At 54.0% G+C, this 108566-nt stretch overlaps 2 protein-coding genes across 4 annotated transcripts; both read left to right on the top strand.

Annotated features, from left to right (window-relative positions):
* The first annotated feature begins 25230 nt into the window (after window positions 1-25230).
* On the top strand, window positions 25231-30270 carry LOC129558177 (uncharacterized). The gene is made up of 5 exons (XM_055429041.2): window positions 25231-25243; window positions 27042-27404; window positions 28352-28450; window positions 28748-28838; window positions 28980-30270. Exons 1-5 carry the CDS (start codon window positions 25231-25233, stop codon window positions 29029-29031), a joined length of 618 nt encoding a protein of 205 aa, XP_055285016.1. The 3' UTR covers window positions 29032-30270.
* Window positions 30271-55596: 25326 nt separating this feature from the next.
* ADGRL1 (adhesion G protein-coupled receptor L1) lies at window positions 55597-105091 on the top strand. 3 transcript variants are annotated; one of them, XM_055429977.2, is made up of 23 exons: window positions 55597-55735; window positions 73291-73453; window positions 77816-78029; window positions 83099-83208; window positions 90464-91264; window positions 92321-92635; window positions 93366-93469; window positions 93747-93932; window positions 94252-94290; window positions 94395-94578; window positions 94745-94867; window positions 95375-95589; window positions 95884-96054; window positions 96483-96692; window positions 96812-97032; window positions 97269-97335; window positions 97825-97916; window positions 98579-98747; window positions 100006-100134; window positions 100274-100370; window positions 100452-100580; window positions 100738-100755; window positions 101217-105091. In XM_055429977.2, exons 2-23 carry the CDS (start codon window positions 73384-73386, stop codon window positions 101957-101959), a joined length of 4407 nt encoding a protein of 1468 aa, XP_055285952.2. In that variant the 5' UTR covers window positions 55597-55735; window positions 73291-73383; the 3' UTR covers window positions 101960-105091. The 3 variants fall into 3 exon arrangements, with proteins under 3 accessions (XP_055285952.2, XP_088695221.1, XP_088695220.1); XM_088839095.1 differs by lacking the exons at window positions 55597-55735; window positions 73291-73453; window positions 77816-78029; window positions 83099-83208 and adding exons at window positions 87740-88038; window positions 89177-89262 and having other exon boundaries at window positions 89466-91264; XM_088839094.1 differs by lacking the exons at window positions 55597-55735; window positions 73291-73453; window positions 77816-78029; window positions 83099-83208 and adding an exon at window positions 87740-89262 and having other exon boundaries at window positions 89466-91264.
* The last annotated feature ends 3475 nt before the right edge of the window (window positions 105092-108566 follow it).

Below are 108566 nucleotides of genomic sequence, written 5' to 3'. Positions count from 1 at the left end.
GTATATTGCCACCTTGCTTATTTAACTTATATGCAGAGTACATCATGAGGAACGCTGGGCTGGAAGAAGCACAAGCTGGAATCAAGATTGCCGGGAGAAATATCAATAACCTCAGATATGCAGATGACACCACCCTTATGGCAGAAAGTGAAGAGGAACTCAAAGGCCTCTTGATGAAAGTGAAAGAGGAGAGTGAAAAGGTTGGCTTGAAGCTCAACATTCAGAAAACAAAGATCATGGCATCTGGTCCCATCACTTCATGGGAAATAGATGGAAAAACAGTGGAAACAGTGTCAGACTTTGTTTTTTTGGGCTCCAAAATCAGTGCAGATGCTGATTGCAGCCATGAAATTAAAAGACGCTTACTCCTTGGAAGGAAAGTTATGACCAACCTTGATAGTATATTAAAAAGCAGAGACATTACTTTGCCAACCAAGGTCCGTCTAGTCAAGGCAATGGTTTTTCCCGTGGTCATGTATGGATGTGAGAGTTGGACTGTGAAGAAAGCTGATCGCCGAAGAATCGATGCTTTTGAACTGTGGTGTTGGAGAAGACTCTTGAGAGTCCCTTATACTGCAAGGAGATCCAACCAGTCCATTCTAAAGGAGATCAATCCTGGGTGTTCATTGGAGGGACTGATGCTAAAGCTGAAACTCCAATACTTTGGCCACCTCATGCGACGAGTTGACTCACTGGAAAAGACTCTGATGCTGGGAAAGGTTGGGGGCGGGAGGAGAAGGGGACGACGGAGAATGAGATGGCTGGATGGCATCACCGACTCTCTGGACATGAGTTTGAGTGCACTCCGGGAGTTGGTGATGGACAGGGAGGCCTGGCATGCTGTGATTCATGGGGTCGCGGAGAGTCGGACACGACTGAGCGACTGAACTGAACTGAACTGAACTGAATAAAACCTGCAGGGGTATAAGCAGGCAGGGGTACTGCCTGCAGCTTTAACTGGCTGAACTCACTGAAGAGGTGGCATTTGAGCACCTGAAGCAGGCTAAGAAGAGTCAGTCACATGATTATGTGGGGGAAGAGCATTCCAGGTAGAGGGAACAGCCAGTGCAAAGCACTGAGCATTGTTACCTGAAATGAGTACCTCTAAATGTGAGTTGGGCTTCATTGGTGGCTCAGTGAAATCCATCTGCCAATGCAGGAGACCCTGGGTCGGAACGATCCCCTGGAGAAGAAAATGGCAACCCACTCCAGTATTCTTATCTGGAAAATTCCTTGGACAGAAGAGCCTGGCGGGCTACCATCTATGGGGTCTCAAAAGAGCTGGACCCGACTTAGCAACTAAACAAACAACAAATGTGGGTTATTTAATCATAGTGGAGGTTCCATTAGGACTTTAAAACTTTTTTCCCAGTTTTTAAAATTAATTAATTTATTTATTTATTTTTGGCTGCTCTGGGTTTTCACTGCTGTGCACAGTCTTTCTCTAGTCGCGGCGAGCAGGGGGTTACTCTCCAGTCGCAGGGCGCGGGCTTCTCATTGCAGTGGCTTCTCTTGCTGTGGAGCACGGGCTCTAGGTGCCTGGACTTCAGTTGTTGTGGCACAGACTTAGCTGCCCCGAGGCATGTGGAATCTTCCCGGACCAGGGATCGAACCCATGCCTCCTGCACTGGCAGGCAGATTCCCAACCACGGGACCACCAGGGAAGTTAAAAAAATTTTCAATTCTGACTTGGATGAGGCACCAGCAGGGAGATGGCAGATGCATGACCACCATCAAATCTCCTGGAAAGTCAAAAGCCTTGCGTTTCTATCACCGATGGATGACCCACGTCTATGCCAGGACCAGAACAAAAGTCACAGCAGCAAATCATAGGTAAGACTTACTGTCTTATCTGCCTTTGTGTTTACTCACTTAACCTTCACAGTGAACTCCAGTGACGTCAAAAATGTTATCTCCGTTTTTGAAGTGCAGAAACGGACTTGAAACTGAGAGATGAACTGTCTCGCCCAAGCTGACAAGAGCTCTGGATTCGAACCCAGGACTCCTGTCTGCAGATCCAGATGGGTAAGGTCTGTGCGTTTCTCCTAAGGCCGGACCTTGATGGGGTCCCCAGGGCTCCAGTCTTGCTTTGGGGCTGGCGTGCTGTGATTCATGGGGTCGCGGAGAGTCGGACACGACTGAGCGACTGAACTGAACTGAACTGAACTGGGTCCTGGGACTCACAGATGGGCCAAGCTCGGCGGAGGGTCCCCAGCATGAGGGAGTTAGCGTGGGCAGGTGATTGATGGTTTAATATCTCACGCTGCGACCCGAACCCCTCCGAGAGACAATGACAAGATAATTCAGTTACGGAAAAGAGAACGAAAATTCCAGAGAGAGAGAGAGAGAGAGAGGCGTGCACACCAGGGGCGAGCTGGGAACTGGTTTGGCCTGGCTCGCAAGAGAGGGAGGAGGCAGGTCCCTGATCCTTTTGGGGAATGGAGTCTTCCAGCACACCACCCCCACAACTCCCCCTCAACCCCGTCCCTCTCCCACCTTCATCTGACTTCCGGTCTTGAAACGAAGAGAGCAGATGTGATGAGAAGCCTCGAGGCAGGATCAAGGGCTCAGAGGAGAAGGCAGAATATGGCCTCCACTTGAAAAGGCTAAATCAAGGCTGGGGGGACAAGGAAGGGAGTCGGGTGCTGATGGAGCTGGGAGAGGGAGGGAGCTGGGGGTTCCAGACACTCAGGTCAGAAGCTTCCAGTCACCGTTGACTTAGCTCCTTGCTGCAGGGGATCTTCCTGACCCAGGGATGGAACCCAGGTCTCCTGCATTGCAGGCAGATTCTTTACCATCTGAGCCACCAGGGAAGCCCCTCTCTCTCTGTCCATCCACAGCCAAATCTTGGACTTCACATCTCCCCACCTCCTTGGCCTCGACCTGGTCCAGTCCAGCTTTGCTCCCCTGGACAGTGCAGCCTCCCTGCCCTGGTCCCAGGCTCCTGCCCTCGCTCTGAAGTCTACTTCTCCCACAGCCCCCAGGGGGCGCCGGTGAACACCTGAGCCGGGTTGCATCCGTCTCCTGCTTAGAACCTACCTGTTTCCCACCTGGTTTGAGTTTCCTGTTGCAGCCATTCTAATTCCCATAAATGTAGCAGCTTAAACAACACACACATGTATCATCTCACGTTCTGAAGGTTAGAAGTTTGGTTCAGGTCTCAGTGGTTTAAGATCCAGGCCTGGGTGACTGCAAGGCTCTAGGGAAGGATCCCGTTAACTGCCGTTTCAGGTATTGGCAGAATTCAGTTCCTTAGGGTTGTAGGATAGAGGTCTCTGTTTTCTTGCTGGTTGTCAGCTGAAGTGGTAGCCTGTTACTCACTGGCTGATGGCCCCTCCATCCATCTTCAAAAACAGCAAAGGGGAGTCTTTTTCATATGGCATCTCTGTGATCCCCCCTTCTGCCTCCTTTTTCTTAAAAATTAATTTTTACTGGAGTATAGTTGCTTTACAATGTTGTGTTAGTTTCTGTTGTACAGCACAGTGAATCAGCCGTGTGTGTACATACATCCCCTCTTTTTGGATTTCCTTCCCATTGAGGTCACCATACAGCATTGAGTTCCCTGTGCTATACGGTAGGTTCTCATTAGTCACCTATTTGATACATAGCAGTGTATGTATGTCAGTCCCAGTCTCCCAGTTCACCCACTCTCCCCTTCCCCACCCCCTCGGTAACCATAAGTTTGCCTCTACATCTGTGTCTCTATTTCTGCCATGCAAGTAAGTTCATCTCTACCATTATTCTGCTGCTGCTGCTGCTGCTAAGTCGCTTCAGTCGTGTCCGACTCTGTGCGACCCCATGGACGGCAGCCCACCAGGCTCCCCCGTCCCTGGGATTCTCCAGGCAAGAACACTGGAGTGGATTGCCATTTTCTTCTCCAATGTGTGAAAGTGAAAAGTGAAAGTGAAGTCGCTCAGTCATTTCCAACCTGCAGCCCACCAGGTTCCTCCATCCATGGGATCTTCCAGGCAAGAGTACTGGAGTGGGGTGCCATTTTTCTAGACCCCACATATAAGTGATATTATTCGATATTTGTTTTTCTTTTTCTGACTTACTTCACACTGTAAGTCAGTGTGATTGTTTAACAACACACATTACAATCACAAATCACATTACAATGTGATTGTAATGACAACAATCTCTAGGTCTATCATGTCTCTGCAAATGGCACTATTCCATTCCTTTTTATGGCTGAGTAATATTTCATTGTATATACATACCTCATCTTCTTTTTCCATTCCTCTGTTGATGGATATCTAGGTTGCTTCCATGTCCTGGCTCTTGTAAATAGTGCTGCAATGAACATCAGGGTGCATGCCTCCTTTTGAATTATGGTTTTCTCTGGATATATGCCTAGAAGTGTTATTTCTGGGTTGTATGGTAGCTCTGACACTTGGGAGTTTCGGAGGGTTTTATCTTTTTAACAGAAACAGAATGAGGACTAAATTTATATTTATTATTCTAAATCACTGTGTCACACTGGGTATGATCAATCTCTTAAACGTTTGACAATCTGATGGATGAACAACAGTACTTCAATTTCTAATTCTTTATTTTTATTTTTTAACAATTTATTTTATTCCCTGGTGGCTCAGACAGTAAAGCGTCTGCCTACAGTGCGAGAGACCCGTGTTCAATCTCTGGGTCAGGAAGATCTCCTGGAGAAGGAAATGGCAACCCACTTCAGTATTCTTGCCTGGGAAATCTCTTGGATGGAGGAGCCTGGTAGGCGACAGTCCATGGGGTCGCAAAGAGTCGTACACGACTGAGCGACTTCACTTTTTATGGTAGCTCTATTTTTAGTTTTCAAGGAAGCTCCATACTCTTCTCCAGGCTTCCCATGTGTCACTAGTGGTAAAGAACATGCTTGCCACTGTAAGAGACATAAGAGATGCGAGTTGGATCCCTGGGTCAGAGAGATCCTCTGAAGGAGGGCACGGCAACCCACTCCAGTATTCTTGCTTGGAGAATCCCCATGGACAGAGGAGCCTGGTGGGCTATAGTTCATGGGGTCGCAAAGAGTCAGACACAGCTGAAGCGACTTAGCATAATACTGTTCTCCAGAGGGGTTTTGCCAATTTACATTTCCACCAACACTGTAAGAGGGTTCTCTTTTCTCCACATCCCATCTGGCATTTACCGTTTGTAGCATTTTTGATGGTGGCCATCTGACCAGTGTGAGGTGATACCTCATTGTAGTTTTCTTTTTAATTTATTTATTTTAATTTGAGGCTAATTACTTTACATTGTTGTATTGGTTTTGCCATACATTGACATGAATCTGCCCCAGCTTCTCATTGTAGTTTTGATGTGCATTTATCTACTAATTAGTGATGTTGCGCATCTTTTCACATGTTTGTTGGCCATCTGTCTGCTTCCTTCTGCCATACTTAAGGACTTGGGTGGATAGATTGGGCCTGCCCTATGATGAGGATAACTTTGTCTAAAGATCCTTAATTACAAAATTCCTTTTCCCAGACAAGGTAACACATTCACAGGGTCCAGCGATTAGGACATCTTTTGAGGGCCATTATTCTGTCTACCAAGCTCCTCACTCAGAGTGAAACCCCAGATCCTCACCAAGACCATGAGACCCTGCACACTCTGTCCCCATTGCCTCCCTGCCCTCATTTCCCTCCACCTCCTCCCCTCTCCCTCCCTCCCATCACAGAGGCCCTCTGCTGTTCAAACTCATCAGGCACAGTCCTGCCTCAAGGCCTTTGCACAGGCTGTTCCCTCTGCCTGGATCAGCCTCTCCCAGATATCTGCCTGCCTTCTCCCTCACCTCCTCCAAGTGTCCCCTCACCTATCCCCTCCCCAGGGCAGTCTTCCCTGTTACACACAACTCCCCTACCACTGATCTACAACCATTACCAACCCCATCACAGCTTTGTTTCTTCTGTATCGCACTCACCACCTTGAGATACGGCCAAAGATGTTTACTCGTTGTTTGTCTCATCTCTTGTCTGTCTCTTCCACCTATCAGAGAATGTCAGCTCACCAGGGGAAGTGCTGGTCCATGGCCCAGGGGTTGGGGAACACTGCTTTAACATATGAATGGTGGAGGAAGCACTGCTGCTGCTGCTGCTGCTAAGTCACTTCAGTAGTGTCCGACTCTGTGTGACCCCATAGACGGCCTCCTACCAGGCTCCCCCGTCCCTGGGATTCTTCAGGCAAGAACACTGGAGTGGGTTGCCATTTCCTTCTCCAATGTGTGAAAGTGAACAGTGAAAGTGAAGTCATTCAGTCGTGTCCGACTCTTAGCGACCTCATGGACTGCAGCCTACCAGGCTCCTCCGTCCATGGGATTTTCCAGGCAAGAGTACTGGAGTGGGGTGCTTCAGTCCATAACACAGGATTACAGAGCTACTGAGTGCTGGAGCTGAGATTCAAGCCCAAGCTCCTACCTACTGATCCTTATAGAGGGTGGAGAAGCAGAAAGCTTGTAGAGGGAAGAGAGAACAGATCAGAAAGCCAAGAAAATGCCCTGATCTCTACCCAAGAAGCCAGGAGTTGGGTAAACCTGAGCCCACTTGGGGCCAAGAGCACCCTAAGGTTTTGCAGTGTGAGTTGTTGCTTTAAACCCTAAATTGGACCTGGTCATTCTTTTGCGGAAAACCCTCCATTGGCTTCTCATCACTCTTAGAAAAAATTATGGGCTCCTCCCCATGGCCAATAAGCCCCTGTCACCTCCCTGCTCTCATCTCTTGCCACTATCCTCCCTGACTTCACTCCAGCCCCTTTGATGTTTCTCAAACACACCCAGTGAGTAGGAGCCTCAGGGCCTTTGCACATGCTTTTGCTGGCATTTGCAGGGCTTGCTCTCTCTTCACTCAGGTTTCAGCTTGAGGCATAGACTGTTTCCTAATACTCCTTTTTCCTTGTTTTTTTGGTAAGCAATTATTTTTCATTATGATAAAATACCCATAGGAAAAATTTAGTACATGAAGTATATTCACAATGTTGTATATGACCGTCACTATTGTCTAGTTCCAGAACTTTTTCATCACTCTCAATGGAAACTCCATGCTCATTATTCAGTCACTCCCCAACCCCCCTCCTCTTTCTTGTCTTTTTTTAAAAAAATTTATTTATTTATTTGGCTGCACTACATCTTGATTGTGAGATCTTTAGCTGCAGCATGCAAACTCTTTAGCTGCAGCATGTGAGGTCTAGTTCCCTGACCAGGGATCAAACCCAACCCCCCTGCACTGGAAGCGTGGTTTCTTAGCCACTGGACCACCAGGAAAGTCCCTGTACTGGATTTTCGTTGCTGCACTCAGGCTTTCTCTGGTTGCCCTGAGTAGGGGCCACTCTTCGTTGCAGTGCACAGATTTCTCTCTGAGGTGGCTTCTCTTGTTGCAAAGCATGGGCTCTAGGCACTTGGGCTTCAGTAGTTGTGGTGCTCGGGCATGTGGAATCTTCCCAGACCAGGGACTGAGCCTGTGTCCCCTGCACTGGCAGGTGGGTTCTTAGCCACTGAACCATCAGGGAAGACCCTGTCTTTGTATTAATAGAACAATCCCATTTTTTAAGCTAGGTGCACAGCCATCTAAGAAAAAGACTACATTTCCCAGCCTTCTGTGAAGCTACGGCCATGTGACTTCATTCTGACCAATGGCACGTGAGCAAATGGCAATGAGTGCACCTTCTGAGCAATGCCCTTGAAGGAGGGGTGGAGCCTCCTCCTGACCTTTCCCTGTCCCATTGGCTGGAGGGTGGATGTGATGAGGAATCATCTTGTCCCACTTTAGAGGTAGTAGAACAGAAAACAGAAAGAGCCTGGGTGGCTCCCATAATGTTACCAACTATTCCAGCCCTGGACCATTTATACCTAGCTTAATAAGTGAATGCTCAATAGACCTATCTCTTATTTGAGCCACTGGAATGTTGGGTTTCTGTTCTAGCAGTCAAAATATTTTTTGTTTGTTTTTAAAAATATATTTATTTTATTTATTTGACTGCACCCAGTCTTAGTTTTGACACGTGGAATCTTCAATCTTTGTTGCAGCATGCGGGATCTTTTAACTGTGGCGTGTGGAATCTAGTTCCCTGACCAGGGATCAAACCCAGGCCCCCTGCGTTGGGAGTAGGGGGTGGTCTTAGCCACCAGACCATCAAGGAAGTACCCAAAATGATATTGTAACTAATACAGAATTTGGTAATAGAATCTAAGCTAAGTGAAATTTCCTTGGCAAGTGGGCAACTGGTGATGACTGAAATATGACAGGTGGGGAGATGCATGGCCTCTGTTATGCAGGGACAAAACATTTAGGAAGCCTACTGCTGTAGACAGAATGTATAGCCCCTCCAATTGAGAGGTTGAAACCAAATCCCCAGTGTGATGGTATTAGGAGGTAGGGGCTTTGGGGAGGTGATTAAGTCATGAGGGTGGAGCCCTCATGAATGGGATTAGTGCCCTTATGAAGAAAACCCCAAGAGCTCCTGGCCTCTTCCACCAAGTGAGGACATATGGAGAAAACAGCCATCTGTGACGCAGGCCCTCTGCTGTTGCTGCTGCTGCTGCTAAGTCGCTTCAGTCGTGTCCGACTCTGTGCGACCCCATAGACGGCAGCCCGCCGGGCTCCCCCGTCCCTGGGATTCTCCAGGCAAGAACACTGGAGTGGGTTGCCATTTCCTTCTCCAATGCATGAAAATGAAAAGTGAAAGTGAAGTCACTCAGTCGTGTCCGACCCTTAGCGACCCCATGGACTGCAGCCCACCAGGCTCCTCTGTCCATGCAATTTTCTAGGCAAGAGTACTGGAGTGGCTTGCCATTGCCTTCTCTGGGCCCTCACCAGACACCAAATCTGCTGGGACCTTGATCTTGGACTTCCAACTGGGATAAGTAAATGTCTGTTGTTTATAAGCCACCCAGTCTGTAGGATTCTGTTATAGCTGCCCAACAGACTAAGACATCTGCCATCTGTGCTATCCTTCAAGACAGCCTGTAGCTTTAGTGGTTGTCTTTCCGATACAAACCATGCACCAGTTATGACTATTATGTGAGTCAGAAATAAACTTGTGTGTCCTTGAAGCCATGATAATGTTGCCCTCAGTCTTCCCTGGTTGCTCAGCAGTAAAGAATTCACCTGCCAATGCAGCAGACATTGGTTTGATCTCTGGATTGAGAAGATCTTCTGGAGAAGGAAATGGCAACCCACTCTAGCATTCTTGCCTGGGAAACCCTGTGGACAGAGGAGACTGCCAGGCTACATACAGTCCATGGGATCGCAAAGAGTCAGATAGGACTTAGCGACTAAACAGCAACAACATTGCCCCTGCTCTCCGTGTCCATTCAGCTCCTGAGTTCAGATGGCAAAAGTCCGGATGATCAGTTCAGATAATGATGGAGATTGCATTTTCCAAACAGCAGACTTTTGGGCAGGGGTGGGTACCTGTGTTTGGGGGCCTTGTTGTTACAGCAACCTAACATTTGCCTTAACTAATACTCATTCACAAAATGGACTACTTCCTTTATTGAATATTACAAGGATTCAGTGAGGGAATACACGTACAGCATCCAGCGTGTGCCAGGCACACAGTAGGTGCTCAGTAAATGGTCATTGGTTTTCCCCCACCATCATCGCCTCTGGTTTAGGGAAAGAGATGTTCCTTCTCAAACCTCTGGGGAAGATGCTTCGGTATCTCTTGTTTCAAGACAAGAAAACTGGTCCCCAGACTGGCTTCCTCTCCAGCCACAGCTCCCATCTGGCAGACCCCCTCCCCACAGCTCATTCACTCTCCTCTCTCTTCTTCTGATAATGCTGTTCCCTCCCTGAACTCCTTCTTACCTGATTATTTCCTTTCACCCTGCCCTTATTCCTTCCTTGAATTCCCCTCCACCAATGCTGGAAGCTCACGGCCAGCAGCCAGCTGCACAGATCAGGGCCAGTTTCTCACAAAACTTTTTATGAACCTCCCCTGACTACTAAGTGGTTAAAAATACCCACTCCGCCCAGGCAATTTTGCTAAGCTGGTGTCAGGGGGAGACAGGGAGACGCGGGAGAGCTCACAAATGAAGCAAATTGCTGAAAATCGGATTTTTACTGTCTTATCTAGGAGCCACATGAGAGGAGAGGAGATTGCGATTTCTGCCGGAGCTTTCTCACATCCCCGTGTCTGAGGCAGAGAGGAGGGGAGAGGCGAGTGAGAGAAGAGAGAACAGAAGAGTAGACAAAGGCTAGGGATTTCCTGGCAGCCCAGGGGTTAATACTCCTCACTCCCACTGTAGGGGGTGTGGGCTTGATCCCTAGGCAGAGAACTAAGATCCCACATGTTGTGTGGAGCAGTGGAGAAATAAAGAAAAATTTAGAGGCTCAAGAGGGAGAGAGCGAGGTTTGGATGCCACAACCCCAGCCCGGGGCACCTGCTCGGGCTGTATCTCTCTCAATGGCTCAGCAGGTAGAGAATCTGCTTGCAATGCAGGAGACACAGGAGGTTGAATCCCTGGGTCAGGAAGATCCCCTGGAGAAGGAAATGGTAACCCACTTCCTTCTTACCTGGAAAATTCTTAAGTATTTTCAGTAAAAAAAAAATCAGTATTTTTTCACTAAAAAATTTTCAGTAAAAAAATTCAATATTCTTGCCTGGAAAATTCCATGGATAGAGGAGCCTGGCGGGCTACAGTCTGTGGGGTCACAGGAGTCGGACACGAGCACGCACACAGATCTCTCTCAAAGCCCCTTTGGTCACAGCATCCAGTTTTTTAAAACTTTATTATTATTATTATTTTGGCTGCCTGGCATGAGGGATCTCAGTTCCACGACCAGGGATCAAACCTGTCCCCCTGCATTGGAAGTACAAAGTATTAACCACTGGACCACCAGGGAAATCCAGCATCCAGTTTTAACTGCTCAAGTTGGTGTAACAGGTAGGAACCACTCACCCTCTTTACTGATGAGAAATCTGAGGCTCAGAGAAGGAAGCTGTTGCTCAGTCATAGAGATGACTTGCTCGATGACTAAATGAGAGTCTAGAACAGGGGTGGGGAAATTTTTTCTGTAAAGGATCAGAGAGTAAATATTTTCAGCTTTGGAGGCTACACAATCTCTATAGCAAGGACTCAACTCTGCCCGGCTGGAGGTGCAGTTAAGAGATGGACTAAGAGCCTTCAGCAGACATGGTGAAACTTGAGAAATTTATTCTCAGAGTGAGAAAGTCATTTTTAGTATCTTGTGGTTATGAACTGATGTGTGTTTTCAGATCCTTTTTGTTGCTGAGGAGAAGGCAATGGCACCCCACTCCGGTATTCTGGCCTGGAAAATCCCATGGATGGAGGATCCTGGTGGGCTGCAGTCCATGAGGTCACTAAGAGTCAGACACAACTGAGCAACTTCACTTTCACTTTCATTTACTGGAGAAGGAAATGGCAACCCACTCCAGTGTTCTTGCCTGGAGAATCCCAGGGATGGGGGAGCCCGGCGGGCTGCCGTCTATGGGGTCACACAGAGTCGGACATGACTGAAGCGACTTAGCAGCAGCAGCAGCAGACAACAAGTAAAGGAATGGGCATCTCTGTGTGTCAATAAAGCTTTATTTACAAAGCCAAGTGGGGAGCTTCCCTGGCAGTCCAGTGGTTAGGACACCATGCTTCCACTGTGAGGAACACAGGTTCAGTCCCTTGTCAGGGAGCTAAAATCCCACGTGTCACTGGACGTGGCCAAAATAATAAAACCAAGTGGCCCACTGGATTTGACCTGGGGCCTTAACTTACAAACCTCTGGTCAAGTGCTGTACTGTCCAAGATGGTAGCCACTAGCCACCTGTGGCTATTTATACTTAAATTCATCTGAAGTAAACAAAATTAAACATTCAATCCCTCAGTCATGCTAATCATGATCCAAGTGCTCAATGGCTGGACTTCCCTCGTGGCTCATTGGTAAAGAATCTGCCTGCCAATCAGGGCACACGGGTTCAATCCTTAGTCTGGGAAGATTCCGCCTATCTTGGGGCAAACAAGCCCCAAGTACAAGTGCCACAAGTACTAAGCCCGCACCCTAGAGCCTGCACAGCAAGAGAACCCTCCACTCACTGCAACTACACAAAGTCTGCATACCGCAACGAAGACCCAGTGTGGTCAAATAAATACATAAATCTTTTAAAAACAGAACTCAAAGGCTGCATGTGGCCATGCATGGGGGGTACTCTTAGCCCACAAGTGACCATTTCTATCATCACAGAAAGTTGTACTGCACAGTTTCTATTGCACAGAAAGTTCTATTGCTGCTCCAGAGCTTCTGTTTCTAGATCATGGTCTTCTCTGGTGGCTCAGTGGTAAAGAATCTGCCTGCCAATGCAGGAGATGCAGGAGGTGCGGTTTCGATACCTGGGTCAGGAAGATCCCCTAGAGGAGGAAATGGCAACCCACTCCAATATGCCTGCCTGGGAAATCCCATGGACAGAGGAGCCTGGCGGGCTACAGTCCATGGGATCTCAAAAGAGTCAGAGACGACTGAGCACACACACAATGGGCTGTTTACTTTGCTTCGTCACCTCCCCACACATCTCTATTCTATAAAATAGACATGACTGAGAGTGCCTGCACATGTTTTCTATTAATAGTAGTTGAAGAAATGATATTTGGGTCTGTGGAAAGGCCTTTATACTTTCATTTATTCAAACAACAAACATTTTGCCCACTGCTCTCTGAGTGCCAGACCCTGCTGTTGGTGCTGGGGGCAGAGGAGATGGAGACAGGCCCATTCTGGGTTCATTCACTGCTTTTTTGTCTCTCTGAATCGCCTTCCTCCCACATATCTGTGTGGCATCCTCCGATCCGTCGTTCAGGTTTCCTCTCTTGCCACCTCCTCCAGGAAGGCTTTCCTGACCACCAAAGCTCAAAAGAGAGCCTTTTTCACGCTGTTTACTCTGCCTGATTTCTCTTCACAGCTCTCCCTGATGCTGTGTTATATATCCACTTATCTGTTTATTTGTTTTCAGCTTCTTCACCAGAACTGAAAATCCGTTAAAGCAGGAGTTTAGTTCTGCTTTCTTCTTGACAGGAATGGTGGTTGTGAGACCAGGTTTTGGAACTGACTGCCTGAGTTTGCGTACTTCCCTCCCTTCTTGTAGGCTGGATGATGTTCAGCCAGATGCTTGGGCTCTGTCCATTTCCTCACCTGTAAAATGGAGATAATAATAAATGTTGAATGGTGGCCCCCAAAGATACACTCATGTGCTAATGACTGGACTCTATCTTTGCAGAGAATTCCATGGTGGTCCAGTAGTTAGGACTCAGTGCTTCCACTACAGGAGGCATGGGATCAATCCCTGAGGGGAACTAAGACCCAACATGCCTCATGGCACAGCCAAAAATAAGAAAAGAAAAGGGATCTCTACAGATGTATTAAGTTAAGGATTTGAGATGAGGTGTATTAAGTTAATACAGATGTATTAAGTTAAGGATTTGAGGATTTGAGATGATCTTGGATCATCTGGGTAGGTTCTAAATCTAATGACAAATATTCTTATAAAAGAAGAGAAAGGGAGATAGGTAAGGACATGATCCAACCCAGAAGTGACACATGTTGGTTCTGCTCAAAATTCATTGGCCAGAACTCATCACGTGGACCCAATTAATTACAAGGGGGCCAGGAAATGTGATTCTGCCTGGAATGGGGAGAACCGGAAATATTTGGAGAACAGCAGTCATGACTTAAACACATGGCATGGAAGGGTGGTCTGAAGAGAGATGAAGAACCCCCATCCCAACATTTGTGCCTGGGTGGATAAGAACCCTGTAAAGGAGATTATAAAGGTGGGGATGAGGTGGACTCTAAGACTTTTCTGTGTGTTGTTCTGATGGCTGCTACAGGCAGAGGAAAGGTGACCCGGAAAAGAGTCAGGAACTGAGTGATGAGAGCATGTAAATGGCCAGGCTGGAGATCTTCCCTCCTGATAGTCCATCCTCCCCAAGATCCCACTGCATTGGATAGGCTCAGGCTAGGAAGACAGAATCCACTCTAGGTATTACAACAGGAAGGGATTTAATGCTGGAAATCAGCCTGCAAAGCAACTGGAAGGGTTAGAGGAAGGCCTGCCAGCATCCAAGAAGGCAGCACCTACAGGAACCACGGACAATCGTTGCTGTTCAGTTGCTAAATCATTTCTGACTCTTTGCAGCTACATGGACTGCAGCACGCCAGGCTCCTCTGTCCTCCACTATCTCCCAGAGTTTGCTCAAATTCATGTCCATTGAGTTGGTGATGCTAAACATCTCATCTCTAAACATCTCATTCTCTGTTGCCCCCCTCTCCTCCTGTCTTCGATCTTTCCCAGCATCAGGGTCTTTTCTGATTAGTTGTCTCTTCACATCAGGTGGTCAAAATATTGGAGCCTCAGCTTCAGCAACAGCCATTCCAATGAATATTCAGGGTTGGTTTCCTTGAGGGTTGACTGGTTTGATCTCCTAGCAGTCCAAGCGACTCTCAAGAGTCTTCTCCAGCACCACAATTCAAAATCATCCATTCTTCAGCACTCAACCTTCTTTACAGTCCAACTCTCACATCCGTGCATGACTACTGGAAAAACTGTAGCTCTGACTATACGGATCTTTGTCGACAAAGTGCTATCTCTGCTTTTTCATATGCTGTCTAGGTTTGTCATAACTTTTCTTCCAAAGAGCAAGCGTCTTTTAATTTCATGGCTGCAGTCGCCGTCAGTAGTGTTTTTGGAGCCCAAGAAAATAAATTCTGTCACTGTTTCCAGTTTTCCCCCTTCTATTTGCCATGAAGTGATGGCACCGGATGCCATGATCTTAGTTTTTTGAATGTTGAGTTTCAAGCCAGCTGTTTCAACTCCCAGCCTCAACATTAAAGCAGGTGTTTGCAGGATGATGCCAGAAGAAACCTCACAACTGTCATTTGCAAGCGCTGAGTTGCTGCTTGCCATGGCCCAGAGCAGGGATGGCTTCTGTTTCTCTCCTGTCTCACCAATCTTGCATGAACACCTCTTCATTGTAGACTGCATTCTCCCTGCCAACAGTGGAGTTTTAAATGTGTAGTTCCCAGAGGTGCAGAGTCGCTAGCAGACCCCCCAGCCCACCCCAAAAAGGTGAAACATGGAGACAGTGACGGGAAGGATTCAGAGCAAGAACTTGGAAGTGATCCTGAGCCATGGTGGGGGTCGGACCCCACTCCAGATGTCCCAGACAGCCTCCTTATCCCATGAGGTTTTTCCTTCCCAGGTGTCTCTTAAATTGGGGTCTTCCCTACAAAAGCAACAAATACTGGGCAACAAGGTAGAGCCCTGGTGATGAAGGAGATGTTTAAAAGTAAAGAATGGAGCCATATTCATTGGTCAAAAGAAATGAGTTATCAGAGGACATGCAGGAAACTTAAATGTATTGCTGAGTGAAAGAAGCCAGTCTAAAAAGGCTGCAGACTCTGATTCCAGCTATATGACATTCTGGAAAAGGCAGAACTATAGAGGCAGTCCAAAGAAACTTGTTGCCAGGAGTTCTGGTGGAGTTGGGAGGAATGAGTAGGTGGAGCACAGGAGGGTTTCCAGGGCAGTGAAACTATTCTGTATGAAACTTTCATGGTGGATCTGTGAAATCTTGCAAGAGTGAACCCTAATGTCGACTGTGGACTTTAGTTAGTCATCAGTATTGGTTCATCAATTGCAACAAATGTACCACAGCAATGCAAGATGTTAATAATAGGAGAAATTGGCAGGAGAGATATGCAAACTGTCTACACTATTCATCCAGTTGTCCTATAAACGTAAAACTGCTCTACAAAATAAAATCTCCTGATTACAAAAAAAAAGTAGAGTGACTTCTTGGGGCTGAAACATGTCCCACTGTGCAGGTGTTCTCTGATGATCAGAAGGAGCTGACTGCTTGAGCTGCCATGAGTGTACTAGGCAGTGATCTTCCAACCCACTAGCAGTCATGAACTACTCACCTTGAGCAGAACTGAGGACTAGCCTGGCCTGCTTCTCTTATCCACCTCAGAGGTTTGTCTCCAGGATCTGGGCTCCCTTGGCAAGAACTATCTTGGCCTCTCCTATATTAGTAAGCAAACTGGACCTTAGTTTCACTATCTATAAGTGGAGATATAATATGTAGTTGTCAGGACAGCCTAGGTTATGCTACATAACAAGCGCAGATTGCTGAGCTATAAGGAGCTGTGTTTACAGGTTCCAGATACATTGTTTGTCAGTAGTCAAGAAAATGTGATTTTCAAAAAAGGATCAGTTATATACAGCAGGTCCAGGTTTGTAGCAGATAAGGGGGACAAGGCAGATATTTCCGAGTTTCCACTGTAGAAACAGAAGACCCAGAGAGGCAGACACTTTCATAAACATGGTTGCTTGCCCCCTGCCTGGAGCCAACCAAAGAGACTGAACAGTTTCAAACTCAGCCTCTCCCAGCATCCACCCTCCCAGTCCCAGAGCAAGCCCCATTCTGTTTTTCTCTCTGCCCCACATTCCTTCAGAGCTGGACGTTAATAAACTCATCACTGATGAGCAGGGAACACATCTGCTGAGGTTTTAATTACAGCAGAAAATTGGCCCAATTGGTATTTAATGTAGAGTAAGTATTGAGTTAACTGGTCAGGGCAGGAGTTGCTGAGGTTTGCATGGAGGTATCGTGAGCCCTGCCTGGCTAGGTATCCCTGGGAATCTCTGAGGGCAGGTGGGGGCATGGTTCTGGTTCTCTGGGGGCTTCAAGAGGACCTCGCAGGCCCTGGAAGAGGAAGGGAAGCAGGCTGGGTGAAAAAAAGACATTTTTAAAACCTCAGCTCAGAGCTCTGCTCTCTGGCCTTGGAAATTTTCTCCCCTGTTATATTTGATCACCAGCTCGTACAGGCAGCAGTAGAGGAAGGGTTGGGGCTCCCACAATGAAGGTTTAGGAGGTGGGGAATGAAGTGGAGGTCTGCTAGGACTGGAAGGATTGGGCCCCCAGAAGGTCAAGTTTACGCCAAATGAATTAAACTTTCTGAGTGAGGACTGGGGAGGAGAAAGCTCCCTGTCCTTTTATCCAGCCTCCTGTGTCTCCCCCAGAGGATGTAATAGAGGCAAACCTTCCAGGAGAGCCAGTGCTCTGAGAAAAAGAAATGAAAATCCCCAAACAATCAGAGGAAACAGGATAGGAGGAAACAACCCCGCCCAGAATCCACTGTGGTTCATGAACTTTCCATACATTCCGGTCCCCGGGATGACTGCATCTCACCCAGAGAGACAGTTTAGAAATCAGAGCAGAGTCCCTGGAGTCAGGTTGCCAAGACGCTATCTCTGACAGCGTCACTTACCAGCTGTGTGACTGAGAGCAAGTGACTTAAACTTTGCCTCAGTTTTCTTACCTGTAAAATGGGGGTGTAATTTCAAACCATTAGGCAAGACTAGGCCCGGCTGCAGAAACCAAAACACCCAATGTCTCAGTGGCTGAAAATCACAAAGTTTATTTCTCACTCATGTTTCATGTATGTTTTGGGTCACTGAGGGGAGACGTTGCACATCATAGTCATTAGTGGAGCATTCACATTCTGGAACATTCTGGAACATTTCTGGCTGTCGCACCAGAAGAAAATAAGAGCTTTGGAAGTTCCTGCACAGACAATTAGATGCTCTAGCATGGGAATAATGTGTGTCAGTTCCACTCGCAGCTCATTGGTTAGAACTAGTCACATGACCGCACCCACAAGATGGGCAGCAGCACTGGTTGTTGTGAGTCCATAATGAGTGTGAAGTGCTGAGGAGCAGGCCTGGCCCGTAGTGAGCACCCTGCGCGTGTTCCCATTTTTGTGTTTCAGCAGGAAAAGTGATTCCATTCAGATGCCTGTTGTCCTTCTGACACTGGTTGAGCAGGGTCAAGATGGACTAGTGGCCGGAAGCCTGGAAGGGACACTCCAGGTGTGCGCCAGGTGTGTCCCAGGGATGTCCAGTCACTGAGGTCCAGGTCAGGGCATACTTGTGCCTGATCCTGAGCCTGAACAAGACCAGAGAGTACCATCATGTATTCTGGGATGGGAAATGTGAGCTGGATCCTGTCCTGGGCCAACAGGCACCCCCAACCCTACAGACGCACCCCACCCCCACACTATCCATGCTACCTGGGCGAGGGCAAGTGCTCCTGTCGGCTCCAACCTGCAGCCCTGAACCTCCCGGAGGCAGGCGTCTGCCTCCCTCATTGTCCTTCATGTATCTGCCGACTGACATCCTTTTCTCTTGATTCACCTGGAACCGAGTCCTTTCACTCACTCAGTTCTCAGCCCAAATAGAGGAAGTGACAGATCACAGGTGAGGAAACAGGCTGTCAGAGGCAAAGTCACCCCCTCAGCGTCTGGCAGCAGAAAGGGATGGAGGCAGAATTCAAATCCAGGCTGCTCTGTCTACGCAGCTTGTCAAAATGTCACCAGGGACTTCCCTAGTGGTCCAGTGGTTAAGAATCCACCTGCCAATGTAGGGGACACGAGTACGATCGCTGGTTCGGGAAGATCCCACGTGCCGAGGAGCAACTAAGCCCTTGAGCCCCAATTACTGGAGCCCACGTGCCCTAGAACCCAAGCTCTGTAAGAGAAGCCACAGCCACGAGAAAGCTGAGCGCTACAGCTAGAGAGTAACCCCCACTCACCATAACTAGAGAAACTGTGTAACAAAGACCCAGCACAGCCAAAGAATAAAATTAATTCATTAATATTCTAAAAATGTCACCAGCCTGCCTTTCTGAGGCTGCCCTGTGTCCCCCACTAGCCCCCACGTGTCCCACCAGCCTCCCACAACCTTCCCCCCCAACCCAGCCCCTGAGAGCAGCAATCATGCAGAGGTACTGGTTTTCCCATCATCCAACCGGAGCCCCCTTCCAAAGTGGGAACTGAGGCCGCCTAGGCATCCAGGTAGCCCTCCAAAAGGTCAACATCACCCAAGGGCTCGAAAAGCACAGGCAACGCTAGTGAAAGTCCAGGCGCCCTCCATGGATGCAGCCTAATTACACCAACAGAGCCCAGCCAGGCAGCTCCTGGGCCAGGAGGCTTCCTCCAGCAGCTTCGGCTTCAAGGAGGCACCAGAGCCGTGCAGCTTGCCAGCTCTGAAATCCTCATCCAGCCCCTGTGGGAACGGTGGGAGGCCTTGGCCAGACCCAGGAGGGGCCCTTTACTTGGGCTTTGTAGCCACATCGGTGGATTCCCAGATGGGGAGAGGAACGGGCAGTATCCTGGCATGCTGGCAGACAGAGGGAAAGAAGTGCTCGCCTGCCCTTCCCAGGCGATTCCGTATAAATATATATATTTTTTTCCCCCACATATATATAAATATATATATATATATTTCCATATATATATAAATATATATTTTTTCCATATATATGTGTGTGTGTGTGTTTACACACAGACCACACTGCCCCTCCTCTGTTACAGGGGGCTGAGAAGCTCTCCCCACCTCGAAGCTTCCCAGGCTTGATTCCTGCAAGCTAAACCCTGCCTGGGGCCTCCCTGCCCAGAAAGGGCAGGAAAGGAGAGTTAAGGAGGATTTAGAGACCCGCCCACCTGCTGAGAGATTAGATGAGATCAATATACAGAGAGCTGGGCCAAGATCCCCTGGAGGGGCTCGTTAAGCCCCTTGACCCTGAGAGATAATTAACAGGCTTGCAGGGGTTGGGCCAGAGAACCACCCCACCCCCACCCAAGTATTCAAGCTGCCTCCAAAGCGAGGGCTGGAGTCCTGGCTCCCTCCTTACTCCTCCACACCAGCCCTCGGTTCCGAATCTGGGTCTTCCATCCAGGTATGCTCCTGGGCTGGTCTGGAGGGAATCATCCGAATAGTCACTGTCGTTTATTGGGTGCTTGCTGTGTGCCGCTACCTGTCGAAAGCTTTAGTTAGCTTCTCAGTTCTGACCACAATCTGGGAGCAGTCGCTAACACAGTATCTACTTTTCAGACGGGGCAGAGAAAAGTGAAGGAGCTTGTCCAAGGTCACATCACCAGTAAATGATGAAGACGTCCCTGGTCAGAGGATGCGATGGCTGGATGGCATCACCAACTCGGTGGAAGTGAGTTTGAGTAAACTCCGGGAGTTGGTGATGGACAGGGAAGCCTGGCGTGCTGCAGTCCATGTGGTCGCAAAGAGTCGGACATGACTGAATGACTGAACTGAACTCCCTGGTGGTCCAGTGATTAAGAATCCATCTGTCAATGCAGGGGACACGGGTTCTGTCCTTGGTCTGGGAAGACGCCATACTCCACAGGGCAACTAAGCCGGTGCACCACAACTTCTGAGCCTGCGCTCTAGAGCCCTTGAACCGCTACTACTGAGCCTGCACGCTGCAGCTACTGAAGTCCACGCGCCCAGGGCTGTGCTCCAAACAAAGGAAACTGCCTCAACGAGAAGCCAGGGCACCACAGCAGACAGTGGCCCCCACTCAAGGCAACTAGAGAAAGCCCATGAAGCAACAAACACCTAGTGCAACCAAAAATAAAAATAATTAATTAAAAAAAAAAAGTAAATGATGAATCTGGGATTCAAATCCAGGCCCTTGGGAGCCAAAGCTTGGGCCCCCACCCTTGTGAACTACAGTTTCTTTTACTTTCTCCCCATGCTCTTACCTGTTCCTAGGCTGCCGTGCTTTTTGCGATTTTGTGTCTGTTTTCGTAGTTTTCACACTGGCCTCCTCAAAAATTCAAGTTAATATTTAAGTGACAAGCACCATGCTAGACACTTGAAAGATACACCTTTCAGTAACCCTTATGATAACCCATTTTACAAGGTAACACCAATAACACCACCATACTGTCCCCAGTCATTTTTATGGCACCTTTAACCACTTAGAAGTCAAGTGAGCATCCAAATGAAAGGAAAAAGTAACTAGGCAATGAAGCACATACCACCAGCCAAAGCACATAACCCAGAAGGCCTATAAGCTCCAGGAAGATGGGGATCCTGTTAATCTTATCTTGAGAAGCATAAAGACCAGCATGGGGTGAGCGGTCAGTATATTTTTGTGGAGATGAATTGGACTCATGGTTGTGGCCCTGACTTATAGCCTATTTACTCATAGTTGAGACACAATAATAACTACCATAATAGTTGGTTATGTTAAAAGAGCAAAGGGAAGTAATCAAGGTGGACAAACCAGCAGTGATGAAGGCAAGAGATGGGAGGAAATCTTGCCTGTGCCTGGATTCCTTCTTTTGTAAAATGGGTTATCATAAGGGTTACTGAAAGGTGTATCTTTCAAGTGTCTAGCATGGTGCTTGTCACTTAAATATTAACTTGAATTTTTGAGGAGGCCAGTGTGAAAACTACGAAAACAGACACAAAATCGCAAAAAGCACAGCAGCCTAGGAACAACCTTGTGAGGTTTGAGGAGGGCTATTGAACAAGATCAGAACTTGTTTCCGCCACAAAAAGGAGGACTAAGATCCTGTTATTTACAGAAAGCCTAATGGGGATCTGAAAAACTACCCATAACATTGATATGAGTAACAAGAGCTGACATCCATCAGCTCTGGGGCATCTGTACCTCCCTGTAATTGAATGAAATGGGTACTATAATAATGCCATTTATAGAGAAGGAAATGGAAGCTCAGAAAAGTGAAGAAACTTCCCCAAAGTCACCCAGCATACAGTGGTCAGGTTGGGACAAGTCCCAGCTCTGTCTGACCCAAAATCCTGTCCTGAGAAAGATTAGAAGGATAAACACCTGAAGATCAACAGTGATTTCCTCAAGGCCAGAAGTTCGGGCAGAATTTATTGTCTTCTGCTATACACGCAGCGTGTTTCCTGCCTGTAATAAGAAAAAAGCCAAATATTTAAAAATTCTCCCTAAATATAGGTAAGAGGAAAGTTCACGAGGAAGAAGCCTCTTTGGTTAGGGTCCCCATGGGAAGGACAGGAAAGCCTGGTGTCCTGCAGTCCATGGGCTTGAAAAGGGTCAGACATGACTTAGTGACTGAACAACGACCGCTTGGAAAGCAGACTCTGAAATTTAGGGATGTGACCTGAGGTCTGTCATAAAGATTAAGGAAAGGCCCTCCCTGGCGGTCCAGTGGTCAGAGCTCCAAGCTTCCACTGCAGGGGGCACGATTGCAATTCCTGGTTGGGAAACTAAGATCCTGTAGGACTCATGGTGTAGCTAAAAAAAAAAAAAAAAAGCTTAAGGAAGCTGTAGGAAAAGTTCCTTCATGCAGCCTGGGGCCCTATGAGGTTGGGGAACCATTACCACCCCTGGGAGCAGTGGTTTCTGGTCAGGGGATTGACCAGTTTGCAGGACAGGCTTAGAGCTGTCCCCCCGCCTCTCCCATCCATCACTTACTGGGTACCTCCTGAATCCACCAGAAGCCAGAAGACCAGGGAGACTCTGATGCACTCCAGCATCCTGAGCGGGATGGAGGGGAATGAAAGTGGGTCTTTTATTTAATTTGGCTGAACCGGGTCTTAGTTGCAGCACATGGCATCTTTAGTTGAGGCATGCAGGATCTTTTAGCTGTGTCATATGAATTAGTTGAGCCATGTGGGATATAGTTCCCTGACCAGGGATCGAACCCAGGCCCTATGCATTGTGAGCCTGGAGTCTTAGCCACTGGACCACCAAGGGAGTCCTGAAAGTGGGTCTTGAAGGCCACATAGGAACTAATTTATCCTACCTCATATCCCCTCTGGAATGTAAAAGAGCAAGGGACAGGATCAGGAAGCCATCCAGACACAAGTCCTGAAGCAGCTGTGACTCTTAACATACAGGAAGTGAGAAGGAGGCAGAGGGCAGGCAGCCCTTCTTGTACCCTCAGTGGGGGCCATGGGTCCATTTTAGAGCTGTCAGCTTAGGTGGTTCAAGGGTCCAGGATTACTGAGAGTCTGGGGAATGCATTCATTTCCAAGAGTGCTCAAACCTCAGTTCCCTAATCCATGAAATGGGTATAATCATGGCTATGTCACAAAGTCACTGTGAGAGTTACCTACCTCATTACACATAAAAGGACCGGGAACATAAAAACAGTAATAGACTTTATTGAGTGACAGTTGTGTGCTACAAGTTGTTTAATCGCTTTTCCCGTGTTAATCCACTTAAGTCTCACAATAACACTATAAAGTAGGATTTAGAGATTCAGTTTTGTGAAAGTGGAAATAGGAAGGTTAAAGAATGAGCTGAGGCCTCACAGTGAGGCTGCTGGACCCTTGACCTTGCTTTACCAAATGCAGGGCTATTTCTACCCACCACCCCATAACTCCCATGGAAAAGAACAAATGAACAAATGGAAGAATGTCAGAGCTGGAGAAAGACTATATTTTCTTGGGCTTTTCTTGGAGCTGGTGGCGGGTGGGGGTGGGTGGCTAGTATAATAACCCAGGGAGCACATGTACCCATCCCTCTCCTTAAAAAAAAAAAAGTCTTTATTTATTTGGCTGCACTGGGTCTTAGATGGAGCATGCGGGATATTTGGTTGAGTCATGTGGGACCTAGTTCCCTGACCAGGAATCAAACCCAGACCCCTTGCAATGGGGGCTTGGAATCTTAGCCATTGGACCAACAGGGAAGTCATGTGGGACCAAGTTCCCTGACCAGGAATCAAACCCAGGCCCCTTGCGTTGGGAGCTTGGAATCTTAGCCATTGGACCAACAGGGAAGTCCCCTCCCTCTCTTCTTAACCACTGAGTTCCACTCAGACCTTTCTCTCCAAATCAGGGAGGGGTTTGGGGCAAAACTGGTAGGGGGAAGCATCTTTTTCAAGATCAGAGGAAGGGGGCTTCCCCTCTCCTGATTCCCATTTCACTTTTATGGGGGAAACCACCCCCCTCCATGCGATGAGATGAAGCAATGGTTCCTGGGGGCCTCATGGCCCCATTGCCATAGCAACCAGACTCACTGGCAGTTTCTGGTACAGAAACATTGCTTGGACCCACAGCTTGGGCTGGAGAAGTTTAGGGGTAGAAAAGAAACTTTAAGAGATTTCTTGTGCTCTGAGACTGGACCACTTACTCTCCAGGGCCAGTGGAGACTAGAAGTCCAAGTCCCAGGACATGGGGGAGAGGCACTCCCACCCTTGGACCTCCCTCCTGAATCTGGGGCAGCTGCTTAAATTTTCCAACTTTTGTCTGCACGGAAAACTGTTGTGAAACATCTGAGGAGGGAAGTGTCAGGATTCACTCAGCATATAGGTCACTTATAGCTCTAGGGGACTTTTGTTTTTCTCTTTTCCTTTTCTTCCCTTTGAATGAGGTATAATTTGCAGAAGGTAAAGTGATCAGATTTTGTTTCAGCTTGATTAATTTTTGTATGTCTATATCACCCAGCTGAAGAGAGGTCAGATCCATTCTTCCAGAAAGTTCCCTCACGCCCTTTCCTGGCAGTCAGTACTCCCCAATCCGACTCTGTCATCACAGGTTAGTTTTACTTGTGTTTGAAGTTCATGTAACTGGAACTGTGTGTCCTATTCTGTGTCTTGTGTCTTTCATGTTAAGTTCAACCTCAGGTGTTATTAGCCTGTTCTTTTGTTGTTGTTGTATAGTATTTTGCTGTAAGGATTACTCTGTTTACTTGCTCTACTGTTGATGGATATTTGAATTGTTTGCAATAATTGGTTACTGTGAATAAAGCTGCTATGATCATTCTTGTATGTGTCTTTTGGGAAACACAAGTTCAGTTGTCTGTTGGGTAAATACCCAGAACTGGTGGGTAGTTCAGGCAGGTGTTATGTGTAGTTTTAGGAGATAGTGCTAGTCTTCCAAAGTGGTTATAGCATTTCACGTTCCCACCAAGATTGCATCAAGGTTCCAGCTTCTCCACATTCTGTCCACAACACTTAGCATTAGCAGTTTTTCATTTTAGTCATTCTGGTGAGTGTGATATTTCATTGTGGCTTTATTTACATTTCTGTGATGACCAATGACACTAAGCATTTTCCCAAAGCTTATTAGCCATTTTGATAACTGTCATTTCAACTCTTCTATCAGTTTGGTCTTCTTGATTTGTAAGTACTCTTTATATATTCTGAATATGAGTCCTTTGTCAGATATCAGTTCAGTTCAGTTGCTCAGTGTCCGACTCTTTGTGACCCCATGGACTGCAGCACGCCAGACTTCCCTGTCCAACATCAACTCCCAGAGCTTGCTCAAATTCATGTCCATCAAGTCGTTGATACCATGCAACCATCTCATCATCTGTCGCCCCCTCCTCCTCCTACTGCAAATTTCTTCCTTCTGGAAGAACAAGTCCTACTCCGAATTTTCTCCCCAGGTTCTGGGCTGGGAGTGACCACAAGAACAAGATTATCCTTTCCCAGTTCCATCAGCATGAAGAAGGCAGGTGCCCTGGTTTATTGAATACCTGTGACATGTCAAGGACTTTACATCAGTGAAGTGAAAAGTGAAAGTGCTAGTTGCTCAGCTGCGTCCAACTCTTTGGGACCCGATGGACTGTAACCCACCAGGCTCCCCTGTTTATGGAATTCTCCAGGCAAGAATACTAGAGTGGATTGCCATTTCCTTCCTCAGGGGATCTTCCTTACGCAGGGATAGAACCTGGGTCCCCTGCATTGCAGGCAGATTCTTTACCATCTGAGCCACCAGGGAAGCCCAAAATCAACAGGCCCGCTGGGATATGAACCCAGGGTTTCCTGTTTACATCAGTCATACCCTTAAATTGTCACAATATTCTTATTCATTTAACTCACTTATTAAACACATATCTGAAAATTGAACAGGCGTCAGAAATTGTTGGACACAATGAGAAGAGTCAGGGTCTAAAAAAGAGACTGTGTTCCAGTGGCAAGTGGTGAGGCATACTGTACACATGAAAATACAAAACCAAGGCAGGATCAGAGGGTGGAGGGTGCCGGAAAAGTGGTGGATGCAGAGCAACTGGGGGTGGTGGGGAAGATCCCATGGAGATGAGATGGAGCCGGGGGTTGAAGATGAAAGAGGAACCAGCCATGTAAAATCTAGGGGGAACAGTGCTTCCAGAGGTGGGGGAACAGCTAGCACAAAGGCTCAGTGGGGCTGAAGTGGAGTAAGAAATGGGAGAGGGATACAGAAGAGGTTGAGTGAAGGATTTGGATTGAATCTAAGAGCTGTGGGGATGGACTGCAGCGTCCTGAATACTCAGTCCTGACAGGAGAGAAGGCTGAAGCAGGGACTTCAAGGCAGAGGCAACTGTGATAAGCCAAGTAATCCTGACAGGGACAGGACAAGGGTGTGGGACACAGAAATGGGAAGAAGTAAGTGAATTCAGGTTCTATTTGAAGATGGTTATTATGGACAGAGGAGCCTGGCAGGCTAAGGTCCATAGGGTCGCAAAAAGTCAGACACAACTGAAGCAACTTAGCATGCACGCACATTATCATCCACAACTTGGAGGGAACAGAATCTCAGAGAGGTCAAGTGACTTGCCCAAGGTCACCCAGCTCAGAAATGGGGAACAGGGAAGAAAATTCAAGCCTGACTTGTCAATTATATGAAAGACTTCAGGTTGTCAATCACATGAAAGATGTCAGGTTGTGGGCGGAGTGACCTCAGGAGACCCAGAGGTGGGGATCCAGGGTGCTGGTGGGGTAGGGGAGGGGGCCTCAGATCCAGAAAATCTACCTGTCCTTAATTTGTACCCTACTTGTCCCTGGACTGCAGGGCTGGTAAGCGGCAAGCTGCAAATTGAACGGAGACCTAGTGACCAGACGTATCAGAGGTGATCCAAACTAGTCTGGACCCCGTACACCCCATTCAGAGATGACAGGGTCCATGGGTCCTCAGAGACCCTGCAAGTCCCGCCTGATCCTTGTCGGGAGGGGGATGTTGGGCGCTGCGGCTGCCAGCCCATTAGCACCAACGTCATTATCCTAGATTTATGTGTATTATTCTTCTCCCCGCACTCCAACCCCCAGTAGCTCCAGCATCTCCCCTGGCTGCAAACTAGACTCCCCCGGAAACAGCCGGGGAGCTGCCGGCTTCGCGGTCATTAGCACGCAGGAGAGGGGGTGTGCGGGGAGGGAGCAGTCAGCACGAGGAGCGGAGTACGGGGAGAGGAGAGAGGATGAGGGAGGCAGCAAACGGAAAGGATGGAGTGAGGTAGCAAGATGGAAGGGAAGAGGGGAAGGAAACTGGGCCGGGAGGGGAGGGCGAGCCGCGGCGGGTTCCGCGCGCGGGGCACGTGTCCCAGACGGCGTGGCAGCGGAAAGCGGGCCCGGGGGCAACCCGGTCTCCAGAGCCCTTTCCGGCCAGTGCCGAGGGGCTCCGTCAGTTCAGGAGTTACTGGAAAGCCAGAAGCCCGAAACCCCTTCTTCTAGGAACCAACGCCCCAAGCTGGCGGCCGGGTGCCCGGCGGCCCCACGGCCGAGCGAGCCCACCTGCGGGGGCTGCCCCTCGAGAGCCCCAGCCTCCGGGTGGTGGCGGCCGAGGCCCCTCCATTCCGCGGGAAATCGAGGCCGCGTTCATGGGAGACCTCCAGGCCGGGGGCAGGCGGCGCTTCATAAAAGGTGCATTGTTTCGGTTGCGCGCGCTCCGCCCCGGCGCCCCGCAAGATGGCGGCGGCCCCGGCGGAGGGGGCGCGGAGCCGAGCCCGCCGGCCCGGAGAGGGGCGCAGGCGCGGGGAGGGCGGCCTCCCGCTGCTATGCTGGGGGAGGGGGAGAGACGGGGGGGGAGGGAGGGGGAGAGACGGGGGGGGAGGGAGGGGGAGAGACGGGGGGGGGAGGGAGGGGGAGAGACGGGGGGGGAGGGAGGGGGAGAGACGGGGGGGCAGGGAGGGGAAGAGACGGGGGGGAGGGAGGGGAGGGGAAGGGGTGGGGGGAGCGGGAGGGAGGGGCTGGGAGCGAAGCCGAGGCGGGAGCGGGGCCGGCGGGCTCCGGGGCTGCGGGAGGGCGGTGCTGCGCGGGTGCTGCCGGCTGGGAACCGGAAGGAGGGGAAGAAAGGCGGCGCCGAGAGGGACGGGAGAGCGAGCCGGGGAAGGGGTGGGAGAGAGGCTGGGAGAGGCGAGGAGCGGGAGGGCAGGGGGCCGGGAAGGGAGGCGAGCTGGAGTGCGAGGGGCGAGGGACGGGGGGCGTCAAAGAGCACGGGAGCAGGAGGCAGTGGGGCGCCTGGACCGGAGGGAAGGGCCACCCCACCCCACCTCTAGCTGTCGCGGGGCTCCTCCCCGCCTCCAGCCCAGGCCCCCCGCTGGCTCACTGCAGGTTCCCTCGCACTGCACCCCCAGACTCGAGCCTAGGAGCCCCCCCTTCATGGAGGTGGCTGCAACCCCATTGGCCTGTCTCCTAACCCTCTTCTTGTCCTGGCACCAGGGGAGGCAAACTAAGAGGGAACAACCTCCTCCATCCATCTCTCTCTGGGCATCCTGCCCTGCCCAGGGACTGGCATGGGGCAATACCCGCAGTGTCCCCCAACTCAAGGCCTCCAGGGTTGACTCCAGAGAGCCCCGTTTCCTTAGCAGGAAGGAGGTTTGGGTACATCTGCAGCCATCCTACCTTCTGGAGAGGCATGCCCAGGTTCCAGAGAGGGGAAACTGCGGCAGAAGAGAGCCAAAGTCACAGTATGGACCGCCTCACCCCTCCCAAGGGTCCCACCCTTGGTGACACCCCCCCCCGAACCCCCTCCCCGGCTCCTGGCCTACTCCCCGTCCTCCGTGGCAACCACGGTGAGAGTTTCAAGCCCCCCTCCGCCTCTTCCAACCTTCCTGCTTCACCATAGGGGAGCTCCCAAACGCCTGAAAATATCTTTAAATTAGGAAAAAGAGCTAAGCCGCCAGGGTCCTTTGGTCTGTTAAAGGAGGAGCAAAGGCCACGGGCGCCCCCTTCCACCCCCCCTTTCTCTGGTTTTGCATTTGAAGCCCAGACAGCGGATCCAGCTGGAACAATGACGGGGGCCTGCCCAGCCAACCCCAGCTGCTTCCTTTTCAGTGGCCCTGCGCCCCCTGCCAGGTGTGCCAAAATTAGAATGGCTCCCTTCTCCGGCCCTTTTCATCCCCCTCTCCCCCTCTGTCCCCCTCCCCTTCCCCCCGGGGGCTCCTGGGGTTTCCGAGGCACTAATGAAGCTCACATCCCTGCCTTTTCTTTAAGCAGATCCTGCCTGGGGGAACTGGAGTCTGGGTCCAGGATGGAAATCTGCCCTTGAAGAACTGCCCCCAGCGATGGATTCCAGTGCTATGCTCCCTGCAGCACCTTCCCTACCCCATTCCCTACTCCTCAAGTCCCTCTAGATCCTGGTGACATCCACCTCCTCCAGGCAGCCCTCCCGGCCTGCTGGCACTTGCTCCCTACTGTTTCCCATGGGGTCGGACAGTGGGATCTGACTGCCTAGGTTCAGATCCGGGCCTCACCTCTTTCTGCCTCTATTTCCCCCCTGGCAGCTTGGTTAACCATTCAGAGCCTCAGTGTCCCCATCTTCAAAGAGGGTAGCTTTGAAAACCTATGTCATGAGACTTTTATAATGCTGAAAGGTAATAGGTGCAAACTGGGTAGAAGAATCTCTAGGCCTGTTGCTAGAGCCACACCGGCCCCTCATGCATGCTAAGTTGCTTCAGTGGTGTCCGATTCTTTGTGACCCTATGGACTGTAGCCCACTAGGCTTCTCTGTCCATGGGGATTCTCCAGGCAAGAATACAGGAGTGGGTTGCCATGTCCTCCTCCAGGGGATCTTCCCGACCCAGGGATCAAACTCAAGTCTCTTAGGTCTCCTGCATTGGCAGGGAGGTCCTTTACCACTAGCGTCACTTGGGAAGCCCTTATACTGGCCCCTCACTAAACCCCAAACACACCCTACCTCTAGGCTTCCTACTGGGTGTTCCTTCTGGATGTCCCCACTGCTCCCTCCTCCCTTTATTCACATCTGTGCTAGCCTGCCACCTCCTCAGAAGGACCTTCCCAAGCCATCACCAGGTGGTTTGCCATCACTTGTTTTATCACCACCTGACATTATGTTACTTACCTGCACTTAGGCTCTGCAACTCAGGGGCCCTGGCTTCACAGTTACTGGCTGTGTGATCTTGGGCATGTTACTTCTCTGAGCTTCAATCCCCTCATTTTTAAAATAGGGATAGTAATGAAACCAGTCTCATACAACTGTTAGGTGAATAAGTGACTTAGCAGATGGAAAACCTTCAGAACAGTGCATGGCCCACACTAGGTGGTATTCCCCAAACTAATTTTATTTCTATTATTTTTGACTACCCTCTCTCCTTCTCTCTCAGCCCCACCCCCAACTAGAATGTTTGCCGTCCTGAGGGCTAATACTTCAGGGGGCAGTCTTTGTTTTATTCACTGCTCTATTCTCAGTACCCAAATGACGTGCTATCTAATAGATGCTCAATACTCAGTACTTGTTTGTTAAATGAATAAAAGAGGTTCTACTGGACCTGTCCGAGTCTCAGTTTTCTCATCTGTAAAATGGGATAATAGCACGTACTTCACAGATGTTGAGGATTTCATGAAATAAGCGTTATTACTATTTTTTGCAGTAATTCAGTGAGTCTACAAACATACCTAGTATTAATAGTGCACAATGTAATTGGGTATTATATATGTAATTATATATCATATATGTATAATTGTGTATCATATAATATTGTATATAATATATAATTCTAGATCTAGTTCAGTTCAGTTTAGTTGCTCAGTCATGTCCGACTCTTTGCGACCCCATGAATTGCAGCACACCAGGCCTCCCTGTCCATCACCAACTCCTGGAGTTCACTCAAACTCATGTCCGTCTAGTCGATGGTGCCATCCAGCCATCTCATTCTCTGTTGTCCCCTCCTCCTCCTGCCCCCAATCCCTCCCAGCGTCAGGGTATTTTCCAATGAGTCAACTCTTCGCATGAGGGGGTCAAAGTATTGGAGTTTCAGCTTTAGCATCAGTCCTTCCAATGAACACCCAGGACTGATCTCCTTTAGAATGGACTGGTTGGACCTCCTTGCAGTCCAAGGGACTCTCAAGAGTCTTCTCCAACACCATAGTTCAAAAGCGTCAATTCTTCAGTGCTCAGCTTTCTTCACAGTCCAACTCTCACATCCATACATGACCACTGGAAAAACCATAGCCTTGACTAGACAGACCTTTGTTAGCAAAATAATGTCTCTGCTTTTTAATATGCTATCTAGGTTGGTCATAACTTTCCTTCCAAGGAGTAAGCATCTTTTAATTTCATGGCTGCAATCAGCATCTGCAGTGATTTTGGAGCCCCCCAAAAATAAAGTCAGCCACTATTTCCACTGTTTTCCCATCTATTTCCCATGAAGTGATGGGACCAGATACCATGATCTTAGTTTTCTGAATGCTGAACTTTAAGTCAACTTTTTCACTCTCTTTCACTTTCATCAAGAGGCTTTTTAATTCCGCTTCACTTTCTGCCATAAGGGTGGTGTCATCTGCATATCTGAGGTTATTGATATTTCTCCCAGCAATCTTGATTCCAGCTTGTGCTTCTTCCAGCCCAGCGTTTCTCATTATGTACTCTGCGTATAAGGCAGGGAGAATTATGAGAGATACCTTTTATTGCCTCCAACACTCTTGGTTTCTTCCTTTGCTAACAGAGTATTTGCTCTGAGTGGCTGGCAGATTCCCTGTTCTATGCTTCCCTTGCTTCTCATTGGCCATAAGTGTGGCTGAGTGACACATTTCTAGCCAATAAGACCCAAGCCAAAGTTGTCTGAGGGGTTCAGGGAAGGATGAGCATATCATATGAGCCTCCATTGCGTATTCACAGAAGGCAATGGCAACCCACTCCAGTACTCTTGCCTGGAAAATCCCGTGGACGGAGGAGCCTGGTAGCGACCATGGGGTCGCTAACAGTCGGACACGACTGAGTGACTTCATTTTCACTTTTCACTTTCATGCATTGGAGAAGGAAATGGCAACTCATTCCAGTGTTCTTGCCTGGAGAATCCCAGGGACGGGGGAGCCTGGTGGGCTGCCGTCTATGGGGTCGCACAGAGTCGGACACGACTGAAGCGACTTAGCAGCAGCAGCAGCCATTGCCTTATATATAAAATGCTTAACAACAGCAATGAGCTGGGGTGAAGCTCACACAACTGATCTAGAGGGATATCTAGGTGACCATGGGAATCTAACTGGTGCTAGCCTTTGGTTTCCAGCAGCACCAAACTCCAGATTGTCTGGTGAGAAAAAAACAACTTTTTGTTTAAGCCACTGCTGTTCAGGTATTTTTATATTTGCAGCCCAATGTATTCCCATATAATGACACTGATTTTTTCTGGATCTCCAAAAATACTCAGGATAGGGTTTTGTTTAGTCACTAAGTCATATCTGACTCTTTGCAACCCCATGGACTGTAGCCTGCCAGGCTCCTCTGTCCATGGGGTTTTCCAGGTAAGAATACTGGAGTGGGTTGCCATTTCCTCCTCCAGGGGAGCTTCCCAACCTAGGGCTTGAACCTATGTCTCCTGCATTGGCAGGCAGATTCTTTACCACTGAGCCACCAGGGATAGGGTAGCTATTTATTAACATTTTTATGTTAACAAAATATAGATTGAGGCTCAGGCACTGCAACATTAAAAAAAAAAGGAGAAGTGTATGCATTTAACTGGGCCCCTGTGCAGCCCAGGAAGAGGTGACAAAAAACAGTCTATAAGGGAGGGAGAGTGTTACAAGGTAAATTGTGTCCCCCCTCAAAAAAAAAAAAAAATGTTAAAGTCCTAACTCCCAGTACCTCCGAATGCAACCTGATTTGGAAAGAAGGTTGCTGCAGATGTGTTTAGTTAAAATGATGTCATAACTGGAGTCAGGTGGGACCTTAATGCAATATGACTGAATTATACATTTCTTCTAAGGAAAGAGACAGACACACGACAGGAGAATGGTACATGGTGATGGAGAAAGACTGGAGTGGATGTGTCTACAAGCCAAGGAATGCCAAGGATGGCTGACAACTACTAGAAGCTGGGAAAGGCATGGAGAGAGCCTCCCCTAGAGACCTCAGAGAGAGCGGGGCCCTGCTGACACCTTGATTTCAGAGTTCTGACCTCCAGAACTGTGAGATGATATATTTCTTTTAAAAAATTTTTGCTACTTATTTGTGGCTGCAGCGAGTCTTCGTTGCTGCACGTTTTCTCTAGTTGGGGCGAGTGGGGGCTGCTCTCTGCGGCAGTGCCCCAGCTGCTCATTGGGGTGGCTTCAGCTCCTGAGAGTGTTAGTGGCTCAGTCATGTCCGACTCTTTGTGACCCCATGAACTGTAGCCCTTCAGGTGCCGATGTCCATGGAACTCTCCAGGCAAGAATACTGGAGTGGGCAGCGATGCCCTTCTCCAGGGGATCTTCCTGACACAGGAATCAAACCAGGGTCTCCTGCATTTCAGGCAGATTCTTTACTGTCTGAGCCACCAGGGAAGGCTTTCAGCTCAATGACTTGGAGCAAATCTTTTGCCCACTCCTGGCTTTTGCTAAGCAGCACTCTCTGCAGTCCCAAGGCATAAAGGTAGACATCAGGGGTCGTCTGTCTATGGACATGGCATCATTTCACATACTGCAAAGCCCTTCCAGCCTTCCAGAATCTCCCTAGGCAGAATTAATGCATTCCTCAGTGCAGGGTTGGGTGGCTGCTGTCATTACTGAGAATTTAAGGCTATTGATGTCCTTGTTTCTCCAGCAAGTCAAGAACCTCCCTGAGAGCAAGAAATGGCCTTTCATTGATGCAGCCCAGCACGACAGAACTATCTTCCGGTAAAAAACAAAGGGGTGTCACTCCATTTAGGCGCACAGGCACTCAGTAATGTCCATCTGGTCAAAAGCAAGAGAGGTTACGTGTGTGACACAATCTCAGTGAAGACCGCAGTGCTGCTGTTGAAGCTCTCTGGGTTCAAATCCCAGTCCCACCTAGGTCTGGCTGAATCAATTGTAACTGAGTGACTTTGTTGCTCTGTGCCTCAGTTTCTCTGACTGTGAAGTGGGGAATAGTGGCAATCCTACCTGGTTGGACCATTTCAAGGATTATGTCTTTTTTAAAAATTGAAGTAAAATTGCTTTAGGGCTTCCCTGGTGGCTCAGTGGCAAAGAATCCACCAGCAATGCAAGAGATGTGGGTTCAGTTCCTGGGTTGGGAAGATCCCCCTGGAGGAGAGCATGACAACCCACTCCAGTATTCTTGCCTAGAAAACCCCATGGACAAGAGGAACCTGGTGGGCTATAGTTCATAGGGTTGAAAAAAGTCAACATAACTGAGCGACTGAGCACAGCACACACACACATAACTGTTTTACAATTCTGTGTTAGTTTCAGGTATATAGCAAAGTGAATCGGTTATACATACACATATATCCACTCTCTTTTAGATTCTCTTCCCATACAGGTTATTACAGAGTATCAAGTAGTTCCCTGTGCTATACAGTAGGTCCTTATTTTTTATCTATTTTATATACAGTGCGTGCTGTGATTCATGGGGTCGCGGAGAGTCGGACACAACTGAGCGACTGAACTGAACTGAACTGTGTATATGATGGATTAAACCTTTAATCCATTTGAGTTCATTTTTCCAGTGATGTAAGAAAGGGATCTGGCTTCATTCTTTCACATGTGAATATCCAGTCTTCCCAGAACCATTTATTGAAGGGACTACCTTTTCTCTATTGAGTCTTCTTGGCTCCTCTGTCAAATATTAGTTGACCAGATATGTATGAGTTTACTTCTAGGCCTCTTGATTCCATCCTACTGGTCTGCGTGTCTCTTTTTTAATGCCAATTCTATACTGTTTTGATTACTGTTGCTTTGTAATATAGTGTGAAAATAAGACGTTTGATGCCTCCGGCTTTGTTCTTGCTCCCTTCAAGGATTAAATGAGATCATACCTGTCAGATCCTCAGAAGTTAGATGCACAGTAAGTGCGTAATGAGTTGGTTCCACACGTGAGTGCACAGCACTGGCAGAGTGTGTGCATGGAGAAGGACATGAGGCCAGCAAGCTGGCCCCCAGGGCCATACAGTCAGTGCCAGCGGACTGAGAACTCTTCCCTTACATCATTTGCTTCCTTATGCAGGTACAGGAAGGGAAAGGGGCTCACCGGGGGTGATGCGGAATCCAGTCCAGCCTGACTTGACACTTTACTCCATCATTACTGAGCAACTACTGTATGCCAGGGTCTGATTTATGATACAAAAGCCTCTTAGCAATAGAGAATAAGCTGGATGGAGACTGATGGGGAGGAGGGACTCCTGCTTTGATGAAAGTAAAAGACAAGGCTAGCTTGACATGAGCTAGTGGCAGTTCGAGTGGGGAAACGTCTATGGATTCAAGATAGGTTTTGGAGTTTGAATTGGCAGGGCTTGCAAATGGACTGGATATAAAATGTGAGAGAAGGGGAAGTCTAGTGTGATCAAGTGGATGGTTTACCAGTTACTATTTTGTGATTTACATATTTATTTGGTTTTGATTCTGCTGGATCTTTGCTGTTGCATGGGCTTTTTCTCTAGTTACAGTGTGTGGGCTTCTCATTGCAGTGGCTTCTCTTGTTGTGGAGAAGAGGCCTTCTCTAGGGCACCTGGGCTCCAGCAGTTGTGGCTCCGAGGCTCTAGAGCGCAGCCTCAGTAGTTGTGGAGCACAGGCTTAGTTGCTCTTGGGATCTTTCCAGATCAGGGATCAAACCCATGTCTCCTGCATTGGCAGGTGGGTTCTTTACTACTGAGTCACCCAGGGAGCCCTGTTTTTTTTTTTTTTTTTAAATGATGCTTTTTCTATTGTAGAAAAAAAATTTATTTGGCTGTGCCACATCTTAGTTGCAGCACACAGGACCCTTGTTGCCGCCTGCGGGCTCTTTAGTTGCAGTGCATGGGATCTAGTTCCCCAACTAGGGGTTGCTTTGGGAACTCCAAGTCTTAACCACTGGACCACCAGGGAAGTCCCACCAGCAACTGTTTATGTGCCTTCCCCCATGTCCCTGTGGCACTCAGCATTACCACATAACAGATTATCCCCAACCTAGTGGCCTAAAACAGCGTGCACTTGTTATTTGACAGTTTATGCAGCTTAGGAATCCAGGTGTGGCTTAGTTGGGTCGCTCTGAGTCTCTCACACAAATGCAACTAAGATGGTGGCTGTGGCCATGGTCTCATCGGAAGGACTGACTGGGGAGGACCCACGTCCAAGCTCACTCTTTGTTGGCAGGATTCAGTCCCTCACTGGCTGTTGGTCGGAGGCCTCCTTCAACGCCTCGCGGTGTGGGCCTCTCCACAGAGCAGCTCACAGCATGATAGCTGGCTTTCCTCAGAATGAGCAAGAGAGAGTGAGGAGATACCCCAAACGGAAGTCATTGAGTTTTGGTAACTTAGTCTTGGAAGGGCTATCCCATCACCTTTGCCACATTCTTTTTTTTTTAAGATTTTTTTTTTAATGTGTACCATTTTTCAAGTCTTTATTGAATTGGTTATAATATTCCTCTTGTTTTATGTTTTGATTTTGGCCACAAGGGATGTGGGATCTTACGTCCCCAATCAGGGATCGAACCTGCACTCCCTACACTGGAAGGCAAAGTCTTAACCACTGGACCATCAGGGAATTCCCGCCTTTGCCACATTCTGTTGGTTAAAAGCAAGTCATAGAGCCCCATCCACACTCAAGGAGAAGGAGTCACACAAGAGTGTGGGTTGATGGGAGGCCTTTAGAGATTGCACTGTGCGCATCGGTCCAATGGCTACATATCACCAGCACCCGCAACTCTGCCTGGCAGCTTCCTCTGGCTGCAGAGGCAGCTCAGACCCGCCTGGGTGTAACCAGACATTCCAGAGAATCCATTCCTTCAACCAAAGAACACACCCCAGCTCCCTCAACCCTCAATGAGATGACTCTGAGGGGCAGGTGCCACAGGTCTCCGGGGAGTGGGGAGAATTAAGTCCTAGGTGTTCCAGTATAACCTGCTCATGAATATGCTCTTTCTAAAAATTTCTTTATTTTTAGGGGTGGGATGGGGAGGGAAATGGGAGGGAGGTTCAAAAGGGAGGGGATATATGTATACCTATGGCTGATTCATGTTGAGGTTTGACAGAAACAGCAAAATTCTGTAAAGCAATTATCCTTCAATAAAAAAAATAATTAATTAATTAAAAAATTTTATTTGTTTTTGACTGCACTGGGTCTTCGTTGCAGCTCAAGGGCTCTTCGTGGCTGCTCGAGGGCTTTTTCCAGTTGCAGCCAGCAAGGGTACTCTCTAGTTGCGACATGTGGGCTTCTCATTGTGGTGGCTTCTCTTGTGGAGCACAGGCTCTAGGGCACACAGCCTTTGGTAGTTGCTGCCCGTGGGCTCAGTAGTTGTGGTACACCGTCTTAGTTGCCCCTCAGCGTATGGGGTCTTCCCAGACCAGGAAGGAGCCTGGTGTCCACTGCATTACAAGACAGATTCTTAACCACTGGGCCACCTGGGAAGCCCGACACTCTTTAAAACAAACAAACAAATAAACATTTATTTATTTAAAGTGATTGTGTGGGGTCTTAGTTGCAGCATGCAAGCTTAGTTGCCCTTTGGTAGGTGGGATCTTAATTCCCCAACCAGGGATCAAACCCACATGCCCTGCATTGGAAGGCTGATTCTTAACCACTGGACCACCAGGGACGTCCCCATCAATACACTCTCTTCTGGGTTCCCTCCCTCCCCTATCTCCCCCCCACCTCCCCTGCCAGTGCTTCCTGCAGTCACCTTCCAGGTAAATCACTTGTACTCAAATCAAGGTGTCTCAGAGCTCATTGTGGAGAACACAGCTATGTTTGCTTCCTCGGGCTGCTGTAATAAATGACCACAAATTTGGTGGCTTAAGAAAAAAGGATTGTATTGTCTTATAGTTCTGGAGGCTAGAAATCCGAGTTCAAGGTGTGAGGAGGACTGTTCTCCCTCTGAAGGCTCTAGGGGAGAATCCTTCCTTTCGTATTTCCTGGCTTTTGGTAGCTGCCAGCCATCCTTGGCTTTCTTGGGCTTGCAGCTGCATCAGCCGTCTCTACCTCCATCTTTCCCTCTGTGTGTCTTTGCCTTCTCTTAGAACGATGCCTCATCATTGGATTTAGAGCCCACCCTAGGTGGCTCAGACAGTAGAAATCTGCCCGCAATGCAGGAGACCTGGGTTTGATCCCTGGATTGGGAAGATCCCCTGGAGGAGGGAATGGTTACCCACTCCAGTATTCTAGCCTGGAGAATTCCATGGACAGAGGAGCCTGTTGGGCTACAGTCTATGGGTTGAAAAGAGTCAGACACAACAGCATCTAACACTTTCATTAGGTCCAATACATACCATCTCAAGATCTTTGGCTAACGACATATGCAAAGACCTTATTTCCAAATAAGGTAACATTCTGAGGTTCCAGCTGAACGTGAATTGGGAGGCATTGTAGTTCAGTCGCTAAGTCGTGTCCGACTCTTGCGACCCCATGGACTGCAGCACATCAGACTTCCCTGTCCTTCACTATCTCCTGGAGTTTGCTCAAACTCCTGTCCATTGAGTTGGTGATACCATCCAACCATGGCATCCTGTGTCACCCGCTTCTCCCCCTGCCCTCAATCTTTCCCAGCATCAGGGCCTTTTCCAATGAGTCGACTCTTCACGTCAAGTGGCCAAAGTATTGGAGTTTCAGCATCAGTCCTTCCAGTGAATATCCAGGGTTGATTTCCTTTAGGATTGACTGGTTTGATCTCCTTGCTGTCCAAGGGACCCTCAAGAGTTTTCTCCAGCACCACAATTCAAAAGCATCAATTCTTCAGCACATTATTGGGAGTGTTATTCCACCCATTACATAATGGAGAACAGTGGTGCTGCCATTAACTGAGATGGGGAAGATAGGAGAGGTGCAGGTTTGGGGTGAGTAGAGGGATCAAGAGTTGTGTTTCGGGACTTCACTGGTGGTCCAGTGGTTAAGAATCCACCTTCGAATGCAGAGGACATGGGTTCGATTACTGGTCCGGGAAGATTCCACATGCTGTGGAGCAACTAAACCCATGCCCCACAACTGCTGAGCCCTTGCTCTACAGCCGGGGAGCCACAACTACTGAAGCCCATGCATCACAACGAGAGATTAGCCCCCACTTGCTGCAACTAGAGAAAGCCCATGTGCAGCAACAAAGGCCCAGAGCGGCCCAAAACACACAAATAAATAATAATTTTTCTAAAATGAGCTCAGTTTCAGACATGATACCTGGGCATACCCATCAGGTTTCCAAGTGCAGACACCCAGGGAGGCAGCTGAAGGTCAGTGGAGAGGCCCAAGCTGGAGCTGTCATTGGAAGATACCATTGTTAGATACAAGTGGCATTTAACTCCTCAAGGCTGGTCAAGATCCCCAGGGAGCTGACTGGAAGTAGACACAGGAATAAAGACGGCAAGCCCCATGGCTCTCTCTCCAACATTAAGGACAAGGGATGAGGAGGAATCAGCAGAAGACAATGAGCAGGGGCAGCCAGGGAGGTGGAAGCAGGACTGGGGGAGCACAGCATCTCGGAGGCTGAGAAAACACCCTTGAATTCAGCAGGATGGAGCCCCTTCCTTAGCTGCTGCTGCTGCTGCTGTGTCACCTCAGTCGTGTCCGACTCTGTGTGACCCCATAGACAGAAGCCCACCAGGGTCCCCCGTCCCTGGGATTCTCCAGGCAAGAACACTGGAGTGGGTTGCCACCTCCTTCTCCAATGTGTGAAAGTGAAAAGTGAAAGTGAAGTCGCTCAGTCGTGTCCGACCCCCAGCGACCACACGGACTGCAGCCCACCAGGCTCCCCCATCCATGGGATTTTCTAGGCAAGAGTACTGGAGTGGCTTGCCATTGCCTTCTCCGCTTCCTTAGCTGGGCAGGGGCAAAAAGCCAACTGGAGCAGGAAGGAGAGGGGATGAGAAGGGGAGGATCCGGAGCTGGGGAGGAGAGACAGCTCTTGGAATGATTTGCTGGGGACAGTGATTGTATTTGGGCTTCCCAGGTGGCATTAGCGGGAAAGCATCCACCTACCAATGCAGGAGACGTAAGAGATGCAGGTTTGATCCCTGGGTCTGGAAGATCCCCTGGAGGAGGGCATGGCAACCCACTCCTATATTCTTGCCTGCAGAATCCCATGGACAGAGAAGTGTTTGTTGCCGGTGGCTGCTGTAACAAATAGTCATGGTCTGGGAGGCTTAAATACCACAGGAAACAAAAACAAAGCAAAACCAGGACTTCCTGGTGGCCCAGTGGTTAAGAATCTGCCTTGCAATGCAGGGGATGGACGGGAGCTCAATCCCCAGTTGGGGTACTAAGATTCCACATGCTGTGGGGCAACTAAGCCTGCATGCTGCAACTACTGAAGCCCAAACGCTTTAACTGCTGAGCCCACATGCCACAACTAGAGAATACGTGCCCTACAACGAAAGATCCTGCATGACACAGTGAAGGCCCTGTGACCCACAGCTGAGACCTGATGCAGCTAAATAAATGAATAAAATAGAGCAAAACCAAACCAGAACACCTATAGAAATTTGTTTTCTCACAGTTCTTGAGGTCAGAAATTCATAAGCAGTATCATCAGGCCAAAGTCAAGGCAGCCCCTGGGGAGAGTTCATGCTTGGCCTCACCCAGTGTCTGGTGTTTCCAGGTGTCCCTTGCTGTGTGACTGCATCACTCAAACTTTGGCCTCCATCTTCGTGTGGCCTTTTCCACTGTGTCTGTGAGGATCCTTTCCTCTTCTCTTCTAAGGATGCTGGTCAGGAATTCCCTGGTGTTCTGGTGGTTAAGGCTGCATGTTTCTGATGCAGGGTACATGGGTTCAGGGAAGTTCTGCATGCTGTGAGGTGTGGTCAAAAAAGGAAACAAACAAAATGTAAGGACTCTGGAAAATAGATTTAGAGCTCATTCTAATCCAGTTTGATCTCAAGATTCTTTGTTTTTTTTTGCCATACAGTCGGTCCTTGTTGGTTATCTACTTTAAATATAGCAGTGTGTACACATCAATCCCAAACTCCCAGTCTATTCCCTCTCTCCCTGCCCTCTTCTCTGATAACCATAGTTTGTTCTCTAAGTCTATGAGTCTGTTTTGTGAATAAACTCATTTGTATAATGTTTTTGACTCTGGATATCAGTGATATCATATGATATTTGTCTTTCTCTTCACTTAGTATAGGCTTCCCTGGTGGCTCAGATGGCAGAGAATCCACCTGCGATGCAGGAGACCCAGGTCCAATCCCTGGGTTGGGAAGATTCCCCTGAAGTCAAGATTCTTAATTTAGTGATATCCGCAATGATTCTCTTTCTAAATAAGGTCACATCTACAGGTTCTGGCAGTAGGAATGTGGACATATCTTTAGGAGAGGGGCCACCATTCAACCCACTACAGGGAGGAAAGGAACAGGGTTGGGGACGGGGAAGATGAGGCAGTGACCTTGACAATCCACATGGCCTCCCAGAGCTGCTCTTTCCAAATAGGCAAAACAAGGACTGGTCTTGAGACTAAAGGTTGAATATGCACAAGAGTGTCATGGCTATATCTCATGGAGAAACCCTCTACCCAGAAACGGGGAGAGAGTCCCCACGTCTCTGTCCACTGATACACACCATTCCTCGTCACCCACTTAGCCCTCGCCTACACTCGACCCGTGACTTTTCTCCTGGATCTGAGCCTGCACCATATTCTTTCAAGTTTTAAGATGTTTGCCCAGGAAGTCTCCCCCGGCCTGGATGGCATTCCCTCTTGCAACTCTGTCTATCCTCCAAGTTTCAGCTTGAGGGTCTCTTCCTTCATGGATGGGGTTGTAGTGATGCCCAAAGTCCCTATAGTGGATGCTGTCCACTCCATCGCACCACAGACTCTCTCCTGAAGAGTTTCCATGATTGTCATTACATAGTTTACACAATTATTATTTTTTATTTATTTTTGGGTGTGCTGGGTCTTCATTGCTATGCTCGGGCTTTTCCTAGTTGTGCCAAGCCAAGGCTACCCTCCAGTTGTGGTGCACAGGCTTCTCACTGCGGTGGCTTCTCCTTTGCAGAGCATGAGCTCTAGGGTGTGCCAACTTCAGTGGTTGCCGCTCCCAGGCTCTAGTATGTGTATGTGCGTTAGTCGCTCAGTCATGTCCGACTCTTTGCAACACCATAGACTGTAGCCCACCAGGCTCCACTGTCCATGGGATTCTCCAGGCAAGAATACTGGAGTGGCTTGCCATTCCCTTATCCAGGGAATCTTCCCACCCAGGGATCAAATCTGGGTCTCCTGCATTGCAGGCGGATTCTTTACTGTCTGAGCCACCAGGGGAGCACAGGCTCAATAGCTGCCGCATTTGGGCTTGGTTGCTTTGCATGTGGGATTTTCCTGGACCAGGGATCAAACCCAATCCCCTGCATTGGCAGGTGAATTCTTATCCACTGTGCCACCAGGGAAGTCCAATTATTTTAAATTATTACAATTTTTTACAATAATTTACAATTATTTTTAAATGTCGATCTCCCCCCTTCCAGAATGCTGCCCTAGGGAGGCCAGGCCTGGGAGACCACTGTGACCCTTGCATCTAGCTCAGGTATAGCACACCCAATAGGTGATCAGGTTTCTGAAGGAATTCCTTTGTCCAGGTGAGGGGGATGTGCTGGGAATCACCCAATTAGACAGGTGACTTGGTGTCTCAGTGATATTCTGGAATCTTCTCTGAGATAAGGGGATGCTAGGCACAAGTGTGTACATTTGCGCACACACATACACATACACACAGACAAAATGAGCCCCCAGCTCCCAATTTCTCCACGGAATATTTTATCCCCAGGGCAGAAAATGAACCATTATTAAAACAACACAGCAACCGGCTGGGAAAACCCATTTTCAGCGATTTATATTATGTCACGTGGCTGCCGAGAGGAAATGGGAGAAGTGCGGGGTTTTAAGCACTGGGTGAAGAATCGCGTTCCATCAGAGGAGGAACAGATGGGTGTTTTTTCTCCCCTCTCTCCCCCTGCTCGGGCTCCAAGTCAGGAATCCATTTCAGCCCTGGGTTTGTTCTCAGGTGTGACGAGGGTAACTGGGAGGAGGCGGCCAGGCTGCTGGGCCCCAGGGGACGCACCCAAGACGCCCTGTCTCCCTGCTCACTGCCTGCCCTGCCACCTGGGCTGGTGGGCTGCCTTCCCTGATCACCTTCTGCTGTTTTACATTTTCTTATCACCACCTGAAATTTTCCTTTCCCTTTATTTCCTTCCTCATCCACTGCCCCTTTCTTCGAAGGCAGTACCACATCCTGTCTCTTCATCCCTGGCGCGGAACACACAGCAGTTGATCAAGTATCCACAGACGTGGGCTAACTCATTACCCTCGCGCATCATGTTCTGAGGTTATTATTTACGCATCTGCCCTCCTTGCCAAGCTGTAGGTGCACTCAAAGGAGGGGGCTCTTTCATTTCTTTCTCTCATCTACGGATCCACGGCCCTTCCACCCCCAAAGAAAGCCTGATCCACAGCCAGCCTCGGGGTGAAGAGACACAGGGATGACTGAGTCATTCGGCTGTTTAAAAGCCATCCGTGGCGTCTCTTCTTCAAAGCTGAAACCTGTTAGTGTGACTCCAACGGCCCCTCCCAATCTAGACCCCCAAAACACCTATTCAGTTTCACCCTAACGTCCCGCACCTGCGCACCTGCCCTGGGCCCCAGGCCCTTTCTAGTCAAACCAGCTGGCTGAGCCGTGGTCCCCATCTCACCCATGATGCTTTGCGTGGCTGCCTCTCTGACCCTCATGGTTCCCACAGTTGGGTATGCTGCACGGTCGGCTTCCACCTTCTGAACCAGGGGCTTGACACCCAGAGCCCAATCCAGCCCACACCTGTGATTTGTTTTGCCCATGCAGGGTTTGTAAAATGGTAATAAGTTACCAGCTCTTAAATACCAGGTGATTGTTGCATAAAAATCTGTATTCCTGGCTTTCCATCAAAAGACACAGCCTCTGTGAAACTCAGAGGCAGTGCTCAGTAAGGTCGGCCCCCACCCCCAGGAGACAGCACAGGTCTGCCAGCTTTCACATGGTGAGTAGTTTAAGGGAACTCTGGACCCAGACAGAGTCACTCAGCTGACGGTTATGGAATCTTCCGCTTTCCTCTCAGAACAATTCTCCTGGCTTCTCCACCTAGCTTAGTGTCTCGGGAGTCTGGGCTGTGCGGATCACACCGACGGGCTCCTGGGTCCTCTGGCTCAGGTTGGATTCAGCCAGTGAGGGGAGGGGAAGTGAGGGAGATACTTGTTCCCCAGTTCAGCCCCTGCGACTTCTGAGGGCCGCTCACATCCCTGTTGGAGGTCACAGGTCTCCCCCATCCACACAGCCTGTAGTGTCTCCAGTTCATAGCAACTGCTCACTCCCCTTGCCCCTCAGACCTAGGGGTGCTAATAGCTCCCACTTGTCCTAGCCCAAGGCATGGCATTATTCCCTGTGGTTCCTGTGGTACATCTGTCCATGCTGTGTAATGTGGTCCCATCATTTAACTCTGCTCAGATTCCCCAGTTTGAATGAACCATCCGTTTCCAGCCCTACAGCCTCTATGCCTCAATTAAGCCCTCTGTAAATGGGGATAACACCTGACTCTAGAGTTGATGAGAAAATGAATGACTTAATACTGTGTAAGGAAAGAACTTAACAAGTGCTAATAAACATTAGCAGTTATTATTATTCTGTGTCACAGTTCTCACCACTCCTTATTGCCCCTTGACACGGAAGTGAAGGTCACCTGTGCCATTGCTCATGCAGACGCCTTCTTGACTGTTCAGTGTGTTTGTATTACCTTCTGTCCCCAATAGGTAGTGGCGTGTGTTGTCACTAGCTGTGTGATGTCACCTCTGCTATAGAGTTCCTAGACAGTCCTTCGGCCCACGGGATGTCCATCCCTCCACACTGACCCCAGGAATTCGGCGGTCCAGTGGTGAGGATTTAGCACGCTCACTGCCACAGCCCAGGTTCAATCCCTGGTCAGGGAAGTAGGATCTGGAAAGCCCCGTGGCATGGCCCTGTATCTGTATCTATCTATTCATGTGTGCTCAGTCATGTCCAACTCTGCAACTCAGTGGACTACAGCCCACCAGGCTCCTCTTATCCACGGAATTTTCTAGGTAAGAATACTGGACTGAGTTGCCATTTCCTTCTCCAGGGGACCTTCCAGACCCAGGGATAGAACCAGCATCTCCTGCATTGGCAGGCAGATCCTTTACCACTGCGCCATCTGGGAAGTCACTTGGTTGTGTCTGACTCTTTGCGACCCCATGGACTGCAGCACACCAGGCTTCCCTGTCCTTTACCATCTCCTGGACTTTGCTCAAGCTTATGTCCAAAGTGAAAGTGAAGTCCCTTAGTCATGTCCGACTCTTTGCGACCCTGTGGACTGTAGCATACCAGGCTCCTCCATCCATGGAATTCTCCAGGCAAGAATACTGGAATGGGTTGCCATTTCCTTCTCCAGGGGGATCTTCCCAACCCAGGGATCGAACTCGGGTCTCCCGCATTGCAGGCAGACGCTTTACCCTCTGAGCCACCAAGGAAGCCCTTAACCCTTATATATATGTATATATATATATATGTATATATATATGTATATATATGTATGTGTATATATATATATGTATATATATGTATGTATATATATATATATATGTATATATAGGAGTGATCCATTCCTGTGTTTGCTTTCTCCACTGTACCATGATCCCTTCCAGGGGCTTTGTAAATGTTCAGAGAATTGACTATCAGGGCCTCTATTATTATAGTTCCCTAGGGCTGCTATAACAAAGGACCATAAACTGGGTGACTTAAAACAAGGGATTCATTCCCTCACTGTTCTGAAGTCCAAAGTTGACCTCAAGGTGTCAGCTGGCTGGTCCTCCCTCTAAAGGTTCTAAGGGAGGATACTTCTTGGCCTCTTGCAGCTTCTGGTGGCTCTGGGCTTGTGGCCACATCACTCCAATCTCTGCCTCTGTTTTCACATGGCCACCTTCTCCTCTGTCTTCACCCCTTCTCTTCTCTTCTAAGGACACTTGTCATTGGATTTAGGACTCACCCTAATCCAGGATGATCTCATCCATCGAAAGAGTCTTAATTACATCTGCAAGGGCACTGTTTCCAAATAAGGTGACAGGTTCCAGGTGTTCCACTGGCCCCTACCAGAGGACCCCCAGCTTCCTGGAGCCCTTAGCTTGCTTTCTCTCTTCATGCGTTCAATTTTTTAAAAATGTTTATTTTTATTTATTTGTTTGGCTGCTTTGGGTCTTAGTTGAGGCATACAAACTCTTTTTAGCTGTGGCATGTGGGATCTAGTTCCCTGAGCAGGGTGTGAACCCGGGCCCCCTGCACTGGGAGCATGGAATCTTAGTCATTGGACCAGGGAAGTCCCTCGTTCAATTTTTTGAAGCCAGTGGAGACTCAAGATCCTGGAACCCCATCCCCTGGCCCCTGGCCTCTGGCTGCTCACAGAGGGTGGTTCTCCCCTTCCCATCCCCCCACACGGCAGGGGGTGGGTGGGTGGGACTCATATAGGTCCAAGTGTCCCCCATGGATTTCTGTTTCCAGTGCAGGCCAAGCTCTCAGGAAGCCTGCTCCTCTGTGAGCCCCCATTGTCCCCTTTCAGCTCTCAGAGAACATCCCCATGACCCCCCTGCAAGCACTGTGGGGGTGTTGATCATCCCTCGGTGGCGTCAGACTGGGCTGAGTGGTTGTCATTTCTCTTCCACTCGTCAGAACTCTGTATTCCCTTCAACAGCTCGCAGGCTGGCCTCCGACCTGCCTGCGATTTCTTTCCAGGGCTGACAGGTTGGGTTAAGAGAGAGTGCTCCCCTGAGCCAAGACATACTTTTTGCTTCAGCCCTCCCTTTTCCAAGAAGGCCCACAGTTCCCGCTTTGCTTCGCACTTTCTCTGGACAGAGGCTGTCTATCACCTCATTTCCCACCATCCCCTCCCTCCATCGCAAAGTGGCCAAGCTGGCCCAGGCACCGGTCCTGTTCAACTTGTTTGGGTTGACTCTATTAAAAAAATTTCTGGGACCTCTTTGGCAGGCCAGTGGTTAAGACTTTGCCTTCCAATGCAGAGGGTGTGGGTTCCATCCCTGGTTGGAGAGTTAAGATCCCACATGCCTTGGGGCCAAGAACCAAAACATAAAATAGAAACAACATTGTAACCAATTCAATAAAGACTTTAAAAATGGTCCACATCAAAAACCTTTTTAAAAAAATAATTTGTTTTTAAGGTAAAATTCACACAACATAAACCATTTTCAAGTGAACAATTAAGCGCATTTTTATATAGTGTTGTGCGACTAATTCCAGAACATTCCCATCACCCCAAAGGAAACCCCAGACCCATTAGCAGCCACTCTTCCTTACCCACTCCCTTCACCCCTGCCCCCAGCAACCGCTCATCTGCTTTCTGTCTGGATTTGCTTCTTCTGGACTTTTTATATAAATGGAGTCACGTAACCTGTGGCCTTGTGTGTCTGGCTTCTCTCACTCAGCATCATGTTCTGGAGGGTCATCCACGTCGTAGGGTCCACTCTTTCATCGTGAAGCACATGCTTCCTAAAATATAGCACTGTGTATTTTAAAAATATGCTCCACCTTGATGATCACCATAGCTCAAGATAGAGAATATTCCAGTCCCTTGGGAGCTCTCCAAGGCCAATTTCTAATCATTGTCTTACCTCAAAAGATCACTTTCCCAGGCTTCCCTGGTGGTCCAGTGGTTAAGAATCTGCCTTGAAAATGACACTGGTTCGATCTCTGGGCCGGGAAGATCCCACAAGCCGAGGAGCCACTAAGCCCGTGCATCAGAGCTACTGGGCCCACTCGCTGTGTCTACTGAAGCCTGCATGCCTAGAGCTCGTGCTCCACCACCGGAGAAGCCGCCGCAATGAGAAGCCCACACATGGCAACGAAGAGTAGCTGCTGCTCCCGCCACAACTAGAGAAAGCTCGTGCGCAGCAGCAAAGACCCACCACAGCCAAAAAATTAAATAAATCAATCTCTAAAAAATATACCACTTTCCCAGTGATCCTCACCTGAAGCTGACCGTGCCCCCCCAAAAAAAGGGAGGGCACAACTAGGCAAAAGCTATTGGCATCTGGTGGGGGAGAAGATGGGGATACTTTTCAACATCCTCCAATGCACAGGATAGGCCCCATGCAGCAAAGAATCAGCCAGCCCCAAATGTCAGTGGTCCATGGTTAGGAAGCCCTGGCCTCCCCAGCTCCACAGATTACTTCTATCTGTCCTTGAGTGATATGAATGTCATCAAGTATCGCATTCTATGTGTGTCCTGTAGGCAACACGCACAGGGCTGTGTATGTGTTCATACATGTCCTTTTTCATCACTGCGTTGTATTCCATTGAATATACTCCAAATATATATTCGAAACAAATATACTCAATTTCCCATTTGCCAGTCGATGGTCACATGGCCAGTGGCCAGTATCTGGCAGATGGTGAATGAAGCTGCTGTGAACATCCATGTATGTATGTATGTCTTTTGGTGGCAGAAGCTCCCATTCTCATTGGGAATAAACCCAGGAATGGAATTGCTGGGTCACAGCAATTGACGGCAATTAGTAGATCGGTCTGAGAGAATTAAAGTTCAGGGAATTTTCCACAAAACGCCTGACTTCTAGCTTCTCTTGAAGAATCCGTACCAGCATTTCCGAGAGCCTGGCTTCCCACGTGGTAGCTCTCAGCTGAAGTTGAGGAGTAACAAGCGGCTGCCGGCTTAAAGTGGGGTGCATCTCCAGCTCCCCACAGCTGTCACCCTCCCTCCTCACTGCCTCACACCTGCCCCATTTCTGTTTTTTGTTCCTGTGTCAGCATCTGGCACTGAGGGCCCTGTCCCTGGCCTGTGCAAGGTCAGGCATCACTTTTTCCCCTTTCTATGGCTCTACTGCAGCCTAGTCTCTGCTGGCACTTTTCTTGGCAATGTCCTCAGAATCTCCTCTCTGCCTAGACCATCAGGGTCTTCTATGTTCAGCTGATGGATTCTTGCTCTCTGCTTACAAGTCACTTCCCCAGGGCAACCTTCTCTGAGCCCCCTGGCAGGGGAGGGCCTCTGGCCTGAAGTCTCCCACAGACCCTGTCTTCCACCCCACACATCCGTGGACATCTTGCTGGTTTCCAATCAACTTGGACTGCCTCTGTCTTATTCATCTGCTTACCACCCAGATCAATGCACCGTGAATCCTGGCCATGGGGGTACAGTGTATGAAGCAGAGCCCTAGTGTCAGATTGCAGAAGCAAACTGGGCTCCTGCGTGGAGCCTGGCCTGCACACCTCACTCCTCAGAAGCTTTTCCCCCATCTCTGACCCATGGGGTCAAGATCTGAGAAACTATCCTCCTCCCCCCTCCCCCACAGTCCGTACCAGCCACGACTGGCAAAGTGCCAGGCACCCTCTCTGGGCTCCCTCATTTCCCACAGACCAGGCCCACCCCTCAACCATCCCAGCGGTCCCACGCACTGTCCAGATGCCCCCCAGTCACGGCCAGCTCGCCTTCAGGACCATCACTGACTCCTCACCTGCTCACCGGTCTTCCCCTCCTCAACTTTGCTCTATGCCCTCAGTTTTCCGGCTCCCCACCTCCTCTCTCCTCCAGACGCCGCAGCTCCCCCTCCTCGCCGCTCCTTTCTCCAAAGCATTCAGTCAGCCGTCTCCGGCTCCTCGCCTGACTCCTCCACCCTCCCCTCTTTCAGCACCCTCCACGTGGGGCTCGCTCAGCTCTCTCCCTGCACCCCCATTTCGTCCCCTCGCCCCCCACCCCTCCCCCAGCCCTGCGCTCGTTACCGCCGGCCCCTGCGCTATCTACCAAACCTCCGGAGCACCTGCAGGGGAAGAGGCGGGGCCTCCTCACCTGGCGGCCGCAGAGACGCGGGGCAGCGGCCCCTAGCGGTCGGGGTGGGAAGTGCAACCCCACTGGCCTCCCCTCCCAGTTGGTGCCTTTACTGGGCATGGACCACCTTAGCTGCCTGCCAGCTGTTGCTCAGACTGGACCTGGGTGGCTTCCTGGACTCTTGCTTCTTGGGAGTGAGGAAGGTGAAGCGTTCGCAGTCTGATCCAGAGGTGACATTTGAGAAGTTCTGCTGGGGGAGGGGTATGCGAAGACTAAGGTGTCATATTGGCTCTGTCCCTAGGCTGTGCCTCAAATCTGACCCTTTCTCCCCAGCACCCTGTTCCAGGCCTCCATCACCTCTCACCTGGATTGACTGTGGAATCCATCTCCTCAGTCTCCTGGCTCCCTCTCAAATCTTACCACAGCCAGAGGGTTCCTGAACATATGTCAGGGGAAAACCCTCCTCTGCCTAGAACCTTCCATTGCTCCCAGGTGACTCCGATTAAAAATCAATTCTCCCCAAAGCACATCAGGCCAGCACAATCTAGCCCATTACCTCCTTACCCTCACCTCCCTCTCCTTTTGCCCTCACCCCCTCTCTCCAGCCACACAGGCCCTCTCATTGATCCTTTGAACACCCAGCATGTTTCCACCTCAGGACCTTTACGCAGGCTGTTCTCTCTGCCTGGAACCCCCTTCCCCCCACCCCCGATCTCCCCAGGACTCCTTTTAAGTCTTTATCCAAATACCACCTTCTTAGTGAGCTCTTCCCTGACCTCCTCTATCTAAAACTGCAGCCATCACCATGCTCTGTGTCTTCCTTGCTTTTCTTCCATAGCACTGATCATCTTCTAACATCCTGTACCTTTTAATTGTCTGATTTCTCGTCTGTCTTTCTGATTGGAATGTCAGCCCCAAGAACAGAGAAGCTTGTCTGCCTTATTCACTGCTGTGTTCCCAGCAGCGAGCACAATGCCGAGTGCACAGTAGGTGCTCAACAAACACATGCTTGTTGACTGAATGCATTGCCTTGCCCCCGCCAATGACAGCAGTTGGAATTAATCCCCACCCACACAATATCTTCCCAGCTCAATTCTGAGACCTCTTTACCTGCCTTTTCACTTGAGCGGAGGCACATAGGACAGGATGGGGCTCCGGCAGTGCCCAAGGTGGGGGTACGGGAAGCCTCCAGGAGAACCAGGGGCACACAGAACTCCACCCCACCCACTCCTCAAGGCTTGGACAGTTCACCATCCACTCCCCTAGCACCCTGCTCACTTTCCAGGGCTATTTCCATCATGCTTTCTGTGCCTGCCTTAGCCACTGAACAGGGATGCCCCTGAGAGGAAGTCCAGTCTTATTGGCAAGACGCTAGGGCATTCTCAACATCTAGTCCCCAGCCACTAAAGGCCGTAAGGGGTCCTCTGTGTTTGAGGAATAAATGGAAGGAATGAATACACTAACTGAATGAGAAGCCCCTCGGGGTCACACACGCTGGCCGAGCGGGCTCTAGGTAAATCTGGGCTGGGGGTGCCTGGTGGGCAGTGGAGGTCTGAGCATTTTTCCCGAGACCAGGAATGTGTTTCATTACCAACCCCAACCCTGCGCCGCCCTCGCATGGGTTCTAAGGGTCTCCTCCCCTCCACCCCATTCCCGCACCTCGGCACAGGGACCTAAGGAACACGAAGAAACAGAACACCCACGACTGAGGGCGCTGGCCCTGAGGTAGAGGACTCAGAAGATCGGGGACAGAGGAAGGTGGAGGAACGCAGAACCCAGGTCGGTCAGCACCGAAGCTCTACACACGTGGACACAGGAGGAGGGCAGAGGGCACAGGTGAATAGAGCTATCCACGTCTGAGGTCAGGGTGCGCCAAGTGCTAGATGCGCAGAATGCAGGGTCTCCAAGACGCCGGGGGATCCGTACGTGGGGTGTCCTAGGCGCGGGCCACCTGGGTATGAGGGTTTTCTGGCACAGGGTAAAGAGAAAAGTGGATGTCCAGGCGCCGGATGCACAGGACGTTGGGTATCCAAAACGCGGGTCCCGAGGCACAGGTAGGATGCGCAAAGAGAGAAGCGCCTTGGGAGTAAGGCGTCCTGGGCGCGGGTACGGACACGCGCGGTGCTGGGCGCCGGGAGCTGGGGCGAGACTGCGCGCGCGCGGACGCGTTAGTTTCAGGAGCCCGGCTGCTGGCGCGGCCTCCACTGCGGCTGCGCAGCCGAGGGTCTTCGGGGAGAAGCGCGGGAGCTCTTTTGCGCCCCCAGCCTCTCCTCATCCTTCGCCTCTTGAGCCCCTCGCCCGCGAGGCCTAAAAACCGCGATAGAATGGAGGCTAGTGAAACCGATCCCGGCCACAACACGGGGCGCTCTGCTGACCACGGGCTTTGGGGGAAAAGAGGAGGGTTTGGGGGAGGGGAGTCCTGGCCAGGATTTTTCCAAACTGAGCCGGGGGTTCCTCAAAGCATGGCAGTCCTTTCTCTCCTATAAATTAAAGACAGCCAGTGAAGAACGCAAGTTAGCACCGTCGCCCAGGCACATTCTTTGGTTCCGAGGGTCCCTCCATAGAGCAGGTGGGTGGGCTACTCAGGGCTGGACGGTGGGGTGGTGGGAGGACTAGGAGCCAGGGGGCTCTGGAGATGCTCAGCCTTCCTTGAGCTGCACGTTCTTCCCCCTTTCAATCCTGCCAGGTTTATAGAAAGCTGGCTGTATGGATGTGGGGGGAGGGTTCCTGGTTGCCCCCTGCGGTACCGCCCCCTCTCCCCAGCACCCCAAAGCCTTTCATGGATCCTACCAGGCGCTGCGGAGATATTTCAAAGTGGGAAACTAAGGTGTGGAGAAGCCGAACCTCCCCCATTCCCCCATCCTGGTACTGCACCAACCAGAGATGGATGGGACCCCCTCCGCAGCCACCAACCTCCACTTCATACATATTTGGTCCCTTAGATCCAGCCAATGGGCCTGGGCACCCATATTTAAGGCCCAAGGTTTACAGCCACGGAACCCTGGGTGTGAAGGAGGAATGAAGTTAGCCCACCTACTGTCTCCACCCCTGAAGTCTGCGGGCTGGATTTGGCCCCAGTTCCAGGCTATGAGAATCCCTGCCCAGTCCTGAAATGATGGTTGCCCACAGAAGCAGGTGGAGGGTGATGGGAGCCGTAGCGGTAGCCCCTGGTTACCCAGTCAGCCTGGAAGTCTGGCGTCTCTGTGCGTGCTCAGTCACTTAGTCCTGTTCTACTCTTTGCCACCCCATGGACCGTAGACTGTATCCATGGAATTTTCCAGGCAAGAATACTGGAGTGGGTTGTCATTCCCTTCTCCAGGGTATCTTCCCGACCCAGGGATCCAACTTGCATCTCTAGCATCTCCTGCACTGGCAGGTGGATTCTTTACCACTGAACCTCCTGGGGAGTCTTTGCTTTTCCCAAAATTCAGGCTTCTGGGAAGGGATTCTTAGAGGACGGTTTCATTCACTTGCAGATGTTCCTCTTAGGGTTTCTTAGATTTTTATAGTTCCCCTCTAAGCCTGCCTCAAGTTTCGTCTATTTATCACCCCAACCCTTTCCACTGCTATTTCCACGCTGTTTCCCAGTTCCTCACCCATTCTGCAGAGCCAAGTTGGAATGGCAATGCGTTCTCTTCCCTGGAGATGGAGACCAGGATTTGCCATCTTCCTCATCCTCCGCACGTCCCCTTCCTCTACAATCCAGGTCCGGACCTGTCTGCCCCTCTCCCCACTATAGCCTGCTCTATGTCTACCTGAGATTCAGCCCGGACTTTGTATGCTCTGGCCGGTGTGCTAATTAGACCTCCACTAATGATTCCCTTCCCTGAGGATCCAAACCAGGGATTTGCTCCTTCCCATCCATCAGTCTTCCCCTTGCACCCATCCTTCATAAAACGCCAGGCTTCCAGGTCCGCTCTCCCAAGATCCTCACCGGATCTTACCTCTCAGGACCTTCTAGTACCCGCCCCCCTCTAGTTTTTCCTCAGCCCCCACCCTGCACTGAGCTGTCTATTCTGCCAAAGTGCCTATTTTTGGCCTGGGGCCCGGTTTTATAGCCCCCACTGTGGGTCTTGGCAGTCACAGCTCTGGCTCCGGGGATCCACGCCAAGTCGGACTGCCTTCCCCAACCAGGGAGATGGGGTGCGGGGCTACCTTCTGCAGCTTCAGCATGAAGCCGGCCCCAGGCCTCACTCGGCCAGATGCCTAGGAACCCGCTGGTTTCTTGTCCTACTTCAAGTCCACCAGCTGCAGTATAGTTGCTCGGCTGCGGAAATCCATACCGAGTTTTTGCTCTTGCCGAAAACCTAAAATACAATTTTTTCTCTCGCCCCCCTCCCCCCACCCAAAGCAAGACCTTTGAGGCGTTTATACATATTAACCTTCCCCCAAACACGCACCCTCCCTCTCCGCTCCTGCGACCCGGTCAGTTCCCAGTCCTCGACCAGTTGCCACAGATCTTTAGCTAGGGTCTTGTCCCATCCCGCATGCTCCAGTCCTGGCTTTGCGGTCCTCCCTTGCCTTATATTGTAGGTCTGGTCTCCCAGGGTAGCGGCCTCCTCATTGCATTCCCTTCGCATCGCCCCTGGATCCTGAAACCGCTTTTACCTGCCTGCTTCGGTGCAGCCGGCGCTCCAGATCCTTTCGTGCCTGAGTCCAGCCCTCCTTTTGCCCCTCCTTCTTGCACGTCGCTGCCAGAAAGACGAGGGCAGCCCACGCCGCCTCAGCCACTAAATAGCCCCCTCCCGGAGCCCCCTGCGAGCCCAGGTCTGGGAACTCTAGGCCAGGTCTTGCTTGTTCCCACTGCATTAGGCATGACGCATTACTCCGTCTCCCGAGGAAGAATCCGGCCCGAAATTTGCGTGCCCGGGGTGCATTTGGCCCTGTCGCAGCTGCCTTCGTTCCTCCCATCTCTGTCTAATCCAACCCGGGTTTTGCAGACCCCTTCCAGATCGCTCCCATTTCTCCCCTCACCCGGCAAAGCGCCTTTACTCCACTACCTGCAAAATCCGCTCCGGGTCTTTCTCGAGCCTGTCTCCCCCTCCCCCACTTCCCGTTCCAATGCTGGGATCCAGCACATCTCCTTCCCTCTCCCGGTTTTTCTATAGGGGCTAGAGGGGGGCGAAGGGGAGGAAAGTCCATCCCGGGTTTTCGGACCGGCCTCCGGTGCGCTTGGGCAGGTTGCGGCGGCCGGTCCCGGGCGGCGGCTCCGGGCCGGGTTTTGCGCGTGCCCGCCGCCCCCCTCCCGGAGCGGGTGCGCCGGGGAGAGGGGCGAGCAGGCGGCTTGTCATTGCTGGTGCCCGGCGCCCGCTCGGTCCGCGCGTCCTGCGGTGCCCACGGGCCCGGCCCGGCGCCCCCCCAATCCGGCCACCCCGGGGGCGCGACGCCGCCGCGCCCGCCTACAACCGCGCCCCCCCTAACAAGCTCCGCGCCGCCCGCCCCCTACCCAAGCCCCCCGTGGCCACTGCGGGGAGCCCGAGCCGTCGGCGCGGGAGTTGTCGGCGCTGCGGCGCCCCCGCCCCGCCGTCTGCCGAGGAGGCCCCGGCGAATGGGGCCGCGTGGGCCCCGGAGCGGCGCCGCCGGGCGGCGGGGGGCTGCAGGGGCTCCCTAGCTGCCCCGTTAACCCCTCGGCTGCCGCCGTCGGAGGGGGCTGGGAAGTCGCCTGGGCGCACACGTGCCGCCTCCGTCGGGGCCGCGGAGCTGCGGGGAAGATGCGGGCAGCTGTTGGCGCCGCCTCGGGGGGCTCCGCCTCGCCCCAGCCCCCGGAGCTCTGACGCCGCCCCCGCCCCGCCGCCTCCGCCGCCTCCCTCCCCGGGAGGGGCGCGGACGCTCGCCCCCAGCCCCGAGTCTCTGCCGCCGCGAGGGGGCCGCCTTCGGAGCTGTGTAATCCGCTTCTTCTTTTTTTTTTTTTTTTTAATTTTTGGTTGGTGACAGCGGTTCTGGGCCCCGCCACCCCTCGCCCGATTTCCCCCCTGTCCCGGTTCCGGGAGATGTGCCGGGCGGGGGTCCTGGGTTCGCGGAGCCGCAGGAGAAACGCGCAAGGCCGACCCCGGAGCGGCGCTGGACAGGTGAGTGTCTGAGGACCCCGGGCGAGGGGGACGCCGTACCTGGGCCAGGTGTGGGGGCCGAGGTAGGGAGGATGGGAGCCCGGGCCTGTCCGGGCCAGGAAGGGGGAGGGGATGCTGGAACCGCGGGTCACAGCACCTGAGCGCGAGGGGGACGGAGGGCGGCCTGCACCTCACCCCACCGGTGAGGGGGCCGGGAGGGGCAGCCCCCGTGGACTGTCGGGGGTGCGGATGCGCGGCCGCGGGGTGCCCGTGGGGGGAGGGGACCGCGAGTGTGCCCGCGCGTGGCTGCGTGTGCCCGCGCGCGCGCCAGCCTTTGTGGGGAAGCGGCGCGGCAGTGCCTGCGTGTCCCCGGTGCGTGTGCGCGCGGGTGCTTGGCGCCCTGTTTGTGTAGGTGTCTGGGTGTGAGCGGAGAGGGTGCGTGTGCGCGCCGCGCGCCGGCCCCAGCCCCCGGAGGAGCCGTGTCGGGGGCTGGCACCCCACGAAGCCGGGCTGGGGGGTGGTTTTTCTCCGGGAGGCAGAGGCGCGGGGGATGGGGAGGGGTCTGTCTGGGTGTCTGGCCGGCTGTAGCCGTCGACAGCATCTTCCCTCCGCGGTACCGGGCTAAGCCTGGGAAGCTGTTGGGTTTCATCAGCCCGGATTCGGGCTTTGAGGGCCAGCCCTCCCACTCTCCCAGGTGTTCGCCGAGTAGAGCTTGGGGTTTCAATTGTCATCTTTCCATCTGCCTGGGACGGGAGTGCGTGTCAGAAGAGCCTGGGCAGCGCTGTGTGTGTGTGCTCCCGCCGTGGCCAAAAAGTGGCCCCGCAGGCACGCCGCCCCTGCCTGCACACAGCGCTCACACACATCCCCGGCCCTCACCTTGCAGCCTCGGGCCCCATCCCGGCCCGGCCCCTGCTGGACCTTCCGCGCCGTCCGCCTCCCTCCGCCACCTCTCCGCCCCCCGCCCCCCGCGCGCGCACAGTCATGGCAGCTGAGTGGGTGTCCCTCCATCGCAGCCTGGAGACAGGGCCCGCTCTCCCCTGGCTCCTGCAGGACCCGGGGCCTGGGTTCCTCTGCCCACGTCCAAACATGTGGTGAGCGGGGGGGGGGGGGGAGCAGGGGGAGGGGTTCAAGATGGCTGCCAAGATGGCTGGTTGCCTTTCCGCCTCTCGCTCGCTCTCCGCCTCTCTCCCTCTCTCGGCTTGCCCTTTTCTCTTCGCTGCTGCAGGAGCCACCCATGAGAGGGGTCTGGACAGTCTGGGGGACACATGTGGGGGACACTTGAGAGCAGATGTCTGCTCAGGGCTGGTGGATCTCACTTCTGCTTGGGGAGAGGTGGGTGATCCCTGCTCCCCTCTCCAAGCACCCAAGGGCCGGGCGGGAACCTGTAACCTGACCCCAGACCCCAACTCCTTCACCCCTGGGCCTAACAGCCTGGGAGCTGCCCGCCCTCCACCTGGTCTCCTAGGCCTGGCACCCTGATTGGGTCATCAGGGTGTCCCACGGAGGGCCCCCGTCTCTCATTCTCGCCATCTGCCCGATGGCCAGGCACTGAGCACTCCCCGCGGATGGGTCAGGCCCCAGCTGTGGGGGCAGGTGACTTCTCCTTCCTCCCCATTCCCCCACCCCCAAATTCTAATGCCGATTTTATTACTTAAAAGTAGGATGAAAACAGGGAGAATAAGAGAAGGAATACAACCTTCATTATCATATCGAGAAAATTATCCGTGATTTTCCTAACTAGTAATTTGCCTGCCATGCTGTTCAGAACTGACTTGCCCATTAATTACAGAGATGAAAAATCATCTGGAAAGCGGAAAAGGGAACTAATTCGATCCCTGGCTGGCAGCAAGGGCCCCCATGCACCAAGCCACATACGTGTGTGCTCATATGTGAGTGCCCGGCCTTCCCACTGGCATTGCCACCTTCTTCCTCCTCTCCCTCAGGGAACTCCCTCAGGGCCTCAGCTCACCCCATACTTGTCACTCCTGCTCTCCTTGGGGTGCCCACCCAACCTCCTCTCCTGGGGAGCTGGCCAATCCATGCTGATTGCTGCCCTTGGGCGTAGAGAGGATGCCCAGGGTTGGGGGAGGGCAGGGAGCTGGGGACCAGCCGCACCTGGGCCGTGGGGCCTGCAGGGAGGAGGTGGAAGGCAGGAGACTGGCAGGCTGGTTTCTATTCCCAGCCTGCCCCAGGGAGCCCCTTCTCCTGGGAGGCGGGCCATAGGGGAGGAGCTAGGGGGGGCCCTGGCCCCTCTGAGTCTGTTTGCATCAAGTGGTCTGGTCCTGGCTCGGGCACACCGCATGTGGGGGGCTGACAGGAGAGAGTGTGGTGCTTCAGCCCCAGCCTGGGCATCAGGGGGTGGGGATGCCAACCCAAGGAGGCTGTGCTGCCTGGCCCCAGAGCGGGTGCCCCGATGGAGAACAGGAGGAGCAGTCTCCCCGCCGCTGTCCCGGTCCCAGCCCCTGCTGGCCACAGGGAGCTGAAGTTGTCAGTCACTGCCCCCTCCTACCTCTCCAGCCAGACCCAGACGTGTGACCAAGGACACACAGAAGGCTCTGATTTCTGTGTGGGCTCCTCTCGAGGATTCAATTTCCAGACGCCAGACAGTTCCCCTCCTCCAGACCCTCCAGGGAGGTGAGGAGGGGGGTGATGCTCCTGAGATGGGGGTTCCCTGGGTCCAGAACTGTACCTGACTGCACCATTGCCCCCCCAGCCCTGGGCTCAGCCACCCCGATGAAAGAGGAAGCGGGGTCCCAGGTGGGAGGGGACTGCGGAACAGAGGCCTGGGAGAGGGTCCTGCCGAATCCAGGCCGCTGTGACCTGTGGGTACCTGTGCTGTGATTAGGCTGGTAACCTGGACGAGCCTGCGTGTGGTCACATGTCTGACAGGCTGGTCAGGTGTTCATAAGGGTCTCCTGGGTGCTAGTGTTTGTGAGCTGTGCACAGGGGGTGTGTGTGTGTGTTTCCGTGTGTCGGGAGCTGTGTTCACGTGTGGCTCCTGGGAGCAAGGCTGGGCAGACCCCTGCATGAAACCTGTGAAGATTTGCCAAGTGTCTTTTCCACTCGCGCTGTGCTGGGGATGCCAGGGGGACAGTGCCCCAGTCCTGTCCTCAGGGAGCTCACAGTCTAGTGATGCGAGCAATTTCAGTCAAGGGGCTCCTGTCATAGGAGTTGGGAAGAAGGCGTATATCTCCCCGTCCAGAGCGGCCAGAGTCCCAGCTGGGGAGGGGCAGCCCCTTCATCTTGGCACCCCAAGCATGGGGTGTCCCGGGGCCCAGACTTTCGTGATCTTTCCTGTCACCCCTTCCACCTCGCCACTATCTGCTCACTGCTCCTAAGCACGCAGTTCAACCACAGGCCCTTTGCATGGGCGGCTCCTTCGCCCGGGCCCCTCCCCCTGACTCGTGCCTAGCTTTTGCTCCCTCACCCGCGTCGGATGTCCCCTCCCCAGCAACCTTATTTACTGCATGTAGCCTGTTTAAAATTTCAGCCTCCCACCCACCTCCTGACTCTCCCGAGCAAGGATGACTTTTCACACATTCTGTAATTTACTGGTTTGTTGTGCCTCTTGATTTATTGTCTGTCTTCCCCGACCAGGACCCAAGCTCTTGGGGAATTTGTTCCCTAGTTTGCTTTTGGACGCCAGGTGCCTCGACTCAGGCCGGGCCCACAGTAGGCGCTTGAGAACTCTTACCTGAGTGAATGGGGAGGGGGTTGCCTCTCAAAGGATGGAGACCCCAAGGGACTCCCCCCTCCCCAGCTTTGCACATTGAGGGGTCCCTGTAGACCCTCTTGGGGGAGCCAGGGCTAGCCACCAGGGGCCAGACCAGGCCAGCTTGGGACCTGTCCCATGCACACACTTGTGAGGCAGCTCCCTGAGAGGGCCTCATGGGGGCCCCAGTGTGTGAGGGTGTCCCTGCGGGGAGGCGTGGGGCAGTGTGCATATAGGGTTTAGAGCCCAGAGGGTCACATGGGGGCCCCCGCCCTTGCTGGGGTAGGAATGTCACGGTCAAGGCCTGAGCAGCTTTGGTCCAGGGGGACACTGACTCAGACTCTCATAGGATGATGGGACTCCCCACGCTTGTTTCAGATCCTAGGAAATCAGCCAAGCAAAAGCCCCTCCCCCCACCTCAGCTCAGTGCTCAGTCGCTCAGTCATGTCCGACTCTTTGCGACCTCATGGACTGCAGCCCGCCAGGCTCCTCTGTCCATGGGATTTTCCAGGCAAGGATACTAGAGTGGGTTGTCAGGCTCTCCTCCAGGGGATCTTTCCAAACCGGGGATCGAACCTGTGTCTCTTGCGTCTCCTGCATAGACAGCCGGGTTCTTTACTACTACGCCATCCCCTCCCACACCATCCTCCCCCAAATCCAAAATTTGGGGAAGATAAAGGTTGCAATAATTAGATGCTCAGGCTAAAAATAGCCTTGTTCCCCCTCTCCCCAAAACTAAAAATAGCCAGGGCCTTTCCCTCCTAGACTAAAAATACCAGGAAGACCAAGAAGCCAGGTGGGTGCTCCTATCTGGTGTCAGGGAGGTGAGGCAGACAGGCGAGGGGCCCAGGGCAGGGTCTCCCAGCCATGGCGTTCCTGACATTGGGGCTGTGTCATTCATTCTTTGGAAGGAGGCCTGGACTTTTCAGCATCCTTTGCCTCCACACTCTAGATACCAGGAGCAATCCCCCCACTCCTGAGTTATGACATCTAAAAAGGCCTCCAGATTTTGCCAAACAGCCTGGGGCAGGTGGGGCAAAATCATGGGCCCTCCCAGGTGAGTACCACTGCTCTAGATCAAGGGTCTGCAGACTCCCTCTGTGGAGACCCAGACAGCAAGTGTTGGAGACATTGGCGGGCTTACCAGCTCTGTTGCATAAACTTCCTCTGCCTCTTCTTCTTAATCCTTTGAAAGCGGCCAAGCTCATTGGCTGGGGGCAGTGCTCAGTCCATAGGTGGTCAACTCCCAGCCTGGCAGACCCACCCACCCTTTTTTGCCCCTGGTGCTGGAGGTCAGGGTGCCCTTGAATGCAGCCTCATCAGCAGAGGGGCGAGTCTGGTGGTGTTTGTCCCTTTCACCTCCCTGCCCACACCCCTGCCATTGCCCTGTGCTCACTCTCTCACTGGTTGTCAAACAAACACACAGCCCCCCCCCCCCAAACAGCCCCAGGGCCTTTGCACAAGCCGTGTGTGCTGCCTGGAATGCTCTTCTCCTCCCTGGGCACCTCTGTGGCTCCTTCCTCACCTTCCCGGAGCTTTATGACATGTCTGACCTTTCTCCATCACTGTATTTAACATTGCGCAATGCACGCGCGCGCGCGCGCGCGCGCACACACACACACACACACACACACACACACCACTATACATCACAGGACTGACTTTTTTTAGTTTTCTTTATGTCTGGCTCATTCACACTGTCTCTCCACACCTCGATCAGTGCCTCACACATAGTAGGTGCCCTAAAAGAGATGTGTAGGGACTTCCCTTGTGGTCCAGTGGTTAAGATTCAGACTTTCACTGCCATGTTCCCAGATTCGATCCCTGGTTGGGGAAACTACGGTCTCACAGGCTGTGCAGTGTGGCAAATAAGACACAAGAGTCATGTAGAATTGCTGAATATTATTTCTAAGCCCCACAACCACCATTGTGAAACTTTCGTCCCGTTTCCCCAGGGAAGAGACAGGATGCAGAGGAGGGACCGCGGTGGGCGCAGGGGGAGTTGCATCCTCACACAGCCTAAAGTGGGCGCAGCTGCGATTTAAACCTAGGACCCTGAGACCTGGGGCCTCTTCCCTGTTGCCCCGCTGAGCACCATCTCCCCCGCCTTCTGGTCTCTGCCCCTTCACTGCCAGCTTGGTGGTAGCAGAGGGCCCCAGAGCCTTCTTCCATGTCTTCTGCCACAGGCCCTGGCTCCCGTGACCATTTTCAGCACTGCTCTGCAGTACCTGGGGGTTTCCCAGGTGGCTCAGCAGTAAAGAATCCACCTGCAATGCAGGAGACCAGGGTTCGATCCCCGGGTTGGGAAGATGACCTGGAGGAGGGCATGGCAACCCACTCCAGTACTCTGGCCTGGAGAATTCCGGGGACAGAGGAGCCTGGCGGACTACAGTCCATAGGGTCGCAAAGACTTAGACACAGCTGAGTGACTAAATAGCAGCTGCGGGACCGGGAGTGTATGTGAGGCTTGTGACCGGTCAGGGAGCAGCCTGGGGTGGAAATGGGTCTCGGGCCGCGTAGTACCAACCCACTGTGGAGGGAAGCATCGAGGAGGCGGCCAGATGGCCTGTAAAGGAGAGCTTCCTGGTGGAGGGGGCTTCCCCGCTGAGGCCTGGAAGGGAAGGAGGGATAAAGTGGAGGGGAGTCAGGGAGAGTTAGTGAAAGGAAGGGACCCGCCCTGAGGTCAGAAAGAAGGTGGGCAGCTCGGAGGGGAAAATGAAAGACATTCTCTGGCCAGGCAGGGAGACAGGACACAGGTCCTGGGGGCCGAAGGGCTGTTTTGGATTTGTCTTTCTACTTCGCACAGGGCTGGGAAGGGGTCGAGTCCCATGAAACAGGGTTAGAATGTATAGCACGCCCTCCTTCTGGCCGCTTCATAGGCGGGAACTATGGGGAGCAGGCGGGAAGGGAGCCCAGGCCAGGGGGGAGGTGGGGGCGAGGCCGGTGTGGGTCGGAGGCCTCCATGGCTGTCAACATGAAGGCTTGGGCGGGGGCCTTGAGACCTTAGAGAGGGACCCGTGCCGGGCTTTCAAGACAGAGTGGACATGATTCAGTGGGTGACCAATTGGAAGGTAGAAGGAGGTGGCGGGGAAACTGCAGGCTTCTGGTTCAGACAGCAGGGTGGAGCTAGAGAAACGAAGAGGGTGGGGGCGGGGAGCACCTTCTGCTCTCATCATCACCCCCCACACATACAGAGGCTCATCTCCCCTCGCCCGAGTCAGGGCACGTCTTGTCCCTACTCAGTCTCAGGGTGGGCCTTCCCTGGTGGTCCAGTGGCTAGGACTCCACACTCCCAATGCTGGAGGCCTGGGTTCGATCCCTGGTCACAGAACTAGACCCCCGTATGCCACAAGTCAGGAGTTCATATCCTCAACTAAAGATCCCACATGCCGCAACGAAGACCTGGCCTAGCCAAATAAATAAATATTTTTTTAAAAAAGAAGCTCCACTGCTCCCAGCTCACTCCCGCAGGCCCTGCTCGCTCTGCCCTCTAACCTGCCCGCACCCCTTCCTACTCTCCCCTTTCTCTCTGGACCAGAGCCACGCTCTAGCACATTCCTACCTCAGGGCTTCTGTGTGTGCTCTTCCCATGGCCTGGGTACTCTTTCTCCAGTACCTCCGTGGCTCATCTCCTTGTGACCTTTGCTAAATTGTTACCTCCTTAGCCAGGTGTTCCCTGACCACCCCATCTATGTTTGCGTTGACATATATTCCCCACCCCACCCGCATTCTTTCTCTGCTATGAGTATTTTCCTCCAAAGCACTTGTGACCAGGTGGGGACTAGGTAACTACACCCTGAATGGACGACCTCTTCCAAGGGTCTGTTTCATCTTTGTTCATTAAACGAATTAACGAGAACGCTCTCCTCACCAGAGCTGGGCATGCAACCGAGAGCAAGGCCAACCCATGATGGAATGTTCCTTGATGGGATAGATAGACTTTCAGCCGCAGAGCCCAAGTCCAATTAGGGGAGCAGAATGTGGAAGCCTCATGTACCGCTAGTGTGGGTACCACCGCAGTCCTGGGGGGCAGAGTCTTTTGGAGGAAGAGGGCAGGAGTCCTCTGGGTATGTGAGTGAGAGATGTGGGGTGTGAAGAAAGAATAGGCCAGAGCAGAGAAGGTGATGAAAAGGTAGCAGGAAACCCAGGCCTGAAATGCCATGTCGCAGCCTCTGAGGCAATAGGGAGCCATGGAGGGTTGTAGGCAGGGAGTGATGTGGAGTTTTCATTTTGCGAAGAGCACTCTGAGTGCAGGATGGAGATCAGAAGGGGCGGGAGTGGCAGACAGATGTAGAGGAGACCAGGGAGGAGGCACTCATGGAGAAGGGGAGGCTTTGAACGGTCCCACCCCCGCCACTCGGCTGCCAGAGTGACCTTTTAAAATTTATAGGCAGACAAACCCCACCCTGTGGCGCCAACATCTAGTGGGAGAGAGATAATAAGCAAATAAGTAAAACGCGTGGCGGGCATGATAGGGACGAGTGCAGGGGAGAGCAGAGTGCAGGAGTGTTGACGCTAGCAGGACCTCCCAGAGCTGGCAGCGTCTGTGCAAAGACCTGAGGAAGGCATGGGAGCTTTGCAGGTCCCAGGGGAGGAGGGAACAGCCCGTGCAAAGGCCCCGGGAGGGTACTGTGCCTGCTGTTAGTGAGTGAGGAGGAAAGGTGGAAGGAGGTGAGGGCAGGGACGGGATGGGCTGAGTGCACAGGGCCTTGTGGGCCGAAGAAGGATTTTGACCTTTGCTCTGAGTGTGGTGGGAGCCACGGAGGGTCCTGAGCCGAGAGGGACAGTGGGGGCCTCAGGTGCTCGCAGGCGCCCTCTGGCGGCTGCAGGGGGAATAGGCTGGGCTGCGAGGGTGGAGAGGGGAGAAGCGGGGAGGCGGTAGGGCTGGACCCGGGAGGCCCCGCGGCGTGCGGACAGCGAGCAGATGCTGAAGGCGGAGCCGCGGGAGCCGCGGTGGGGATGGGAGGCGGAGCGGTTCCTGAGCACCTCGGCGGACTCAGGCCGCTCTCCGCTGAGATGTTGGAAGATGAGGGGGTGGCGCTAGGCGTCCCGTGGGGACCCCGGCCGGGCCCCACCCCCGGAGCCCACAGCCCCCTTGCTGGCGGAGCGCATGTGCCGCACACTCTCCGGCGCTTGCTCCGGCTCTGACGGCAGCCTGTTAGTCCCGGAGCTGGGATGGGGAGATGGGCTCAGAGAGGCCAGGAGGCCGGCCTGAGAGCGGATAGCACACAGCAGGCTCAGAGCCAGGAGCCAGGTCCCCGGCCTTCCCCGGGGCCTGCCGCGTACCCACTCGGCCGCGCCCGGGGGGTCCTTGGAGGAGGCGGGCCGTGGAGCTGGGCTCTCCGGCTGCTGGGTTTGGGGAGGGCTCCAGGCTGCTGAGGAGGGAGCAAGAGGAAGGAGACTGGGTCTCGGCCCGGAATCCGGCTGGTGGTGCCTCCCCCTCCAGGCATTCAGACTCCCACCCACTCAACCACGGAGGGTTGCCACGGCAACCGCGCTCCAGGGCAAGCGCGCCCCCTCTCCGCCAGCAGCCGGTCCTCCTCCTGCCCCTCCCCTGCCCCATCCAGGGCACCTGAGGACAGAGCCTAGGCCGCGCCTCCCGCCCCTGGGACGCCCCTGCTTTTGCCCCTTCACGGGGCTCAGGCAAAAACAGAGGCAGGTGTGGGGTCAGTGGGCAGCCCGCATGACCTGGGGTCTAACACACCCAGGGCCCGGTCCCCCGTCTCAACGTGAGGGTGGCGAGCCCTGTCTCCCATGGCTTAAATTGGGAAACTCAAATTTCCCAAACACTCAAGTTCCCTGGGGCTCGAAGTGGGGACAGACAGGTCTGTCACCTGTGTCAGCTCACTTGACCCCTGTGGGCATGCCCACTTCTGAGGCTGCTCGGGCCTACAGAAGCAGTGGGGTCCCAGACGCCGGCCTCTTGAGGGCCCCCGGGTCTCCCCGGCTCCCTGTGATCAGCCTGGGCTTCCAAGCCCCCTTGCCACTCGGGTGCCCTTGGGATCCCACTTTCCTCTCCTATAAAATGTGGGTATGCACCCCCCCATCCTTACTAAGTTCTTATGAGGATTAAATGAGATACAGGCGTGCAGTGCTCGGAATGGGGCACAGAGCTGTCAGCCGCTGCCCCTGGCCATCGTGGGTGGTTCTGGCAAATGGGAGGTCCCAGCCGACCCCCCACACCCCATAGCGGAAAGGTTTTCCTGAAATTGTGAGGCTCAAGGCCCATCTCCCATCTCTGCCTGCATACCACCCCTCCTGCCCTGTCTGCCCCAACCCACTGTGTGAGTTTGCTGGGGCTGCTGTTAAAGCCAGGCTGGGCAGCTTTAACAGAAATGTATTATCTCCCAGTTATAGACACCAGAAGTCCAAGATCAAAGCATTGGGTTGGTTCCTTCCAGGGGCACAGAGAAAGAACCTCTGCCCCAGCTTCTGGTGGTTTGCCAGCAATCCCTAGCTTGAAGGCACATCACACTGATCTCTGCCTCTGTCTTCACATAGTGTTCTCCTTGGGTGTGTGTGGGTTTGTGTCCAAGTAGCCCCCTTTTATAAGGACAGCAGTCTGATTGGATCAGGGTCCTTCCTACTGGGGCTTCCTAGGTGGCTCAGTGGGAAAGAATCCACCTGCCAAAGCAGGAGAAGCAAGAGATGAGGATTTGAGCCCTGGTCTGGGAAGATCCCCTGGAGAAGGAAGTGGCAACCCACTCCAGTATTCTTGCCTGGGAAATCCCATGGACAGAGGAGCCTAGTGTGCTGCAGCCCATGGCGTTGCAAAGAGTCGGACATGGCTGAGTGCACGCACACACACACACACACCACCCTAATGACCTCACTCATCTTTATCTCCAAATAAGGTCCCATTCTGAGGTGCCAGGGGATAGGGCACCAGTGTATCTTTTCTGGGGGAAATACGGTTGCATCCACCGCAAGCTCTCAGGGCTGGTCAGGCCTGGTCTCCCAGGCGGTTCCCACCTCACCACGTCTGACCTCACTTCCTCACTGAGGTGAGCACCAGGTGGCAGGAGAAGCTCCGCAGGGCCGAGTGGGTGTGCAGTCAGGCCAGGAAGACCGGGAGCAGAGCTGCTGTGCCCAGCTCCCCCGCTCCAGCCCTGAGGTGGGGGCAGCCCTGGGGACACCTGGGGCTTCGTGGGGGAGCTGCTCCAGGGACGGGGCTTCGGGGAGCAGCAGCAGCCCACGGGGAACACTTTCTGTGCCCCTGAGGCAATGGTGCCCAGCCCGTGTGGGGCAGGCTCGGCCCCTAGGTCGCAGGGCAGATGCCCCGTCCAGCCGTCCCCACCACCATTCCTGTGTTCATTTGGTGAATGTTTGTTTGTGGGCCTGTTATATACCTGGGCTTCCCTGGTAGCTCAGTGGTAAAGAGTCCGCCTGCCAATGCAGGAGATGCGGGTTTGATCCCTGGTCCAGGAAGATCCCCTGGAGAAGGAAATGGCAACCCACTCCAGAATTCTTGCCTGGAGAATCCCGTGGACAGAGGAGCCTGGCGGGCTGCAGTCCACGGGGTCGCAAAGAGTCGGACACATCTGAGCAACAACCAGTACTGCGTGTCTAAGTGCCAGGAGGAGCCTGGGGAGCTCCCCTTCGTAGGGTGGAGGACACGGGGACAAGTCAAGTCATACAGCAGTGACGTGATCGGTGGGGGTGGGGGTGACAGCACAGCAGGGGACACCATGTACTCACTGCCCACCAGGCACGGCCTTGCGTGTTCCCTGGGTGTGAATTCATCGTGCTGTGCTGCTACCCTAAGCAGCAGCCCCATTTTACTGAGAGAAAAACGGAGCCGTGGGAGGTTACGGGACGGTGGGGATGGGACAGGTGGGCACTGACTGCCAGCGGCTATGGTGCAGGGTGGTGGAGGCCCACCCGCGTCTCTGAGGAGGGGACGTGAGCTGAGATCCAAGGGACGTAGGCCCCGACTGCGTGATGGGAACCAGCGTGGCCAGAGGAGCAGGGAAGGGGCAGGAGTGTGGTCTCACAGGATGTGGAGTGGGAGCCCTGGCAAGGATTTAAGCAGGGGAGCAGTGTGTTGAGATTATTCTTTTTTGTTTTTGGTTGTGCCACATATCTTGTGAGATCCTGGTTCCCCAACCAGGGATTGAACCCGGGCCACGGCAGTGAAAGCACCGAGTCCTAACCACTGGACTGCCAGGGAGGTCCCAAGATTGTCTTCAGAAAGCCCCCTCTGTGGAACAGACTTATGGACATGGGGGCGGGAGGGGTGGAAGGAGAGGGTGGGATGAATGAAGACTAGCTTAGAAACACATACACTACTGTATGTAAGACAGAGAGCCAGCGGGAAGTTACTTACGACTCAGGGAGCTCAGCTCGGTGCTCTGTGACAGCCTGGAGGGTCGCGATGGCGTGAGAGGCGGGAGGGAAGCTGCAGAGGGAGGGGGTGTTTGTATACCTGTGGCTGCTCCATGTTGATGTCTGGCAGAAACCAACACAGTATTATAAAGCAATTATCTTTCGGTTAAAAATAAATAAATTGAAAGAAAAGGTCCTGTCTGTGGAAACAGCCTAAGTATCCATCAATGATGAATGGATAGAAAATTCCCTGGTCATCCAGCGCTTAGGACTTCACACTTTGACTGCCTAGGCGTTAGCTGCTCAGTCTTGTCCAACTGTTTGCCATCCTATGGACTGTAACCCACCAGGGTCCTCTGTTCGTGGGATTTCCCAGGCAAGAATACTGGAGTGGGTTGCCATTCCCATCTCCATTTACTGCCTAGGGAGTGGGTTCAATCCCTGGTCAGAAAACTAAGATGCTGCGAGTCACGTGGCACGGCCAAAAAAATAAAATTTGACATATACAGACTAGCATATTAAAGTAGATAACTAATAAGGACCTACTATAAGTACAGGAAACTATCAGTACTCTGTAGTGGTGTATGCAAGAAAAGAACCTTTTTAAAACGTGGATATACGTATAATGGATTCGCTTTGCTGTATACACGAAACTAACAGAACTGTGTAAATCAAGTATATTCCAATTAAAACATTTTTTTTATCCAAATGGATGAAGAAATGTAGTCCATTCATACAATGGAATATTACTCAGCCAGAAAGAGGAACTCAACTGACACACTCTTCAACATGGGTGAACCTCAGAAACATCTTGCTGAGTGAAAGAAACCAGACCCAAAAGGCCACTGATTATATGGTTCCACGTGTGTGCGATGCTCAAAACAGGCAGATCCATAGACACAGAAAGCAGATGAGCGGTTGCCAGGACCTGAGGGGAGCGGGGAAACAGAATTCTTGATTAGCAGGGACCACGTTTCTGGTGGCTCAGAAGGGAAAGAATCTACCTGCAGTGCAGGAGACCCAGGTTCGATCCCTGGGTCAGGAAGATCCCCTGGAGAAGGGAACGGCAACTCACTCCAGTATTCTTGCGTGAAGTATCCCATGGACAGAGGAGCCTGGTGGACTACAGTCTGTGGGGTCACAAAGAGAGTCGGATACAACTGAGCAACTAACACACACACAAGTTTCTCTTCGGAGCGATACAAAAGTTTTGAAATAGAGGTGCTGATGGCACAGCATTGAGGATGTAATTAATGCCACTGAATTGTATACTTAAAAATGGTTAACATCACAAGTTTTACATTTTATATATATATATGGGGCTTCCCTGGTAAAGAACCCGCTTGCCAAGGCAGGAGATGCGAGTTCGATCCCAGGGTTGGGAAGATCCCCTGGAGAAAGAAATGGCAACCCACTCCAGTATTCTTGCCTGGAGAATCCCATGGACAGAGGATCCTGGTGGGCTACTGTCCATGCAGGCGCAAAGAGTTGGACACAACTTAGCAACTAAACAACCGTGTGTGTGTGTGTGTGTATGAGATACCATAATCTTTTAAAAAGCTCCTGAACTTGCTGTGGGGGTGAGGGAAGGGGAAACCCCAGATTTTGACTCCTGGGATTCTGACCCAAGGCCCTGGGAGGATGGTGCCAGGGGGACCATGCCCTGAAATGGGGAGTCTGGTCGGGTCTGGTCAGGCTCAAGATGCGTTGGAGATCCAAACAGAAGTGCAGATGTGAGGAGAGAAACGGGGCTGGGACTCAGGCGGCAGTCGTCAGGTACAGATGGTATCTAGAGCCATGATGCTGGTGGAATCCCTGAGCGGGGTGTGGACAGGGAAGAGGGCGGAGTCCTGGGGTTCCGGGGAGCGGGGACAGCCCGGGAGGAGGAGAAGAGCCAGATCCTTCAAATGGATGCTTCCTGGGCCCTGACCCTCCTTACTCCGGGACAGCATCCTCTGATGGGCCCCTGCTGGCTTACTGTGTATGTAGGCTGTGGTCCTTACGAGAACCCTGCAGAAACAAGGTGCCAAGGGAACTGGGGGTGGGGGTGGGGAGGACCCACTCAGGGCCCTGGGGCATGAAATGACATAGTCGGACCCCAGACGCATGTTGGCCGGCCGCACCCAGAGCCTGGCATCCGGCAGCCTCTTCAGCATTAACCAGACACTAACCGGTTTAACTCCCTTAGGGAGCCAGAGGGAGAATGCTAACCAGTTAAACTCCCTAGGGGAGAGTCAGGGAGGGGAGCATCCATCAGCCTAGCGTCAGTTCCCCACTGCACCCCGAGTCTGGAAGGTAGAAGATGGGGGGGGAATGAGGTGATTGCCCCCTCCCCACCGACCGTGTAAAATTGTAGAATGCTGCGAAATGAAAGGAAGCCATCCAAGGCCACATCTGCACAGGGTTGTGGTATGAGAGAGATGGTTGTGGGCTGAGGAGCTAGAGAGGAGGGTTCGCTGAAGGCTGGGAGCTGGGGAGGGTCCTGGGGGTCAGGGTGGGGGAGCTGCGCCAGAAAATTACTTCCATTTCTCATGAGAGGAGACAGGCCTGGAGGGACATCCTGCCCCATGAGTGAGCCGCCCAAATCTTTATTTCCTGAGGAGCTGTGCTGAGTCCCTGCCCTCAACTGGCTCATGGTCTAGTGGGGAAGGCTGATAATCGATCGCTTATACAAGAAGGTAATTTCAAAGTATCTCCTGGTGGTCCAGTGATTAAGACTCTGGGCTCCCAATGCGGGGGGCCCAGGTTCTACCCCTGGTCAAGGAACTAGATCCCACATGCTGAAACTAAGAGTCAGTGCAGTCAGATAAATAATTTCTTTTAAAAAGCAAAATGTTTAAAAGAAAAAAGAAGGTGGTTTCAGATGCTGTGTATTAAACATGGGGCTAGGGATTCCCATGGTGGTTCAGTGGTTAAGACTCTGCGCTTCCACTGCAGGAGTCAAGGGTTCGGTCCCTGGTCAGGGAACTAAGATCCCACAAGCTGCACAGTGTGACCGAAATAAACAAAAAATAACATAAAAACAGGGCTGAAGGATGGTGAGCAAGGGTGGGGGCAGTCAGGGAAGGTTGCTCTGCTGGGGTGCCCTTGCGGTCGAGCCCTGAATGATGAGAAGCTGCAGCAGGTGATGGGGGTGCTGGGACAGTGTTCCAGGCAGAGGAGCAGCTCAGGCACGGGCTCGGGCTGGGAGGAGGGCTGGGCTGCGGAGCGTGGCGGCAGCAGGTCACCAGTGGCCTCCAGGTCCTGGGGAGGAGCAGAGACCCCAGGGGAGGCAGAGGGGAGGAGGGCACTCAGATTTGCAGCAGTGAATGATGGCCTTAGCACCGGGTGGAGGCAGCGAGGCTGCGCAGAGGCGGCCAGGACACGCCTCTGGGGCATCAGGATGGGCCTGGTGGTGGCCCTGGGAAGTGGGCAGATTGACCGGTACTTTGGAGGGAGGCAGAGCCCATGGGACTTGCTGGAGAAGCTTATGAAGGGGAGGGGAGCAGAGGAGTTGGTGATTGAGGAGGATTCCTAGGTTTGGGTTCTGAGACTGATTCAACGTGGAGAAGGGAATGGCAACCTACTCCAGTATTCTTGCCTGGGAAATCCCATGGACAGAGGAGCCTGGCGGGCTACAGTCCATGGGGTCGCAAAAGAGATGGACACGACTGAGCAACTGAACAAGCGTTCAACAAATATTCAGGCCTGTTGTGGAAGCAGGACCAGACCAGTGCAGTGATCCCTGCCTGTGGAGGGGCACATCCATTAAAAAAGAGAAATAGTTACGTTTGAACCAAGGTCTAAAGGAGGCCAGGGAGCAGAGGAAGAGGCCGTGTGAATAGCTGGCAGGCAGAAGAGTCACCCAGAGGATGTGACAAGTACCAAGGCCCTGGGGCAGGGTCTGGGCTGCCTGAGGAAGAGCAGGAGGCAGGAGTGGGGTCAGGGAGCTTACTGGGCTGGTCGATAGGCTTTCAATTGTGGGGGGAAAAAGAACCAGTCGTCAGGGCTCTTTTGTGAGATTCCAAACTGTAAATAAGAGGCTTGGAAAGTGTGAGCTTGCCCCTGGTGTTGAGACCACAGGACAGACTGGGGGCATGGGAGCAGAGGACAGACCCAGGGTTTGCACACTAGAAGTGAAGTGAAAGTCACTCATTCATGTCCACTTCTGCGACCCCATGGACTCTGCAGTCCATGGAATTCTCCAGGCCAGAATACTGGAGTGGGTAGCCTTTCTTTCCCTTCTCCAGAGGATCTTCCCAACCCAGGGATCGAACCCAGGTCTCCTGCATTGCAGGCGGATTCTTTACCAACTGAGCTGTCAGGGAATGAGAGCCGCTTAAAACATGGGGTGCTGGAACTTGCCTGGTGGCCTCGTGATTAACAATCAGCCTTGCAATGCAGGGGGTGCAGATTTGATCTCTGGTTGGGGAACTAAGATCCCACATGCCGCAAAGCTGCTACACCCACCCCCACAACTCCTGAGTTGGTGAACCACAACTAAGAATGCAGCCAATAAATAAAGTAAAAGAGAAACTATTTTTAAAAAAAGAAACATGGGTGCTGACCCTCCTCAGAGAAGGTACATTTCTAGCAAGTTCCTGTCCAGGCTGGTGCCCCTGGGCCAGGTCATGCTTGGAGACCCGGGGAGTAGACGAAGCACAGGACCAGGCGTGGAGATCTGGGTGTCCCAATCCGAGAGTATCCCAGGGGAGACAGAAGCAGCGTGAAGAGGAGAGGCTGGAGGGAGAAAAAGCGGTCGGAACCTGGCTCTGTGCCCTCAATGCTGCTGTGCCCAGGGAAGGGGAAGGCTAGCATGGGAAGACACACACCTCCCACCCCTCCTCCAGCTTCCCCAGCTCCCCCAGGGGCTGCACCCACCCCTCACCCCGCCTGCCTGTCTCCAGCTCACCCTGAGGGTCCCCCCGAGAGGAAAGAGGGGACTTAGTTGTCCCTGGTCCCTGATCTGTGGCGCCAGCCAGCTGGATTCTAATTAGCTTCCAGAGCCAGAGAGACAGGAAGCCAAGGGGCTGGGGGTGGGGCCCTGGACTCCTGCCCAAGACCAGGAGGCTGCAGGCCGGGGCCAAGACGCCTGGGTCCCCCACCCTGGACGCCGTGCTGGATGAGGAAGCTGGGGTAGGGGAGACGAACTGGCAGGGTCTCAATTTCAAGAGGCTTCCAGAGGGTTCTCCTCTGGGATGGAGGGTCTGGGGCCTGCCTGGCTGCAGGTGGGCCCTTCTTAGCTGGTACTGCCCGAAGAATTACCCCAGTCACCTGGGGAAGGGGAGGCTGGCAGACCCCAGGAGGTGCTTCTGGGAGATCCAAGGTGCCCAAATGGGTGGGTCCACCTGTTGGGGTAGGGGTGTGTGCAACGTGAGCCAGAGGCCTTGGCGGGGTCAGCCTCTGGCCCAGGGGTGCCGCTTCTGTCCGATACGGCCAACTTGGTCCACCCTCTCGGGGCAGCAGGCTAAAGGCCCTTGGGCACCTGCAGACAGAGAGGGGACCTGCCCTCTTCCTCAGCCCACCCCTGCCCCCGCCTCACTCTCCCTGTCCTTCACAGGCTGGTGGACCAGGCCGTGGTGCCCACCTGGTGATGTGGGGCGAGGCCCCCTGCACAGCCCACTGAGCCGAGAACGCACCCCTGGCCACCACCATGGCCCGCCTGGCCGCCGCGCTCTGGAGTCTCTGTGTCACAGCCATCCTCGTCACCTCAGCCACCCAAGGTAGGTGTTAAGGGGGCTGAGGCAGGGGAGGGGGGTGAAACCCTGAAATACCCCCAACCAGGGTGACCCTGGTGGCTCAGCGGTAAAGAACCTGCCTGCCAATGCAGGAGACCTGGGTTCAACCCCTGGGTTGGGAAGATTCCCCTGGAGGAGGGCATGGGAACCCACTTTTTGCCTGGAGAATCCCATGGACAGAGGAGCCTGGTAGGCTACAGGCTGTAGGGTCGCAAAAGAGTTGGACATGACTTAGTAACTGAACAACCACAACCTCCTGATCCCTTCACCCAGCCTCAGTCTGGCAGAACCAGAGCAGAGAAAGACTTGGTGATCACACACCCTGATTCGAGGGGTCCCTGAATCGGCCCCTCACCCCCCAACCCAGAGCTCCAGGGATCATCACCAGGGGTCCTAGAGCCTGGGATTTGGGCTGTGGCCTCCAGGACCGGGACAGGCCTTCCTGGTGAGGCTCTTCTGTCTCCTGTGTGTGTCTGTGTGTGTCTCTCTGTGATTACATCTCCGAGGCTCTCGCTGGGAAGAAGGCTTAATTAAAGCATGCCCGCTGACGTTTATTTAAAAACAACTAATTATCCGGCTCGGCCCTATGCCGGCCCCGGGATCCTGCACACGCCACAATTAGTGCCCGGAGCCTGCCCGCCCACCCTCGCCCGATTACTCAATTACTGTCCCCACGGTGGGCCCAGGCGGGGGCAAGGGCAGCGCGGGATGAGAGGCAGAGAGGAGGCCCGCTGGCCTCACCCTTGCACTGGGGGTGCCCCCTGCCCCGCCCTCCCCAGCCCTGTCTGGAGGCTGCTGGTGGTGGGCCCTGCTCCCCAGTGCTCCCTCACACAGAGAGCCTCAAAGGTGGAGGGGGCGTTGTTCAGTGGTGCCACCAGGCCTTGGCACTGCTCCGGCCCGCTGGCGCCCTCTGCTCCCGCAGCACCCGTGATCTCTGCCCATCCAGGTCCTGCCCCACAGCCCCAGCTGGGCCGGGCGGGGCTTCTTCCACCCCCAGACCCATCTGAGCCATCTGAGCCAGCCCTCCACCCCCAGCCTCCTTCCCAGGCCCAGGAAGGACTAAAATTAGACATGGGAGCAGATGGCGCTGGAGGAACACATGTAAAACTTTTCCCCAAGTGGGACTCAACTCACCCCAAAAAACCCCGAGGGCCTGGCTGCCAACCCCGTTGGGCCCCCAGCTGGCATCAGAGGGACTAGATCGCAACAAAGGGGGCCCGTCTGTCTCTGCTGCCAACGAGCACTGGGACTTTCTCTCTATCCGCCAGTGACAGTCTCCACGTTGGCGGCTCCGGACCACTCTGTGCATCCCTGCTTCCCTTGGAGCCCCGGCATAGGCCTGGCTGAGACCAGTGTGCAAGAAGGTGGCTGCCCTGGCAGGCGTGGATGGTGCTGAGCCTGCTCTGTCCCACAGAGATGAGCTGCCTTAATCATCCTCCTGACAGTAGTAATCAGGGGCCTGTCTGCCCACTGCAGACCAGTTCCGCTGCACCCCTCAGCAGAGGCCCGTGGAGTAGGCATTGTCAGCTCCCTAGAGAAGGAAGTAAGGGCACCGGCGTGGTCAGTGAATACATGAAGCCACCAGCCAGCGAGTGGCTGCGCTGGGATTTAAATCCCAGCCATCCCAGCTTGCAGTCCCTGAAAAGCACAGGAAGGGAGCTGGCATGTGACAGTGCAACCCCTCCAAGAGCCAGGTATGCCCATGGCAAGTTCTTCCATTGTCATGGCAACCCTAGGAAGTTTCCCAAGTGAAAGCCAGGGGCCCCCTCCCTGGGATGCCCTCACTGGCTACAGCATCTCCTTCCAGAACATCTTCTAGCACAGAAGCCTCCCAGTACAACCCTGGGCTGTTGTTTGCCCATTTTACAGATCTTGAAACTGAGGCCTGGTGAGGCGCCAGCAGCAGGTGTCCAAATGAGAGTGTGCATGAGAATCACGGGTGGGTGTACCCATTCAGGGGCTCCTGGTTTCACCCCCAAGATTCCGGATCAGCAGGCCTGGGTCTGGGGGCACTCAGAATCTGCATTCCGAACACAATGTGGATATGCCCAGGGCACTGGGAGAAACCCTGGCCCAAAGGACCCACCCGGCCTGTCAGCTGGGAGGTAGCAAAGCCAGGCTGTGTGGTTTCTTCCAGAACATGAGGACATTCCCTTCTACACCCTCCCTGCTCTGTGCATGGGGGTGGTGCGAAGTTTGAGAAGTGCCCCAGGCCACTCTCAGCTTAGATGGTTTGCCTGAAGGATTCATGAAATTCACAAACACCATTATTGTTGTTTACTGGCTCAGTCGTGTCTGGCTCTTTGGGGACTGTGGCCCGCCAGACTTTGCCACTGAGCCACCAGGGAAGACCATCCCTTGCGTTTATAGTTGATTACTAGTGGCTCAGATGGTAAAGATTCCTCCTGCCAATGCAGGAGACCCAGGTTCGATTCCTTGGTTGGGAAGATTCCCTGCAGAGGGAAATGGCAGCCCACTCCAGTATTCTTGCCTGGGAAATCCCACAAACAGAGGAGTTTGGCAGTCTACGGTCCATGGGGTCACAAAAGATTCAGAGATGACGTAGTGACTAAACAACAACATAGTTGACTACAGTGAACTGACACAGATGAAAATCAGCCAAGAGAAGAGGGGCGTGGGGCAGCATCAGGGAGAGTTCTGTGCGTGGGGGCTCTGGTGGTTCCCTCCCAGGGTAGTTGCAGACAGCAGGAACTGTGTAAGCAACGATGAGCCACACCACGCGTGTTACACTGCTAACCGGGGAAGCTCTTCTGAGTCTTGGTGTCTTTACTGAGGCTCAGTCACATGGACGTGGCTGGCCTCAATCTCCAGCCCTTCCAGAGGTCCCAAAACGCCTACCTGAAACCGCACTGTTAGTGAACTAACTATTAATAGTTTGCTAGGGCCGTCGTGACCAAGTGCCACAGACTGAGGGGCTTAAGCAACAGAAGGGTATTCCCTCCCAGTTCTAGAGGCTGGACGTCCAAGATCAAGGTGTCAGCAAGGTTGGTTCCTTCTGAAGGCCGCCGGGGAAGGGTCTACTCCAGGCCCTTCTCCTTGGCTCCTAGGTCGTCATCATCTTCCTGCATCTCCACGTCGTCTTCCTTCTTTGTGTGCCTCTGGGTCCAAATTTCCTTCTTTTTATAAGAACACCATTCATATTGGATTGGTTGTTGTTGTTCAGTTGCTCAGTCGTGTCCAACTCTTTGCGACCCTATGGACCGAAGCACACCAGGCTTCCCTGTCCTTCACCATCTCCCGGAGTTTGCTCAAACTCATGTCCATCGAGTTGGTGATACCATCCAATCTCTGTCAACCCCTTCTCCCCCTGCCTTCAATCTTTCCCAGCATCAGGGTCTTTTCCAGTGAGTCACCTCTTCGCATCAGATGGCCAAAGTATTGGAGCTTCAGCTTCAACCTCAGTCCTTCCAATGTGTATTCAGGGTTGATTTCCTTTTAGGATTGACTGCTTTGATCTCCTTGCTGTCCAAGGAACTCGCAAGAGTCTTCTCCAACACCAGTTTGAAAGCTTCAATTCTTCGGCACTCATATTGGATTAGGGTTCACCTTAGTGGTCTCATTTTAACTTGAGTAATTCTGTAAAGATGCTCTCTCTAAATTTGCCCATATTCTAAGGCAGGGGTCCCTAGCTCCTGGGCCACAGACCGGTAGTGGTCCATGGTCTATTCGGAATCAGGCTGCAGAGCAGGAAGTGAGTGGTGGGCCAGCAAGTGAAGCTTTATCTGTATTTACAGCTGCTTCCCGTCATTTGCATTACCGCCTGAGCTCCGCCTCCTGTCAGATCAGCAGTGGCATTAATATTCTCATAGGAGCGTGAACTACTGTGAACTGTGCATTCAAGGGGTCTAGATTGCACGCTCCTTATGAGAAACATCCCAAAACAATCCTCCCCATGCCCCATCCATGGAAAAAATTGTCTTCCATGAAACCAGTCCCTGGTGCCAAAAAGGGTGGGGACCACTGTTCTAAGATATTGGGGGTTAGGGCTTGATTTCAGCATATGAATTGGTGGAGGGGGGAAGACTTGATTCAACCCATTAACAGTTCACACAGGCTCCAGGCCCCCAAGTAAAGATACTCTTCTCACAAAGGACACTACAAGGGCTCACAGGGCACCTCCCAGGAGCCAGATTCTTCTTGGGCCAGGCTAATGGCCTTACTACACAAGTGGGCCCACTGAGAAGCCCATTTCACAGATGAGTAAACTGAGCTTCATACAGCCTGCAGCCCATACAGTCAAGCTGGAGGTGGAGCCTCTCCAGTGGGGCTCCGTCCCACCCTTCCTGGGCCTGGTGGTGACAGACTCCTTCCCCCTTCTTCCTGCAGGCCTGAGCCGGGCTGGGCTCCCTTTCGGGCTGATGCGCCGGGAGCTGGCATGTGAAGGCTACCCCATCGAGCTGCGGTGCCCAGGCAGCGACGTCATTATGGTGGAGAATGCCAACTATGGGCGCACGGACGACAAGATCTGCGACGCCGACCCTTTCCAGATGGAGAACGTGCAGTGCTACCTGCCGGACGCCTTCAAGATCATGTCCCAGAGGTGAGCGGCTGCGGAGAAAGGGCGGCAGCGGCCCGAGGGCCCCTGTGAGGTGCCTGTCCTCTGCGCCCCATGCCTAGCGCACCCTGTTCCCCTCCACCCTTCCTTGTGGGCATTCGATACATGTTTCCTAAGCAGCTACTAGGGGCCGGGTGCCACGCAAACAGCCAGTAAGACCTAGCCCACGCCCCACCAGCCTGTCACCTCCCCAAGCTGTACCCTTCGCCAAAAGCCTGTTGCCTCCAGACGCTCATTCCAAGATTAGCAGGGGCTTGCAGAGTAAGAGCCATGGCAGGACAGGGGGACGTGTCAAAGGAGCTGGGGGACAGCCCAGAGGGCTTCCCTGGGGAGCTGACACCTGAACATGGACGGCAGAAGGTTATGTGCTTGTGTCAGAGAGAAGGTGTGTGAGAATGTGAGGGAGGGAGTGTGAAGACTGTTCCTTTCTGTACGTGTGTGTTTGAGTGGGGGGGGTGTACAAAGCTACACACTCAAGCCAGACCACTAGAGCTAGTCAGCTCTTCCCTCGGATTTTACCCAGATTTAGGGCTTCCCTGCTGGTCCAGTGGTTAAGAATCTGCCTGCCAATGCAGGCGACATGGGTTCGATCCCTGGTCCGGGAAGACCCCACATGCCATGGGGCCACAACGACTGAGCCCGTGCGCCTAGAGCCTGTGCTCTAGAGCAGCCACCGCAGTGAGAAGCCTGAGCCCCACAGCGAGAGAGTGGCACCCGTCGCCGCAACTCGAGAAAGCCAGCACACAGCAATGAAGACCCAGTGCAGCCAAATTTAAAAAAAGCTTTAACCCAGATTGATTGCTGCTTCCACCCTGACCCCCTATGGCTGCTTCCAGCATCCTCTGCCCCCTCCTTGCCTTCTCTTGCCTGCCTGCTATGGTCTGTTCCCGCCATAGCAGCCAGAGTGCACTAGTGGACACTTGAGTCAGGTCCTGCCCTCCTCCTATCAGATCCCTCCTTGGTGCCCACCTCACTCGGAGCAAAAGCCTAAGTCCTCCTCAGGTCCACAAGGCCCTGGGATCTCTGCAGCGTCCTCTCTAGTCCTCACCTTCTCCATGCTCCTCCTCACTGGGTTTCAGTTACCTGGCCACTCCTTAGACTCATCACCCATCTTCTGCTAGGGGCTTCCTCGGGACCTTTGTGCTGGCTGTTCCCTGTCTGGAATGCTCTTCCCCAAAACCCACGTGACTCCTCCCTTCCCTTTCTCAGGTTCTTTCATTTGAATTACGTTTCTTGCTGCACTCCATTGCCAGCAATGGGATCTTATTTCCTCGACCAGGAATCGAACCCACGCCCCTCTGCATTAAAAGCACAGAGTCTTAACCACTGGACCGCCAGAGAGGTCCCCCATTCAGAGATTTTTTTTGCCTGACTAGCCTCTTAATGCGGAGAAGGCAATGGCACCCCACTCCAGTACTCTTGCCTGGAAAATCCCATGGATGGAGGAGCCTGGTGGGCTGCTGTCCATGGGGTCACTAAGAGTCAGACACGACTGAGCGACTTCACTTTAACTTTTCACTTTCATGCATTGGAGAAGGAAATGGCAACCCACTCCAGTGTTGTTGCCTGGAGAATCCCAGGGACGGGGGAGCCTGGTGGGCTGCCGTCTATGGGGTCGCACAGAGTCAGACACGACTGAAGCGACTTAGCAGCAGCAGCAGCAACAGCCTCTTAATGAGGTCTGCCTGACCACGCTCTGAAATCACAGTCCGCCCGCCCCACTTCCCAGCCCCTTCCCCATCTCTCTCTCTCCTAGTCCTGACTCCTGCCCACAGCTCCACGGGCTGTGTGGCCTCCTTATCAGGTCTCTTCCATGCCTTCCCTCCCTGGGCTGTCAACCCCACAGGGAAAAGGAGTGCTCTCTGTCACCACCATGTCCACAGCCAGCTACACCACAGGTGCTCACCGAATTTTTGCCAAATGCCTGAGAGAGAGCAGGGTTCACTCCAGGACACTGAACAGAAAACTAGAAAAGGGAAGGAGGCCTGGGGCCAGCTCCACAGCTCCTCGGGGATTCTAGAATACCCCACCGGATGGGGTCACCAGAAGCCTTCTGAGAGCTTGGGGCAGGGAATGGCCATGGCCAGGTGGCTCAGGTAGGGGAGCCAGGCCGGAGCCATGTCGTCCTCTCCCTTCCACCATTTCTTTCTCAAACATCTACTCTCGGGACTTCCCTGGTGGTCCAGGGGTTAAGGCTCTGAGCTTCCACTGCAGGGGGCATGGATTTGATCCCTGGTCGGGGGGCTTCCCAGGTGGTGCTAGTGGTAAAGAACCCACCAGCCAATGCAGGAGACATAAGAGACGTGGGTTCGACCCCTGGCTTAGGAAGATCCCCTGGAGGAGGGCACGGCAACCCACTCTAGTATTCTTCGGGGACTTCCCTGGTAGCTCAGATGGTAAAGAATCTGCCTGCAATGCAGGAGACCTGGGTTCGATCTCTGGGTCGGGAAGATCCCTGGAGAGGGGAATGGCAACGCACTCCAGTATTCTTGCCTGGAGAATCCCCATGGACAGAGGAGCCTGGTGGGCTACAGTACACAGAGTTACATAGAGTAAGACACAACCGAAGCAACTTAGCACAGAGAAATAAGGTCCACGTGCCGTGCGGTGTGGCATAAAAAACAAAGAACTATTCCCCTGCAGCAATCTCCCTCTTCCCTAATTTCCATCTCCCAACACCCCTGCGTGGACCATCCCAGTCCAGCCTCCCTTTCTCCTACCCACTTCATTTCCAGATCCTCCCTGCCCACTTCACTCAGACCAGCCTCAGGGTCTGTGGTGTTTCTCGCCATCTCCCCAAGTTGCTTGCACAGAAATTTGCCTTGTTTCTGACACTCATGGGGTCTCAGTTCTGGGTCAGAGGGGTGGGGGACACAATAGTGTGGTCACTGGGGCCAAGGGAACGTGATGAGGCCACTGCCCCACTGTCTTCACACGTGGAAACTCTACGTTAGTTCAGGGTCCAGCTCTATGACTCTGACAGAGACACCCCAGAGTAAGTACAGTGACCTAAACAGGATCAGCTTCCCAGGTGATGCTAGTGGTAAAGAACCTGCCTGCCAGTGCAGGAGATGTAAAAGACACAGGTTCTATCCCTGGGTTGGGAAAATCCCCTGGAGGAGGGCACGGCAACCCACTCCAGTATTCTTGCTTGGAGAGTCCCATGGACAGGGGAGCCTGACAGGTTACAGTCCATAGGATTGTAAAGAGTCAGACATGACTTAGCTCACAAACAGGATCAGAATTGAAAAGACCCTCAGCACCTGCTTCTATCTCAGTACTGAAACCCCGCCCCCCACTTCCACCCTGGGGCCAATCCCTTAAAGGCTCCATCATACCCACTCTCACTTCCCGGGTTAGAACTCAGTCACAGGCACTTCCCAGCAGGGGAGGCTGGACATGTGGTTTTTCCAGGAAGGCCAGCATTTCTGTGTTTTTCTTTTTGTTTTCATGGAGGCAAAATCCACATAACAAAAGATTCGCCATTTTAAAGTGAACAGTTCAGCAGTGTTAATTACATTCACGACATTGTACAATCTCTGCCTCTGTCAAGTTCCAGAACATTTTCATCACCTCAAAAGGAAACTCTGTCACCCTGAGCAGTCACTCCCCATCCCTCTCCCCTCCTCTGAGTCCCTGGCAACCACTAATCTGCTTTCTGTCTCTGGATTTGCCTGTTTTGGACATTTCATATAAATAGAACTGTGAAACACGTGGCCTCTGGGGCTGGCTTCTTTCACTGAGCGTGATGTTTTCAAGGCTCATCCATGGTGTAGTATTAGAGCTTCCTTCCTTTTTATGGCTGAATAATACTCCATTGTGTGGATAAGCTGTGTTCCGTTTATCCACTCATTCGTCAGTGGGTTGTCTCTACCTTTTGGTGATTGTGTGAATGATGCTGCTGTGAACATTCATATACAAGCAGTTGTACACAAATACACCTTCAGTGTTGCAGGAGAAGAATACACCTGCTTTCAGTTCTTTGGGGGAATAGAACTAGTTCTTTGGGTCATAAGTCTCTGTTTAACCATCTGAGCTCAGTGTTATATATTTTTTTAATTTATTTATTTTTAATTGAAGGATAATTGCTTTACAATATTGTGTTGGTTTCTGCCATACGTCAACACGCATCAGCCATACGTATACATATGTCCCCTCCCTCTTGAACCTCCCTCCCACCTCCCATCAGTGTTATATTTTTGAAAAGGGGAGTTGGGGGGTGTGGGTATGAGCAGACGCTCCTGAGTTAAGCACTCATTGGTTAACAGCAGGATTGAAGTGAAGACACTGGAGCCCCCTCTGCCTAATACCTGTCAGGAAGCCCCCCCACCAAACCACTTCTTACACACCCACAGTCAAGTCGCTGTCCAGCCCAGCCAAGAGTAGGCCTGCTCCAGGAAATGGAGACCTTGACCGTGGGTATAGACAGCAGAGAAGAAACATCTTTTTGTTGTCACAAAGTAGACTTCCCATTCCATGGTAACCAGACTCCTAAGAAGTTGACAGGGACTTGGGGGAGTTCTGCATGGGGAACCGAGGATGGTTTCAGCATGAAGGGACGACTCTGCCCCTCTCTGGCTGCAGAGCCTCACGGCAGCTCTGTCCAAAAGGTGGGACATGTTAAGATATGGTATGAGGTAGCAAACACTGAGCATTCCATCAATAGCATATTCACAAAGATGCCACCTTATATGTATGGCTTCACATCTTATTGAACAAAGGACAAGTTTTATGGTCAATTTATGGAAAAAAAAAAGACATAATGGCACAGGTGACACTCAGGATGAAAGTGATGAAGGGTGACTGGAAAAACAGTTTAGGGAGTGACCCCTCTGGCATAGCCCTGAGCTTCCTGCTGTGCCAGGCCTGAAAATAGAAGAATCCTATCTGGAAGGAGAGAGCAGACAGGAAACAGAAAACAACACCCACATACGGCCCCTGGCATGGTCTCCGTGGTTCCTTCCCAAAGTGCAGATGTCCATTCCTCTCCTGACCCTGGGCCCCCCGCCCAGTTCCAGGCTCGTCTTTTCCCAAACCCCACCTCTCCTCCACAGGTGTAACAACCGCACCCAGTGTGTGGTGGTCGCCGGCTCCGACGCCTTTCCGGACCCCTGCCCCGGGACCTACAAGTACCTGGAGGTGCAGTACGACTGTGTCCCCTACAGTGAGTCATCTTGTTCCTCATGCGACACGGGCCCTTCCCCCTCCCAGAAGCAAGTGAGGAGGAGACACCTTGAACTCTCACACACACACACACACACACACACACACACAAGGCCCAGTGGGGCCAGGAACACAAGGGATGGCTGGACCCGCCCCCTCCCTCACAAATTCTCTTCTCGCAGACACCCTTGTCCACACTGCTGTCTGCCCCCCTCCCACTCCCGCCCTTGACTCTGTCCGCATCCACTGGGCACTTCTCCAACTCTTGTTACGCTGGCCTGCTCACCCTGCTTCTTCCCCTGCCCTGGGCTTATTTATACACTTCAAGGCCACACCCAGGTACTCCACTGGGCACCCTTATCTCTCCTCTCCCCGGACCTTGACCTCACTGCCGTCTAATTCCTCTTCCCACATCCCTTCCCTTCCTGACCACCTCTTACACACAAGCTCTTCCCTCTAACCCCACTTCCTCTCAGCTCCCTCTCCTTTCTCTTATCCTTCTCACTCCTCACAGGCCCCCACTCCTGCCCCTTCCCAATCCTGGAAGCTGGACATTATACCTATAGAGAGGCAGGTCACCCTCTGAGGCCTGGCAGCAGATCTCATGTGAAGGGCTAGGGGCAGCTTCCACAGATTCCTAACTCTTGGTTGGTTTGCCTATTAGCATGCTAGTACTTCCTGTCTGCACAGGAAGTGCTGCCATCTTGGACTGAGGGTGGCACCCAGGCATCCTGAGGGAGGTGATCTGGGGAGCCAGGGGCCTGCCATTCTTGCACCCGACCAAAGGAAGCAAACCATCGACAGGGTCTCTCCTCCTCAGCACCCCACCCTTAACATGGCCCTTCTTTCCAGCCCTCATGCTTCCCCACCCTTTCCCGTCATCCATTCCCTCCTCTCCACCCCCAGCTTCACGTAGCCAACCTGGAGGTAGGGCCCTCTGGGCAGAGGGGGGAGGAGGCAGGGCCACCAGGGTGTCTTGAGTGTGGGGGGCAGGGGCGGGGGAGCAGGAGGCCCTGTGACTCTCCCTCCTCTCCCCTCCCACCCCAGCCTTCCCCCCAACCCCCAACCTTTGATTTCTCCTCGCAGGTGAACACAGACGTGCTGGGGGAGATAGGAGCCTCATGTGCTTCCATAGCTTTCTTCTTTTACTCCTTACCCTTTCCTTTCAGCGACCAAGGCCTCCAGTCAGCGCCTGAGGGGGACGCCCATCTGATCCTTGAAGCCTCCCCACAGCACTGGGGACACTGCCCACCCACTGTGGGCTGGGGTAGCAGGGGAGGGGGGACAGGAGTTGGGGAGCACAACACAGTGGAAAAATCTAGACTGGGTTCGAGGTTCAGCCCCGCCCTTGGGTTTTCTGGCTCAGAAACTGGAGCAAATCACTTAAATTTCTCTGGGCTGCTGCAGAAGGAGACGAGTCCAGGAGGTCATGTGTGCAAGGCGCCCAGCCTAGGGCCCGCCACAGAGCCCACTCATGGTGGCAAAGTGCTGGATGTAAACTCCCCCCACAGGGCAGAGACCTCATCTTCAACGCCCCCCCCACCCATCGCCGAGACCCAAGCCTGGTTCAGGATGTGCTCAGTAATGGTTTGGGTGCCCTTTCAATCCAGCTGAGCCTGTACCTTCCTCTGTGATGGTGGGAGGGGCTCAAACGCCTCTGAGATGCTGCCAGGACTGCGGAGGATGTGGGTGAAAGCTCCTTGCGCAGCCCCAGCGGGAGATGTGAAGGAACCTGCGCCCGTTTTCTCAGCCATGTTGCTTCACTTCACTGAGCCTGTTTGCTCATCTATAGACAGGATTCTCGAAACGCTGCCAGAGGGCTGCTTAGCGAGGTTCCTGACGCCTAATGAGCGCCGAGCACTTAGTAGTCGTTGCTCTTCTTCTGACCACTCACCATGACTTTTACCAATTATTGATGCTATTGGTAATCAAAGATAAAACTAACGCCAGAGGACAAACCCAGTTTCTCCTGAGATCAGGAAGATAAAAAGCAGGGGGCAAAAAAAAAAAAAAAAAAAATCCCCTGGTCCAAGTGGCGTCCAAAAGCAAGTGGGAAAAAAAAAAAATACAAATGAGTGGAAACCATGCAGGTAAAGAGGCAGGGAAGAGGTGTAGAGACTTCTGGAGCTGAACTTCTGAGTGTGGGCGGGAAGGCGTGACCCACAGAGACCAGGAGGGCTCAGGGAATGGGCAGCCCCCAGTCTGATGGGAGAGAGTGACCTTGAGCCCTGGGAGAGGCAGAGGCACAGGCGCTTGGGTGCGCGCGCGCGCGCACACACACACACACACACACTCACAGTCACTGACACAGCGATGTATCTGGGGGGCTGGGCTAACTCCTGGTCCCAGAAGAAGAGGGCTGGCATTCCAAGGGTGATGGAAGCCAGGCCACCCAACAGGGAGGCCTGGCACTCACTTAGCTCCAGACCTTTCTTTCTCTGAGCACCTCCTGTGTACCAGGCCCTGGGAGAGGCGCTGGGAAGGGAGTCAGACACTGTCCCTCCAGACAGACAGGTGGCAGGAGAGCGAGGCCCGGGTCACAGGTTCCTAAGGGGCCGGGGGGCCCCGGAGCCTGTTGGGGACACAGCCTGGGCAGCCCCTCTTGCCATGGGCTTCAGAGGCTGGGGTGACCCCAGTGCTGGTCGGGGGTGGGTGCCGGGGCTACCGTGGGAAGGGAGCAGTGGATGTGCGGGGCACCGCCCTCCCCTGGCACATGTACCTGACAGGCCCAACTAACGCTGGATTTGCCTTGCAGCTCAGCACAGTCTAACCCGTGCCCCCTTCCTCCCCAGGTGCTGCCCGCCTGCCCATCCCAGCCACGGGCTGGGGAGCTCCCAGCTCCTGGGCCCCCAGGGGGAGCTGGGCAGAGAAACTGAGCCTCGGGCTTGCCCCCGGGGGAGCGGGGGAGCGTGTCTGTGCCCCCACCTGCTGTCCTGCCCCGTCTGTGATGTCGCCCCCACCCCAGCCTCTTCCCTCTCCGCCTCCTCTCCCCCACGGGGCTCTCGGAGGCCCCCAGGGCTCCGCCCGTCTGCCTCTCCATCATTCTGTGTCCGACGCCGCCACCCTCTCTCTGTGTTGGCTTCCGGGGTGGGGGCGGGGGTTCCGAGGGTTTGGGGAAACTCAGCTGGACTCTCTTTAAGGCCAGCACAGAAGGGGAGGCCGTCCTGCGTGTTTTCTCCGTGGTGCTCCCAGGCTGAGGGAGGCACTCAATCCCCTCCTGGGCCCCCCGGTTCTAGCACGAGGGCAGCAGGCAGGGCTGGAGGGGACCAAGGGGTTCCTCCACCCCCCCCCGCCCCTTCCCGGAGCCCCCCTGAGCGGAGCTGCCTCCCAGCCTTGCTGCAGCGAGGGTGCCCCGCGGTCTGAGGGCTCCGTCTGTCCGCCTCCCTGCGCCCCCCTACCCCGTGTCTCTGGGTCTCTGTCCTCCGTGTGTCCCCCTCCCCCGTGATTGTCTCCCCACATCCTCCCTAGGAGGGAAGGACCTGGGGGCGGGGGCTGACGCCACCTTCGGGGTTGGGGAGCCAGGAGTGAGGAAAAGAAAGGAAAAGGGGGCGTGTTGCCAGAAAAGAAACGAAAGCAATTTAATCTTTTTTTTTTCTCTTTTTTTCTTGCACATTTTTTTTTCAATTTGTTTTCTCTCTCTCTTCCGATGCTTAAAGTAGAAGTGGAGCAGAAAGGTAAACGCACTGTCACCAATGCTAACCCCTAACTCAGACTTTGTTTTACCTGTCCCACACTCGTGTGACCTGCCCTCCCCTCTGGCCCCTTCTTCTCCCCCCAACCCCCCAACTTGGTCCAGTCGCTCCCCCCACCCCGGTGCCCCCCCACTGGGGGGCCAGCCCTGGTGCGACCGGGCAGCTCCACCCTCCAGACACCCAGGGGAGCTTCTCTGAGCTCGGGCAGGACCCGCTGCTCTGTCTGCCTCTGTCTCTCTCTCCTCTCTGTCTCTCTCCCTGCCCCTCCTCTCTAGTCCCTGGCCCTTGCAGGGGTGGGGGGGAACCTGACCTTCTCTCATACTTCTTTTGCCTCCTTCAGGAGAACTCTATAAGCATCCAGGGTGGGTGGGGAGGGAGGGACCCTCTTCCCTGGCTCCCGACTGGGGGCGGAGGGCACCGGGGAGCCGGCTGTCTTCTCCTTTCTTCCTGCCCCAACTTTTGTGTCTGGTTCAGGGGAGGTGGGAGGGAGGGGACACCTTTGTTTTCCTTTTGGGGAGCAGATCACCACCTCCTCCTCCTCCTCTTCTCTCTCTCTTTCTCTCTCTCTCTCTCTGGCTCCTGGTGGTTTAAGTTCCTTCTGGTTTGGCGTTTCCAAGGCCCAGAGCTGTTTCGGAGCATGGAGCACCAGTTTTCCCCACCCCCACCCCATCCTCCACCAGCGGGGGGTGGTGGGGGGCAGCCCCTGGGGAGAGGGGTGTGAGTTACCCCCAGCCCCAGCCCGGGGAGAGCGCCTGCCAGATCACTGGGGGGCCCGAGAGGGCGGGGGGTGGGCCTCACGGTTGGGGGAGCGAGGGGCGGGGGAGCGTTTTTTTTTTTTTTCCTTTGGTTCTGAAATACTTGCGAAGCTGCAGTCAGGGTTTCTTCTGGGCTGTTGTGGTTAGAGGACCAGAGAGAGGGGGGCGGGGGAGGCACAGGTCTTGGGGCTTCCGTGAGCACCGTAATTTCTTCCTTCCGCAGTGGAGCAGAGGACTCCACGGCGGGTAGGGAGGGCGGCTGGGCTGGGCTTGGCTGTTGCGGAGGGTCACTGCCTCCCCTGGAAGTCGTGGGAAATGGACAGCTCTGAGGCAGGGATGGGAGAGATGACCTTTCAGGATCACGTTGGCCTTGAAATTACGGTGGTCAGTGGAGCGTCCCCTTTGAGGGAGGCAGGGCGGGGTCCCTCCGAGCTGCTCCCCTCCCCCATCTCATAGAGGCCTGGGCCACCAGCCCTCCGCCCTGCCCCTCACTGCACCCCACCACTCTCTCCCTCTCTCTTTCCTGGAGTCTCTCCGCCCAGCACCAGACACTCTTCTTGCAGGCCAGGTGGTGGTCGGACATGCAGCCTGGGATCTTTTCTCTTCAAGGGACGGGTGGGAGGAGCCTGGAGGGCAGAGAAGGCTTTGGGATCTTGGCGCTGGGGCAGGGTCCTTGCTGGCAAAGGCCCCAAGCAGGCCCTTCCTCATCTCCCCCTTCCCCCAGGGTAACCTCTAACCACGTTTTCCTTCTCCATGCCCTGCCCACCAGGCCGGGCTCTGAGACCTCCCACTGCCCCGCCCACCCCCCACCCCCCCACAAACACATCTGTCAGGTGTCACAAAGCTGGCTGGGGGGCCCGGCTTGGGGAGAGGGAAGACCCAGGCACAGGAGAAAGGAGCAGAGGCCAGTGGGCTGGACAGAAGGTGCAGGCTAACCCCTCAGGGCACTGGGAACACAGCGCTGGAGCCCCAGGCTTCCCTCTCCCTCATAAAGCAGGGCATGCACCTGACTGCTTTGTGACCCAAGACCCCTGGATCAAAAAGTCCCTGATACTGTGGAGGGCGGGCTGGAATCCCCAGCCACCCATCTAAGCCTGCTGAAGAATGAGGCTGGAATCGGGGGAATGAGGAATGGTTCCTGGCCAAGCCCCTCTAACCACTGGGGCCACTCCCCTCCCCAAGCCAGCACCAAGTCCCAGCCCTCTCTTGTCCCCTTGGGCCGGCTGCTTTGGTGACAGGCCAAGCAGGAGCAGAGAATTCACTACAAACTCTCACCCTGGCCAGTCCTCGGGTTCTGCTAGTAGGGAGCTGAGAGGGAGACCCCCAGCCATCCTGGTTGGAGGGGCCTTACCACTATGGGAGGAGAAGGAGGGGAGCCTGGCCACACTGTTTGTGCAAGTCCAGACTCCCACCGGGTCAGTAAGGGGAGTCCAGGAGTAGGTGGCGCTGGGTCGTGACTGGGCAAGGGTGGGCAGGCCGTTGGTGGCCAACGAGATGCAGTTGAGGTTTTCCTCCTTTTCAGGGAATGGGGGGGTGGGGCGGGGGCCCCCCACCTTTCTGACATCAGCGCTGCCTTGGTCCCTCCTCCCGAGCCGGGGATGGTTGCAGGTAAATCGGGTCGGGGAAGGGGAGGTGGGGGGCCTGTCGGGGGCGGGCTGGGTCTTTATCCTAGCACCTGGTTCCCTCCCTGGCCCCCTCTGAGCTGGACCTGGGACTGCCCCCCCAAGGGACCCTCAGTCGGGCCTGGGCCTTGGAGTGAATTCTCTGCTCACCCCCCTCTCTCCTCGCCAGCACTAACTCTTTCTTCCCAGGTGCTCTCCGGCGTGACTCCCTTGGAGCCAGGACCTCGCTGAGTGCCCCCACACCACCACTTGTCTCTCTTCCCTCCACACAGCTCTCCTCCCCCCTCCCCAACTCTCCCGGGAGCCCCTCCCTCTCTGCGCCCTCGCCCCACCCCACCCTGTGCACCAGTATCAGTGTCTGCTGCTCAGTAAACCCTATGAGAGACCCTGCCGGCTGGGGGCAGGGCTGGGCATCCCTCAGGAGGGGCTGGACTTTTCCGAAAACCCTTCCTCAGCTCCTGATTTCCTGGGTGCCGGGTGGGGGGTTGTCACAGGCTGCGTCAGGAACCTTGGGTGCCTCTCTCACCCTGGAATAGGAGTGCACTCCTGACACCCACCCACAGTGGGTACGGAAACATCCCTCTACCTTGCAGTTTTTGCAGGAGGAAGAAAATGGAGCTTAAAAATATATATATATATATATACACACACACACATATATCTGTGTCCTGGTGTGGTTGGTGAAAGATGGGACCCTTTACCTTGGCTCTTCCATAGGGGCGCAAATGATGGCGAAGGGACAGGGCCCTGAGTCCCTGAAACCTCAAAGCCACCAGTGGCTGCAATGAGGAAATCTCTCCATCCCTCACTAAAGGAACACGAGACTGACTCTGGGATGGCTCTTGCCAAACCCCTTATCCCCAGCCTGTGGGGTCTCTAGCAGCCAGGGAAGGAAAGAGGGGCACCTCCTCCCCGCCACACACACTAACCCTGCTCTTAATGGCCTCCAGGGTTGACATCTCCAGGGAGAGGGGCAGCTGGGCGGGGCAGGGGTCCCAGCCCAGAAACCCCCTTCCCATCACCAGCCCTACCAAGCAACCGTGACTGCAGCAGCAGGAGGGGACAGCCTGGCTCCCCCCGCTGGCCGCGTGACCAACTCGCCTCTCTCTCTCCCCCTCCCTCGCCACCCCCTGCCCTCCCGCGCCTCCTCTCCCTGTGTCCTCCCTGCCCCTCCCCGCCCGACCCAGTCTTCGTGTGCCCAGGGACCCTGCAGAAGGTGCTGGAGCCCACCTCAACCCACGAGTCGGAGCACCAGTCCGGCGCATGGTGCAAGGACCCACTGCAGGCGGGCGACCGCATCTACGTCATGCCGTGGATCCCCTACCGCACGGACACGCTGACCGAGTACGCCTCGTGGGAGGACTACGTGGCGGCGCGCCACACCACCACCTATCGCCTGCCCAACCGCGTGGACGGCACGGGCTTCGTGGTCTACGACGGCGCCGTCTTCTACAACAAGGAGCGCACGCGCAACATCGTCAAGTACGACCTGCGCACGCGCATCAAGAGCGGGGAGACGGTCATCAACACGGCCAATTACCACGACACCTCGCCCTACCGCTGGGGGGGCAAGACCGACATCGACCTGGCAGTGGACGAGAACGGGCTGTGGGTCATCTACGCCACTGAGGGCAACAACGGGCGGCTGGTGGTGAGCCAGCTCAACCCCTACACACTGCGCTTCGAGGGCACGTGGGAGACCGGCTACGACAAGCGCTCGGCGTCCAACGCCTTCATGGTGTGCGGCGTCCTGTACGTGCTGCGCTCGGTGTACGTGGACGACGACAGCGAGGCGGCCGGCAACCGCGTGGACTACGCCTTCAACACCAACGCCAACCGCGAGGAGCCCGTGAGCCTGGCCTTTCCCAACCCCTACCAGTTCGTCTCCTCTGTCGACTATAACCCTCGCGACAACCAGCTCTATGTCTGGAACAACTACTTTGTGGTGCGCTATAGCCTGGAGTTTGGGCCGCCCGACCCTAGTGCGGGTGAGGACAGCTCGAGTTCACGCCCCGATGCCCCCTGTCCCTGGGCCTCACAGCGGAGAGGGGTGCACTCTGAGCTCTTAGAGCACTTGGAGGTGCGTTCAGGGGAACCCTGGAGGTCACAGACGTAGCAACGTGACAGGCTGTTTTCAGCACTTTCCGATTAACTCCGCTGATCCTAGCAGTCTGAGAGCCAGGGCTTACTGTTGCCTCATTTACAGATGAGGAAACCCAAGCACTGCGTGGGCTTCCCTGGTGGCTTAGATGGTAAAAGAATCCGCCTGCAGTGTGGGAGACCTGGGTTCGATCCCTGGGTCAGGAAGGTCCCCTGGAGAAGGGAATGGCTACCCACTCCAATATCCTGGCCTGGAGAATTCCATGGAGAGAGAAGCCTGGCAGGCTACAGTCCATGGGGGTCTCAAAGAGTTGGACACAACTGAGCGACTTTCATATACACAAGCGCTGGGTGGATGTGAGATTAGCTAGCTTGCTTATTTGAGAAGCCAGACCAAGGACTCTGGGCTTTTAGCCAAGCTGTACTGAGTCTCCTAAGGGCGTGGGCTTTTAGCCAAGCTGTACTGAGTCTCCTAAGGGCGTTTTGAGCCCTGGAGGCCCTTCAACTCCAGTCTTGGGTGGGAGTACCAGTAGAACAGCAGAGCTGAGCTGTCAGTGACTAGGACTGCGGACCCCGCTGCAGCCTCGTGCTAACCCTTTGGCCGCCCTGAACCAGCTCTGCACAGCCCCACAGCTCCAGAAGAGTCCCCTCGAATCAAAAAGGGGAGCTGAGGTCCCCAGAGGGAAGGCACGTGGCCAGGTCAGAGAGCCCAGAGTAAGACAGCATGAGGATGGGAGCCTTCAACACCTCCTTCCTGGCTTGTCCTCTGCAGTTGCTCTCAGACCTCAAAGTACAAAGGAGTGGATTTCTGCCACCTTCTGATGCTTTATAGTCCCAGGGGTGTGTGGGACCTCTGGGCAGAGAGGGGCTAGGGGAGATCTCCCAGACCTAGTGGGAGATCAACCCTGGGGGTAACTGTATCTCGTATCACCTCTCCCTTCCAGGCCCAGCCACTTCCCCACCCCTCAGCACAACCACCACAGCCCGGCCCACACCCCTGACCAGCACGGCCTCGCCCGCAGCCACCACCCCACTCCGCCGGGCACCCCTCACCACACATCCTGTGGGTGCCATCAACCAGCTGGGACCTGACCTACCTCCAGCCACCGCCCCGGCCCCCAGCACCCGGCGGCCCCCCGCCCCCAATCTGCACGTGTCCCCAGAACTCTTTTGTGAACCTCGAGAGGTGCGGCGGGTCCAATGGCCAGCCACCCAGCAGGGCATGCTGGTGGAGAGGCCCTGCCCCAAGGGGACTCGAGGTGAGTGCCGAGCCCAGGTGACCTCTGCTGCAGCCAGCTTGGGGGATGACCACTGCTGACCTGGCCAGGGAAGGGACAGGGGACATGCCCCTAACTCAGCTTGGATACACTACCCGTCCACCTTCCCTGCCAGAGTGGGCTGTGTGCAGGCGTCATGCTTCGCGTCTGCAGCTGTGTCCCCAGGGCACAGTCACAGCTCAGTTAGTGCCTTCTGTGCCAGCCCTGTCCCCTCGTGCAATTCTGAGCACCTGCCACATGAAGCCCTGGATGGACCCTGCAGGGAGCCCCCGGGAGGTAACCTGAGTCCTGGCCTCAGACCAAAATGGACACAGGCCCAGGAGCAGCTGGGGGCAGGACACAGCAGCTGACGCACCAGAGAAGGCAGGGCTGGGACCACAGGCTCCAGGGATCCGAGGGAAGGGTCAGAGAGGCTTTGCGAGAGGCGTGGTGGGGCTTCCAAGGTAGGTTAGACCAGAAGGCTCCAACTGTGGTAGGCCAAGCTGGAAGAGGAGCGAGGGGGAGGGTTTAGGGGAAGTGGGTGGCTCACGTCACCTCAGAGTGGCACCTCTCTTTGACTGTCTGGCCTGTTTCATGTCCGGTCTTCCGTGCCCCTCACCTCCCCCTTCACCCGCTCGCCCCCTCTCTGCCGTCTCCTTTCTCTCTGCTCTGGCCCATCCTCCTCTCCCTCCCCGTGGCTCCCTTCTCTGTTCCTGTGTGTCTGTCCCTACAGGAATTGCCTCCTTCCAGTGTCTACCAGCCCTGGGGCTCTGGAATCCCCGGGGCCCTGACCTCAGCAACTGCACCTCCCCCTGGGTCAACCAGGTGGCCCAGAAGGTACCAGCAGCCACCCTGCCCCAAGACAGGCACACGTGCTTACCCTGCTGGCCCTGGGTGCCCAGGCACAGGGCACAGCGGGGGTGGTGGAACTCCTGGGGAGACAGGCCGGGGTCCACCCCTAGCCTCCAGAGGGGACAGACAGATGGGGAGGGCCAGGGCAGGCAGGGAGAAGGGGCCGCAGAGAGGGATGAGGGGCTGAGCAGGCCGGGTGTGTGCAGAGAGAAGCAAGATGGTCCCTGACGAGACTGGGGGCTCCCGCTCCTGCTTCCCGCAGATCAAGAGCGGGGAGAACGCGGCCAACATTGCCAGCGAGCTGGCCCGCCACACCCGGGGTTCCATCTACGCGGGTGATGTGTCCTCCTCTGTGAAGCTGATGGAACAACTGCTGGACATTCTGGATGCCCAGCTGCAGGCGCTGCGGCCCATTGAGCGCGAGTCGGCCGGCAAGAACTACAACAAGGTGGGCCTGACGGCAGGGGACATGGGGCAGGGGCACCACCATGGGAACTTGGGAGACACCCAGCCTGGCACTGCAGAGCCGGGCGGCCACCCATGGCCAGGAGAGGAGAAGGCAGGACAGAGCCCATGCCGGCCGGGACTCCCTCCTGAATGGTCCTGGGGGTGTGGGGTCTCCCTTAGGAATGGCTCTTGCTCAAGGTCTAGCTCCAGGTCAGTGGCAGAGACAGAAAAGGAGTCTCTCTGGTGCCCAGACGTGAGTGTGGGGGTTCACGGAGAGGGGCTGGGAGACCAGCCTTCACGCCACCTCCCTCTTTCCCTAGATGCACAAGCGGGAGAGAACTTGCAAGGACTACATCAAGGTGAGGCCCGGAGGCTCCTGTCTCCTGAGTGGGGGGCACGGAGCCCAGCTGGAGGCACTGAGGGACAGGGCAGCAGTCGCAGCATTGCCCCGCCACACTTGCAGGCTGTGGTGGAGACGGTGGACAACCTGCTGCGGCCGGAGGCCCTCGAGTCCTGGAAGGACATGAACGCCACCGAGCAGGTGCACACGGCCACCATGCTGCTGGACGTCCTGGAGGAGGGCGCCTTCCTGCTGGCGGACAACGTCAGGGAGCCGGCCCGCTTCCTGGCCGCCAAGCAGAACGTGGGTGAGTGCTGCTGTCGCGCTGGGCTGAGTTGGGGTGCAGAACGTGAACGGGGGTTTCCTGTTCCTCCTGGACAGCCCAGGGCTGCCCTGGCCCTCAGCCTTGCCCGGGCCTCTGGACTGTGGACAGACCCCAACCTTGCGTGCCCTGCCACCCCCTGTGCCCACAGTCCTCGAGGTCACAGTCCTGAACACCGAGGGCCAAGTGCAGGAGCTGGTGTTCCCCCAGGAGTATCCGAGCGAGAACTCAATCCAGCTATCTGCCAACACCATCAAGCAGAACAGCCGCAACGGTCAGTGTCCAAACCCTGAGCCGGCACCCCAGCTCCTCTCGTAGGGAAGTTCTTAACTGTGATCAGGCTGAAGACTCTGATAAGAGGTTGGAGCCCATAGCAACACACAGAGGTGTCCTTCATTCAAGCTAGTGTAACATTTCGAGGGATTCAGGGGGACCCCACAAAGCCCCACAGAACCTCAGACAGTTTGGAGGGGTCACTCCTGTGTGACAACAGCGTGATCCTCAGAGTTTAGGGCAGGTTGTGCCATTTGAGATTAAGGCCCAGAGAGATTAGGGATTTGCTCAAAGTCACACAGAAAGTGAGAGGTGGGTGAGGTGTGTCCTGGACCACTACCCTGCCATTGGGAACTGCCTGCAACTGAGCAGCGGTCCCGCAGAAGGGCTCCCTGAGCCCTGCTTGCCTGGGCGGCAGCCTGACTTCAAACATCCCAGGGGCCAGTGTAACTGGAGGGCAGCACCACCCAGGGGCTGAGAACACGCCTGCTGGGCCTGTCCTGTCTAGGAGTGGTCAAGGTCGTCTTCATTCTCTACAACAATCTGGGCCTCTTCCTGTCCACTGAGAACGCCACGGTGAAGCTGGCGGGCGAAGCAAGCTCGGGGGGCCCAGGGGGCGCCTCCCTGGTGGTGAACTCGCAGGTCATTGCGGCGTCCATCAACAAGGAGTCCAGCCGTGTCTTCCTCATGGACCCTGTCATCTTCACCGTGGCCCACCTGGAGGTGAGCTGAGATGCCCTCTCCTTCCGTGACTGTCCCAGCACCCTCTGCTCTCCCAGGGTGCAGATCCATACCCCCCACTGTGTGTTCACCCACCCCAAGAGCAAGTTACAACCCCTCCCTGGAGAAGCAGCCCCCCAGCCCCCAACTTAGCAGCTCGGGCCATCTGTCCCAAGATCTCAGGCTGTGACCTGGAGCCGGAAGCCCCAGGCGTGTCTGTCCTGCTTGTCCCCGTGGTGGGGTGTGGGGGCTGGGGCTGGACTCCCAGCTCTGACCCCCAGCCCCCACCCACAACAGGCCAAGAACCACTTCAATGCTAACTGCTCCTTCTGGAACTACTCAGAGCGCTCCATGCTGGGCTACTGGTCAACCCAGGGCTGCCGCTTGGTGGAGTCCAACAAGACTCATACCACGTGTGCCTGCAGCCACCTCACCAACTTTGCTGTGCTCATGGCGCACCGCGAGATCGTAAGCTGGCCGGCACCCCGCTCCTCCTGGCAGGCCTACTTGCTGGCCCAGCCTTGCATGGCATCATAGAGAGCACTGCTTGGGTGGTGCCAGGGAAGGCCACCTTCATGGGCATGGGGGGCCCGAGTCTTGCCCAGGGCAGGAGGCCACATGTTTGGCTCTCTCTAGTTTGGGTCCCACCTTCGCCCGAGGCCCGCTGGAGAAGCAAGTTGGTGTCAACCTTTGTCATCTCTCCACAAGCCTGCCAAAGCATGGGAAGTGAGAGTGTCACCTGTAGAGGGGTGGGGGCCTGGCTAGTTGACTGGGGTGGGGCAGAAGGTCAGGTAGGTGGCAGAAGACCCAGTGGGCTGCAGCTCGTGGCCCCCAGCCTGGCCCATGTGTATGTGCAAGGCCAGAGGTGCTCAGCACGCCCCCTGCTCCTTCCCCAGTACCAGGGCCGCATCAATGAGCTGCTGCTGTCAGTCATCACTTGGGTGGGCATCGTTATCTCCCTGGTCTGCCTGGCCATCTGTATCTCCACCTTCTGCTTCCTGCGGGGACTGCAAACTGACCGGAACACCATCCACAAGAACCTCTGCATCAACCTCTTCCTGGCAGAGCTGCTGTTCCTTGTTGGGATAGACAAGACTCAGTATGAGGTGGGCGGGACTCTGGGGCAGGAGTGGAAGGGGTGGCGGGGAGGAGAGGTGATGCCCACTGGCCGGTCGGCGGCCAGGGCAGCCCCTCAGCTGTGTGGCTTCCCCACCCCCGCCCCCAGATCGCCTGCCCCATCTTCGCGGGCTTGCTGCACTACTTCTTCCTGGCCGCCTTCTCCTGGCTGTGCCTGGAGGGCGTGCACCTCTACCTGCTGCTGGTGGAGGTGTTTGAGAGCGAGTACTCCCGCACCAAGTACTACTACCTGGGCGGGTACTGCTTCCCTGCCCTGGTGGTGGGCATCGCGGCCGCCATCGACTACCGCAGCTATGGCACCGAGAAGGCGTGAGTGCCCCCTCCGCCCAGTCTCTCCTCCTTCTGGTTCCCTGCTCAGCAGCCTCCCTTGGGCCAGGACCCTCAGGGCACTGGCCTCCCTTCTCCTGAGCTCTGGGGCCCCAGCTGTTAGAGTCCCTGGGCCCTGGGAGTCAGAGGGAGGGAAGGGCGCACCCCTTCTCCCCGGCCCCCTCACTTCTCTCCCCCCACCCCCCACACCTCTCTTCCCGGCCCTGCTTCCTGTACAGCTGTTGGCTCCGTGTGGACAATTACTTCATCTGGAGCTTCATTGGGCCCGTCTCCTTTGTTATTGTGGTGAGTTGGAAGGCAGTATCCCCAGCACTGAGTCTGTCCTTCATCCAGACCAGCTGTGACCCCCAGACCCCCATTCTCCCCAAACCCTTGAAAACGGAGCAGCCGACTGAGGCAGAACGAGCAGCATGCGTCTGTAAAGCTCCGGCACTGAGGTCTCTGTCTAGGAGCTGTGGTGTGAGCTCCTGCTCTGTGTCAGGCCCCGGGCCCTGAACCCTCAGCCCCGAGAGCCACATTAACAGTTACCCCAGTTGTTGGGCACCTAGGGGCAGGAAATGGCAACCCACTGCAGTGTTCTTTCTTGGGAAATCCCATGGACAGAGGAGCCTGGGGGGGGGTATATAGTCCATGGGGTTGTAAAAAGTTGGACATGACGGAGCGCACACACCAGCAGAGGGGACCCTGAAGCAGGGGTGGCAGCTGGGATTTGGTCGGGAGCCGCTGCTCGGAGGCAGAGGGACTGTGGGCCAGCCCTCCCCTCACCACCTCCAGGTGAACCTGGTGTTCCTCATGGTGACCCTGCACAAGATGGTCCGGAGCTCGTCCGTGCTCAAGCCTGACTCCAGCCGCCTCGACAACATTAAGTGAGCACCCCGCCCCGCACCCCAGCCCTGGCACCTCCGAGCTGGGCCCAGCCTCTCCCGGGCTTTCCTGAAAGGTGGTGTTCTCACCTCTGGTGTTGCTTTTTAAGGACAAAGGTGGTGTTTTACTGTTTTTTCTGTGTCTGTTTAATGAGTATTAAAATGAAAACATGGCATTAGCACATCCAATGAAGGTTTCAGGCACATCACTGGTTAGGGTGAGACTGAGTTCACAAGGCAAGCCCAGGGAGTCCCCTGGAGGTCTGGTGGTCAGGATTTGGTGCTCTCACTGCCAAGGGTGTGGGTTCAGTCCCTGGCTGGGGAAGTAAAGATCCCGCAAGCCATGCAAGGTGGCTGAAAAAAATACGCAAGTCCGTTTCAGGGTAACTTAAAGACACATAGGCAGCAGAAGATAGATTAAAGGTTTGGAAGTGTGGCCACGAGGATGAAGGATGCAGGAGAATGACTGGCTATTCAGAGAACCCTGACCCTCCAACCTCCACATGCCCCCCATGCCTAGCTGGGCTGATGAGTGTCGCTGGGCAGGCCCTCTCATGCCAGGGCAGTGTCCAGACTTGCTGAAATAGGGACGCGCAGCAGGGCCTGGGGGTGGTATCCCCGATGACGGGGACTCTAACGTCCTGTCTCCTCCCCACCCCCCCCAGATCCTGGGCCCTGGGGGCCATTGCGCTGCTCTTCCTGCTGGGCCTCACGTGGGCTTTCGGCCTCCTCTTCATCAACAAGGAGTCGGTGGTCATGGCCTATCTCTTCACCACCTTCAACGCCTTCCAGGGGGTCTTCATCTTCGTCTTTCACTGCGCCTTACAGAAGAAGGTGAGTTCTGGGGAAGGGGGCCAGGGGCCTGCCTTCTGCAGCGGGACCTGTGTCTGCCTGGAGGGAAGCACAGGCTCAGGCAGGTTCTAGCCCAGGGTGAGGAAAGTTCTGGAAGAGAGCAAGATACAGGAGCCCAGAGGAAGGAGAAAGCAAGACAGATGTGGGGAGTCAGGAAAGCAAAGAGCAGGGACACAGCTTGGGGTGTAGATCAAGCCTGTGGAGGAATACGGCTCCGGGTGCCACCCAGACAACATTTCCTACTTTAATAGTCGCACTGTGAGTTTTGTGGTGACAGGAAGTTTCCTTTTTAAATAAAGGGTGTTAAAGTCTGAATCTTAAAAATAAAGAGGTAACAGAAGCAGAGGAATGTGGAGAAAAGTATACAGGCTGTAGATTCAAGACAGAAGCCAGGGAAATGGAGCCAAGGAGTGTTAGACTTCATCCTGAAGGCAGTGGGGAGCCCAGTCAGGCCGTTGTCGGTCTTGGAGGACAGTGCCGTGGGTAAGGCTGCATGGGGAGTGAAGAAGGCAGGGGTCACTGTTCTTGGCTGCAAGGCCAGCTGTGTTCCTGTTGTGATCAAAGGTCCTCACTGGACACACAGCGACAGTGGCATCCTCACAGAGCTCCCGCGCCGGCCCACATGGTCCAGCCTGGGCTCCCCCGTTTCTTCCCTTTTCTCCAGCCATGCTCTGTCTTCTGTCCCCTCAGACACTCAGACGTGGACCTTCCTCGGGGCTTGTCCCCTGCCCCTCCCCAGATATCTGCGGGGCCCACTGCCTTGTTTCTTTCAGGTCTCTGCCAAAATGTCTCCTTAGTGAGTCCCCCCACTCCCCCATCTGTTGGACATCACCACCCCCACCCCTGCTGCCAGCACTGCCTAACCCCTGGCCATGGTTCTCTGGGCAGACATCCCCCATAACGCACTGAGGCTGTAGGTGTGTTCCATCTCTATCTGCTGGGAGATACCAGCTCTGAGAAGTAGCGCTTTGTTTCCGATTTGCATCTGTCCTCGGGGCCTGAACCACACCTGGCACACAGAAGATGCCCCTTGAAGACCTGCTGAGCGAGTGAACAGATGAGAGCTTAGTGGTGAAGGTGGAGAAGGAAAGACGGGCCTGAGTGCAGAGGGAGCCTGCTAGGCTGACCGCTGGGGCAGGGGGAGATGGCGGGGTTTCTGGTGCCCACCAGGAGCCTGGTCGCGGACTGCCAGGACCGGGGCACCTGCTGCCAGCTGCCTGTCGTCCTCGCCGCCCCGCAGGTGCATAAGGAGTACAGCAAGTGCCTGCGCCACTCCTACTGCTGCGTCCGCTCCCCGCCCGGCGGCGCGCACGGCTCACTCAAGACCTCAGCGATGCGGAGCAACACCCGCTACTACACGGGGACCCAGGTACCCCGGCCGGGCGGCGCCCCGGGGCTGAGGGTCAGACCCAGAGCCCCAGGGCAGGGCAGGGCTCCGCCTGCGTGCCCATCAGGCCTGGGGAGGGTGGGCGGTCCCAGGGCCCCTCACGTCTGGGTTGCGTCCCCAGAGCCGAATCCGGAGGATGTGGAATGACACCGTGAGGAAGCAGACGGAATCCTCCTTCATGGCGGGTGACATCAACAGCACCCCGACCCTGAACCGAGGTGAGGGGGCACTCCTGAGCCCCGCCTGCGCACCCTTTGAGGTTCTCCCAGCTGCTTTGTGACCTCTTCCCTCCTGGGCAGGTACCATGGGGAACCATCTGCTGACCAACCCTGTGCTACAGCCCCGTGGGGGCACCAGCCCCTACAACACCCTCATCGCCGAGTCGGTGGGCTTCAACCCCTCCTCGCCCCCAGTCTTCAACTCCCCAGGTGAGAGCACGCTGTGCTAGGAGAGGGTGCCAGGTCTGGGGGTGGAGGGGTCTCTACGGGGGGCACCCTCGTGCCTCCTGAACTGGCCGGAGCCTAGACCCGGCATTCCGAGCCTGCTCTGACCTTCTCTCTCTTCCCTCCTGGCCGGCACCTGCAGGGAGCTACCGGGAACCCAGTAAGTGTGACTGTTTGCTGGTGACGGTTTCAAGGGTGGGACAAGAGGGGAACACGACAGCGGCCCCCTCAGGTGACCCCACCTTAGAGAGAACTGGGGTGCCCCCCACACACAGACAGGAGCCTCTGGCTTGGCAGCCAGCTGGATGATGTTACATTAGGTGTGGAGTGACGGTGATGGAGATCACGGGAAAGGGACCTGGCCACCCAGACTCATACTGCTGAGTCTCCAAGCCCCCAGGTGGGAGGGGACCCTGGGGAAATCAATCCCCACCCCCACTAACCGTCTGCTGAGCTGGTGTCCCCACTGCCAGTGAGGAAGAGAGGAAATAGAAGACCCCAGACCCCAGGGACAGGGTGAACCCAGGGAAAGCCAGGTGAAGGCAGACACCCACCTCCCACGTGGCCCACATCCCTTCCACCGCCCAGCTCTCCTCCTGAGCCGCTCCCTTCTGCCTGCAGAGCACCCCTTGGGAGGCCGGGAAGCCTGCGGCATGGACACGCTGCCCCTCAACGGCAACTTCAACAACAGCTACTCCTTGCGAAGCGGGGATTTCCCTCCTGGGGATGGGGCCCCTGAGCCCCCTCGAGGCCGGAACCTGGCCGATGCCGCTGCCTTCGAGAAGATGATCATCTCGGAGCTGGTGCACAACAACCTGCGGGGGGGCAGCAGCGGAGCCAAGGGCCCTCCACCGCCGGAGCCCCCTGTGCCGCCAGTGCCGGGGGGCAGCGGGGAGGAAGAGGCCGGCGGGCCCGGGGGCGCTGACCGGGCAGAGATCGAACTTCTCTACAAGGCCCTGGAGGAGCCACTGCTGCTGCCCCGGGCCCAGTCGGTGCTGTACCAGAGCGATCTGGACGAGTCAGAGAGCTGCACGGCGGAGGACGGAGCCACCAGCCGGCCCCTCTCCTCACCTCCAGGCCGGGACTCCCTCTACGCCAGCGGGGCCAACCTGCGGGACTCGCCCTCCTACCCGGACAGCAGCCCCGAGGGGCCCAGTGAGGCCCTGCCCCCACCCCCACCTGCACCCCCTGGCCCCCCTGAAATCTACTACACCTCGCGCCCGCCGGCCCTGGTGGCCCGGAATCCCCTGCAGGGCTACTACCAGGTGCGGCGGCCCAGCCACGAGGGCTACCTGGCGGCCCCGGGCCTTGAGGGGCCAGGGCCCGATGGGGACGGGCAGATGCAACTGGTTACCAGTCTCTGAGGGACCTCATGGACCGGGGGCTGGTGGCCCGGGCCAGGGAGGGGCCCCTGAGCGGGCTCTGGTGGGAGACGGAGACGGATGGAGACAGTGGCCAATGGGCCACTCTCTCCAGGCGCCCCTTGGCCGTGGGCCCTCCAGGCCCCTTGGGGGCTGCGCTGTGGGGGCCCGAGGTGCAGGGTTCACAGACAGGGTTTCCCACCAGCCATGTGCACCAGCTCAGTTTGGGGGAAGTGCAGTGAGGAGCCAAGAGGTCCCCAGGGGAGTGAGGAAGGAGACATTGGGAGGGTGCAGCCCACCCTTGACTTGCCCTGCCCCCCTACCCTTCCTGCTCCCTGGAGGGAAATGAGGGTTCTGCTTTCCCGGGCCAAAGGCCCTGCTGGATGAAGCCTGTCAGCTGCTCCTCTCTTTGCAGCCAGGAGTGCTGCCGGCTGCACCCAGATGGAGCAGTGGGCGCAGGACAGATGGACAGGTTCCTCTGCACTCCAGTTCCCTGCTCTGCTCGGAGACTGGGGCCGCTGGCCTGGGAGAGAGCCCTTGGGGAGAAAGCCCCAGGGCGAGAGGAACGGGCGGTTGTGGCTGGTGGTTTGCAGGTGGAACTTTCTCTGAAGCTCCTTCTCTCTGCTCTTCGTCCCCGCTTTCCTGGCAAACCTGCCCCCGCAGCCCTCCCTGAGTGCACCCAATGACCCCCTCCCTTGGGGCGACTCCTGATGAAGCACAACTCCCCACAGGGCCCCCAGCCCACAGCGGTGGCCATATTTGAGCAGTTCCCAGTCCTGTGGGCTCGGCTATCTGGGGAGCAGATTTTGGGTCTGGAGCTCCCTGGGGAGTGGGTCCTGGGCTTGGATCTTTCCCTAGGGGGCCCTCTTACCCCCCTCCTCTCTCTTCCTCCTCCTCCTCTTCCCCCATTGCTGTAAATATTTCAATGAAATGGAAAAGAAAAAAGACAAAAAAAAGAAAATCTCATCACTTGAAGCCACCGGGAGCCTGCGGCCCGGCCAGCCCGGGATTTCTCCGGAGCAGAGCTGCGCCGCTGGGCCCTGGCAGCCAGGACTTCTCCATGTACGTGTGCATCCCCCAGCCGGGGTGGGCGGGTCACCAGAGCAGCTTTTTACAATCCAGAGACAAAAAAAATCTAGAAGCAACATTGAAACAAAGAACCCGTTTCCTTTCCCCGGCACCTGGTTCTGTCGCCTCTTACCCACCCCTACCCCCTCTGTTCTGCCTCTCCCCCTGCTCCTTTCCGCCTCTCCCTGGCATCAGTCAGCCCTCCTGGGGCGTGTACCTCACTGCCTGCCTCAGGGCTCGGCCCATCTCCCCTGCCCCTCCCCGTGGCCTGGGGAGGCACCCTCATGCCCAAAGATGCTTCTGCTGAGATGGCTGCGCTGTCCCTTTGAGTTCCTGCTTCTTGTATATTGCTTCTGGGACTCGGGGCCTGGGAAGAAGGGGCTGATTTCCTGCCTAGAGAAGTTGACAGGGGAAGGAAAATGAGGGCAGCAGTGTTTGCTGGGGGCGGGCAGGACTGAGAAAGAAGGACTGACGGAGTGATGAGGTGGTCGTCTTTCATGGGATGGGGAGGCCGAAGCTGAGAGGTCGCCTTGCCTCCCCTCCACCGTCCCGCAGGAGAGGCAAAGCCAGGTACTAGGACCTGGCTGGGGTGTCTCCTGAGGGCCTCTCCCTGCCCCCTCCCCAGTCTGTCTCCCTGGCCTTCCCAGCAACCCTCCCCCCACCTCTGGGGGTAGCGTAGTCCCATTGCCATAGCCCAGCCCTGTCATTGCCATTTCCCCAGGGGCAGCCCTCCACCTTTGCTCTGACCCCTCATCTCTTTTGTCCCTCTTTTCTCACAAGTGCCATGAGTTTTCAAACATCTCCAGGTCTCAGCCTGCTGCTGCCGTGAACTTCTTTGGGTTCAGGGGGAGGGACTCTAGGGAGGAACTGGGGAAAGGGGTGGAGGGGTGGCTGGAGGAACCCTTTTTGCTGCTAGAAAGCCCCTCCCTTCTCCCGAGGAGCTGGGGCTGGCTGGTCCCCATCAGTTAGGGGAGAAGGGGCCAGACCAAAGAAGCTGGTTTGTCTCATGCCGGGGGACAGGAGTAGGGAGAAGGTAAGGCTGTGTTCCATCTGTTTTCTGGAAGGGAGGGTTAACCCCTTTCACCAGACCATGGGCAGGTCTGAGCGGGGAGGGGAAGGAAGGATGGGAACGGTCTTGCCCTGGTGGCTCCATGAGGGAGGTATGGGGTGGCTCCATGAGGAAGGTATGGGGCAGCTCCACCGCTTTCCTTGACTTCATTAGGCCAGAACACCTCTCTGGGGACTAGAGAGCTGCTGGGAGACAAGGGTAGGTGGAAGGGTGGGCCTGGCCCAGGCATCAGCCAGGCTATAGAGTCAGACTGCCTCTGGCACCAGCAGAGAGGTCTGGAAGAGGGGGCGGTGTGGGGAGAGGTCACGGGACTGGAGGCAAGCAAGGCGTCTGCTTCCTCTCCCCAGCCCAGTCCTCCTTGTATCTCTCCGGACTCTGACAATCAAGGGGAGAGAGAGGGTGCAGCGGGTCCCGGGCTCCCATTCCAGCCAGAATCCCCAAGGTGGGTTCCCAGGCCTCAGAGCTGTGTGGCAGGGCCCCCTGGTTGGCAGGCCTGGGCACACTGCAGTCCAGCACGAGGCTACCCTGAGCGCCCGGCTGTCCCCCCACCCCCGCCAGACCTGGTGCCTTGACGCCCCCACCCCAGCTGGGACAGTGTAGAGAAGGAAGGGTCCTGGTGTCCTGTCCTACTCCCGTCCTTGGGCTCCTGAATTCGTTTGCTGTGAAATCTTACTTTCCCCGGGCTTGGCGTCTGGTGCTGGCTGTCTGGGGCTGGTTTTCCTCGCCCTCTCTCCGTGTCTCCACCCCGTCCCCTGCTCTTTCTCACTGTCTGTGTCCCTCTTCTCTCACCCTCAGTTTCTCTCTGTCCATTCGGGCCTCCTCCCCTCCACCCATGATCCCGGTCCCTCCTTGGTCTCCTTTTCGATATGCCAAACCAATTTTGGGTCGAGTGCATTTAACGAGAACAAAACAAAAGGCTCATAACAACAAGAACGTTTCAGAAAAAAACAAAAAGTTTAAAAAAAAATTGTTGAGTCAAAAATCAATAAAGAAATTAAGATTTCTTGGAATGACAAGAGTGCATGACTCATTGTGGTGGGGGGCGGTTGGGGGGCATGGTGAGAAGCGAGTAAGCGGCTCTTTACAGAGCATCCCTTGAGGCCGTGTCAGTGAGGCACCTGCACTGCCGTTCAGAACCCATGGCAGAGGCCTGGTAAGCCAGAGCGCCATCCGTGTTCACAGCACTTGGTGGGCTCATGGCCTAGCTGGGCAGTTCAGGCGCACTTTCTCTCTAAGCCTGACAAATGCTTTGGGTGGAAGGTACGGGTGGGGAAACAGGCTTGTAGCACCTGGCTGCGCGCCCCATCTCTGGGCAAGGCCACTGCCACGCTGTGCCTCAGCCAAGCCCTTCCCGGCCCAGACATCTGTCCGCAGGCTGTGTTCAGAGCCAAGCCCAGGAGAAATGCGCTGCACCTTGTGTGACTCCAACTGCCATTCCTGGACTCCCACATGCTACTGGAGTGGTACATTTTTGACGGTGACAGTGCAGTAGAATGGCATCATGTGTATTTCACTTTCTCAAATATAGCAGCCAGTGTTCAGAGAGACAGGAATGACCAAACAGGGGAAGAACCTCTCCCCATACCCGTCTGCCCTCAACACAAGCATCTGGGGTACCACCCTCTGCCATTCCTCTCCCCAGTCTCCATGCTGGTTCCCTCTCATCTCCTGACCTCTTAATGTTGACAGGCCCAAGGGTTCAGCCTCGGACTTTTACCTACACTCACTCCCTGGAAGATCTCATCCCATTTCATGGTTTTAAATACAGTTGACCCTTGAGCAACACACCACCACACAGGTCCACTCAGGTGAGGATTTTTTTTTTTTAATAAGTATATGGGAAACATTTTTGGAGATTCGCAACAATTGGTAAAAACTCAGGTATAGCCTAGAAAAATATTAAAAAAAAATACTATTTTATCATTTATTACTTGGCTTTCCAGGTGGCTCAGTAGTAAAGAAATCATCTGCCAATGCAGGAGACCCTGGGTTGATCCTTGGGTTGGGAAGATGCCCTGGAGAAGGAAATGGTAACCCACTCCAGTATTCTTGCTTGGGAAATTGCCTGGACAGAGGAGCATGGCGGGTTACAGTCCATGGGGTCACAAAAGAGCCGGACATGATTTAGTGACTAAATAACAATCATAAAATATATACATATCGATTATAAAAAGTTGAAGTTAAAACTTATCAAAACTTACAGACCATACACGGCACCACTGACCACACAGGCTCCCATAAAGTAATCATTGCCGCTGCTTCATTACCAATGTGTGAAGCATTATACCTGTAAATAAATTTCTTTTTCACAGTTATCTAATTTCATTTTTGATGTCCATTGTTAGGAATATGTGTAACATCTACAGTGTTTTTTGTATTATATAAGAAAACATTGACGTAGGTATTGAAAGACAATTCATCTTGTAGACAGATAAGGTAAACTTACGGTATTGATAAAAATAGTACAGTATTGGAAATGTATTTTCTCTTCCTTATGATTTTCTTAAGTTTCTTTTCTATAGCTTATTTTACTGTAAGAATACAGGATATAATACATATAACATATAAAATATGTATTAATTTATGTTTTTGGTAAGGCTTCCAGTCAACAGTAGGCTATTAGTAATTAAGTTCTGAGGAAGAGAAAAGTTATACATGGAGGGACTTCCCTGGCAGTCCAGAGGTTAAGACTCTTGTGTTTCCACTGCAGGGGACATGGGTTCAACCCCTGGTTGGGGAACATGCTGTGTAGTAAAGTCATGAAAATAAAAAGTTACACATGGATTTTTGATTGCACAAGGGTCAGCACCCCAAACTCCTGCATTGCTCAAGGTCAGCTGTACCATCTGTTATACTGATGACTTCCAAATGCACAGCTCCAGCCTGAACTTATATCTCGAGCTCTAGATTCATTTACATCTAGCGAACCACTCCATTTTCTCCTGGGTGTCTGGTAAGATCTCATATGTAATGTGTCCTGAACCCAGTTACATACACACATACACACCTGCTCCAGTTCCTCCTACCGGCTTCACCTTGATTAACAGCAAGTCCATTCTGAGATTCAAGCTAAGTCCCTTGGAGCCTCCCTTGGACTCACCCCCTATTTCATACCCCACGTCTAATCTGAAGCAGATGCAATGGTGGCTCTAACTTTAAAACACCCAGAATTAACTAGTTCTTACTACCTTGGTTCAAGCCCCCACTGACTCTCACCGGGACCATGGTTAACAGTCCACGAACTAGTTCCCTCATCCCTCTTCAGGCTTTTCTCAACACAGAAACCAAAAAGTGATCTCAAAAAGCATACTTTTGTCCCTCCTCGGCTTAAAGCCCCGAAGGCCTTCTCCTGGCCCAGACAAAAGGGCCAGGACAACAAAATGGCCCACAAGGCTCTCCAGCATCAGATCTCATCCCCATGGCTCTCCTCCTTCCCTCCACTCCAGTCACACTGGGGTCCTCACCATCCACAAACATGCAGGCACACTCCTGTCTGCCTCAGGACCTTTGCACCTGCTGTTCCTAGGATTCACCTATTACTCCTGGCTGGGCAGATGAAAATCAGAGCTTCCCAGCAGGCCTTACCAGGCTACTCCATTTAAATCGCAATTGCTGCTCCAGAATTTCCCAGCCCCTGTCTTGATTTGTCTCCCATCTCACAAACCATCTTTTTTGCTTGTTTATTGTCTGCCTCCCGCCTCCCACACTAGAATATAATGCACAAGTCACGTCCAATTCTTTGAGACCCCATGGACTATAGAGTCCGTGGAATTCTCCAGGCCAGAATACTGGAGTGGGTAGCCTTTCCTTTCTCCAGGGATCTTCCCAACCCAGGGAAGATTGCAGGCGGATTCTTTACCAGCTGAGCCACAAGATAAGCCCAAGAATATAATGCATAAGGGTCTTTTTCTTTTCACTGCTGTTTCCTACTGCCTAGCACAGTGTCTGACACACTGTAGGTGATCAATGAATATTTGTTAAAAGACATAAAGCTGAATTGAGCATCAGACCCAGAGTAGGCCTGAGATGAGTTAAAACCCTTCCCTCAGCAGCTCTCAGCTCCCACACACTGTTCTGTGTGATGCTGATGTTAGTTCAGCAAAGCCTTGAAACCTAAGTTCAACAGTTTAGCTAATGCCCAATGATATCCTATGCCGACGAGGAACTAGTTCTACTGTACTTACTGAGAGACGCTCTGTGAGCAAATTCGGGAGATTTAAGCATAGTTAAACTTAATTATATATGATTCTGACCTCATGCTTTTTGAAATTTAATCCTGGCATAAGATGAGATTCTACAACAAGGCCAGTTCTTCCACCTTTTTGCCCTTTATGCTCCCAGCACTGCACACACATAACTCCTTCCTCCACACATACAGTGAAACCTGCTGTGCCTGACAACCTGTGACTCTCAGGGCTTGTTACTGGCACCCGTCCACACTGGGGGCAACCATATGCATTTGTCCAGGAATAA

This window comes from Moschus berezovskii, chromosome 8 (genome assembly GCF_049115385.1).
Source record: "Moschus berezovskii isolate FMDL1 chromosome 8, NW_MosBer_1.0, whole genome shotgun sequence".
In the NCBI taxonomy this organism is placed as follows: Eukaryota; Metazoa; Chordata; class Mammalia; order Artiodactyla; family Moschidae; genus Moschus; species Moschus berezovskii.
This window is presented reverse-complemented; position numbering and strand designations above follow the sequence as displayed.

Bases quoted from the DNA above. Each gene is read 5' to 3' on its own strand.
- LOC129558177 (XM_055429041.2), top strand. The intron at 28,451-28,747 runs GTATGGACCGCC...TTGCATTTGAAG, and splicing joins AGAAGAGAGCCAAAGTCACA to CCCAGACAGCGGATCCAGCT. The intron at 28,839-28,979 runs GTGTGCCAAAAT...TTCTTTAAGCAG, and splicing joins GGCCCTGCGCCCCCTGCCAG to ATCCTGCCTGGGGGAACTGG.
- ADGRL1 (XM_055429977.2), top strand. From the start codon at position 73,384: ATGGCCCGCCTGGCCGCCGCGCTCTGGAGTCTCTGTGTCACAGCCATC. The intron at 95,590-95,883 runs GTGAGCTGAGAT...CACCCACAACAG, and splicing joins TCACCGTGGCCCACCTGGAG to GCCAAGAACCACTTCAATGC. The intron at 96,693-96,811 runs GTGGGCGGGACT...CCCCGCCCCCAG, and splicing joins TAGACAAGACTCAGTATGAG to ATCGCCTGCCCCATCTTCGC.